We start from the raw sequence: 131,305 nt of genomic DNA, 5'->3' as shown, positions 1-131,305 counted from the left end.
ACAGCAATATTTGATTTAACACTGGGTCGTTTGAAAAAAGATGGGTAGAAATAAAGAATGGGTTTTTAATTACAGGGAGGAAAACAGTAAGTAGAGGGAAACCTGTTAAAAGGAAACCATTGATCACCAAGGAAGCATTGGATTAATTAGAAGAAAGAAGCCTGTACAAAAACGTAAGGAGTGACGATGGGCATATATAATGCAAAGGTCTGTGAGATGAAATCGGCACCAAAGCGTGAAGAGCCAAATAATGATGGATGAAATCTTGGGTGAAGATGAGCAGCGAGGCTTTGTACAGGTAAAAGTTGGAGCGGCTTACAGAACCATGAGACACTATTTCAATGAACATTGAAAAATATCAACGCCCTTCTGGATTGCGCTGGTGAAATTCCTTGTGATAATGAAGACCGAGCGAATAGATGGAAAGCATTTAAAGAATCTGCAAGACGAAAAAGGAATTTAATGCAAGAGAACTTGAAAGAGATACATTCGACGACGATAAGAACAGAGACTACATATTAAGGTCTGAACTCAAGTCAGGTTTTAGGTGCACCAAATGCACCAGAAATGAAGATTTACTCTCGGAGCTAATTGAAAATAAGGTAATGATATTTTGATATTGTTTTGAAAATGTATTATGTGATACATATATATATATATATATATATATATATATATATATATATATATATACATATACGTATATATATACACACATACATATATACATATATATATATATATACACATATATATACATATACGTCTTATATATATACACATATATATACATATACGGCTTATATATACATATATATATATATATATATATATATATATATATATATATATACATATATATATAGTACAATACAAAGTAACACACAATATAGAAACACAAAAAAAGAGAACACTCACACGTATTTTCTTGATATTTCGACGGAAACAATCCGTCTTCCTCTGAAGATATAGAAGTAATCATCATCACTTCTTTTCTTTATCATTACTTCTACATCTTCAGAGGAAGACGGATTGTTTCCGTCGAAATATCAAGAAAATACGTGTGAGTGTTCTCTTTTTTTGTGTTTCTATATTGTGTGTTACTGTGTATTGTACTATTCGGCACTTCCGTGTTACGTCTATGAAAGCATATATACATATATACATATATATATATATATATATATATATATATATATACATATACGAGGGTCATCCGGAAAGTAGTACCCGTTCGTGAAATAAAGACACAAAAGTAAATATTAACAAACATAAAAAATTTTATTTGAAAGAGGATACTTTAAACTACTTCTCAACATAATCTCCAAGCAAATTAAGGCATTTGTCATAACGTGTGACAAGTTTCTGTATTCCTGCTGCATAGTCCTTCGCCGCCAGCTCATTGAGATACGCGAGGGACCCATCTTGCACAAATTTTTGCATAATGCAGATGGTGTTTAACAATTTCATGAACAATTGTTCGAGAAACATTGGGAAAATGCTCACAGATGTCATCAATTGTGACGCGCCGATCGTTCCTCACGAATTCGTCAACTGAGCTCACCAGTTGGTCTGTAATGACAGACGGTCTCCCCGAACGCTCATCGTCGTGTGTGTTCCCCCTCCCCATTTTGAAGTTGCGACACCACCGCCGAACAGACGACTCGTCCATTACATTGTCTCCATACACCTCCTTTAATTGGCGATGAATATCACATGGGCGAACGTTTCTTGCATTGAGGAATTTAATCACTGCCCTCACTTCACAACTGGCGGCGTTCTCAATTTTTTTTAAACATTGTAAACAATCACAGAAACAACACAGGCAATGCTAGCGTCACGCAACTTGGCTCAGAGAAGGCAGACAAGCCACTGAAGCTATCTGACCTCGTCCAGCGGCTACTCGCGTCGTCAGCACTTCATGCTGCACGAACGGGTACTACTTTCCGGATGACCCTCGTATGTATATATATATATATAAGACGGAGCTGAATTCCGTCGAAATTATCAAGAAATAACGTGTGAGTGATCTTTTTATGTGCTCTTATATTGTTTGTTGCTGTCCAAGTTTGTTATTTGACACTTCCATGTTACTTCGACGAAATCGTCTATATATGTATATGTATGTATATGTATATATATATATATATATATATATATATATATATATATATATATATATATAAACACGAATGTAGATTTTTAAAATATAGATAAAAAAGAAAGGACACTCACAATTTGTTATATGACGTTTCGACAGCTCGGCTGTCGTCTTCAGAATGGCGTTCTCGGGGAAGAGCGGAGAGGACATGTGCGGGGGAGAGGTGGGGAAACGAGAGGTAAGGGACCTATAGGAAATGAACAAGGGGGTGGGGGGGATATGTAGGCAGCCATATGATGCATTCAGTGGGCTTGGTTCAGTCCGGGCGGTTTAAATGATTGGGCCACCCAGATATGCGCCATCTCGCGGGTTCTCACCTCTATTATACTAGCAGATTTGGAAAGGATTTCAATCACCGAAACGGAGAAGCAATCGTCAAAAGATTGATTGTGGGAAGCAGTGTGAGTAGGGATGGGATAATTAAGAAAGGTGGGAGATTTGGTGGAATATCGGTGGTTATTCATGCGGAGGGAAAGTGTGGTCGTGAATTCGCCCACGTAGAAGACAGGGCAGAAGTTACAGGAGAGACGATATATAATATTTTTTGAGGTACAGGTAGCAAGCGGTTGGGAGTTGGTACTGAGTGAGGGGGAGGGTCTTAAAAGATGACAGCATTTGCAGCGTGGGCGGTTGCATGGTGCGGATAGGGGCAGGGGAGAGACGGGGGTGCTCGCAGTTGGTTTTGTGGACTTGAAGATGTCCACAAAAGAGAGTGAGAATGGGATGGAGCGCTTTGTATGAGGTGGATGGCAGCTGTCAGGTGGATAAGCAACAATATCTTCATTTCGACATCTTCATATCCGTTGCTCCGTCGCTGCAACCACACCCCCTCCCAATAGAAATACTTGGACCAGCTACATGACTCTCTCAGAAAATGTGGATACCCTGAAAAACTACTAAATAGTAAAATCCTCAAACCGTCAACCCAATACACTCCCCTCCCCAAACCAAACCGCCCAAAATGCCCTAATCTTATCACCACTTACTTCCCTGGAGCACACAAAATTAAGCATTTAACGTGACCTCTTCCCAATTATTAATAACACTCAGTCCACATCACTTTTATTCCCACATTGCTCCTCTGGTTCATTTAAACGCCCGTCGAACTTGGGAGAAAACGGGGCTTTTACAACCAGGTGATTACAGAAGGTTTTAGTTTTTGTTCCATAGGTACGAGTACCGCATACGAACATGAGGACGGCCTCCATTATTTTTAGAGAGTTTTCCTCCGAAATTAGGAAGTTTTCCTCCGAATTCTTTCTAAATTCATCTCGAAACGTAACTACCCCAAAGCTCATCAGCATGTTATAACAGTCTGAGACCACCGCATGAGCTGCACGGGATTACAAACGTCCAACCTTTTTTTTTGTATTTGCAGCGCATTAAGAATTTGATTAATAGAAGGGGAACGGACGGACAAGTGACATCAAGGCTCTTACTTCTGTCCAAATTTTGAAACAATAAACGTATCCCAACATCTCTATGCGAGGAAAAAATGTTTATTCAAAGCTATCGATGCAGGAACCTATTTTTCGGATTTATTATGCACACACAGATCTCTTGCGGCATTTGGGGATATTATGGAATATTTACATAGACAGTAACTTTCTTTTACTTATCGCACCAGATAATTTTAATTACTTCCTTTGCGCCTACATAAATCAATGGACAATATAAAGCCATTGCAATGTTCTCTTGAACCGAGGATCGGCCGTCGATACCTTTGAGTTTTTAATATAATATTTGACTGAGCCACTCATAGCAAATGAAGAGTTTTCATTTACTCGAGAGGAGGAGACAATTGACCGAACGCGATATGAATCGCCTCAGGTATTTTAATGAACACGCGCCGGAGGGAAGAAGTTGCAGCCACTCTGGCGAACGTGGTACCCTGGTTCCATCGTACACTCAAGAACCAAAAGCGATCGGTTGATCTTGAAAGTTATCTCCAAAATAATTTGTTGACCTATTTGATATACTAAACAGCACAACATAAAATAAATTCCGATAGATGAAGGTAGCTCACCTTCCGACTCACTCGACAGTATCCCTTACACCGCTGGCAATCGTCGATGGCAGCTGCACTCAAAGGTGGACGGACTCTCCGATACCGCATGGACTTCGCTGGCAGATTTTCCGATGCCATTAATCCTCCTCACCACTTATTCACTTGGCAATTGGAGTACTTTTCCGTTGGAGGGCGAACACATATTCCACCTCAGTAAAATTCAGTGTGCAATCAGGCTGACGCTAACTAATGCAATAAAACACGAAAGACAGGATGGCTGCTTACCCAACTGTTCACTATGTAGATCACAATACCAACGAACAAAGCACAGCTGTGTGGCATATGGAAAGCCACAGAAAAAAAGCCTATCGCGGCAGTATTTGAAATGCACGTTGTAGTTCTAAGAGGTCGGTAAACTCCTGAAAGTAGGTCCTAATTCTGTGACGTGTGGCTGAGACCGGCCGAGTGTAACTGAGGTTTAAATGCCACTCAAAACTTTCCTCCTACCTTGGGCCGTCTATTTCAAATAGCACACAGATTTATTCGAACTCCACCAGCTGGGCAGCGACTTACTAGCGCGGTCTAACTCTTAATCTCTGGTGGACGAGGCCACGGGCCCAAATGGCGAATGCGCCCCGAGAACTAACTGCACCTATGGTGTTATCGTCTCTCACATCATGCCCGAAGGGAGGATACCCCTTTTCCTGTTCACTTTCATCTGCTTGGCTGCAAGCCTTAGTTAATAATTAATACATTCAATAAAATTGACCTACGTTAAGAAATAAATCTTGCCCTGCAAAAAAATTCGTTGTAAGGAAAAATATGTTACCTTAAATGATCCTAAAAAGGATTAAGAATGAAAAGTTGCTTTAAAAAAAACTGGAAGCATTCCTTGCGATTTACAGCACTTCGAGGTAAAATAGGTACGAGGGGTAATTTGAAAATTTCCATAGTAATCTCTCAACATGCAGAGTGACCTTTTTCAAGATGAAAATCGCGATAGGATAGGCTGAGAAGTTTATCTGCCCCATTGCATCCTTTAATTTCATCATTTGTTCTTTTTGAACACTTCGTGATCCTTCTTCGTATGTTTAATGCTGTCACAAAAATCTCTAATCAGAGTAACCTCCCAGAGGGAGGTGATGGTCCATGATGGAGAGAGGTGGTACTTTAAAGTAATAGATGGGTGTATGAATTATAATTCCTAGTCGCTTGTATAGAGGGGAAAAAGACATTGGTATTTTCAAAATTTAAAAGATTTTGACGAAGCCAATAACCGATGAAAATTCTCAGTAGAGAGTTTATAAGAATGATCAACGATGGCTAACATAAACTCACGTTCCGGATGTGTATTCTAAGGTTACGGAAAGGCAAAGATTCAATACACTGACGGGTACAGGAACGCCAAAATAAGTTTCATGGATTTGACCATTTGATTTCTCATTAGTTGCAAAGAGTCAAATTAGTTCATACTAACCTTTATGATAATGTTCATTTTCTCATCACGGAAGATCGAAGCAAATTAGATGGAAAAACAGTTGGTATTTAATGCATGTCAGCTTACCTTTTTATAACTTGTACTGACTTTGAATTTGACATTTCAGGCACGATTGATACTCTTGCCCGAAAAGTCTAAAGGTTCCTGACCTTAGAGCAAGAATCTAAGGTGAGCGCGAAGACTCCCTCGGCTTCAAATTGTGAATGCATAGGGACGAACGTGAATTGAATGAAAATGTACAAGTTTTGCAGTGAATAACATTATTCAATTCATGTAGGTATTCATTGTAATAATTTATTATTCCTTTAGAGAATCTTCTATTTTCTTATTTACAATAAATGTCAAACTTCTTCACCTTACAATACTTTAACATGAGATTTCTTTCAATATGAAACATGTAATTAATTATTTTCATAATCAATAGATATAAATACTTTATTCAATCAGCGTCTTTCAGCATCAAATAGGCACACGCACACACACGCACAAACATATACATCAATAAAAAAACAAGGCTAAGGTCCAATGAATTGGAATGAGAGGTAAGTGATCGAAGTCTTAGTTCCAAACTACGTACACGGAAGCCAAACTCACAGAACTGCTACAAACACAAAAAGCAAAAACACACAAATACATGCGTGGTTTGAAAACGCAATCATAAAATCGCTTAATATAAGCTGCATCTAGGCCATAAAAATATCCTCCGTTCATTGCATGAAAGCCTGAGGGATAGTGACGGCCATGGTTGTATAAACAGCTAATTATTACTTAAACTCTGCGTCAGAGACACCACTCCCACTACTCAATTCACTCACTAGGAATCTAACTAATAGGTCGGTACAGGTCTAAATATCTCCAAGAATCCATTTAAGGTGACTCTAACATAACATTTCTCACCAAATACGAGCCTTTTTTGGATAAAATATGTTCGCACTCGTGATATGAAACTGGTTTAAATGATAAAATTGGCTATGTAAATTCACAAAACTTGAGGTACTTATTGCTTTTAAGTATTTTAGGTGGTTTATGCTAACAGGAAAAAACATTCTCTAATAACCAGACTTCTTTTGGTTCCGAATGACGTTCCCTTCTTCACCAATCAGCGACGAACTTGAAGTGGCTCTCAGCAATCCTAAACCGGCCATATCTCTCACGTCACTCAACTATTAACTTTGTCCTGAAGCCATCCTTCCATTCACTTCGCTTGAGAACTCATCCATGACCCATTTCTTTCCTCCCAATCACTGCATCTGGAAAGAGAATCGAAGAAGAGTTTAGTTTTAAAATTTTATATAAGTGAAAAAAATTACGATTAAAATTTTAATGAGCGTTATATTCCATTTTTAATTTGTGAATACTTATATAACGGCATAAGTAAATGGAAATCGTCAATTGAGAAATTATATATGTACATATAAAACCATAAACACAGTAATCAACTCGAAGTTGGGTTTGGTAGGTGATGACAGAGATCACCCAGTACTAAGCCCGACGGCGTGTGAAATTCACACATCAGGGTAGGGGGGGCCAGTTCCTTTCCCTGTGCCGGAGGTGCCCAGAGATTTGCCCTGGAATCGAACCAGGGACCCTCCGGTCGGTAGTCCAACGCTCTACCCACTGGAATACCGCGACCCACACACACACATATATATATATGGTCTTTGTAATTTAATAGTTGCTTTGAGGTAATAATTTCTATGTACTCAATCGGTTAATAAATAAATTCACCATTAATGAAAAATATGAGATCCGACTCAAGTTCATGGAACTTCATGATGAAGTGAGAAAAATGAAAACTTTACGTAAGTTCCCTTTAATTTTATTAAAAGGAAATTCGTCGTTTCGTCGAACAATCGACATCATCACCAGTTTAACGTAACTGGTCGTTTTAAATCAAAATCAGTGGAGCTTAGTGTTATCATTCACAATATGTCATAAATATATTACAGTATTACAATTATTTGCCCTTTATAATATCCCGTGATTCAACCTTCTTTTAAAAATTAATGAATTCTTATGGAAAATTGAGTCAAATTTCCCAGTGGTCACTTCAACATAATCGTCCGTGTGGTTGGACTTCACTTACAAGGGAGACATGGTTGAAGGCGATTCGAAGCTCTGTATTGGAGTGAGAGCAGAGAGGAGCGCATTATTAAGATTCTGCGCGGGGAGACCCCGGAGATGGTACACGGAGATTGCCACGGCTGGTAAGGATGTCCGTGGGAAGGGTGGCCGTGGGGGAAGGGGGGGCTGGAGAGAAAGTGGAGGGCAAGTGGGTCGGTAGCTCCGGAGGAGACGTCACTGAGAAGGTTGGTTGGCTGACGTCTGAGTACGTCCAGGACACGCGGTTGAAACGTTAGGGTTAGTCGGCAGGAGAGGATAAGGGAACGATTGCCCAGGAGAGATACACGGTGAGGGAGCAAGGCGTTTAGCAGCAGGGGACGGAGGGTAGCAACTGTGGGGGAGCGGTGGAGAAGAGCAAGGGAAAACAGCTATACCTCCGAGCACCTAATCGTGCCATCGCAGTCGACGCTGTTAAAACACAACGAATGAGTTCATTCAATTTACGGAATCGCTAAGAGGAGCTGACAGACATGGGTTGATAAGGAAAAGAGTCTCCCGGAATGAGCTAGGAAAATTTCACTGGGCACGATGACTAGGATGTAATGTTGGGAACTCTTACAACGGCCTCTCCGAGCAAGGATTTGAATCCGGCTGCGCTCGCGGGTTCATTTATTTTCTAATTTTCATGAACGGGAGCCAATTTCGGGAATCCCTTTGGGTTAAATAAAAGATGTAATTATGACTGATCAGTTGGAATAAGCAGAATGAAAAAGCAAATTTTTTGAGATAAAAACAACCATTAACACCAAGTACATACGAGGAATAATGCTAAACGTCCACCATCTAGGAAATCATCCTGTACAATTTACTAATAACAGTACTGAGAGCATAAATAAAATGACATGGACATTGCAAGAGTTCAGCAAGGACAGTTTGTAAAAAGAGCATTTCTTGAGGACGAAACAGAATGCCCATGGGAAGTCTATTCAACCCAAGTGAATGAACGAAAAATGGCTGACGAAATAAAATGGTAGGAACTGTTCAGTGCAAAGTGGGGATAAAAAGTTGGAGTTGGAGTACACATAAAAAGAAGAGAACAGCGCAGGGGAGTCAAAGGGCATTTTGTAAAGAGCGACGGACTAAGGCGGCTCGAGAAGAAATCTAGCGGAGAGCGGAGGAGTCGCCGCTTCCATTCCTTATCGTCGTCGTCCCCTGCCCTTCCTTCGTCTGTCGTTCAAAACCTTGTTGCCCTCACGGCCCACAAATCACTCCCACCCACTCTTTCCCTTGCTCAACATCGATGCACTCGCGTTCGACGGGCGGGTCTCCAATCCCTTCGCCTTCCCCCATCGACGGCGCCCCAAAAAAGGCATTTCCGACCACACTTAAGGCGTCCTCTCTCGGGCTGCTCGACCTTCCGGCGGCGAACCGTACCAAATATCGCCCATCATTCTTGCTACCTCACGCTTCCCTCTTGTCATGCCCAAACACGTGCACAATAGGTGTCAATGGTGGTGGCAGTCGATTTTCTTTCGTAGGGTCAATGGGCAACTACTCCTCTCCCACTCAAACCATAGAAGGGGGTTAAACATAAGGACTACTGTTATAGAGATTCGAAAGTAGTATTTTTCATCAATGCATATAACGAGAGTATTTTGATAAGTATTACTTGCGCACATAATATTCCATGGATAGAAAATTTACTCCTATGCTAAGTCAAAACGTCACAAGCGATAACATTTCATTATAGTATGAAGGGCAACTCATTGTACCGTTAAAGCTTGCACGGAGCTTGTCGAATTAAATTTGTGAAAGCCACAAATTAATCGGATAATTATTTCATTCACTCAAGCAGAGATATTATTTTGACATGATATAATGATAAATTAGCTCAAGTTGACGAAGGTGGGCATTTTTTTGAAGCAACAGGCATTAAGTGCAAGGATCATCCTATTCATTATATCTCTCGTATCTGTTCGGTAAAAAAACAAGTGAAAATCCGGACGTGGGTAATTCCATTATTCTCTACGAATGAAAGATATGGTTGCATTACGTGGTTGAGAATGTCAAATTAAGAAATACAATTGGAATGTTATTACCGCATGTAAGGTATTATTTCTGAAATAAATGACAAATGTCAGAATAAAGATACGTCATGAATCAACGGCAGTGGCAATACTGCAAAACTATCCGAGTTTATGCGATAGCTCGAACACCTTACTCGGAATTCAGTTTTTCAAAGCAGAGTAAATGATGGAATGAAAAATCTGAACATATTTGTTCTTAATATGTTGAACGTCACATCAAGAGTACAGCGTGAAAGGCTACCTGACATGTACATGGGAATTGAAATGCAAACCCGTGGCTTATCGGTAGCGAGCAAGACACGTAGAAAAGAGTGTCAACGCGTGTCACAAATATTTAGCTGAAGATTGCACTGCAGTATATGCCAGCTTTTCCTCTTTCCCTCGTTCACGAAACAGCATTTTAAAACCATATTAGCGAATAATTAAATTTGATGGGCGCGTTTCCATTCGAATCCCTTCACTAAAGTGAATAGCAGTGCATCAGCAGTTAACCCATGCACCGGAATGTGAGCCCCTCAACAAAAATTTAAATAACCCTTAAAATATCTACATCATATGAATACAAATAAAATCATGCAATAAACATAAACCATTTTTCTGATCAACGACAGGGAATTAGATTAAACTGCTGTTCAAATTACACCAAGAAACGCGGGAAAATACATCACCTAAACAACTGTCCGTTTTCCTGACCGTGCCCCTTTTGAACCCTGGCGAAATTACAGGCAGTTGAAGGTAAGAACTAATTTATTCCACGGTCAGGAATTTCCCGAGAGGCGAACTAGATCTTCATCGCAATAAATTCCAATTAAAATCAGTAAGGCGAAATGCAGGCGACGGCCAGCCAATAGGACTCTGTCGTCCACCGGAGCCATAAAGATACGCGGCGGCGTGGGCGGGGGTGGGGGGTGGGGGGTTGGGGGGGGGGGAGGGGGGGGGAGGGAGGGAGCGGAATGCCGATCGCACAAGGGATGGCGTTATTTTTTCTCCGGCTCCCTGTCGTCGATCTCTCCGCGGAAGACGCCACCGCGGCGGCGGTCCCCCGGAGACCAACACGCACCCACCTGCGCCGAGGGAAATAAGCAGCATTCTTCCCACAGTTGCCATTCGGTCGAATTTGCTTTTAATTTATTTTTGCCCTTAAAATAAGCGTCCCTCCGATAAATTCCGATCCGGCCAGAAATATCTCCGGGAGAGAGGATTTTCTGTTTCCCAGGGCAGTTCACCTCTGTTTGTTTCGTCGCGAGGAGAAGGGGGTTTGAGTGGGGAACGATGGTTGGGTGCAGGGCCCCTCCCTTCCCGTTTCCCCCGACCCTGAGAGACAATTAGTACGACTTCCCCTCGAGATGGGGGAGGGGGCGAGTGCCGGCAGGAGAGGAAGGAGTAACGGGGGCACGACGTGCGGTGGAGTAAATGCAAAAGGGAGAGAGGGGAAGCACGAGAATCGCAACCGGATGCTGTCCCCGGGTTGTCTCCCGACTTTTGAGTCGATATCGGCTTTCCTTGGAATTAAAAAAAGGAGTTCGGGGCCCCCGTGGAAAACGGCACCGGGTTGTTAGGCAACGCTTTCGATACGGTGGAACGGGTCGAAGAGGACCGCTGGTAGCGAAAACAAAGAGAAGTCGGACTCAAAGAATGAGATCGCCGAGGGGAGATACTGTTCACTCGGAGACACGTGAAGCGTCTTCCTACTCGTGTGGCGGCTAGTAAGTGATCCGCACGTCACCGGCCGGCGATCTTCTTCCCATCCCTTCGCAGCGGCCACTTAATATAGGAAATGGCCTTATCCGAATCTAAAACCGCGGGAGATTTGCATAAATGTAAGACTTTTGGCGATTTACGTACCTATTAATACTGAAGATATCTCCAAGTCAGCTTTGATATATATTTTTCAAGCATTTGTCGACAGATTAGACTTGAGAATAATTCATCATATATCTAACAGTTATCCAACATGTATTCAACATTTTGTCACAGGTATGTGGCAATAGTTTACGGATACCAAATGGGAAACTATCGGATTTATCATTGATTGATCAAATCGGTAAGAATTATTGGAGTGAACGTGAGATTTACGCTTTTAAAAAATATTCCCTTTGCATATCACGAAATAATGAACAAATAATCACACTTTTCCACCAGATGTTCATTTATCACAATTGCGTAATGAATTTGTTCCAAAGTGTGTCCTAATTCGACTTTATCACGCCTGAAACAACGCAATTTGTGCATACAGAAAAAATTTTTTCTTGTCGGTGCATGCTTAATTATACGGAATTACTTCTTTTTCTTAGAAATTCATCTCATTTGAATGCGTATGGAAATCCAGTTGAAAATATTCTATTGGTAGAAAATCGCGAATATATCCGCAAGCGTTTTCATAAATCCTGCAATTGCATACGTAAATGTTTCGAAATGAGCGATTACATTAAAACACCGGAGTCCGTAAAAGGGCGGCGAATAAGCAGTGGGTTGGAACTTTGCACAATGTGCAATCCACCGCACGTGTGGCCTGATAAATCGATGATTCGATCGAAGAACCAGATCACGATCGTGTTTGTATCCTTTTAGATCATTCGATAAACGATCAAAAGATTCAAGAAGCTGATGACTCACCACGGAAATGGGGCCACTTTAGACACATTCAGAGAATATATATTCACTACAATTGGAAAACACTCCTTCTACTATTTTAAATATATTCTTCCGTATTTTCATATACTTCCCACGGAAACTCGCATTCGTAAAATTAAGAATTGTATTCAAATCCGCAGATCTTGCCGATAAATGCTGGATAAAAAACGTCTGATTTCTTCCCAATCCTCTCCAAATTGGAACATGCATTTCAGTGGTGCATAAGTAATACAGATTACAGTAAATATTAACAAGGGTTTAAGTTAGGGAAATGTTAGTCTTGAGTAGACCGTGTAATGGTTTCTGTCATCATAGGTAGAGAATGAAGTAACGATAATAGCGTGAAAGTTAGCAAAGCTATTGAATAAATATGAGAGTACGAAATATGTCAATCTTCAGAAAGTTTGGTTAATATCATATACCGATGCTTACAATTATCTTAGCTAATATATATTTATTCAACTTTAAAACCTGCATGGCCCAAAAAGTAATACATTTAGCTACTATGCTGAAGGTCACAAATTCTAATAATGCTAAAGCCATCCATAAATGTTGAACTTTAATAAGCTGGAGCTTCTGGATTGTGAGGTTCTGTCATCTCCGTCGGAGTACCTTTCACCTCTCGCACATTTCTTATCAGCCCATTTCACTTTAAAGAGATTCGGTTTCCTTCGACGAGAAGATATTTTTACTCCATCCAACAAGATTTAACGGACCGTTCCACAATTCATCTCATGGCACAAGAGTGTAAAAGGTTTTAATTGAATCACGTATCCCTAACAACTATTTTATTAAATTCAAGATTTTGCCCAAAGATCCGGACGACAAAAGTTATTCTTTGACGAATAAATTCATAAGACGAAAATATTTCAGAGCACCGTAATAAGAGAAATCTTTATTTTCTACAGCTGATCATGCTAGAGTCAAATTCATTATTTTTTAAACTATAATAATTTTAAATACTCAAAGATATTTTTTGAAATTATTAAGATTAAATTAGAAGATCGTATTTATCTTTCAGGGAACAATTTACGTCTGACTTGACAACGCACGGACTCACTGTTACAATAACCTCCGAAATGAGAGTGTCTACCTTCACATAACCACCTTCTTTTTTCTTTTGCTTTCACTCTATTTAGCATCTTATATTTTCATCAAATTCTTATGAAAAAGCTCTTTTTGCTATTTTTTAAGAATCGAGGGTCGTATGTGGTCAACCGAGGAAGGTCACCGAGGTGGAACATTCTATTGCAAAGCGAGCTAGTGCATCACACAACTCTAGACTTCTCGACCCACAAGGTACCAAACGAGCCGTCACGGCTAGCGAGCTGAAAGAACACAAGTGTGCACCTATCAAACCATCTATCAGCGGAGTTGATCTTCTTTTGTGAGACTGTATATTGCGCGAGCCATCGTCTTTTCATTTCTCCTTGCCGTCTCGGACCGTGAAGCGGTTGGACGAGACAGAGCAGAGGGTTTCGTCCAGGGGGATGATGTGCATTGTAAGAGACGTAGTAGGATGGGGATTCAATGTAAATCTGCATAATCAGCTTCAATTCACGAATCGATATTACATGCGTGCAAAGCGTCTTCGATGATATGACTCTCCTCCTAAAGCGCAGTTGAACCTAGACGAAGTAAAGGCGACTTAGTTTACGTACACTTGAAAGAATCTGAAACCAGTAATTTTGGAAGATGCGCGACTGCTGAAGGCATTTCCATCGGTGAAGTTATGCCAGTGGCCATAGAGACGCTGGTAGTACCAGGAGATTAGAATTGTAGACAAAAAACAATATCTGTTCATATTACATCGCTGTGCCGAATCTACTCTCAGGTACATCATCCAAACGGCAACATGTTCAGAATCAAAGCCAGAAAAATAATTTTTCACAGGAATCTAACTCAGAGACGACGTCATCCCAAGAATTTCAATTTATTCGTGCAAATGTCCTCGTAGATAAACTCAGCGATTGTTTCCGGCATAGTTAATCTCTAAAGTAATGGGTAGCTGCTTAATACGAAACTCCCGAATTCTCAAGAGAATGGTGCCTGAGCCAAGAGCCAACTAAGCACCAATACAAAGGATACGGACTCTGTGCCAGTGTCCAGGGCAATAATTCAAAGCACCAGAGTTTGTCAAGAATGTCTTTCAAATTCAGTTAAAAACTCCCCAAAGAGATTAATCATGATATTAAGTAATCGATTCAGTAATTTACATCCTCACTCATTCAGTATATGAATTTAAAAGTGGAACTATAGGTATTATAGTTCAATATTTTTCCACTCTTTTCCCATTTCATTTCATGGGGATGTTCTCAAGAGACATGAAATTTCTTTAAATGAATCCGAAAATGTTTCTTCCACCTACACCCCTTCGCCATGTCCCCTCTTCCGCACTCGTACAGTCTGAGGGGCGCAAGGGAGGAAAGGGCATGAGAGCAAAGCGGTCGGGAAGAGGAGACGCGAGGGATGAAGGAAGGCGGAGGTGGCGACCGGCCCTCGAAAAAAGGAATACGTCGAATGTGAGGATGGGCTTGAGCGTGAAGGTGCCATGGGCTCCGCATGTGACGTGATTGCCCCCAAGCCCGCGTAGCCGAGAGGGCGAGGGAGCGCCCCCAAGGGCTCCCGTAGTGGAGCCACCGACGTGTGTACCGGTGGGAGGTCTCTCGTAATTGGTGGAACACCTCTCGTCTTTTGTTTGACCGTCCCGAAATTCTTCCATCGGGTCCGAAGAACGAGGGCAAGATGGCGCCCGCGCGTGTGAGGGGTTTCGTGATTTTGCCTTCGGAACCGTCACCGTGCCCCATCCCTCCTAAGAAGACCCCACTGCGTGCTTGAGCAATATCCTGACCTCGTTACGGCAGCAGGTTTGTAGTGATGACGTTTGCCTTTTCAATCTCAAGTTTATCAATTTCCATGAAAAATAACGGGATGACTCCGAACTTCACCACCGAACTGAATGTCTATATCAGGATTGCCCTTTTTAGAATCATGCCTCAAAACTAGCAGTCAGCTCATTTTCACTAGAATAGTCGTATTTATATAATATTTATCTCTAGGATAATAATATTCAGATTAATCTCAGGAAACATTGAATATTATATTGCGAGAGTACCTAATATCGTAAATACAACGAAAGTCAGAAAGTGCAGAAGTTTCAACAAAGCGCTCAATTCAACAGCGACGATGGAAGACAAAGAAAAACATGAAACTACCGAGAATGCTTCCCATTTCTAATGCATAATTGGTATGAGGACAATCATTTTACTTTATTTCCTAAAAAAATTTTGATATTCTAAAAGAATACCTTTCGAAAAATTATTAACTAATGCACCAAATACTCTCTTACCAAAGACAACAAATAGACTTAAACTTAAAACTACTAAAATATAAAGTTTCTTGGCTTATTTCACGGAAATATTGTACTTTTATTAAAATAAATGTACATATCCGCAGTATTTTATGAAAATCCTCAGATCGAGGTTATAGGTGCAGAGAATATCTTAAATACGATGGACCCGCAGTTCTTAGATTAATAATAAAATAACGTGAAAAAGTCCAGCTGTTTCAATTCCAGCAAGCAAAAATACAATTGGATCAGAGACATAATTATTTATAATTAGCATTATTATTGAAGAAAATATTTCAAATCGTAATAAAACATGGCATTTCATACGAATATAATCACGTTTCCTGATTATAATGCATCTCATATTAATAGCTTCTCCCAGCAATCTCTAATATTAAATTTCTCGTTGGGTGCACCCACCTTATGGAAGATCCTCCAGGGCTGCTTCTTCCCCGAAGGGAAATGCCTCTCCTACCCACAAGACTCCGCACATTCGCCTCCGACGCGGGGCGCCCGCTCTCCGCCACTAACCGGATGGTTGCCTCGTGAAGGGCCCACCCCACTCCTCCACTGCCCCATCCAACCCCCGTCACTCGTTCACTCCTAGTGCATCTCCTCTTCTATCTATCTATTTCTCTTGCCAGTCTTCACTCTCACGTGTTCAATGAACGTGGCACGGCTGCGAAGAACGGAAATGCCATGGTCGTGTACCATTACCATTTCCAACGTCAGCACTAAAATAACACCTTCCGTACTCTGAACTGTTTTAATTGGAGAGACATAGTCCAGGCAAATGAGGTCAACGCCAATACACATGGATATATCAAGTATCTTTGGGGGGTAGAAAAACTGGTGTAGTCTCTCAAGCTGCCATATGGTCTTCATTCCCACGACTCACACTATGCCCTTGCGCTTCAAACTGATCAGTGGAATAAATAAGGTACTTGTGTGCTATGATTATGAGGTGTCCAATTCGATTCATTTCAACTGTCTGATCGATTTCTGAATGTCTGGAAAACCCTATTAAACAATTAAAGCAGGCACCCCACTGCTCCTGGGCTTAGCACATTCAGAGCAAATGAGAGCGGCGTGCTTTGTGTTTGTCCAGCGCTTTGATCGTAGGAACGTCGCGGGTCAAAAAGAGTCGTTCACTTTGCCCTTTTTCAATTTCTAAACTCCTCATTTGATCACCTCAGTCAGTCTTAAAGATAAGTTTATTATCTCATGCATTATAAAATCGAATGATTTTCCGAACAATAGGCAGATCACTGTAGTCCAGTAAAATACACCGCGCTTGATCACGAAACTAGAGCCTAGTACTAAATACTCAAAAGAATTAGGGGGATAACATTGGCCTAATATCATTGCACGTAAGTCATAGCCGTATTTTGACAGTATTTTCATTTAGACACAAGCGGTTCAATGCGCAGGACTTCTATTCCTTTCACTGGATTTTATCCTCGATTTTGGATGCAGTCCTATTCCTGAAAGAAAATAAAGAGTGTCAAACCAGAAAAGGAAATTCCATTAGCTATTACTATTCTTAGCTTGCTGTGAAATAAAATATCATGATTCAATAAATCAGACATCGTTTTCACAGAGATGAAAGGTTTTTTACCTAGATATCATAGGAGTAACACAGTATAAACACTATGTTTACAAAATTTTCTATTTATTAAGAGCCTATTTCAATTTAAAGACATCACTGATACCATAAATATAATATAGTAGTTAATAAAGTCGTAGCAAATAAATGAAGCCAAGCTTTCATCACCTGCTAGAAAATTAAAATGTCAGGTAGCTAATCCGCTGCTCTCTGGAAAGGCTGTCTTCATGGATAAGATATGCAAAAATGGGAGATACACCGGTTGTGCCAATTTATCACTTTCTTATTCTGCTGCGAAAAGTCATTAAGATTCAATGGGAGAAAAACTATATGAATAGAATCAGACGTGGAGCCAACAGTTGTGTGATTACTCAAAACGGGAAAATGCGTCTGTAAACGTAGAAAACATGTACTGCAGTATGAAACTATGGCATATTTTTTATGGGCCGCAGTCAAACGGCATTGTTATCCCTTTACTTCTCTAATATTAATTATGTTAACTAATCAAAGAAAATCAACACTTAACATGAATATTTCAAATATACTTCATATGTTTATTTAATTTTATTCAATGAAAACTAATGTTTTAATGCCAACGAGCAATTACTTAAGTAAATTGTTGGGCATCAAATTATTACCCTCTACAGGGATATCCTAAAGGTAATCATTGTCCCTAATAGAGACTAGTACTCGTATCGAACTTCAGCTTGTAACGTTAAACCATTTAAAATTTTAGCTCATTGAATAAATTAACCTGAAATATGTGTATCCAAGTCCCAAAAGGAAGAAATGCTTTCCCCATTGGAATCACGCGCGTTGATATATACATACGTCAGCAAGTGATTGTCTCCCGCTCAATTTACCGTAAGAGTTTCCTCGTGAGATCACGTAAGCCCCTTGGTAAGAATTTACTAAGTCTCGGGGCTTCTACATCCTTTGAAAATGTATTTTTGTCCTAATTACTACAGCATCTTGGAAATAACTAGGCAAGCTTCTTATGTCAGCACACTCACCTGGCAACGGAAATTAGCGGGGGTGCCCTCCTAGGGCTCCGCCCCCGGTCGGTTAGCGCTCAACGAGCAGGGGAGGCGGCCGCGTGTCCAGTGGCAAGGCCCCCGCCCCGCCCACCATCACGGACGGGATGACCATGGAGGCGGCCGCCGCCTGCCTCCTCTTCTCCTCCTCGGCGACCGCAGCCGCCGCGGCCGCCGCCGCCGCCTCCTCCTCCTCGTCTTCCTCCACGGGCACCGTGCTGTGGTTGTACAGCCCCTGTGCCATCAGCTGCAGCGCGAGACCGCCCTTCTGCCCGCTTGCCTTCTTGATCTTGGCCCGCTTGTTCTGGAACCAGATCTTGATCTGCGACTCGTTGAGGCGGAGGTCCCTGGCCAGGGTCTGGCGCCGCTTCTCCGTCAGGTAGCGGCTCTCGGCGAATTCCTGCTTTAGGCGCGAGAGCTGCTCCGCCGAGAACGCCGTCCGCGGCCGCTTCTCCTCCCCCGGACTGGTGTCGCCCTTGACGCGGGCCTTACGTTTCACTCGGCGGGACCTCGGACCTGCAGAGAGAGGAGACCACCAGGGTTAAAACTAGGATCAGGGTGTGGTGATTCAAAAAAGAAAAAAAAAGGTTTTTTATAATAATGAATTTACATTCATTTTATAGAATAACATGGTGGTATTTCCGTAAAATAAATGGTCTTCTACGAATTCTCGGCAGCAGGAGAGAAGCGTTGAATAGTTCACGAACAAGGCGAGAGGTTCTAAAGGATATGAATAATTAACAAGTTGGTTAAAGCCAATTATTACGAAAATAAGGAAGTGGATACTTCAGTAGAAAAATAGAGTCGAAAAAACGTCAATTAAAAAGCTGTCACATGAGGAAAGCATTTACCTTCCGCAAGATATTTTTAAGGGAAAAAACTTTCCGAATGTTGGACTTAGTTTAAAAGGATACCTTTATCTAAAATATTTTACTTCCCAAAGGTATAATGCACGTTTTTTAACCACTATTTTCAAATACATTTTCCTATACGACAAAAGGCTCGACAAAATATCTCCAATTGTTTGCTATTAGTATTTATTCTTGCCATTTCAGGAAATTTTAACCTCATTATTGTTGGGTTTAGGTAATGTAACTGATAAATACAAAAGACACTCAACATATTTAATTTCAATATACCGATGCATTAATGAGTGAGAATGCCTTCATGCGCGCACCGAATTTGAAAATACTTGGTCACCTATGAAAGGCGATTTATCTCTAATCTCGTCATGATCGGATACAAATAAATATTCAAATTTGAACTGAGTCATAACTTTGAGTAGATTTTTTCTGCAGACATAGTTATCCCTAACGAATAAGAGAATTAGAATTATCCGTAATGTTGGAAAGAATGCCGTTGTCAATTGCATCAATTCCCAATCACATTGTGGGCACAGAGGCACTCATTGCACAAATCCCAGGCATCCAAAAAACTGAACTCACCCATGAACCAATTACCTACAGCACTTGGGGAACTCGCCGAAATTTCTTTTTTCCCAGAGAACGCAATGGAACTCTAAAAATTGTAAAACTTTATGTTAGTGTGTGAGTTTTAAATGAGTTAAATGTGAATTTTAAGTAAGATGTCATGAAGCAATAATAATATTTTATACTACAAATATAAGAATACCTGAGTTTGGTGTTTTTATCCCAAAATTATGGGCCATTACCTATTATAAATAAAATAAATTTCACACTAAAGAAAATAAAACATTGAATTTTGCCTCCATTGGAATTACTATACTTAACACAAATTAAATAACAAAACCGTTATTTATTTCGATGGCGCCCACTTCGTTCAAGCATGGAAAATTATATCGTGATAGTTCTAATTAAAAATGTGCAAAACCACTTGCGTGCATGCTTCCTGAAGGGTATTCATCAAAAGAAATGGAGACTTGTAATAGCTACTATATGGCATAATTTCTCAGAACTTAGCATTGAGATACGAATAATTAAGCATTGTTTAAACAATTAAAAGGGAAAATCAGACGATATCTTTTAGTTCAGTATGAATGATAGTTATGATTTGGAATCACATACTAAATATCCCACTGATTGAAACCTCAAATGTGATAAAATATGTAAGGCCTTGTGCTTTTACCAGATTCACCAAGAGTTTCCTTGCAATACTATATGGCTCACAAAATTAAATGAGAAATATCAAATCACTATTTTATAAAAGAGCTGCGTAGGTTTGCGATGAATGCAATTCATTCCAGCATTAGGCATCATGTGCCCCGACGTGGTCCTTTCATTTCGTAGAGAAAACTTAATTTCTGTAAAATCATACATATCATAATACTTGTTCAGGGAAACTTCTGCGTCCTAGTCAGCAGGCGGTAAACGAACCAATAATGTCAAAGCGCATGCGAAGCGCTGCCGTCCGATCAGTCCGGGCCGGCGCAACTGACCGGAGGGTGGATGGGATGCCACCGGGTCTTTGAGGATTCTTCAGACACGGTAGCACGGGGAGGCGGTGAGGAGGGGGGAGTGAGATTTATGGAAACGCGCGAGCACATCCGGGAGAGAGAAAGCGCCTCCCCGCCCTCCGCACCCTATCCCCTCCACAGCAAACCCTCCTCGGCGTCATCAATAATTCGCCCCGAGAGGCAAAGGCGAAGAATAGTCGTGGGAGAGACTTCAACGGGCGGGGAACGCCGTTGACGGATCGACACCCTGTACCTGTCCCAACGGGGGGAAGGCGCGTCCCCGCGCGCCTCAAAATTTACGACAGTCATTTTTACCTTCGCCGCCCCCCTTTTAACTACCAGCCTTTCTCTTCCTCTCTCGGGAAACCCTAGGAAAACGTATTGGTGGGTCTCCGCGAACATGGGCGCGCATCCCGCGGTCGGACGGGGAAGAGGAGGAGGGGGTACCGTCGTGGAGGCGGTGTGTGGAGAAAGGGTGATCTTTCGTGTAGGTGCGTCGCCTTGGGAGGAGGGGGTGGCCTCTTCCGCCCCCGCCCTGAGGCGGGAGAGAGAAAAAAGAATGGGCTATCGATCAGTACGAAACGGACGATTAATCACGTCGCGCTGAAGCGGTGCGTCCGTCCGCACGGGAGGAAGGAGAGTGGGAGATTGAGGGGAGAGGACGAGGAGTGGGGGCGTGGGACGTGTCCTCCTCACACCGTAAAGCACGAGGGGAGGGGGGCGGAGGAGGGCGCGGGGGCGTCTCGAAGACGGTGGCCGGGACATGGAGGGAATAATAGGGTCGGAATATATAAATGCGGCGAGTTTTATAGCGCCGGGAGCTCCTGAAAGGGGGGATTTATGGGAAATATTCTCTTCCCGGGCGCCTTTGAAAACTTCGACTTGTCGAAGGCCTACCGTAAGTCCCGACCGGGGACAGCACGGCGCATCGCCGCAATCACCGGCGGGAAATATTTTCGCGAGCTGTCGCCGAGTGAGCAGGCCATATGATCATAACCATGGATCGCGCCCTTCAGAAGCGAATCACCCGGATCGAAGTGGAATGGAGTTGACTCATATGCCGATGATGAAAGAAACACAGTTTTGAGATGAGTTGAATCAAACGAATTGCTCTATTTCATGAACGCAAGGCGAGCCGAATGGAAACCAACCTGTGAGCGATTAAGTTTACAAATTCATCAAATCTAGTGGTAAGAGGAGTTAATCAAATTTTTTAGGAGCTGAAACGTTTTTCTATTTTTAATAATTGCTGTTAAATTGCAAAACCGTCTTGATCAAAGTTTTTCAGTGTCTCTTTTTAAAAGTATGCCCTTCAAGTCAGGCCCGATGTATAATATCAGTCGTAGCTAACACCTAAAGCTAAAATATAGCCCAAAATTCTATTCATTTACATTAAAAGTAGTGTTTTGATCTCATAACTACTACAATAACCTGGTATCCCGTAAGCCACTGTATGTAGTAGGGGTTGATTCAAGACAAGAACATATAAATATTTATGTTACTTAGGGATATGCAACATAACAAAAATTAAATTTTTCTAAAGTTTTGATCACAACAAAAACGTAAAATAATTAAAATTAAGAAGATTGAAATAAGAGCAAAGAGCAATGGAATATATGAATTTCATATTTACGTCAATTTCCCTCAACGGTTCAGATTTTGAATACAATTTGCGAAACACTTAGTATTTGCAAGGCATGCGGTACCTTCCTGTAAACCATCTAGAGAACTAGCGCGAACAAATTTCCCACGCAACCCACCGCCATAGGCATATGTATTCCCTTGAGCCGGAAGTTAACTGCGAAGGCCAGAGCCCTGGGATACACTTTCGAGAAAAGATGCATTCTTGCGGTGCTTCCGAAGTTTCAGTTTCGTTCCAGACACAAGTGAACGTGTCAATATCGAGGAAAAGGGGTGAGAAACCTTCCGTTTCTCCCGTCTTCTCTCGCTCGCCCCTCGAACTCACTTTCTCCGTTGTCACCTTTACCAAGGAGACAGTGAAAAATGAACACCTCGAAGACTTTCACTGCTAACGACCTCCCCCTGGGGGTCCGCCGGTGGAAGCATTTCTCAATGAGTCAGCTCGACTGCTCGATGAGCACAGTATTTACCAAGTGCCAGGAAACTAAGGCCAAGACTTGAATTTATTAATTTTTGAGTGACACCGTCACGATTCTCATCAATCTTCCAAAATATCTTGGAAAAACTGGCTCTACTCACATAATGCTACAAATTGAGATTATATTAGCCTTACAACAAAAGAAACGTTGAATGCAACGAGCATGAGTAAGAGTAAAAGGTGAAAATCTATTTTTGTAATTTAGATGGATTTTTATGTGAAAATATGAAAAAGGTATCTATGAATTTTGATATAAAATAAATATCTTTCGGCAGTTTTTATGATAATGACCTAACACCAATCCAACTGTAAGGTTTGATAAGTAAGATTACGGGTAATTTATTGAGAGCTCTGCGGCTTGTGAAATCCACTTACACATACATGCTTCAATGGGGACGTAACAGAGCTTTAGACGACTGACTGAAGGGCCCGGGTTCAACTGCCGAGCATGCCTCTGGACACCCTCAGTTTCAACCAAGCCGTGCGATTTTTGAGTACCAGATTTTCCTGGTAAACCTAAGCCGGCAAAGCGAAAGGCCCCTAACCTGATGTGTGAATGTCACACACCGTTGGGCTTTGTATTGGGTGAAATCTACTCGCAACTATCAAGCCGACCTTCGGGTTGATAACAGTTTTATTCCTTTAAGCATGAAGCAGCAAAATCAGCTCCTTTCTCCTTACAGTTTCCGTTTTCTCACAGGAAGGTCGTGTTCCGAAAAAGCACGCAGTTTGTTAAAACGCTGGTAGTGCCTAGGTTGAACCCGGATTCCGTGACCAGTTGCCGAAAGATCTACCAACTAATCTAATATGTCGCCTGATATATGGACTAAATATTGGTACAATATTGGGATTCGCGGTTCATTCAAACAATGAGATAGTATCACGATTTGATGACACTGACCAACTTCTATTTTTTCTTCCTTATATGAAAAATCATTTTTGAAGTTCTGTTTTCTATAATATAAAATTCGAGCACACTGACATATATTTTAAAAATAAACGCTCAGTAAAAATTACCGTGGAAGTAAACACTTAATGCCTTGGTGGAAAATGAATAGGCGATTCGGAATGGTTTCGCCTTTTTTTTATTGCCTCTTATTCATAACAACAGCAAGAGTATTTTTTTCACTTTTGCCTCAGCTCGCACAAATAAAGTGTAAATGAGTACCAGCCAAGGGTTCCACACCGCAAAAACCATAGAGTAGAAGTAGGGAAAATAAAGTGCCCAACAAAATGACACACCCCACACATCCGCACACGCAAAACACACCCAGGGTTGTAGGCCTGGGACGAGGAGCACTGCGTGGCGGCATCTTAGAACCAGAAACACCACGGCCTCCCGACCTGGAGGGTAGGTATACGAATGGTCCACTTTGCACCCCTATCCTGTGACCCTTTCATATGTCCCCTGTTAAATGCGTTCCGTTCCCTCTGGTGGGGAACCGCATTTGAGGGGCATGAAAATATAAATACAGAAGAAAAGAGAGAAAAGTGCTTCACGGCCTGACCGCACCCCGCGTTTACTCGCAGAAATAAAATAAACTTCTTGGACAATTAATCCTCATCTCAGTAAGGCACGGTCCCCTACGTGTTCCCCATGTTTAAATGTGGCCACGCAACGAGTTAAGGCGCTTCGGCGCTGAACTGGTGTGCGGGAAGCTGTAATGTCGGGTCTGTTGGGAGTGACTTTTTACAACACTTAAAAATACGATTTCAAAGCGATTCGTGCCTTGGAGAGGACTGCAATTTTATTTTATTCATATAAACCTCATTATCGTCATCCATTTCTATATCCATTGTTAAACGATCATCATATTAATGATAGATAACAACTTGCATATGGTCAATTAAATTTGGTTTGAGCCATTAAACATAAATTGCTTAAAGCAGAGCGACCAAAAGGGATAAACGTTTAAGATAGCTAAAAAGAATTAGCGAGGAAATAATGAAGTCAATGAAAAAGCTGAGTGAAAGGACACTTGCAGTGCATTCCTCAAAAATAAACCTATTCACAAGTCCTCCATAGGTGATCGCAAATGCAATACACATTATTCGATATCAAGGTACTGTAAAAACGTAGATGATATAAATGCAAGGAAATTTATTTACATTACAGGCTTGGGTGAGTAACAAGAGGTTTTCTAGATTGATATAGTTACACGGAGAAACAAGACCACTGAAGGAAAGTAAACATGTTGTGCTTTTAGTAAATCTCAGCGCTAATAGTTATGCACAGACATTTGAAACAAGTTTCCATGGTGATATTGAAATTACCAGCCTTGATAAAAGATCTCACTGTACACCGAGGAATGGTATCTCATGAAAACGAGTAATCATTATTAATTACCTGTTTACACAACACCAACGCCGTTTATAAATGTCTTCCATCAGAGTCGACTATAATAATTATGTAATTGGCGTACGTCCATGGCATTATAGACAGCGATCCAAGAATAATGAAAAGGTTCAGGTTAACATTTTTGAAATATGTTACTTACAAAATAAAATAAAGTTGAAATAATGAGCGGAGATCAAAGGGAAGAACGAGAGCGTGTGGGAGGGAGGTTGAAGGCATCAGAAGAGTGATCGGGAGCGGAAGATTGTGGACGAAGCACAAGAAGGAAGACCTATTTTTTCCTCTCGAGGGATTTATTTTATTTTCAGGGGGAGGGGGGACGAGAGAGATGCCTTGTAAGGGGTGAAGAGGATGAGGGAGCGAGGAGGGAATGATGAAAAGGGTGGAAATTGTTTGCGGGAACTCGTATGCGAGTGTGTGGGAACTGGGCAGTCTGTGTGGGGGAGGTTGTCGGCAAGAGGGGGAATAACCATGGGGGGGAGGACGAAAAGAACCCTCCCCCCACCTCGACCCCCTCCTCCCTTTTGTAGTGTGGAGAGGGGATATGGGAAGGGCCCTGTTGTTTGGAGTCGTAATGGAATGACGCTCACCCGCCAGCGTGTGTGTGAGTTCGTGCGGGGATCTTCGCTGGGTAGCGTCGAAGAGGGTCCGTCCGGTGGAGAGGGGGGAGTGTTTGTCCGTCAGGGGGGAAGGAGGGAGGTGGCGGTGGACGCGGGCGGGGTGGTTGAGGAGAGAGACACGTACAAATGGGATCCGTTTAAGCACTGACCCTCCCAGACCACAACAAATGGCCACCCTCCGCACCACCCCCACCCCTCGCACATACGTCCCCAGACGCCACCCCTCCCCCCCTCCGCCCCCACACGCGGCCCCTCCCCCATCTAGAGCACCGCTCCACCCTCCCTCGCTCCCTCCCCGACGACGAACCAAGCGCCGCCGGACCTCCCCTGTCCTCTCCATTCGCCACCGCCATTCAACCGGTGTTCTACGAAAAACTGGTGTTCGGTCGGAATCGAGCCACACAGCTACTCCCTTTGTTTATTCCCTCAGTTTACGCCAGGTTTTGGTTGGCGCGGAATCTCATTGTGACTCACGCAAGAAAACTTCGATAGTAATATTCAGTAAGTTAACGGTTCTCCAATTTTAACATAGGACTCTCAAACCCCTGATTTGCAAACATAATGTAATTTGTTCCTCCGTTGCAGAACCAAATTTACTGCCTTCCATTGCATATATTAGTGTGCCATTCTATTTATGCATCGACCCAACACCCATCATCCTTCTGAGAATCTAATTCGCATAAATGATATTTATGGATGTGAGCTACACGCAATTTCATTTCCTTCCAAAGATCACTCCCTTAAATAGAATTCCGATAACCAGTGTTGGGATTTTAATCCAAAGAATTAAACCGCTTAACGATGGACGGTGAAATACTCAATTTTTTTAGGGTCGTAAAAGGTCTCTCGTTGGATGGGTTCCTTCTCCTAAGGCCTGAATGCAGAAGGGTGCATCTCTCCGAGCGTTGAGTTACCAAAGAAGACGGGATGTTATTTTCCGTTGGTCTCATATTTATTTCTGGGATAAAGGATGACAGAAGAAAAGGAGGCAGGCCTTCTACCATGAATGAAAACTTAACTTCAAGAGGTTAGTAACTGTCCTATGTTGGTTAAATGCTTGCATTTGCATTGCATAATTATCACGGGATCAACATTTATCGTAACTGTTTCGATCAGGCACAAAAACCTTCCCAGGTCGCAAAACGGGGCTTGGTTGCCAGCAGGTATGCGTTCCTCGTCAATGGACAAATTTGGAAGGATATTAATGACATCATCATACTTCACTGCCATCCCCAGCTGTAACGTGCATGGAGGTGGGATGTCCCCCTTGGTCGAGACACGCTCAAACAAAGAAATTTCAAAGGTGACAAATCTACTTCGCCATTCTGTTATTGAATCAGGAACTGCAGAACTACCGTGACTAATGAAATCATATGCTCTGCCTTTTCAGCACATCCTCCATGAGGATATTTCCCACTCGTGAAAGTGGGCGGGGTCTCCCCGGAGAGCTTTTGACGTGAGATTTCACGCGTGGAGACATTCGGGAGAAGGGAACAGGGGGAGGGGGGGTAGAGACTTGTCGAGACCGCATGTCACTGCTGACCATTTTGAGGACCGATGTGAAAAAGGAGTACTCGTCGATTGGGGGGAAGACGAATTTAAAAGCGATAATCGGGTAAATATCCTTTCGACTCAAATATTCCATATCACTTTCAGCTTGGGAACTCAAAAATAAACCAGCATGATACACGATTGATATTCCTAGTAGTTTTTATGGAAGGCGACAAACAGATAAGGTCATTTGCGCCTTTGAGGATGGATGGGAAAGACAGGGTGGTGGTGTTAGTCTACTCTTAACGAAAGGCGCCAAGGGGTGCGCAGTTTAACTTCCCATCCGACGGACGTCGTACTCACTCTAAGTGCCCTCCAAAAAGCACATCAAGTGGGGATCGAGATACAACTGAAAAATATTCAAAACCGCCGGGATTTGAACCCGGGCCCTTTGGGTGGGCCCGGGTTACCCTGTACGTTAGCCACCGCACCATCCCGATCCAATTTGAAATTCATAAAGCTTTAATAAATATTGCTCGAAACGTAAGACTGAAACATATAGGTAATAAAATAGTTAAAGAAAATACTCATGGAAATATTCACATGGAAGACCACCTTTCTCAAGGGAACGAATGAAGGAACTGGCATTGTGTCCCTGTGTTTCTGTTTTTGTTCGCTAGTTCTATCTTGACACACATTATTATTATTCACATCCGTGAGACTTTCACATAATAAATAAATGAATATAAATATATATATATATATATATATATATATATATATATATATATATATATATATATATATATATACACATACATACATATGACATGATATAATTAATTAATATATATACACCATTATATCATACATTAAATTATACACGTAATGGACGAGAAGGTCGTACTTTGCGGTGAAATGGTCTGAAATGGTTCCCAGTGAGCTCACTTCAATCGCTCACTAGGTCCTAGCCCTACTGTATGACTGTTGTATGACTGTTCCCGACTCTGCCCCCACCCCTTGCCCCCAACGCCAGGGTCCGGGGGCATTCATTCCCTCCAACGCGCTAATCCGTCAGACCCGCTTCCGAAACGGACTTCGGACGGGGGAGTGAGTGGCATGCCACCACACGAAAGGGGTCCGTATCTCTGATGCGCTCCTTCCCCGGGGTTAATAAGGATTTGGCAAGGGCCCATTAGTCAGGGAAGGCACAGGGAAAGAGCACGGTGAGGCTGGCTTGAAAGTGGGGGGAGGCAGGGGGGAGGAAGGCAAGGAAGGTCACAAGAGAAGGGGGAGAGCGAGGGAAAGAGAGATTTTTCGTTGGACAGTTATGAAGCTGACGGGCGGACAGGGGCCCTTCTGCGAGGGGGTTTGACAGGGTGCCGTCCGCCCCCCTTTCCTTCCCCCCAGACACCGGAGCAGCGCCCCTTTTCATCGGGCTGTTGTTGCGTTGCCCGGAGACGACAAATGGGGACGTCCCGCGGGGTTTCAATGGGAGTGATGCTTCAAATTCATTCCCAAAGTTTTGCCCGTTTTCACCCCGAGCGCGTGGAGCGTTTTTATCCGTAATACCTGACGTAGAAGAAGAAGACGGATTCCAATGTATTTTTTGTTTGTTATCTTGAAAGTACACTTTGCGAGGCAGCGAGTAAGAATGTCTGTGATGAACTCGAAGATAATGGACTCGCACTCAGCATATGCTATCCTCATCTCGGTTCCTCTTAACTTATCCCTGGTGCTCCCAAGAGTGGCAAGTTAAGAGGCTGTGATGTTGCATCACTGCGGTGTGAGAACACTTAGTATTCAAGAATTAAATTTGGTATTAATAAGATGAATATCCATCTAAAAAAATAATGGCAATAAGGTACATGATTTTTACTGACTCGGAAAGTAAATATTAGAAATATTGACCCATTTGAAAGAGAAGACATTAATAGAAATAAAATATATGAAGCTAAAGAAAGTGCTCAGTTATTTTGAAAGTGGAAAATATTTTACATTGATTTTGATGAGGATCAAAAGAGTAACACTTCCAGTCATCAAGATACGTGGTTGGTAAATAATTTCGCTATCTTCGGAAACGATCTCGTCTCGTACACCGAACGCTGTCTACAGAGAATAAGCATTGCAAATATTGCTCGTGCCTGCGTACCAAAGCATGGAGATTGTTGTTCGTATTAATCCTTAACAGTGCCTTCGCCTGGGAAATGAGACCACGTCTTGATCCCTTGCGCTCTACGAAATTTAAGTACGAGTCAAATGAAAACATACGGACGGAAATACACCCTGACAGGCCGGTAAAGAATAAATATCCTAGAGAGAGAAAGGAGAATGCTTTGTCCAATGAAAACCACCGGAGCATACACTAGAATCCCACGTTTAAATTTGAGACTATTACCGTTCGGATAGATTGAAAATGAGACTACACTGAATGGATTGCAATCTAAATTCAGCCACAGGAAATAATTACGAAAACACGGATATTTTTGGAAATGATTCGAGAATAAAAACGAAAGAAATTTTAGTCATGTTCCTGCTATGGAAGTAATTTTTAAGCAACTTTCACAACAGATTGAAATTGCTAAATCCCTTACGAAAAAGTCTCTGCAAGCCATGTTCCTTAAATTTATATATATATATATATATATATATATATATATATATATATATATATGCAAAACAAGACAGAAGGCGATGAAATTATCTAGGGTGGCGAAGGGTCAATGTTCAACATTCTGACGTTTCTTCCTTGACTATGTTGACGATGCTCGCAATACTCGAACAAGCAGTCGCACCGGGTGAAACGGATATCAGACTGCTTGGCACATAGCTCTTGGACAGGGGCGAAATTAGGGCGAGGGGAATGGTGGAGGGTGGCGGGGGTGGAAAGGGGAGTGTTTCATTGTAATTTAACGGCTCTCGGGGAGTTAGTTCATCACAGCCGCAGTGATGCGAGTGCTCCAGGGGAGACAGACGGCTTCCAGGACAGAACACACACCCACTGCTCCCCCCCTCCCAACCGCCAATTCCCCCACCAGATCTCTTCCCCCTGCTCCCTCCCTCTGAAGCAAATAAATCACCCACTCCTCTTACTGCCTTTGGGTGCGCCCCCGAGAGTTTGCTGATAGCACGACGCCCCTACTTGAGCTAAGCCCTTAATCCAAGTGATCACTTAGAATTCATGACGAGAGGAATAGGAAGTATGTATACTAACTGATGTGACACCCTTAATTCATTCCTGGAATCCCGTGTAAACACTTTAGGCCATACTGCTTTGAATGCAGATGATTGGATTGATAAGAGCCGTGGATTACAGTCTGAAGTTCCCATAAGTCATTATAGTGACGGAGAAAATGATGGCCAGAAGGAAAATATAACTATGATTGAGTTTTAAATTCATAATTTTTATATTCATCGTTTTTGAATGGTAAAATCCATCCTTGGAAATAAAACAAGAAAAATACCATGAACCAAATAATAAAGGCAACTGGTGAAGATGTCAATGCAACAATTTCAGAGTGTAAAAATCATTCGCCTTGACTGGGATTCGAACCCAGATCCCTCAATATCCGGTCGAGTGCTTTAGCCCCAAAATTTCAGAGTTTAAGAGGACGCCTCGGTAGCTTAAGTGGCTAAAGCACTTGACCGGATATTGAGGGATCTGGGTTCGAATCCCAGTCAAGGCGAATGATTTTTACACTCTGAAATTGTTGCATTGAAATGCACATTAGCGGATGACTCCGTTAAAAGTTACTGTTGCGGCATCTCCCGCAGTTTCTTTGGAATTTGGTGAAGATGTGTTTAAACCGGGAATGATAGAGGTAAATGTGGATAAATCATTGTGAATTACAAATAAAATTGAAAATTTAGAATTGATATTCGTGTTTTATCACGAAAGTGTTTTGGACCAGGATGATGAGATGAATAGGAACATAAGAAATATAATTGCATTAGGTGAAGGCGCTTTCACAAGGAGGAAGTAATTGATGACAGGATATTTGAGTAAGGATGTTATGAAAAAGCTCGTAAGAACCTTTACATGAAGCGTGGCTTTGTCAGGCGTGGAAACAATGGTCATTGAAGAAGAATGATAGGCATAGATTGGAGGTGCTTGAATTGGGGCCGTGGAGAAGGATGGAAAAACTAAAATGGACTAAAAGAAAAACAAATGAGGAAGTACTAGGCATAGTGAGGAAGAGAGAGGTTTTTTGGGAGAAATACAAAGGAGGCAGGAATGGCGGGTGCAGAGCGTTTTGATTGGCAATGGCATGTTGAAGACTATGATATAGTGGAGTATATTCAGCAAACAAACCAAGAAGGGGTAGGAATAGGATAGGGATGCTGGACGGTTTAAAGGGAGGAAGACGGCATGCGGAATTGAAGAGGGGCTTATTATACGGTAGGATGCCAGGTTGTGTTTCATTAGGAGAGGTAAGATATGTAACGTTGTACCTTTGGATAGTGTGTTTCCATCAAAAACCAATTTTTAACAGTAGAATACCAATAATAATTTTAATGTTTTACAAATTGATCTCCTTATGGCTGAAAATTTCAAAAAAGTGAAGAAATATATTTTAAAATGACAATGTTTGAAGCCAAAAAAGTACCTATTCAACAAATCCGAAGCTCAAGCAATGCACGCATCGTATGGTTATTCATCAAGTTTTATCATAAAACACATCAAATTATGCGTTTAATAGTAAGACCAGGACAGGGGTTGAGTGGTAGAAGGGACTATCTCGTCTCAATCAAGCCCCAATGAAGACGTTTCATTATTGATGCCTACAACTACCCATTCACTAATACCTCTACCATCTATCAAGCTTTTGTTTTTCGAATTGAAGAGCTGTCTTTGCTAATAGGACCAACATTCTCACGGACACAAAGGCAGTTATCGGCAGTTAATTATTCATAATACCAAATGAGTGCCAACACCTTGGAAGGTATGACGCGCTGCAAAATTAAAGCAATATTCAGTGCTAACAGTGCATGGTAAAAGCTCACCAGCTAAGTAGGTATATTACAAGGTAAAAATATTCCCCGCTAAACCTAAAGGCTTACGTAGCCATAATAGTATCATCTTTTTCTCCGCCTTTCCTTTATGCAAAAATATTTTTGTAATATACTTTGAACACTCATTATTTTTTTACTGATGAATACTCATCCTACCATTCATATAAACCACACATTGAGTTTAATTCTTTCTCCCAAGATTAGACCCTAAATTCTAAAGTACGAAAGTAAAAGTAGGGGGAAAAGAAGAGAAAACAAATCCCTTCCCTGGCCAAAATGCCTGGGCGACCCTAAACTCGATCCGAGATAGGGACGCGGTTCATGGTAGGGAGGAGACACGGACGGACGGATGGACGGCGGAGAAGGAGGGGGAGGGGGGAGGAGGGGGTCGCGCCGAGGATAAGGCACCGCCACCGCTCCAGGGTCTCAGGAAAAATACGAGAGGAGAATTCCAACACTCTTTTCGGTCCGTGTTTCCAGAGTCCCTTCCTTGCCCCACCCTGCCACGAAGCACGGGCCCCCTCCCATTTCAAAGGCCCATGTTCCATCCTCGAACCCTTAAAGGGAACGCCGAGGGACACGAAACACCGCTTATCTCGCGCGCCTCCGTGGAAGCCTCTCCGCCACAGCATTCGGGGGCTCCTCCGGTCCATCCAAGGAAAGGAACAACACGCACCGACCTTATCCTCTCATCCCCCCGCCCTACTCTCCCCCCGACCCCCCTCCAACACCCTCCCGGGGCTCCGAAAGAGCCTCCCTCCACGATCACGGTGCTGTGCGCATCATCACCCCCCACCCCCCAGAAGAAGGGTGCACGCTGTGTGTACGCACCAACACGCACACCCTCTCCCCGTCCACTCACCCACCCCCAAGGGCCGATCATAACTCAAAGGGTGCCCGGGCGCACTATCATTCAGCGGTGGTGTTGGTGGTCCAAGAGGTGAGAGGAAGGGAGGAGGGAAGTGTTTATGCGCCTCGCCGGCCCTTTTTATCGCCCCGTCGCCCTAAACACGTCCTCCTCTTCCCGGCTGTCGTCGCCTCCGCCTTCCTCCTTCCCGGAATCGGCGGAAGGACGGGCGGGGGGAGAAGGGGAATCAGCGCCCCCACAAAAGACACGCGCGCAAAAGTCTCCCGAAAAGAAGCCACTCACGCACGAAGGGGGGTGGGGGCAGGCAGGCGATATAAACTCTGGGGCGTGGGAGGAGAAGGGAGTGGCCGCCTCTTCTGTTGGGGGCTGCGGGGATGGGGGGTGGCGGGGCGGGGGGGGGGGTGAAAAGGGATGGGAGGGAGAGAGCGGGTGGCTGGAGCCTCATCTGAACACGCACGCCCAAGGGGAAAAAATCCTCCGGTTGGGCAAACATAAAAATTGGCAATTTCTACCCATTGTTGAGGTTAAAGTAGATAATTTCCACTCAATATACTTGCTAAAATTGATACTTGAGTGAATTTTGTTCGATCCCGAGTGCCACTATGAAAATCACACATCCACAGCACCTCTAACTGGATAATCCGTGCGTACCATTAATATGGTTGGGAATACGAGGATAGCTAAGGACTGCTCGTCAAACATCGCAAAGAGCGCTGTCACCCGCAAATCCCAGATGTCCAAAGCGACTCTAGCGAAATTAAAGCTCATCTTTAACCAAGACATTGAATTCAGAGCAAGTTAGGTAACAAAGATACAGAATAGAATGAAGGAAGGGATGACGGAAGAAACGGGAGACAAAAACGAAGTCGCGTAAATTTGTTTTCTCTGTGACAGCTACTATCTATGACATTCCTTGACGCCAAATGATTCTCATAATTATTTCACGACATACATTTAAGAAAGAGCACTATCGAAACAGGAATTTCGTAAATATTAAAAAATGGATGCAATCAATTCGTAATCATGCAAAAAATATAAACTGCGATGAATAAATATTTCAATATTTCACAAACTAAGGAATTTATGATTGTAATCTCCTGTGAGTAATATTAAGACATTTATTTTGAGTCGTAAAATGTAATTCCAATACACGGAGAATTTTATAATCATATGAAGCTTCGGGCTTCATATCACACACTTCGTACCTCCTAGAAAAAATACAAAATGGGGAGAAGTGCATATTGGGATTGGTCACAAATTACTTCGACTTAGGTAACTATTTAGCACCAAAACACTTCACTCCAGCACTGATGTAAAATATGTAGTTTATTTAATATAGTTAAAATATGAGTTTACTTAATTAATATATTAAGGAACAACGCAACCGATCCTGGATATTTAGTGCAATAAAATTGCATAGTTAGAGGAAAAATTGCTCGCTTACGCGTGATTTGATATCCGGAGCACATACAAACACCAATGTGAATGCCTGCATTGGTGTTGATCCGCCCGAGAGGAAGTGTCCCCGAGAATGATGTTTGCAGTTCGCACCGCAGCAGCAGGTAGTTACACCGCCTCCGTGAGGGCGGTAGTCGTTTCTCGAAGACAGGGGGGGGGGTTGTATTCCTGCTGTTGGTACGCCCACCTTCCCTAGGGGATGGTGGGGTGGTGAGGAGGAGGCGACAGGAGACGGGGGAAGTGAGAAGGACCCGACGGGGTGCGCCGGGCGAGGCTGCATACATCGATCGCGAGAGGAGGTGTCGAAGCGGAGGAGAGTTACGAGGGAGAAAAGGTTGGTGGGAGTGGAGGGTGATGGTGGGAGGGGGGGTCGTGGGAGGACGCCCATTCATCCACCGGGAGGGAGAATTTGCCGGGCCGGTCTGGAGGGCACTCACTGCATCCGATTCCACTCTGCCGTCTGCCTGCTTTCTCCCTAGTCCTTACTTTCCCTCGCGGGACAATAAACGCCGTCGTTTCGATTTTATGCAATGGCTCTCTTTCTCTTAGGCATTCAAATTGCGTCTGAGTAGGACGGAGAGAATGGCTAATGAAGTGAATCAACTTCGAAACCTTTGAATCTTGGAATGTGTTCACATCCTCTAGATTAGATCCGGCATAGACGTCCTCTTGCTTGTGGGAACTCGCAAAGGTATTACTGTTGGAAAAGTGTGGATACCGACGACCACATTCCACCATTGTTTGGTAAAACATGCGAATCAAAATTTTCACTGAGACAAATGCTAAAGCAATATTTTCCTCTCGTCGTTGAAATTAGAAAGTAAGAAATATATTGGCTTACAATCAATAACATAATCATTAAGTTTTTCGAAGTGAGCCATGATTGTTGAATAGCCTTTTACTGCTTTCAATGATGTGTTTATTTTGTTGAAGATAAGGGTTTCATGAAAATGCTCAATTACCATGAGAATATATGAAATTCATCTAACATGTTTATATAAAAATGATACATTTAAAAATGACTCGATATAGGAATCATCACAATTGAGAATACTGCGATGCTTACATTATGTACCCACTTAAGCGGAACTTCCTCCACGTCGAAAGTTATTATTATTTGCTCAAATTTAGCAGCATCCTTAAAAGACGCACGCCGGTAAAAATTGCACTCGCTAAAAGTAATGACCTACCTCAATGAGGTTTACATTGAATATTAACTTACCACTATTTCATCCGCACCTTTCCGACATGATATTTATCTTGGATCTAATGAATGGCGCACGGCTGCTGATATAACTCGAAACATTTATGATAAGGCCAAGCTAGGTATGAGAATTATGATACTACCCATATGAATCAAATTGAGTATCTCATTCTGAGGACTAGTTACTGCGTTAGCAGTACTCCCGAGCGGTGCAATGTAGTGCTATAAATACGCTTGTCTATTCACCTACTGCACCATCGTAATTTAAGGGATGACGGCTGCTCATCTCAGGACTCCCTAAGTATTTCGTCATGCTAGGCATTTTGTCACTGGAGTGTTATTCGGCGCCGAAAAGACTTCACCGCATCAGGAAACTCAAACTGTATATTCGGCTCTAAGACCCTCTTGTGTGGCCTGTACTACTTACGATTTCTCTCGGGGTAGCTCATTCAACGTAATACCGCTATTGGTCAAATAATATAATTATTATCATAATCCGGGAACCACGTTGTGGTATCTCACTCTAATAGTCAGCTCAGACCCACGATAGGGTATATCCTAACGCAGTAATAGTACAACCATCATCGAGATGACGATATAAAATAAGATATATTTGATAGCACTTCAAAAATATTCATGTCTTATATAAAAAGTTATTTTTCTACATTAAAAAAATATTATTCACCCGTCCACAATTCCGCGGCAAATATTGGAACAGTTGAATCGGAGCCATGGCCCAAATGATCATAAATGTCGGTCGCCTTTCGTTAATTACTGCTGCTTAATTGGTATATGATGAAAATGAATATGTAAGATTCAAATGGAATGTGCGGTGTCGGTTTAGACTTCACTTGGTGCACCCCCAGGGGCGCAAGGGCCGTTCAATCGGTCGTCGAGGTCAAACTGGGAACGAGGCGGTAGTTCGCCACCGCACCGGCATGGGCGCTGCCTGCGTTGAGTGGGCGAAGAGAGGAGACACGGGAGGCAGAGGGACTGCACACGCCTACCGTTTTGTCCCCCCCCCCACAAACACACACACCCGCCCTCAGCCCCCCCCCCCGCCTCCCCCACGCCCAACATTACCCCAGGAGACCGTGCCACCGAGTACACAGCTTGTAAATTCGAAGCTCGGTCGCCATCCCACTGGAGAGCTCTAAGCTCACCTTTTTGAGGGTGTATAAATGTCCTCGCACCGGTCACTGAGACCATGGTTTACAGCAGCGAAATAAAAGCAGCGTAAAATTTATCCTTTGCTGTTCCAAGGATACGTAATTACAAAAGAATCATGGACGGTAGTACGTGGTTTATGTATCGTTTGTGAACCTTAATAAATTACATGATGAATAGCTTAAGGGGAAGTCGATCGAAAGGACTCAAGTCAACGAGTGGTAGAAGAGCGAAAACGTTGGAGGACATGGATGCGTCTGTTTGTCATGAAGCTGCGTTTTTTTGCTGATGGGGAATTCATGGTGCGTGTAAATTTAAATAGCACTGGCATTGGGAATTTAATGCATGACTCGCTTGTAATGTGGGATGTTTGGGACAATGTATAGGGTGTTAGGCGTAGAAGCCCCCACTCCGAGGGTCATCGAAATTCAACCTTAAACAAATGACCAACGTCGAAAATAACAATCAAACCTTACTGGTCGATCAATCCTAAAGTTCATAAACGTATAAGTCAGTTTCCTCCTCCTTGAACGTCCCATGCCGACAACGTTAAACACTGCGAAAAAAATAATTACAACTTAGTTTTTACCCTTGAAATGGATTTAAATACACTTATTTGGGTGATTATTTCTTTTCAACATCCCAAATAAATTCTGATGCCGCTTTAGTGCTTTCATAATAGGCCCAACTTTTTTTATGTAATATTCAAGTAAGACAGATATCGAGTCTGAGTAAGGGCGGCGGTATTGCCTCCGAGGCCAGTGCAGGTAAGGGCGGGGGGGAGGGTGGTGGGGGTGAGGGGAGTTGAGGGGTGGTTGGAGGGAAGACGTGCCTATTTATTCCCGAGGTGTCCGTGATCCGCAATAAGTAATAAGACGTCGCCACCGTCGGTCGTGGAAGGGAGGGAAGTGAACGGACACGTCAGGACATTGCCGAGCGATGTTCTCTCTCGCGATTTCTTTGCAAATAAAAAGAGAGCGGGTGGGGAGTGAGTGAGTGTGAGTGCGTGTGTGTTTCTCTTTCTCTCGGTGCGTTTGTCGAGAAGCCTTGGAGGGGGGGTGGGAAGTAAAGGGGTGGGCGGGGGCGTGGCCTCAGGTGTGCCGGGTAGGCGGAGTCAGTGACGGCTGCGGCGGAAGGGGTGGCGGGAAGGAGGGGATGAGGGAGAAGGGGGGTGAGGAGGGTTATGGGTCCAGGCAGGAAGGGGAGGCGCGGGGCGGGAGGGAAGGAGGGAGGGGGGGAGAGAGCGCACTCAAGCGCCGGTTTCTTGGGATTCATCCCCTCAACTTCTGCTTTTCGTCTCGAACGAAACCCCTCCACACACACGCACCCGGCAATAGCATGAACGGTTTTATTCCTCGTCAGGGGAAAGCTAGTGACCAAAAGCATTTATAATGTACGTTTGCTTGGAGAAAGAAATAATAAGCTGGTTAAAAATGAGGAATATCCTTAGTCATCGATAATGAATATTACGCAAATGGTAAGAGGCCAACTTTATCGATTATCCAGCAAGCTTCTTCACCGTAGATTGGCGCGACAGGAAGGCCGAACCGAGGGGCGATGGAAGGTGCAAACAAGAGCACAGGAAGAACTCTTGACTGCGGCTCATTGTGAGACGCTGACACCCTCCCTTAAACTCGCATCTCTCAGTCAACACAACAAAGATCCCGATTATACATCCAGTCCATTGATTACTTTTCGAGTTTTCATTTCCTCCATGGAGCTCTGGCTCAACCCGATTGCAAGGACTAAGGCCAGGAATAAAATCAAAATCGGTTATCGAACTTTCAATAATTCAAACTTTTTCCCAATTATCAATGGGGGAAATTCCTATGCAGCCGAAAATACCTTGTTTTCGCTTGTTTTTGACAAGATGATGGTGTAAATCAAGGTACAAAAAGCCGAAGACTCAAGGGTATGTTTTTAAAAAATAAAAATAAATAATAACCAAAACAAATAATTCAAGAAAAAAACATCTGGGTTTATGTTCTATCAAAATTGAATATTCACATCAGACATTATGTCCCAAAAAGATGGGATATTTTTAAAAATTGGGACATTAAAACTAAGTAATGTACAATCTCCAATTGTGAAAGCAAATCCAAAATTATCCCAAAAAAATCTGAATACTCTTATTTAAGTGAACGATTTGATGCTTCACATTGAAAGGGAATTAATTGATAAATGTTCATCCTAAGGTGTCGGTAGATTAGCGTTTGGTGATTTTAAGTTTGTCATTCGTAAATAAATATTTTAATGGCCCACAAAGTTCCGTAGAAAATGCAAGAGAACATATTTAATGAATAACACAACACATACATATGCTCACACCCTCTTATTGCGAATCCGATACAAATTTGGAGGAAAGAGCTCGCGGCACACACCTCGGTATTTGAAATTCCAGGATTGGAAATAACGTGAAATATAACTTTGTAACTTGTCCATTATATACTGACTGCCTTATATACATTCCGCCGACAATTGAATGACCAACCGATTGATCACCAAGGATAAAAAATGTGTTCCTAAGCCAACGAAAGCGCCTCTACCATCTGCTACCCCCAAGCCCCGAGGATGCAATTCACAATGACCGCTGTCTCCCTCCAAACTTCCGTCCCCCTCGTCACATGTGCTGGACCGTCTCTATCAAAGGATATGCATAGGAAGCAGCCGATGATTAATGGTTCCGAGAGAGCATCACGAATCAGTCCCGCGAATGGATTTATATCGTCCACTTCCGGCGACGTCACATTTTACTCTTTTTGACAGGTAACAGGTATTATAGCCAACGCAAACTGGTTTCATCGACTCGACGAATAATATTTTATGCACTCCAAATAATCTCTTCAATCCACCGTGAATTCTGAGCGATGTCCTTTGTCATTCACTGCCTCGAAAGAGCGGGGGATCGAAAGGGATTATGGGAAGACGCTCAGTGGCAGGTGGCGTTCATTGAGAGGAAACGAAGAGGTCGTCATCCAAAGAGGTCGCAGTTATAGTTTCTTGCACGTGAAAAAAAAGTTAAAATGCTGAATTTTCCGAGAAAAACTTCGCGGAGAAAACTTACGCGTCGTTTAAGCAGTTCATTTGGAAAAAATAGGAGATACTGTACAAAAACAGATGAAAGCAGTTCGAAATGCGTGCTCTAGGCGTAAACTGTACATCGCATGAGGAAACTATTCGGTAATTCACTGAAGTAATACTCTGAATCATCTTAAGAAATGTCTTTTTAAAGAAGTAATTGTCTCTCCAAGTTAAAGGAGTCGGTCGCCCCACGAATTTCTTCACTGTTGACGCCTGGCGGAGCTTTCGTGAATTGCAATTGCCTACAATCAAGGGGCAAACTTGACCTTCACTTTTTTCAGAGAATCCGCAGAGATCCCGACTAACCGACATATTGGTAAATCCAACGAAGACAACGGCGTTCGAATGGCTCTGGAGTCATCACGGAAGATCCAATTTTGCCGACGGCAAGTTCTTCTCCATTTTATTGCAAGCAACTCCTTAAAAATTTCAAGGGAATTTAAGAAGAAATACCTGTGTTACCAGCGAACATTGAGCATTGCTAGTTTTACAACTAGAAGTGTGTATTTCAAGCAATGTACCATAGTATCATCATCGTCAAATCTCCTCCTTCTACTCTTCTAAAATGCATTCTTATCCTGGCCGTCCTGTCAGCACCTCTCACACCCCCCGACGGCGACTCCATGACCGCCATTCCGACTAGCACGCCTCCGATGTGATCAATTGCCATCATTCGAGCGGTGGGCCGCGAAAATTCTCGCGGGGCAGAACCCCTGCGTTCCCGCCAGAGAGAGAGAGAAACTACCGAAGCGCGGCCCTCGATAAACGTGTCCATCGATTCGTGTTTGCGCAAGCGCACACGCGTCTGGTGCTGATCGAGAGGACCCCTCCTCCCCTACCCGCCCCCCTCCTCGGGTCTCCTTCCTCCCGTCTCCGTGGTTAGAGTAATTGAACCGTGCGCCCACCCTCTCCTCCTTATCTCATCTCTCTTTTAGCAACGAGGAAGAGCCCCGTGTGCAGCTATATTTCAATTCCCCTTTTCCGACCATCAACTGCCAATACCTTCGACCTACGGCGCCGCGACTGCTCCCACTCGGGCGTATACAACACCAACCGCAATATTCCCCTTTAAAACGGCGGCGACTGCTGGCCCTGGGGACGCGAGAACACCGCAAAGGCAGGGTGGTGTTTGAATGATGGATGTATGAGCGGGAGTCTCTCCTGCCGCTTTCCGTTCATTAGTGTTGATTCAACTAGTCCCAATAAATACGAGCTAGAGATCGTATAAAGAGCATTTACAGAAGAAATCACACGCATGGGGTCAAAGGTATATTATTAAAGTATTATTAAAGAGTATGAAATAAAAACATCGTACTCTGGATGGGTTATTTCGATTGATATTCAAATTATCTATTTTCCTAAATATTAAAAAAGGACAACTAATTGAGCCTTAATCCATCTTCTTAGAAAATGCTAAAAATATAAACGACCATATTCTTAACAGTTTTGCATAGGGCAAAATAACTGAAAGTTTAACTTCAAAAACATAGGCATCTTCATAATTAAGGGAGTATAGATGCAAGGGTTAACGTATGGATGCACACTCAATCATTAATATTCTATGAACAAAGTGTAGCATAACTACTACCTACATGCATATCAATTGCTACTCCGTTGCAACGTCTTTTTAGGGTAAATCAATTATCTTTCAGAATGAGAGACTGAATTAATGAATGGCCACTACTTGTTAATCCCACGATATGACGTTGGAGTCTGTTTTACCTGAACTCGTTTACAATTAACTCCCCTACTCTTAAAATCTCATTCGAATATGTCGAGTACAATTATGATGATACTTGTCACTCCCACTCTCAAAGCGAGGCCTTCAACGGCGAGATGCGTCGGCGAGTGGACTTGTTTTCACATCCGTCGGCTTCGACTAAGTAAATAGGAGTGCCGAGGGCGAGCGAGCATAGATACGTATACTTTATTCTCCCGAATCCCACATCTCCCTCGGGTCACAACAGGGCACGCACGCAACGATGAACCGAGTCAATGAATGCAGCGCAGTAATACGAATCCCCCATCCCTTATGGAATGCATAAGTAAATATTTCAACTGCAGCGCATTAAATTTGGAGCTGAGGGAAGACGCACACGAAGACAATGAGTCCACAGGGTGACAAACAAGCGGGAAGGGATTCATATTTCGAAGCGGCGACCGAGCGGGGACGAGGACGGAAAACAAATTCAAGCATCGAACAGAGTGGGGGAGGGGGGAGAGAGAGGTTTCACTTTAATTTTGTACCCTTTTAGCTCAAGCGTATTCCCGAGAGGGTGCGATGAGCCAAACAATGAGGACGGAGAAATAGCCAGCGTCCAAGGGCCGCCGCCTTTGTCTCCGGGGAAAAATGAAAACAGGAGCAAGCCGGGAAAACAAAAGGTCGGGAAGAGCACCCTTTTTTTTTTGAAAAAATAAATCAAGACGAAAGGGATAATGTGCACGAAAGAAGAAGAAATCAAACGGGCGGCAAGATGCTGCTCTGTGTTGTTTTTGTTTCCACTGGGTCTTGTGTCATATGCTGCCAAGAAGTCAGCGCCAAAGTCACCCCTCATAAAGGGGGTCACACCGGGAGACGGCGGCGGGAAGGGAGACAAAGGGGGACATGGGGGCACCGAGGAGCGGCGGCGGGCACCCGTCTTGGCAGAGAATTAAGTGCTTCTCTTAAAAGAAGAAAGGACAAAGATGCGGCGCCAAAGAGACAAGGGTGAGTTGGGGAAGTGAGTGTTTAGGGGAAGAGGGGATGGGGCGGACGTCGGAGAGGAAATGACGGCCCTCCCACGTCCGTCGGGCGGCGAGGGGCGAGGATTTGGAGCTCGATCCACGGATCTGGGAATGAAGGATGACCTCCCAAGATCCTACTGCTACTGTTTTTCATGTTTGCCTAGGCCATTACATATTTACCGAATTGCGGCTCCAAAACGCCAAACATGATCTGAAAATTACCAAATCCCCGGCTAAACACAGGGATGGAAATGACCTAATGATGATGAATGGAAATCAGTCAATCAAATCATTAAAATTAAGTTCTGATTCTTTGGTGGGAAAATCTAGGCTATGGTTTTATTTTCCTAGATGCGTATTTAATAGGATATTAAATATGCTTTTTAAATGTAAACATGCTCATAGATATCAAAACAAAACTACAATCAGACAGTCGTTAAAACTATGATCATTGTTCATTAAAAAACGGTTGGCTTAGATTTCTTATACTTGCTCATTCACCTTTTACCTTTTGCCCATCTAAAAATCCAAAGCGGTTCATTACTGATATATATGTAAGCACATTATACATATAAATATACTTCAATTGTATATACACTCACGTAAGTATATATAATTTCAGAGTGATTACAATTTTTGTCATAAATAATCCATTTGGTTAATCACAAAAATACAAAACGAACAAATACTTGAAATTTTCGCCAGAGCCCCCATAAAGCTATGATTAAAAATACTTTCTTCATCATAATAGGATTGAGACTTCTGAAAGAGCTTTAGTTTAATTGATTATTTTTTTAATGTCTATATGCATCCAATAAAGGATTGGACACTTGCATCTATAATGATTACGAAGTAGAAGAAAAAATCTGAAAATATTTTGGCATCTTGAAATCAATCTCAAATTTGAAAAAACAATACTGGAAGGATAAGTAATTTCTTATCACTTGCAAACCCTTAGCTTTCAGCTGCAGAGAAAGAGAATTTCCAATATTCTACTGAGAAAGCCTATGGATATCTTCTTTTTAGCTCAATCCACTTAAAACCTTTATCATTTCGTCATACCTCAGATGTTGCTAGGAAGAGTAATTGGAAGCAAAGGCTTTAGGTGGGGTGGAAGGACATTCGAGATAGTTACCTTGTTCAACTCCTCAGGAAATCAGATGCGAATTAAGTTTCTTTCCCTTTGCGTCTCACCCGACGCACTCCGTTCGGCGGGGACGGAAAATTGGAGGAATTTGCATTAACTAGCCAAGTCCATTCCTCGTGTAATCGAAATCACCTCGACCATTTGAAATACAGCCTACTTGTGAGGCATGAATAACAAATCATGACAAAACACGTCCAGCTTACGCCAAATTTCAATAAAATTACGTAGGGAATCGAAGAGATCTAACCTCTATAAAATTTTAGCCCTAAACCTACAGTCTAATTGGTATTTCACGCACCTTTCTCAAGTCAGAGTGAATGAGATACGCAGTTTCACTTCCTCCAAGTGAACTCTATTTGTCTGTGGTAAAGCAAATACCATAGCGAGTTCAAAACGCCAATTCATTTAAAATAGATTTTACGAGTTTCTTGTCCTTATGCCAATAAAAGTGCTCCCATAGTTATCTAAATCAAAAGCCTCTACATTTGTTTAATTCGCTAAACAAATGTATTTTCTAAGTTCTAGCGGATACTAAGGTTAACATCAAAGATGAAATGACCAGACAGGTACGACCGTTCATTAGGAGACAAGAAACACAATTGCTTGGGTCAGGCGCTACTGTAGACCTTCTGCTGGCATCCAAGGGGATCTCTTTTTCGAGGGATGGGAAGGGAAGAGAGCGGGTGAGGGAGTGGCGAGATGGGATGGGAGTGAGGCGGGGAGCACCATTTCGGAGGCAAGGGGAGCGAAGCGAGAAGATGAAGGGGCCACTGATTTACAAAATGGTGGAATTCGTCGCCGCAATGACCACTGACTGGGCGTGATAATGATCTTGGGCGGGCGGTGTATGCGATCCGAGTTGCTTCCCCCAGAGAGGGTGAGAAGAAGAGAGAGAGAGAGCCCCGGTGAAAATATTTAAGGCGGCAGCGACGGGACGAGTGAACGGGGTCATTTCTCATCCGCAGGCCTCGCTCCACTCTCCCACCGAAATAGATCTCCGATAGTCATTTGTTTTTTCCCCTCTTCCATTCTGTCGATTCGCATCAGTCATATTCATGAGGGGATAAGTCCCTCGAATCAGTCAGGCGTCTCCCCGCCCTCTAGTTTGTTTTTCAATGCCTGTCACTCGTAGAATGTAAACGCCACGGGAAAAAATCCCATTGTCCTCGCTTCCAATCAATTTTATACGACGTCTGGGGCCTGAAACATGTCACTCCATTTCATCGACTGCTCGTTTAAATAAGAACTTTATCTCAATAGTGAAAATATTCCATGATTCCTTGAAAGCGGAAAACCTCTACGTAATGGATTCATTACCTCACTAAGGCTCTCAAGAGAGGCTTCGACTATCATCACAGTGCCCGTCTTGAAAGGTGAATACGATGAATTCGATGCGAATACGATGACTGATGTAAAAAATTTTCATGTAATAGAAAAGCGCTTTTATTTGGTCATTATGAATACACACAATTTTCACGATTTTTCCAGGAATATTTCATCCCTCTAGTTGATTAATACTTATAGTATCGCCCCCCATCACGTTACTATTCATGGTCAAAATACCATGCTACGCCATTCGATAGAAAAATCAATGGCTGTTTAGTCATGCATATTCAAAATGGGATCTGGACTTGAATTACATTAATAGTTTGCACATGAGGTCCTCTTCTCAAAACTACAATTCTTATTATTAGATCCCCGATGTCAATCATAAATATATCTTGAAAATTTCAAATTAGCGTACTGAGTAATGGAGGCAAGCAATAAGTAAGTTCTGAATATCATAAAGACTCGTAAACTGACTTTAAGCTGCGAAAAACGGGCCCCCGCAAGCGGTTTGACGCGAAGTTCCCCAGGCAACAGGAGTTGGACAATCCAGATGTTGATCCCAGGGGCCCCACTCATGTGGGTACACCACCCGAGGTAAGATCTTCCACCCTCTCGCTCCAACCTCAGCGTCACTCCCTCCCCACGGGTTCCTCCACGCCCCCGCCCCCTACACCCTTCTCCTCTCCCTCCGGTGGGAGGGAGTACACGCCGACCCCGGCGCGGAGTATCACTCATACCGCCATGACCCCGCCATTTGTCCCAGAGACGCGGTCACGCCGCAGAAGAGGGACCACAATCGTGGCGATCCGACTTTGTCGCAACGCTCATTGACGGCGGTCGACCATTTGACGGAATCTTTTCCTTTGTTTTATTTGGTAGACTTACTTATTTGCGCGGTCGACTTAAGCGGTGATTGTGGGTGCAGGCGTCGAGGTTCCCCCAGATCTCGGGACTCTTCTCGGGGCCGTCACCCTGGCCCCGAGAAGCCTCGAAGGAAGCTGTAAGCGCGCCTCCACAATTGCCCACGGAAGACTCTTACAACTTAGAAATACGCCTTAGGAATACTTTGGAAAACAGGAAATATTAAAGAAGGCAGTTCCATTTTGAGTCTCGTTGCAAAAAGTCGAAGAATAGGTGTAAGATAAATCCTGACTCTCTTCGTATTTATCTTTTGTAGACGAGAACTTTATTCAAATATCGTGAGCTTCTCAAAAACTCTCGTTTCAGTCAATAAAATGCATGGCTCATTTCGACCGATAACTTAAGGTTTTTAAGAGTTGCACTTCAGCTCAAGATATCCTCAAAAATGAAAAATTTTCAAGCCAATCCGAATCTTGATGCATAATAAGCAGCTTAGGAAAAGATTCATTTCTTGATGTGTTTTTCCGAGGGTAAGAGTTTGAATTTTCCTAACCACAGCAAACTCAACGGGGAGAAATGGTGATTGCGAAATACGGTTCTTGGTTCTCGATCCTCGGCCATAGAGGCACAGTAGGGAACAGTTCCTGACCAGACACTCTCCCTTGAAAAAAAATTGTATTCGCGTTGAGCTTACATAAAGATTTATCTTATATCGAGGGACAAGCCCTCCTAATGTAAAAATTCCCCAGTGCCAAGGGGGGTTATTACGGGCCGAGTCGATTCATTTCGCATCCTCGGTGTGCTTTTATATTATAATCGCGATTCCATCCTCCGATTTGAGAACTTCGTAAAAGGCGAGAATCATCGGGAGCGATAAATTATCCCTTTACGTGACTGCTCGCTCCAATGTTGGCGGCGCCGTGCCACGCAGGGGAAGGGACTGGTTTCCCAACAGCCCGCTCCATGCTCCTCTCCCGTCCCCCCCCCACACTTAATCCCCTCTACCCCTATCCCCTCACCATCCCGTGTCTCCCAATCCAGTTCCATTTTGCGATCGCATTACGCTGCAAATATCTAAAAATTCCAGCGGCGTCAACGGCCCGCCCTCACCGCGGAGGAGGAATTTCTCCGCATCGCTTGAGATGTGCTCCCATCCAATCGAGGAAGACGACCCAGGAATATACGAACCCACCCACCCACCTTCAGTCCACACCCCTTCAACCCCTACCCTCCCCCCCCCCTCCCCCTCTCTATCTCCGTTTTGCTTTTAACGCGAAGAATTTTGCGAGTAGTACCTCCGTTTCCTTTATTTTTTTACGCATGTGTGTGCATTATATCTATCCTCGGAAGGAGAATTCCCGTGAGAACTCGTGAGAGCCTCGCTTCAGAAGATATGCAAGTCTCTAAGCAATTGGTTGAAAATTTCATGGAAATCCTGTGATGCGGGAAATGAAGTACACGAGAAGACATAATAAAAATTGTCAAGGGTAGACCGCAATTTTTCAACCCTCTATTTCGCTCTCTCATTGAAGGCCATCATCGTGTTCTCTCGAGGGTAACATCGTGAAATGTTCCAGTCGACATTGTAAAAGCTGAAAGATGTCGGCGACAGTGTCTCGAAAGTGGGAGGTTCCATTCTGCACAGTCCAATTGACAAGAGCTTCCTTATTCCGACGACGACCATGGGTTCAGGTTCCGGCACCAGCCTGGATACCAAGAAGCTGCTTCGGCATTTCTGGAATCGTTTTAACGGGCTTAATAACTCCAACCATCGAAATATTAGTCTTAGTGATAATCTCATCGTAAGGTTCTAAAATTATTTTAAGTCGCTGTAAATGTAAAAATACATGGCAATATTGAACCATTATTTTGATGAATTTAAAATTCAGTGCAGGAAACAAATTCAGTGATTAAATTTCTGATTCACACTAAAACAAAAGAGAGCAAAGGAACGAGTGGCAGGTCAACACATCATCAGCGCCTGGCGTGCTAACAACGGCGGCTACCGGGACCGATATTTTGGCGCGTCCCGACTTCCACTTCCCAGCGCACCGTTCTCTCCCGTCCCCAGCGACGACGCTCAATGACCATCATTTCTCAAGAAAGAGTTGTGGCTGCCACTTTGAAGGCTCCCGAATTCCTCGACGGCCTCTCCTCTACGTCCTCTCCCTTTAGATTCCACGATTTCGTTCCCACGACAGTCTTCCTTCAAGTTGCCGTCGAGAAATTTCTTTAAAAAACTACTCGGGTGTTACAACCGTCCTTAAAAGACACTCTGATCCACAGTACCCTCATCCTGAAGGCCAAATTTATAACCTGAATCCTTTACGATGGTTACCTGTTTTCTTCTCTTCGTTCATCCATCTCTTGGTTTCTGTAGCTTGAGAATAATTTTTATTTCATGAGCTTAAGTTGGACGGAAAAAACGTTATTCCCTATTTGGTAAGCAAACCTTTGTCATCCTCCAAATGAAGGGGATTTCTTTACGTTACAGCAGAGCAGAAACCATAGTAATTTATTGACTTGAAAACATTACATATATTATCCAATAATTTGATTTTATAGCATAAGTCAGGTAGGATGGATTTTTTTTTAAATGTGGCTTAAATAAAAAAAGATGTGAAAATAATATAAGAAGATAATGGTAGTAGACTTAACATGAAATTAAGCGACGTCCACTCTCAAATTACGAGGTGCATCTCTTAAGAGAGCTTTTTGGTCAAAAATATGTACCGCATTTAATTAGAAAAAATAAAAAGGGGTTGGAATAAGCAGCGAAAACCAGATAGCACTGAAAAAAAGTGTATGATGGATGTTTTTCTATGATAAAGAAGATGCTGTGTTAACTGCAGCAGGAAAGAGAAAATTGGAACCGTTGAATATGTAGTGATTCCTAAAATGATAGGTAAGACTAAATGGCTGAATGAATATTAAAAATGGATGGATGGTTGGAAACTAAGGAAAAGTGAAAAATTAGACGAATCCAGAGATTTCTCTTTGTTCAAATTACTGCGAAAGAGGGACGAACGGATTACACTTATGCTTATACACAATATTTTCCTGAGAACGATTACATACTAAATAATGTTTAAAAATTACTATACTGTAATTGCAATAATAAAATACGCCAAGTAGAGATACTGCGAAAAGTGGACACTAGAATGTGCGAGACACCTAACAAGGGAGAGTAGTTGGGCAACAACATTTGTGTTGATGTTTACTGAATATTTAAGCATGAAGAGGACGAAAATGGTTGATTTCTGCTGACTCCTTTCCATATTGTGCTCTGTTACTTCTACCTTTGAGGATAACAGTCTCTTATTTTACGATGGAGAAAAGATATATATATATATATATATATATATATATATATATATATATATATATATATATATGTATATATATGTATATATATATATAGATCTATATATATATATATATATATATATAGTACAATACACAGTAACACACAATATAGAAACACAAAAAAAGAACACTCACACGTAATTTCTTGATATTTCGACGGAAACAATCCGTCTTCCTCTGAAGATGTAGAAGTAATGACTTCTACTGACTTCTATGACTCCTTACTTCTACATCTTCAGAGGAAGACGGATTGATTCCGTCGAAATATCAAGAAAATACGTGTGAGTGTTCTTTTTTTGTGTTTCTATATTGTGTGTTACTGTGTATTGTACTATTCAGCACTTCCGTGTTACGTCTACGAAAGCATATATATATATATATATATATATATATATATATATATATATATATATATATATATATATATATATATATATATATATATATATATATATATATATATATATATATATATAAAGGTAAATAGATAACAAATGATTTCGCTAAGTTAAGTCACGAACTCAATTTCGAAATGTGGTTGATTTTGAATCACCAGTAAGTCACTATACATTTGAGTAAATCCATTTAAAATATCAGGCAAAATAAGTGACGAGACGGTTCGGATGCTATCGTCTATAGTTGACTGCAGCCAGGAAGCTAGTTAGTAAACTCAATCGTATGGAGGATCCATCGAATAAACGTGTCATCACTCCGATTGCTCACGCTTCTTCACCGGTCCATTAAATTCGTTGGTTGGATCCACAGAAGCACCTATAAATACTATAATCAAATTAGGGCAAACAGTTGACAGGTACAGGGTTGGACTCTGGAATCTCAGGGCCCTGGGTATATTTCAGCAATTCGGAGCCAATTAGCGCGGGGCTGCCACAGGATAAGGTGCAGGTGCCCCCCCCCCCTTGCCCTCGAGATGGGAGCGCCATAAACGTCATTTCTCACCAACATTCAAGGCGCCCGCGCGTAATGACGTGAGACGAGCTGAGATCTTGAATTAGCCACGGCTCGAAATTTATCAACTAATTTTGGGAGTGGGACGGAATGCAGAGCTATTTAGCAAGACGGAAAGTCTAAATAGTCAACGTTCCGAGGGATTAACCCTAATATAAGACACTCTTTCTATAATAGAGGTCATACCATAATGAAATCGAAATAAATATGGCTTCCTATCAATGCTATTTGATCAAGCATTGCAAACCCATCAACAGAAAGTAACACAAGAAATTGACAAAGTAATATTACGTATGCCTGCACTTCTTTAGTTTTTATAAAATTAATGGATTTAGCATTCAAAATTATACCAGTAATTACGGTTTCCAATGTTTTTCAATTTTCTCTGCTCGCTCGTAGCTTTTTTCACATCGGTTTCAAGTTATCCCAAAAGCGGGGTTGAGAAAGATTTCTTCATTGTTATTCCCTTCCCTCTTTCATTGCGCCGTTCAAATTGAGCTGCCTTACTTAATTTCTGAATAAGAACACCATTTTATTCACGAAGGTACTCGGATATATTTCACCATATTTTCATGTGTCTCCACGTCACTTCAATTTTTTATCGGCTAGTTGCTGAAATTCGCACGCAGTATGCAACTGAGGAAAAAAAAGGGTGGGGCCCACTCATTTTCATGGTTTATCGATAGAGTTATCTCTCTTGAATATTACTGGGGATTTCCCGCCACTTCAGCGAAATGAGGAGTCGACGCATCGGGGGACTTAGCATATATCGTGGCGAAAGAGGCGGCTGAGTGGGCAGTAGGTGCTGGGGGGAGGGGAGCCGCAGGTCTTGGGCGAAGGATGTGGGGAAGGTGATCCCGGATGGGGGGGAGAGAGGAGAGGGATCGGGTGGAGAGCCTCCTCTCGAGTGACCACCAAATGATTAAGTACCAGGGCCGCCCCTTTAAGTGATGCCCCACCCTCCTCCGTCCGCCTCCCCTTCTTTCTCCTCCCTCTCTACCAAACAACAAGGGTCGGGCCGAAGGTGGCTGACGATCCCTCCTCACACGGCCAACCGCAGGCTTCCACGAGTAAACGGTCGTCGGCACTAAATCAATTTCTCCACGAGCCCTTAAGAGACTGTCCATACATTCCAACAGGAGAGAACTCCGAAAATTAGGACGGCCTAGCCACATGCTCCTTCTTCAAGACATGCGAAATGACGTAAGTGCCCCCGCCAGGTTTTATGCATTCGGTTGTTCCTATCATTAGCCCGATTCCGCGAATCGGTGAAGTTTTCTTAAATTTTCGTAGCTCGGTAGAATAACATGTAACCTGAATAAACAAAATATAACCCTACTTAAGTTGGAACTATCCAAAACCTACCTTAACCGGTAGATTACCTAAAAAAACCCTACCTAATGCAAGTTACATATCCATCCAAGATGAAGGAATTTGGCATAGGACGCATTTAAATCTGAAGGAAAATTATTCTAGCCCAACAATCACGCTGCCATATCAGGCCGGCAATAATTTCATCCCATTCAAAAATCGTTTGATACATGAGATAAATTTTTCTTAATATCAATTAGGAAATCAAGCAGGAAAAATGAGCAATAAGAGATCTTAAATAGCCTGTAGCCTCCTCAGACTAGTTTGAGGTACATTTTGGTAGAAGCACTTAGTTATGCGATTCCTTTTCTATGCGCGGCCCAAACCTCCGATATACGAATCATCCAACTACAAATATAACGCCAATTTGGTGCGTATTCTGTAAATATGATTCCATTTACTCAAATGTAAGAAATATAACACACCTCAATAAAAAGATAGTTACTGGAAATTCAAGCAACATAAAATGTCAGAACTCTGGGGAACAATATTTTTCATCATTAAGATAATGTTATTTCGAAAAATAAATAAATGTTTCATGATCATAGAAAATAAATTATTCATAAAAATGCCTTCGGCAATGCGCAGGAGCAACGCTTACCATTGATTATGATGTGTAATAATGGAACAGGAATAATGCCCTTCAAACGTATATTTTATATTTTTTTGCCTCAGCTTTTGTAAGGAAATTTTTCATATTTGTGCCAGGAGATTAAAAAAAAAGTATTGTAATATTAAATAACCTATGGCCAATATTCCAAAGAACTCGATGATATTACCCAAAAAATACAACTTGCACGATCAAATAATCAGGATGAAAGAAGATAATATAAATACCTCTAAGTGAAATTACACTTTAAATACAGATTAAATGGATAAAATCTTTCAGAATTCGCAATTATTTCAACAGCTGAACTTAGAGAGGAATAACTGTCCTACTTCCAATTGTTTTTTTCCTCCTTCAATCTAATAGCAATAGAAAATAATTTTGTTCCAATTAAAACATAAGTTAAGAGAACTTTACACCTCCCCATTATTCCCCGAAAAGTTTTTACAGTCGGAATTCAAAATAAGGTAGCATTTCACATCATAAAAATCTCCCACCGCTATAATTCCCAATTTTCTTTCTGACTCACCAAAGAAAGAAAGAAAGAAAGAAAAATAAATATCTGGGAAACTCATTTTCCCCTCATGATTAATCCCCGTTTCTCCCATCAACACGTTTCCACTTATCCCCTACTGGAATGAAGCGTCGTGGAGAGCTGGAACTGATGATCGTTTTATTGGGTAGCCGAGGAAACACTCAAAGCGATGAGCGGTGCCTCTTCGCTTATGAGAGGTGTGCCATCGTCTTTTGTGTGTTCAGCCTCCCGGGTTGGCCCCCGAAGCAAGAGAATAAATGGGAAGTGATTCCGAGGGCCTCACGTCTTTGCACCAGAAGGGGAGACGTGAGGGGGCGGGGAGGTGGGATGGGGGAGAGAAACGACAAAAAGATGAAGGGGTCGTAAAAAGATGACGCAGGAAACAGAGAAAGGGCCGTTCGCAACCCCTTAAGACTTTCCCCGGGCGAGTAAGAACGGATAAAAAAGGGATCCCGTCGCGGACCTTGGTAACTCATTTTTCCGCCGTAAACGACCCATTGTTTCGCTTCAGAGGAGGCAGGGAGTGTGTGTCCGTGGGTGGGTGGCGGTGAAGTCCAGGTTCATAGGGGAGGGGAACCAAAGAGGGGGTGGGATGGTGGAAATGGCACGGCGGGGGTGGGATGGAAAATAAATACTTGGCGGTGGCGGCGGCTCTGCTCCCCGCCGGTCCCGGTGGAGAAAGAGATGAGGAAATCAATGCACTCACTCCCTTCACCTACCTCCCTCGCCGTCCCCGCTCCCTTCGTGAGGAGAGGGAGGCAGACGCGGACCCCTTTCGGCCAGAAAGTGCCGGAGAAGAACAAGGGGAGTGCGGAGTAAGGGTTATTCGAAATGAACCCAAGTCAAAGCGCGAGATGAACGAATGCAAGTCACCGCGAAGATAAATTCCATCATTTTCTCCGAGAAGAATGCTTGGGTCCACATGCAGAATCATGGGAGGGAGACTTTGGGTTGATGGGGAAATAACTAAAATCGGTTAATCTTATCTCATTCCCAAAGTGAATAAACAAAGGGCCTTAAAAATCAAGAACTTATGACTTAAATGTTTGTCGAGAATACGAACTCGCCCAAACGCTTGAGAAAAACAAAATGATATCGTAATTCATTTTTACATAATGATTTTTATCGCCCTCTAAACTTGCTGTGAGGTCATTTAAAGTAATATGATTACCGAAAATATTTATAATACACACTCAATCCACGAGATGTGTGAGTGGAAAAATATTCTTATCCGATAAATTAGAATGAGTTTATCCTAGCTCTGGATTAAAAGGTTCCTGATACTTTATTTCCGCCGTAACTTACTGGAAAAATATCAAAATCGAGCAGGTCATTCACTCACTACTTCAAATTCCTATTACCTTTCCAATTACTAACAAATCTGCGTCAAAGTGAGAAGAAATGCACGTAGCGAATCGGCAAAGCTTTAAATACACTGAAATATATGAAATACAAACTGACTTTTTTCTCATTAATCCTAAAATGCCGACGAAATCTAAATATTATTAACATGCTCTCCTGCATTCCCTTATTTTGCAATCATCTGTTTCAAAGTTATCGGAAATTTGGAGCCACATGCCAAGTTACATTTAGGTCATTCTGAATTCCAAGTCACCTGAGCAACAAAAAAGGTCTATCAGAAATATTTGCTTTTAAATTTACAAATTTCATAGAGACAAGACCTCTGGCTTTGCATCGAGATAATTACGTAGCAACAATTTCAGGTGCTTGCTAAGGCATTCGAGAGCCAGAGTAGAAAGGCAATAACATATGAGGAAATATTGAAAGTGTTATATTAAACATAGGCATGGCAAATGGGAGACGACTCCATCATTTCCTTATAGCCCTTGGAAAATCGACGATTCCTGTGCACAGGAAAGGAGAAATCATCGAGAGGCGGTCAGTACCGAGACATTGGACTGAGTACACCTTGTCCTTTCCGAAAAGGCCCTCCGCGCAGCAGCCACCACTGGGCCCTCTTTCTCCCTCCTCGCCTCGCCCGCCAACCCCTTTCTCCCGGCGAACACCCTCCCCGCAGCCGACTTCCTCGGGGCTCCTCACCTCCGCCTCCCCATTGTCTCATCCGCATCCCCTCAATCCTCTCCTTCTCCATCCCTCTCATTCGGCAGATCTCTCATTCCCGCAACCAATCACATTCCTCCCTCTTACGATCCCATTGTCTCAGGAGACATTTTATTTTTTTCCTTCGGCCGCGAATTTATTTGTTCCATTCTTGCCTGCCGCAAACCTCTCCGTGGACGCCTCGGCACATAACGCAGCTATCGACATCCAGCTCGGCACCCCGGGAGGAGGAGATTACCAGCTTAATGCGTTCCGTGCGCTGCGAATTAACATTTACTTATTGCCCCCCGAAACAAAAACGAAATGATAGTGCCGAGAGGTGTAAAGTGGCGTGGCAGTGGGGGGTCGCTAAGTCACGTGGGTCTCCCCGCCTGGTGGTCACCCGCCCCCGAACCTCGTCGCATCCACCCTTTCCATGACCGGCTGTACTTCCATTCATTCGCGACCGACGATCGAGGGCCATCGAGGACGTCGGAGGCATTGTGGGAGAGCGAGTGAGTTAGCCAACTCCTCTTCTCTCCCTGCCTCAGAGGGGCTCCCCGACCGGGCTCCCCCGAGCGATAACCCCATTGAATTTAAATTTCGACTCCTTTTATTGGCGACGCGGGGGAAGTTCGCGGGGGCCTGGTGTCGGCGCAGCCAGACGGGGCTCTAGGAGAGAGGCGCGCATAAGCGTATGCAGAGAGGAGGAGACTTTCAACCCCCCTCGGGAGAGGAGAGACAATGGGCACGCGGAACACAAAGCCGTTCTCATTGTTAGCGCCTTGTTGGTCGCCGGTAGGAAATCCGAGGCACGACGCATATTAATTGTGTTTTTGTCAAAGAGCCAAATATATCCTCTCGAGGCGGATGCCATCAGCGCCACGCGAGAGGGAAGGGGAGATTCCGCTCTCAGCGATTTATGCACTGACGATGAGATTTTAAATGGCATCATGGTTTCCATTTCCAACAGTCTTTGAAACCACGTCCGCAATTATTAAAATGAGGAGCTCGTGCACTCACTCACTTTCACCGCCTGAAGATATTGCTCTGTGTGGGAGATCCGGTTTCCATTTCAATCAAGGTGCCATCAGCCTTGAGGGCCAACAAAAATAGCACTACATGGAACGAAAGCCGCGTATCATATAAGTTGCGATCGGATCAATATGGGGGACTGAGTATGATACATCGGCACTCTTTAATGACAAGCAAGGTTAAAATTCCAACGGGAAGATATCTGTTGAGAATATTGAAATAAATTCCTATTACAGAAATAATTCACATATTTGATAGAATTACGTCACAATGACGGTACTTAAATGAATTAAAGCACCAAAGTTACCAGCATTAATATAGGGCAAAGAAAAAAGTTTGCATAGTTTGCATATGTTCTAAGCAAACCAAACGTCTTGTTGTTTACTCGTGAAACCACATCATTCGTAAATATATGAACTGTGAAAATATCAGGAAGAGTATAATAGGCAGAGGTTAAAAAATTGGATGGGAAATTAGGAAGATATCAAGCTCATCAAGGTTGGGGTCTTTGCCGCTTCTTTTCGCCGAAGTCACGTCACACACACCTCGGGAAAGAGCGATGCTTGGTCCATGATGCTGTGGAGTTGTCTCTCCCATCTGTGACGACACCTTTGTAACATTCTGAACGAAGAAACTCATCTGGTCTCGTGACCTCAACACCGAGATGGCGTCCGAAGAAGCAAGCCCCGGGGACACTCATCTTTGCTCATTTGGCATCTCGATTCTCTCTCAATGCTTCACTTTCGAATGAGAAACGTAAATTAAATGGCGAAGTAAGAAAGTGGTCGATGAAAACGCTCTCATGTGAATACACTAGTACATTCGCTTAAATCATGGTTTACTCAAAAACGGGAAAATGATTGTTTTAAGATTTTATAACTTCTGACTGGGGAAAATGCTCATGAGTGAAACAAAGAATAATAATTAAAATAGGAATGCCGTTTAGCAACTGAAAGTGCCCATTCGCAGTTCCCAATCAGATTTAAGAGTGCAAACTTCATTCCCCAGTTAAGTTGATTGACAAGCATTTCGCAAACGCATAATATATTTTCGGATTAAAATAGACCCATACGATCAAACTCACAATAATGAAACTCTCACTGATATTTTCGACAGACTCCTTCCAATGGAGTGAGAAAGGCCGGCGCGGAGTTCGATCATGTTTGACTCCAGCTTCGCTCGCCGCAACCTTTGCCCGGGGGGTGGGGGCGTCGCGGAGCCTCCGAGAGCTTGCCCCCGTCCTTTCCGCTCGTCCACGGCCTCCGCAGGGCCAAAAGGGTCGGACGAGGCTGTCTTTGCCACGGGGTCGGCCCCGAGCGCTGGTCGGGGGTAGCCCATGCATCGCCTTCGGGACCTACCCTCCTTTCTCCCAGCGTAGGTGGCCCTGAGGTGGGGGGAGGCAGGGGCGTGTGGGTCACCGATCGGCGAGCCGTATTGGAACTCTTACGTATGTTCAGCATTCAATCCGCCTTTTCGATCAGATTTCCCGCACTCAATTCTTAGATACAAGTTCATCACGGATCCTCAAGTTAATGACAGCATAAAATTTAATATCCTATTGATTCGTAGCAAATAATGAATATGACGTACGTACCTAATACCAAATACTGACGAATGAACTGTTTCACTTTTAATAAAATATATTTCGACGTCACTTCATCATCTTAAGGTGACGTCGCAACGAGGAAACCTAGATCGAAATATATTTTATTAGCAATGGAACAGTTATTTGCTACGAATCGATCATGTTCGCTTTCCATAGCACCATACCTGGATCCACTGGATTGAATGCCCCAGAACCGAGCAAATTTTCTGTTCGTGGAGTTTAAATTCCAATTCCCCGCAGACCTACGGCCAGTCCTTACTCACTTGCCTTAGCATTGATGCAATTTGTCTCGAATGTCTAACATGATAAATATTTAAAAGCACAAATGTTCTCGAGTAACCACCGAAAATATATAAATACTATACACGAGCCAATTTTATAATTATTTATAAATGTCAGGGCCAGTATTCTTTGGGCAAATAGTAGAATTTGAAATGTCCATAAATGTATTTCTTTATCCGAATTAATTAAGCAAAAATTTTTATGTGCTTTGGAAACCCCTTTGTTTCTGACTCAATTATAAATCACAGCCGATTTAACGAATGAAGTTAATTTCCAATGCGCCCAATGAATAAGTGGGTCCAGATAAAAATCAACTTCTCAGTGCTAATTCCTATTCAAGATGGAAGGAATCGGAGACAATCCGAATCAATCATTGAGCGTCCAATTCCAACCTCTCTGGCTGAATGCGAAACGAAATCTTTCGACGGAGTATGACCTACACCCTGAATCGCCCTCTTTCTTGCTCAAAAGTGTTTAAATACAAGTAATTCGATTGGGATATTATATTGAATTTATCGTCGTCATTAATTACATAAAATGCAATGTGAATATTAATGTGCAATGACTCGAGATTTGATGAAAACGTTCAAGTATTCGGGTCACATTTAGTGATGTGGATTGTGTCAGCGACCGATCGACCCAATGGGAATTAATAAATGGCAGGGCAGGAAGATGCCCTGGGGGAATGTATGGCGTATTTCGGCCTCTTCTCCCCGCCCCACCCCCTGGCATTGACGACTGCGGGGGGTGGTGAGTGCGGCGAGGGTGGTCGACCGGGGCACCGCGTTATCATCCTCTGACCTTCTTGGTAGTCGGAGGCCTCCCACGAGGGTATAAAGAGCGATGGAGAAGTAAGGTAACTCCAGCCGGTAACGCTCACTCCCTCTTGGCTAGAAGAATATGTTGGAACCTAGAGCTCGTCATTTATAAGACGTATCAGAGGAAGATATAACCACAGAGTGCAGAGAGGAGGAAGCTGTAACGACCAGAAGGCACTTAACTCCCGGTCGCAAAATCGTCACGACTCGGCGACAATTACAGTAATAGATTCCTAAAAGGTACATTATTGCACTTGGGACTGCCTGTTAAATATTGGAGGTCATTGTGCCAAACTTTTCCCAGTTGAAGGTATGCAACTTATTTAAACTTATATGCAATAGGTATGGTTGTTATAATAGCCAAGTCGAGGAAATTAAAAAACATTAAATGTTCAAACATATTTGCGTTTATCCAAAAATGACGTTATATAAAAAAAGGTTTTTGATTTTCACGTGGCACACATTTTGACTGCGCAAAAAATTACGTGAAAATACTTCGAGACACTTAAAATCATCGTATATTTCTCATACGTTGAATTTTACTTTATATAAATTGCGGCGTATTTGTGGATACCTATCGTTGTTATCCTCTCGTAGGATTGTGTGACGGATATTTGATAGTTAAACATTCCTGGAAATATTCCTGTTTGGGAAAGGTTCGCCACACGGGGCATTGCCCGGAGATTCCGATCATTTCTTGTTTTCAGTTGATCGCAATAGGAAGCAATGCTGCAATGCCTCACCTAATCACAATTCCCCAAATTAACAACAAAGATATTTTTTGGCGGAATGCGAATTGTGCATTAAATATCTGTATCTAGAAACATTTACCACCTCGTACTGCGTTAAAAATAAAAATGAAATATTCTGCATGCGAATTATTTATTCGAATTTCAAAATTATCATTTAATTGACTATGTCCGAAGTGAACACCCAAAACTCAATTTTGAAATGTTAATGAACGGTTTTGAGAAGTGGATACTTTAAAAAATATAAGGCCAAAGATTGATTGGCAACCATTTTGAACATAAAAAAGTACAGCGTACTGACCATAAGTCATTCCACCCTTCGTGGATGATGTTGATTTATGTGTTAATCACTTCCTCCAAGAACGATCAACGCCATAGCCGTTCCGCAAGCATTCAATTTACTACTTGGCGTGAAAACCAAACAAATGACCCCTTCAGGGATCTCACCTTTTTTTGCCCTGAACCGACTCGACAATAAAATACATTATTTTAAACCATCAACAAGGAGGAGAAAACTCACTGATGTCAGCGCTGGTAATCCTGAAGCATTTTAAAAGTACCGCTCCATGAAAATATAATACGGGATAATTAATTGAATTCTATATAGCCTATCCCTGTGGCCAACGGCCTCACTCAATATTCGAAATGGAACGAATTACCAGTTTACACAAAAATGGTTTTCCATAGAGTGCACAAATGGTTACACAGACAGAAATAAATATACGCTAGGTTTACAAAATAAGATTAATTATATTCACTGAATACGGGAAAACAAATAAGAAAAATTGATTCACCATTTTATATAAAAAAGACCGTTATTCTGATATCATAATTGATGTGCCATGCTCGTAACAGTGTCGGACCTTATAAAATGTTAAAACTTGCCGGTACTTGGATTTCGCCACGCGACTCAATTACTTAGTAATCTGAGGATATTGACCGTCAATCAACACGATGTAAGGAAATAACAATTAATAGGAATGATTCAGCATTGCGAAGATTTAATTTAGCTGAAATTGGAGCATATCCTCTCAAGATATCTTCACTGACAAATACATGTGTATGTAAATACTTGTCTCGTAAAAGGTGCATTTCTTGCAGAAGAATATTTAGTCTGTTGACTCAGTCAAACGAAAAAATGATATGGGTGCATTTACTTCGCTTTATGTGATCTGACTTTTGAAAAGAATTTTCCATTTAAACGAAAAACAATTTTCAAACTGTTTATGATAAATGTACTAATTCTTTAAGAATACCATGAATCTCATTCACTATGGACTCATAATAGGCCCATTTGTTTCGGAAGTTATCCATCACACGATTTGCCTTTATCCGAACAGGATTTCTGTTTAAAGATCCAATTTTCAGATTGATTTGCTAAAGATGTCATCAGTGAAAGCCTAATAAGTAACAAAATATTTCTTGAATAACTGTTCTATTTATGTGAATTGGGCCAGAAAATATAACAAATTCATAAAACTGAGAGATGCTGTCCAATAACACCTTGTCGTGGTATTAGTAGGTGCTAAAGTCCTGCGATAAGCATCATTCTGGCGTAGGCATTATGCAAATTGATCACATAGCCTATTTCGCGAGGAAAAAATTACTGTTCACAAAAATACAATATGATTTTGCTCAGCGGTACCAATAAGCTGAACATGACTTAAAGGAAATAAAATATTAATAAAAGAAAGGAAATAATACAAAATCGGAAAACGTTCTCGAATATATAAAATTCAGACTCACTCCATCAAACAGCCTCACTTGGTCGGTCATAGTTGGTTTAAATTATTAATAATTCACGGATGTTTTTTTGAATATAGCCAAGACGGAGTTCGATTGCTTTGATTTAAGGAGCATAATGGAGAGAAATTGAAACGCCAGAGCGAATTCTAGACCGACAAAACTTTTACAGCGAATGTAAATGAGTTATTTTAAACAGACTTCTCGTTGAGCCGTGACTAATACCTTCCCTTGTGTCCAGAGACGACGTACCAACGTTTTGGCAAGCCTTAATGGTACCTACTATCTGATACACGGGGATACGTTTGTTAGATTGGGATCTTGCTCGTATTTCAATGCCATTAATGGAAAAGCAACACGCAATTTTAGAAATTAGTCTCTCATACTAATATTTCGTCCACTTAAGGTGTGAATAAACACAAATCACAAAGTAAAACTTCTTCGCGTTAGAGGACAAGCTGCGTGTTCCAATGAATTTTGTCCCAAAAATAACAAGAGTTATATTCATTAGTGGAAATACTTAGTCAACCGGCTAAGTGTGTGTTTTCGATGGAACCCAGCACAAGAAATTGATATACTCGTAAGTCATCGCCAACTAGACATCAAATGTCCTTTAACCACGTAATATGTTCATATTAGAACACTAAAAAACATATAGAAATTTAGCCCAAGTTTGAGGAAACAATTTCATGCGTAGATTGAGATAACCTCATGAACAATCTGATCCTCGAGGAAGGCACTCACCTGATTCCCATCCAAATTCCACTTGCCTGAAATCCCAATCATTGTTACTCAGGTAAAAGTATATATGCAGCATGCCAGCCCAAAATCATTTTCGTCAAATACTTCTTTGCGAGCAGAAAATTAACGAAAAATATATGCATGCATGCGAGTCAATTTATTTTCTTGCTCCATAATAATGTGATGGAATCAGCTTTTTGTGCAGCGGGCGGACTGTTAATAGTGTGTGAGCTAATGACATTGTGCCAGTCTCGTTTTTTGAGACATTGCAAAAATTTTATCGGTTGATCAAAAAGAAACAGAAGGGAAATAATGCTTTCTCCTCAGACTTATTTCTAAACCGATGACAAAAAAATCGCGTCATACATTGAATGTCATTGACCCAAGGTGTGGGTCGTGAGACTGAATAGCGGGACGCATCGAAAGGGAATCCCTTCTCTAGAGGTGGGGGAGGTGGACCATTCCCGCGTCCCCCCCCTCTTCCCCCGCCCTCGTAACCCTTTCGCCCGCCTCACTCGGGAGAGGTCGTTTCGTTTGGCGACGAAGCAAGATGACTCCGGACCGCGGATCGGAATTGCTCCGGGATCAGAGGAGGAGAGTGAGAGAGCGATGGGGGAGAGGGCAAGTCATGCGTGTTTGTGCGTGCCCCCGAGTGCGTTTGCGCAGGGGGGAAAGAGAGGAGGACGGCGGAGTCGAGGCGCTCTCACCGGCAAGTCCCGTCCTCCACCGCCGTCGAACCTCCACGGGTCGGCCGGCAGGTGGAGTCACCGACCACCGCTCTCGCCTAACCCCTCCCCCCCCTCCAACGGCAAGGGGAACGGCTCGTTTAACCGCGCCTGCACCCTCCCGCAATCCACTTCCCGAGGACGCCACCGATGCTCGTGCCGCACACGTATATTAATGGTCGGTCGTCTCATATCTCTGCGACCCTGCTGCTTTTGCTGAGACTTAAATGAGTGTCCCAGGACTGCGAAACGGTAGCGGCTTAGTCATATCATACGAAAGCACCGTGCACTAAGGAATGCTCCATAGAGAGGAGAAAATTAAACAAGAGTTCACCCGGAACCAACAGAGTTACATGTAATTTACCCCGAGATAAGAATAAAGAATAGTGCATTGAATGTTGTTAGTAGTAGTTTCCATTTATTTCGGCGTGGCTTTTCTGTATTATTCCTTCCCTTTCTGATTCGTATAGCAATTGCGGACATTACTCCCTTAGCCTAAGTGTTGCCACTGTCCTGGGGAATCCAGTCTCCTTCGAGGGTGAGAGTCGACTAAAACATATTTGTGGGATCAAATCTGTGTTGCTAGAATAATGGTATATCCCTCGCATCCTATTTTGTTCTCTTCAGCTACTTCTCCTGATTTGCAACTCATAAAAATATTTCTTAGCTTCTGTGATTTTCATTCAATTGTGCCACCTAACTGTTATACGCACACAAATATAATTCTTAGTTGACGAAAGTACGTACGTCATCTTAGTGTTAAATATGAGTGAATAATTTATCCTTGTCATGTAATTTTCACCAAATATTTTGCAGAGTACATAAATGTAAACCCTGAGAAATATAATGCTGTTTCAAATATAAATGGAGCCAAATTCAAACATAAATGCAGTTTTCACCAAGTATTTCGCAATATATATAATGTAAACCCTAAGAAATGTAGCGCTGTTTCAAATATAAATGGAACCAAATTCAAACAAACCCTCGTGCGTCGGCCGGGTGAGTGGATCGGGGGTGGCGACGGAGGGAGGGATGGCACTCGGTGGCGCCCGCCGTGGAAGGCGCCTCCCACCCCACGCCTCCACACGGCGGAATGATTGAGGGAGGGAGACCATTTAAAATTAACTATGCCAGAGTTAGGTATACATACATAATTACTTACGCTTCTGATTAATACGATGTGATTTTTATACGAAATATCTGGCAAAATCACAGTCAAATAGACTCAGAACACAGAGAATATAAAGAACGAACTGTTTCAACCGAAAATTAATCGAGACAACTTAATGAATGTCTCTGCATTTGGCAAAGTGCATCCGATGTATCCACTGCCCAATGAAGCGGTACGTTTATTTACGACCAACCCTCGTGTCACCGCAACGCGACAAATTGAAGCATTGCCTCCGAGAGAGGAACGTCGCTGCTTCTTCATCTTCGCACCATACATAGTCGCACGTAATGCGCGCATCCTCGTGAAAGCGGAGAGGAAAGCAGTGAGGGCAGATCGAAGCAGCGCCTTTTTAAAATTAACTCCATTCCCTTGAATGTCGATGAAAAGATCATCGATTGAATTCCTACGGGTCCTCCAGAAAAGAATTCTGCCGGTCTGGGGGTATAGAATAAACGAGGCCGAGGAAAAGGAATGTAAGGTTCTATGGTGTTCCTCAAGTTCAGTGAAAATAGTCAAAATACCATATAATTTCCAATAGTTTGAATTTTATTCATTAATATATTTGGCACTGATCCGAAAACTACACTTTTGGCCTTTATATTTATTTTTTAACATCACTATAGCATTGTGTACAATTGATAATAACACTCGGAGGATGATTAAGTGGGAATTGAACCCGTGACCTAAAGGTTGGCAGGATAGGACTTTACTCCGTCGCCACAGGGACTGGCATAGTAAATAGAGGTCCAACAGTTTTAGTGTTGGGCGCCGTCGAAAATTGTGCAGTAAAACTGAGTAATGATCCCCCCTCCTCGGAAATATTTTGTGAAAGGTGGAATTTTCTTTTGCATAAAGGGAATCCAGTCTCATAAATATATCATATATCTCAGGGCCTGACGAATAAAAATATTCAAGTTTGATAACAAATGGAGACCCACACGCTTGAGTCTATTTCTCGCTGCACCTTCCATGTCACCACATTAAGTCCGGTGGTGTCCTAAGGTCAAATTAAATTTAAATTAAAAAATAATATTTTATATGCTATATTTTCAAAACAACAAGCGTGATAAAATTTTACGAAGCCCTTAGTAAAGGGAGTAGCAACTGATTTGGGGTCTCTTTCAGGTGTGTTTGTGGGGCGGGGGGGAGGATATGTGAAATCGGAAAAGAGCGCGAGAGATAGGGAATGCCCAAATGGAGAAATGCCCAAACACCACCAAGTTCTCATTTAGACGTAAATATTTTATTCTTTTCTGGCATAATGGGAGAGTTCAGCATTGGGGATGGCCTCATTTCACTGCTTACTCTTACCAAAACACGTTAAAAATACTGTAGGCATTAAATTCCACTCTTAATGTCCATGACAAGGAAATCAAGAAAAGATATGACCAAGGAAGGGATATATGATTAAAGAAAACGTGGTCTTTGGAGACAATGAAGGGAGATCACATAAAATAATGCATTATTATGGGTAATCTACGTAACCTATTACGTAGAATATCTAGGTATAATTTCACCAACTCAAACAATACACGAAACTAAGTTTGAAAAATATACAAATCAACTAGCTCGATATGAAATAATAATGTTAATATAATGATAAAATTAATCACTGAAAATGATTTCCTCCACAATTTTTAAGAAGCCGGCTACACCCTAAAATCTCAGGTATTACCGAGGCAGCTCCAAAAGGATTAAAAATTGAATTATAACCATTGAATGTAACAAAAATTTGTATTCAGTTATGCAGCTTTGATTAAAAACTGAACAACTATTTTGAATTTTTAGTATAACTACCATGCATGCGCACCCTTCAAGAAAATGCTGTTTTGAATCAAATGATTCCCACGGCACTTGTAAATAACACGGCTTGAGATATAATTTCAAAATTAATTTGGGCATAAGTTTGTCAAAATATTGAAAATGTCTTGCATTCAGCGTTCAATGAAATTCACGTTTGATTTATGACTCGCAAACTTTGTCCTTTTTGTACAGTCAATCGCCTTATTTCATCAAAGCATAACATGAATTTATATATAAACATCGAGGTACCTGAATATTCGCCAAATAGTGTCACCAACTGCAAACGGACCGCTCCAATCCAATCCATGGCCATCCGAAGACTTTCACGGAGAGAATCCGCACAACCGTGTATACCAATGAACTACTTACAAGAGAAATATCGAAAAATTATTTCAGATAACATATTAGTATCAAATTGTCACTAATTGACGAATCGTTATCATGAAAACCTCCGACCTAAACAAATGTCGAAAAACTTGTCTAAAAATGACTTCTAAAATATATACACATATTTTACTGGAAAATATATGCGTAAAAATGATATATATAACCTTTGTTTTAAGAAGATATTTCTGGTGAGAAAAATATTATTTGGTCTATTCAGTACTTCACTTCCCATCTCCTCCAGGATTAGTAACCCAATGTTATTTCTCTCCTTGACTAAAATTTCCCCCAAATTTGATGCAGCCCTCATTTCCCATGATTCCCATTCGTTGTTTGCATTTACTACCGGCTTGTTCCCACCACAATGTCCTTAACGGAGACAGAAGAGAGCAGTGTAATCTCCAACCGGTATCACCCAAGCAGAAATCCATTCTGAGGGAGAGGATTTGGTTGAGACGGACCACGGGCGGGTGGTGTCGCTGGGGCAGGACGCCCGGAGAATCCGGGAGGAAGGCCAGCGCTCGTCCCCGGTACTTTCTCGTGGTGGGGAGGGGGGGGAGGCCGCGGGGGTCGGCATGTCGGAGTCAAGGGTGTTGAAGGGTAGCGGGGAAAAATTAGACAGAATGAAATTCTCATCAAGAGTTGTGGTTCCTCTTCGGTGAATGAAACATTATTTTTGGGCGCCTTTAAACCTTTTCATTGACCATTACGGGCGAGGTTTTTAGTTGGTGATCATCAGCAATAAGCGATGGATATTATCAAGTGAAATTGTCGGGAAGAATTCAAGTACTTTCAACGAGAAAGCCTCGGCAAGAAGAAGGAAGAATTAGAATCGGTAGCTCATGCGCTCCGAATCAAATTTTTGTTCAATAACCCATGAGCATTCATTTACTTTCGTTCCAACAAATGTATTTCGTGTAGAGAATACGAAAATATCATCCTAAGGATTAATGTGTGTGGCCGTCGCAACATACTCCCACGCCGTACTTTCACCCTCGAGGGCGTTTTGCAACCGACCGCCTGTCACCACATCGACAGACGGAGGGGAAGGGGGGTTGGTTCTTCTTCTTTACCACGGCGGGGGGTGGAGGGGTGTGAGGGGGGAGGGGTTACCGGAATGATGGACGGGAGGCACCGCGCGCGCACCGCATTCGACGACGTCCATCCTAAGCAGTGACTCGACCATTGCTCCCTCCATGAATGCCAATCGCGAGAGCCATCGAAGAAATGGCCAACTCCATAAATGCATGGAACATCATAAACATCACTTCGACCGCACGTAAAAAACGGCCCACCCGTCCCGAAAGTTTTGCGAGTCGTGTATGAGTCAATTCGGCGCTGAATGGTGCCGTTTACATGTCGCCGACGTTCACCCTCCCCTGGCCGCACCCGACTTTCGAGTGCTTGATGGTATGGACACAATCGCCGTCGCTCGAGTGCGGGGTTTAATGATTCATTTTTCAGGGAATATATTTTCCCCGGAGTCTGCGGTTTAGATTGACAGGGGGGGCGGCAGGAGGATTTTGGGCAGGCGTGGATGACCCACCGCGCCCACGTACTCCGGAGCGTGGGGGAGGTTGTTGCGTGTTTTCGTCGCCGTAGCGAGCGAAGGCGTGAAGCACGGCCGGTCGCGAACGGAGATAATGATCGCTTGGGGAGGGTGAGAGCGAGTGATCGCCGGCGTAATTCGAGTCGATGGAGGCGAAAGGGCGAGGCCGGAGCTCCCTGGAATATCGCCTGGACCGGTGCCTCCGAATTCCTTCTCCCGAACTTGTGCTCTCATCCCCTAAATCGCCGTTGGGGGCGCGCCCCCGGGCCGCTGCGTCTCAGTCGACTGAGACGCTCTCATCACCCGCTCTCGCCGGGAGCTGCGCTTTAACTTCCGGTCGAAAACTCGACTTAAAGGATGGGAACGCGGCCGTTATGTGGAAATCGATTAAGACCACGTGCAGCAAGTGGGAGAAATCGATCATCCCGCTTCAGATGTGGGCAAACAAAAATAATTGACGATGATGATGATGGGGATTCAAATTATATTTGAACAATGAAAATATCCACTAATTTACGGAGTTAGGTTAACGTCAGTTATTTGCTCAGCATATTGCTCACCATTAGCAACTTTGTGAGGTTTTCATTTTCTATCCTTAACTCTCAACTGGCATCATCATTAATGGTTTAGAATTGCTCCTTTTTTAAGCTGATATCTCCAGTTACCGGACTTAACTTATATAGTCAACTTGAATAAATGTGTAAATATACATACATACTGTTACACACACACACACACACACACATATATATATATATATATATATATATATATATATATACACATATATATATATATGTATGTATGTATGTGTATATGTATGTATATGTATATATATATATATATATATATATATATATTATATATTACATACATATATATATATATATATGTATGTGTAGTATGCATATAACCAGTTCCTTCCTTCTTTTCCTTGAGAAAGTTGGCTTGACCACCGAAAATTAGAAAACGTGTGAGTTTCTTTTCTTCCTTGTGTGTTTCTGCGTTTTTGTTTGCTTGTGCTAACTTGATATGCATTATTATTCATATCCGTGAGACTTTCACATTAGTTTTATATGCACATAAACTTTAAGTTTATGGCTCACGCTAAGATGCGCGAAAGAACCCCAATTGGAGAAAAATTCAGCCTCCACAATTCATCAATAAATCGATAAATGAAAGTTGTGCCACATTTTAAGAATTTTTAAAATGTTTCTTTATCGTATCCTAATCCCATAGCATTTTCATCCTGGATTCGGACGCAAATTGGGGAGCCTATGATTTCATTTCAAATTTCAGGAATATCATCATTTAACACCTTTGCTCTAAGGTTGAATCATTAGCCATCAACTTCTAGATATTCGTCACGCCACTTTAAATGATGATTAATTATATAAATTTGTCGGATTTTATCGACGAATGTTTGTTTCCTCAAAATGTTAAGTCCTAAATTTGAAACAAATTATGAGAAACCACGATTCGCATTTCAAATGCATTGCCCGTCTCCACGAAACAAAGATATTTCTCCTTTTGCTGCAACATTCAAATACGCGTTGAAATTCCGAATGCAATGAATTTTTACATCACCCCTTCGGATTGTTACTTTCACATGAACATTTTTTGAAGCAATAAATGAGTAAGTCCAGCGTCATTTACTACCTTGTATAATAAATAGGTATCTTAACGAAAATTAACCTATCGATATTTTGTAGCTAAAAAACTTTAACTCGGTTGAAATGGGTCCAAAAATATCGGTCCTAATATGCAAATCAACGAAAATGAAAAAAACTTGGAAAAATAACCGTTTATTGACATATTTATATTGATGACAGACAATAATGACTGGATTTAAGACCCTATTTAACTGCAAGTTTGAAATTTGAAGAAGCAAATGACGTTAGTCTTCGATACATCTTAAAATTAAATTGCTACTACCGCTTGGAATTTGTATTTTCGGACACCTTGAAACGTAAGAATCATTTAAGATAATCGGAAGGCAATTCCCACTTCTTCCAAAATAAACTTGGTCTGGTTAAATAACGGAATACATTATTAAGTGAACAACACGCCAGTCTTAAAAGTTCCAGAATAATAAGTAGCTCGAATAAATAACTACGATTACAACAGATTTCACGTTAATATCCAATATTTGGGTTGGCGTATCGTGAGCCATTTCCTTTGACTTTCACGTTCCCCATCGACAAACTCCTCAACATATCCTAATGGTTACTCCTTCGGACAGTCAATCCGATAATAATGAGGTGACTCGATTAAAATACACCGCTCTGACTTTGAGAAGGCCATGTGGTGGTCGACGAGAAATATGGGCATTTTCGCGAAATAAATTATCACTAAAGTGCTACCAGAATTCTCTCGCCCGGAATCATTCAATGTACTTGTATAATCGCTTCCATTGAGAATCATACACCTAAATTAGATCAAATTTCCGATAAGTTATACGAGTATTAATAAGAGACAAAGTTTCACACCATATGTTTCAGCGTGATAGTTCCGCCAAAAACCAAAAATCAGGACTTGGTGCTTTGATTTTGGTGAAGCTGCACCCTAAAATTTATTCCCCATAATGGTCTGCGAAATATGATTATTTCGTAGTTCTTCTAATTTATTGTAATGAGAACCAATTCTCCGCGTTGATTTTTCCCCTGAGCAATTATCAAAGATGTGTAACTTTCAGGAGAGACGTAGAAGTTGTCCGTGGAACACTCACGACTCTCGTTTCCGCGGATTAGGGATTATAATTTACCAATTTGAAGTTTCACGAATGCGACTGATCACGAAGTTTTCCCTTCGGCAACCGCGAGCTTCCAAGATCTAACTCTCATCAATAGACCTAAGCCATCGTTAACCCAAACGCAGTTAATACAGCCAGGCCTGTAGTTTTCGGCAGGTCGTCAGTCATGCAACAGCATTTCCCTAAACAGTCTATTTACACTAATTGAAGAGGTCTCGCGACAAGGCAAGGATGTATTCCTCGAATGCCCTACCTAGCTTGTAATTGAGAGAGAGAGGGGGTGGGGAGAGGGAGGCTAGGGGATGGGAGATGGAGGTCGGGGAGGAAGGGGGGGGGGATTATAACCACGATTTTAAGCAACCCCTTCCACTCCAGCCTGCTCTGACTTCGTTCGCTCTCCCCATCCCTTCCAACCAGGCTTTACACCCATGTACATGCACCGCCCTTAATGTGTGTAGGAATATATGCCTAGTCTCTCACCACAACAGCAGACCACTAACGAGTTGCCTGAAAACCGCCCCAAAGCGAGACAGGAAAGAGGAGGGTGTCCGGTGCTTAACGAGGATAATGTCGGGGAAGGGAGACTTCCTGGAGGAGGGAGGGGAACCGGGAAAGGGGGAGGAGATGGGGATGAAGTCGAGTCGGAGGGAGGAGGACGGACGGCCGGCGGAGAGAGAGAGGAGCCACGAAAAAGAGGCGCCAGGAGTGGCACCACGAGTTCGGGATCTGCACCGGCGAGTGCAGGAAAATGCGCACCGAAAAGTGACACAATCACGATGGAATGGTGAAAAGCTCGAGCAAAATATGTTCGTGTACCGTAACAAGTGGACGAATACCATAACTGCAAATAAACCCTTGCTCCATTAAAAGAGGAAAGATTTTTTTCCAAGGAGTCGGAAGATACGTACGCGTAGAAAATTCTAGTTACCACATGGCCATACTTAATTAATCGAAGTCAAATAGTGCTCAATTTGAATAGGAATCCACATATGTTCTTATGAAATGTCTATGAGCTCAAATTAAATACGTGAAAACAGCACTGGAGGTCAGGTCTCAACTTATCATAAATATATTCAAAGGTATGAATAACTAGATCAATAATAGAGCTAAAACAATTCGGTAACTCTGAATTAAATCTTATGGCAGTAGCACCAATACATTCGAACAAAAGATAAACCGCCAAAAATAACGAATCGCCGAGATCCCAAATCGATTGCTCCCGGATATTCCCGCGGGCGCTGAGAGAGGTCCTCGGTGGAGCGCGAAAATTAGGACGGGCTTTAATCGCCTCCACCGTCGACGGGCACGGGGTGGCGACCCCCTTAAAACCGCCCACGTGACCTCCGTCGGCCAGCCTCCCACGGCCTGCCAACGGCGAGGGCAGCGCGCGAGACCTCCCCGCCCCATCCCTCGGCCCCTGAATCCAAGGGGGCCATTCCTCCCCCCCCCCCACCCGTCTGGTGGCGACCCTCTGAGGGCACTCTAGGGCCCTGGCAAGCAAAAAACAAAGGGTAGAGGCGAACCGAGGGACGCCCACTCGGCAGAGAGCATCATCGCATGTGCTCGGGGTTGCTGCGTAATGTATGTGGCGCCTGCGGTGGGCAAGAGAGGGGCGGGTGGAGAGGGGGGCGGAGAGGGGGCGACGGTGTGAGCCACCGCGGGAGAATGCGGGGCCTCACGCGCTCCAGAAGGCCTCCTCGTCCGCCCAGAGACGAGCACTCCTCCCCGGCGTGAAAACGGCCGTAATTCAATCGGCGGTTGAGGCGCGGGGGTTGGGAATAAAATCACGCGCTGGTCGCTTTAAATAACTTTCCCTTTTAAACAGCAATGCTCGCCCGGTATTTCCGCTGGGTGGCGCCGCGCCGACCCACCCGAAAGCCACACGCTCTCTATTCGCTCATAAAGCGTGGATATCATCTACTTCACAGGCTATTTAGGAGGGTGTAGTGCGGCTGCGGTGGGACTGCGTCTAAAACCTTAGCGTCGCATCGTATTGTCGAGCGACGCATCGCCTTAGAGAAGAAATCCAAAATCTTCCCGAATAAATCCGCGACTAATGACTCATTTTAGTAGGAGGGAAGACATACAATTTTAAAAAGTTAAGTAAAAAATATGGAGACTGACTAATAATTCACTAAAGTATGGAGGATGCGGTTCAACTATCTCCCAAGCGTATGCAGCAATACATTCACAAGCAGAGAATATTTCAGAAAACATCAAGCCCACGGTATCACTACAGAGGCCAAAAATGATGAGAAATAAAAAGAAGGAAGAGCAGGACTGGAAGATGATCGTGAATTTGAAGAGAGCGAAAATCATTCATTCTAAGCCGAGAGATTGAGGATGATTCAAATTTTTATGACCAGGAAGTTCTTTCGCAGAGTCATTGAGAATTGAATTGCGAAATCCTTACATTTAAATCCTCACGTTCAATCCTTGGACCTGGTCAAAAGGCAAACAATATTTCAAAATAGGCACGTACTTCTTATGCACAGCGGTGCGATATAAGTTTTGCGCCGACTGAAAATAAACTGTATACATTATTGATTCGTTGAAATCGTTGTTTTTCAGTCCTTTTAGTGAAAATTTGAAATTTTTCAATTTGAATTATTGAAAATTTTAAATTAATTATAATATAAATAATCATACCAGCTATTTTGAGCAATAACAATGCCAAATAAAATAACTCAGAATACACGTGCTAACATCCTAAGTGAAAATCAATTGAATGAATAGCTACTGAAAAATCTTGGATTGATTAAAAAACACTGGTGATTTGAGGTGTATATGGGGAGCGGTGAAATTAAAATCAAAAGAATGCGATCATATTGCATGAACGTTTTTGATACGCACAAAAAAATAGGCGAATATGTGGAGCGGAAGCATTTCCTTCTCCTACGATGCGATGAATACCTGGCGAAATGCAAGTGGAACTATCGCAAAAAAAAAGAGAAGAGTGGGAGCTCATCGGGGGCCAGGCAGAGGCATCTGGAAGGCGCGAGTGAGTGAAACCGGAGGCCAATTAGATACACCCGGCGAATATTTTACACGTTTTCTGGGGAGAAGGGGAGGGAGGGGGGCCTGCGTGGGCGGCATCACATCTGCCCGACCGACAATCTCCCGCCATCGGGTGTGCGATCGGGGCGCATAGCATTTGTGCCACCGAGGGACGAGGAAGAGAGAGAGAGGGAGGGCGGGGAAAGGGGGAGAGGAGGAATTGACGTTTAAATCCCGTTAATGACCCCCCCCCTAGGCTAATTCCCCGAGGCGAGAGCCCTTCGTCCTTTGTCGCCACGGCGCGCACCTTGACGCGCGACGATAAATCAGCAAGATCCCCCCCCTCCCATTACCACATCGCCCCCACCCCCTCGCATTCCCCTCCCTCACCGTGAGAATTAAGAAGGCACGTCATAAAACTCCAATGAACTCAAACATCAAACAAACAGTTACCCATGAGCCGCGGGCGCTCTGACAATTTTTCACGAAGTCCGTTTCCCCCTTGACTGCGTGCGTAAGTGCTTTGAAGAAAGAGCATAAAAAATGAAGGTGATAAAAAAAACCGATTTGGCGAGCCCTCACCCCCCCTCCCTTCAATGACGAGGAATGCCTCCCCTCTCCTCGCTCTCTCGCGTTACCTTCCATGTCCACTTCCCCCCCTTACCCTTAGACCCCCCCCCCCCCCGCAACCATTAGGGATGAACGTCAAAACCTAAGAATAACACCCGAACAACATCAATCCTTCGCAGCTTTAAGGCTCCCTTTGTCTCTCCGCAGTTCGAATCATCCATCTCCTTGCTTCGCCCTCCCGATTCGTCGCCCTCCAAGCCCCCGCACCAATTGCACGCCCGCACCCACGCACCGCGGTCCCCCGCTCCACTCCTGCCTCGAAAGTGCCCCTGACACTCCGAAGAAATCTTAGCAGCGTCTACAAGGCATGTTTCAAACGAGGAGCCCCGCCTATTATGTAGAGCGATGTGGAAAAGCTAAGCACTTCAGCGATTACCTGAAATAAACTACCCTAAGGTGAAATCAACAACTCGAAGGCATGGATGAGAGTTTATCCATTTAGGGAAAATTCTGCTTCGTCCTTCGCCGGACACGCCTTTCTCCGGCGACCGCTCTTTTTCCAGCGCCACAACCGAAACTCACCCTTGCATGATCCTCTTTTCCGAAAAGAGGAAATGTGCCATTTCCGAAAATGTGGTTACAAGGAAAATTAAAAAAAGGATGATGTTTTAACTGTTCAATGATTGTTTAAAATAATATTTAATGAGATGACTAGGCACGATGAAGAAATTAACGGGATTTGCGAATACACGAAAATCAAATGGTATGAGGAGTAAAAGGCGGTGATTAGTATGAAGTGCTGCTGTGCAGTCGAAATACTCGTATACATGGGTAGATAACTAACGCTTCAACATCGGCAAGCCATGAGACGCTATGGAAAAAGACCAATGCATTAGAAATGTAATGCTAGGTCCAGAAATCCATTGGGTAGTCGGTTATTCTCTGCTCCTAAGGTTAATTTAATTGGAGGAATAAAAAAATACTTGCTAAACTGATGCGTCATGATTCTGAAAGACGATGGTAATGGTTACTTAATGTAATAAAAGGTGTCCCCTTTTGTTTGGCTTAACCCGAAGAGAGGCTTTAGATTTGCTGATAAATTCGGCCGGAATTTAGGATTTCGTTCGTAACTCCACTTTTTCTTAAAATAATCTTAATTCAAATCAGTGTTTGTCAAATAATCACCTAAACAAAAAATAGTGACGTTTATTTTATTCAGGCTTATTAGGTATCTGATCTTTTTTGGCATCCGTGTGCATCTTCACAAGAATGGAGAGGGATTTTTACCGAAGGCGTTATCATGTTAACTTATTTAGTCCTGCACCGAAATTGATATGCATGTATATGCATTGAGGTTATTTAGAGAGCATTTCCAAATGCTGTGATGGTCCACATACTGATTGATCGCTGAAAGTCTTATTTTACGACTGCAAATCATTTAACAATCAGCGTCAACTCTTTTTTAACGACAAAAATTTTCATTCTGGTTTCAATATTTTTCTCCTACGAGGGATTTTAAAGTGAAATTGAATTTTTTGCTAATGCGAAAGAGTGTTACATACAAATAATTAGGAGAAGAAATTCAATAACAATCTGCCGAATATATCGCGAAAGCATGAAGCAAAAGATTATCGTGTGTTCCATCGAATCTTCCTTCCCTACCAACTACCAACAATTCAGCCTCATTCGTGCGTTACCTCACAAACGCTTGAGGTGCTGCGGATGCATAATGCTGATGTAATTACCGTACCAACAAATTCATACACTAATGCAATGCTTGAATCATGCTTCTGGTGTCTAAAACTCGAAGTAATAAATGACGGACATTATACCACCACGTATCCATTGAGATATCAATTAAGTGAAAAGCCTATCAATCCGTCAAAGGGAAAGGCAAGAAGAGTCAACTTCGACAAACCAGTTGAAAAGGAGAGGAATTAATATTAACACATAAGAAAATCTGGTAACTTTATCGAAATTAATACTTTGACGTATTAAATGAAACAAATGTGAACCACAGAACATTCTCTTCCATTTTGCATTCATCCAGTAATATTATCATGGGGGAGGAATAGAAAACTATATGCTATATTAATATTAATAATTCAGATTTTTCAAAAAATGAAAAATGTATTCAAAACTTTCATTTTCAGCTACGCAAATTAATACGAATATCACCAGGCAAGCGTAAAAAATGTCTGAAGTGGAGAAAAATTAAACACTATTTACCTATTCATTAATTAGCCTTAAAAGCCCCTCCCCTGCTCACAACTGGCTCAATGTAACTATGCTTTCAAACTGCTTGCTTTAATTAATACGAGCACACTAAAAAGTGCAGGGAGAAAGGCAAGGCGAGAGTGGAATATAAATGGCAGAGGAAACGCTTCAAGGAGGATGATTAACGTGTCCCCAGTCGTGGTAAAATAAGATATGGTGGATAATAATTTCACTCAAGCAAAAGATGTTTGCCTGCTTAATTCACTGCGCTTGGCGAAGAAGATACGTGCAGCTAACGCACATCATATCTCACTCCTCGGGTACTACTGAAGAGTTTAATTATGGCTAAGATTTAAAAGGTTTTGCATTTCAGAGGGTTCAAAGCACTCCGGGTTTGTGTGAGTGCGTGTATGAACTGTGTGGGCTTAGCGGAGGTAGAATGAGAGCTTTCCTCGAATTATATCACCCACACCACACATTCGGCTATGACCGAAAGTTAATCAGACTCTTAAGGAGTTGAATTGGATATTATTTAAAAACATAACTTTATAAGTGCTCCAATCGTGAAAATAAATGTGTGAGCCATTTGAAAGGAATGTGATTCGGCTCCGGAAATACGCAGCATGAAAGCCATGGGAGGGAATACAGAAGCATTGAAAAATATTTTCAGAAATATGAAAAACCTATCCATATTAAAAGATTTAGTACTTCTCCACAGAATTACAAAGAGAGATGCAAAATATTTTAACATGGATACTAATTACTCTCACGCAGTGAAGTCTGGCATAGTGGAATATATCCCAAAAAACCTAGTTTTTAAATACAATGGAGCGTTTTCTATTTAACCGAGATAGAGATAGTTTCTGGTCTTTTTTGTTTCTTGACTTAACTAAGATAAGTCCAAAGTAGTGCCAACAAAATGCAAAAGAGACGGAAGACATTTAGACGGATAATTGTAGGTTGAAGTTCTGCGTTGAAATGTCTCTGCGGTATTAATGTGTTTCCTAAATATAATCAGCAATCTTATAAGTATACACAAGTATAAGAAGCAATCGACCGTTATCCTTAACACACCAATAACTTGATGAACTACGCAGTCATGATTAATTCGTTCCAATGCGCAATATAGGTATATTTTCATGCTCTGCCACACCCTCCGTATCAACCTTTCAAACGCGACGCTGGCCGATTTAAAATTGGTTATCACTGATTTTTGTTATTGTTTAATGTATATTCCAAATTACCAAACCCAAATCTATGGAGGAGCAAGCCCTCGGTGGTAGAAGCGGCATGGAATCAGTTTCAGATAAAAAATTTACATTTATGATGCATTATTTGAAACAGCCCTGTCTTTTATGCGTATTCATTCACTAAACAACCCTTTCACGTCTTAAGATAGGAATCAAACTAGAATTTCCAACAATCGCATTATACTTGCCTTACGATTTGATGTGATTAATAACTGCTCACCCAAAATATATTTTCTTATATAATGTAGGAGCATTAAATCTCTCTCGCCATACCCAGTTTCACCAAGCTAACTTTTGACAAAGGGAAAAGACATAACGTACCAACTTTCCGAGATATCCGAAGATATATAGTTCCTTCTTGGTTTTATGAGCTTTTAAAGGGAGCTCTGTAGTGGCTGACCGTCTGTTTGGGTGTGGACTGGGAGGGACGTTTTGGGTTCTGGAGTCGAAATTATCCAAGCATGCGGATGTGCTTCTATTTTCAAATGTCTTAAATTGGCAAATCATAAAAAGGGATGCATGTGTGTGTGTGTGTGTGTGTGTATATATATATATATATATATATATATATATATATATATATATATATAAGTGTGTGTGTGTGTACGCACACACCTGTACACACATATATAGTCTACAGAAGTCCGTCATGAGGAAATGTACCAAGCCTAGGTTGACAAGGTGGCTAAGTGCGGCTAAATACGAGCATAGCTAAATATGGGGTGATAAGAATCCCGTAGTTTAGCGCTTGGAAATCAGTAGCGCACAGTCCTAGACCACACAATCATGGCCAGCAATTTGCAGAAAGGTGAACGACATAGAAATTGGGAGAGCAGCAGGTAAAGATTTAACCCCCTAATTTCTCACTCAATATTTATTATTATGTTACAAAAGAGTAATAATTCGTCTATGTTACTAATAGATACCAAATAGGTATCTCAGCATGCTAGGGAGGGATTCCAATGCTCTGTCTACAGCGGGATGAAAAGCATTTGGAACATCAGTGTAGGTTTTATCAGTTAGGGAAAGTTAATTGAGAAATAAATATTGAGCAACAATTTAATTAAGAATTGGAATTGCTTAAACTAAATCAAATGCATTCCAATGTTCTACGTTTGCCACAGGCAGCCATAAGCTTCTTTTGCCCTGAAATAATATATGCCAGCTATGTACGGATGGAAATGACACCAGAGAATTTTCGCAAGGATTTAAATTTTTTTTGTAAACCTACAGGACACTAACGTTAGGGAACCAGCGGTTCATCTATATTGAGGGTGAAATCGATTTACATTCAAGTTGGACAACTTGAAATTCCTAAGCGTCCTATTGGCCTAATTAAATTATCGCCCCCTTACTCAAACCCAGGCTTTTTAAGGATATCAATCCTATATAAATTACTCTTGTGTTATCCATAATTCCTTCGTTTGTGAAAATGGTGGGAACCCTTTCCGGATAAGGAAACTCCGATGTTTCCTTCGGTTGACCTCGGGATAGACGCAGGAGATGAGGGGAGCGGCAGCAAGGCCGGGGACATAGGGACTCACCAGAGGAAGGCCTGTCGGAGTAGCGGGTGCAGTAGACCCAGGCGGGCCACAGCATGGCATCCTTCCCGGCCCCGTTCTCCGGGTTGGGCAGCTTCTGCTCGGCCTCCGCGTCGGCGCCCTCAGCCTTGGCGGGCGACGACTCCAGCGAGCCCCCCGTCGCTGCCTGCTGGCCGTCGGGGGGCTGCTGCTCCCTCTGGGGTGCCGCTCCACCGGGCGTCACCGCCACTGCCTCCGGGGCCTTCTTCTTCTTCTTGGGCAGCTGGGGGAGGGGAGGCAGCAGAGTGGGTGGCGGAGTGGGGGACAGTGACGACCCTCTGGATCCCTCCCTCCCACCCAACAGCAGCCTCCGCCGGCCCCGCTCCTCCTCCTCAAGCACGGCCCGTAGGCCAAACGCGGGCCGCAGTATGTTGTCTACGGAGAAAGGGAGCGGCGTGGGCGCCGGGGGCGGCACGACCTGTGGGTGAAGGTGCTGGTGGTGGTGCCTGGGAGCCCTGGGGGTGGAGAGGGCCTCCTCGGGACGGAGTCGGAGCAGGGCGTGGTGGTGGGCGAGGAGGTGGGGGTGGTGGTGCGGAAGGGGGCGGGCGGGTGAGGTCGCCACGAAGTCCGGCAGCCAGCCGCAAGCGGAGGGGGTGGCGGGGTCCATGGGCGCGCCGAGTGCCAGGCCCCCGAGGGCCACCCCCGCGGCCAGAATGGCCTGCGGGGCGACGATGGAGGAGGCCGGGGGGTGGGGCGGGGCGAAGGGCGAGAGGGCCAAGTGGTGGTGCGGCGTATGGTACGGCGACGCCATGTGGGGTGGCTGCGGGTGCGGCGGGGGCGGGGGGTGGAGCGGGTGGTGGTGGTAGAGTGGCGGCGAGCCGGCGTAGTAGGAGGACGAAGAGGAGGCGGAGGGGGAGCACGGGGAGGCGGAGGCAGAAGGCGATGGGTGTGTGAGGGGCATCCGGGGGAGGTACGGGTGCGGGGGTTCATGGGCCGAGGATAAGGCTGCCGCCGGCAGGAGGGGCGGCGGCGGCGGTGGGGGCGGCGGGGGGCCGCCGGTGGTGTCCCCATGGGCCGTCTCAGGTTCGAACCTCGAGAGGGGCGGAGAGGCGGGCCCCATGGGTGGCGAGGGTGCGGTGCCAGAGGGTGTTGGCGCAGCAGAGGACGAGTGGGGCGACGAGGGGTGGTGGCGGTGGATGTCCCGGCTGGGGCCCGGACTTGACGCCCCACTGGGGCTGGACCGCTCAGTCTCGAGGGCCATGGCGACCGGATAGGCGTCGGTTGCTCTCTTCCCTAAGAAGCTCGGACTCGCGCCCGCGGCTCCTCTGGAGTCTTCGATTTGTGAGTCGCGATCCGTCTTCGAAGGCCTCTTCACTCGGTGCTAGTGTGACGCGATTTCATCGCTTTGACTACGGCGCCTGAGTGCTAGTGGCTTGCAAAATTCGATTCGCACAGTGCTAATCTGGCCCAATTCTCTCGCATGAAACCATTTCACCTTTCTTTAATTAACCCAACAGCATTTAGTACTCATGCCATTTGCGAAATGTTTTTTGGATGCACTGTTTCGTATATAGCTGAAAAATAATTCAACTAAATCATTTTACCCTCAATGTTCAATCCACGTTGAACTCTATCTATGGCATAATTAAGCTGTTTACGCGCTTCACATCCGCTCGTTAGCGTAGTTGTACATTCCACAAGAGCCATAAAAGAACGAAAACTCTGGAGAGAGTTAGGACGGGGGTGACTTGCAATAATTTTTTTGGTCCCTTCAAGTCGAAGGTATATCACTTCTTCCTCATCGAGATGCGTCGATCCAGCGCGCATTCCTTATCAAAACGTCAAAAGCGGTTTAATAAAGATGAATCATTGCGACAGGAAATTCTAAATCTCTTGTATTCGCCCCCTTGTGATGTCCATCCAGTTCGCCCTCTCCGATGGACGATGAGAGATATAAATATATCAATCTGCCCCGTGGCATTCACTTCACCGGCGATATGGCATTAAAATTTCCACCTCCTCTCATGCCTCTGTGGTGGTGTGTATAATGATATCTCCTCCGGCCAACCTGCCACTCAAGCTCACAAACACACATGCATTCACACACATTCACGCACACCTGAGAGTGGACAGAGCTTCCAGGCAACCACTGAGTCCCCTCCCTCTTCTCTTCCAGCTCCAGGCGAGGGGAGGTCGAATGGAAAGCCAGGCGGGCTTGCTCCTTCTCGAGTCCGCCGCGCGGGGCGCCACCGTCTGGGCACGGCCGAATTCGTCCCTACCTCGTGGTCGGAAGGGAGGCGCGCCGAGAGGCGGCAAATGGTGCGGAGGGGGTGGTTGGCAGAGGGGGGGGGGCAGCGGGTTAGGAGAAGGGGAGTAATTTAGCCGTCACCGGAGCCTCTCTCCTCTCGTCCTCAACGCTGCACTGTTCCCGCCCACCGAAGGGAGAGAGAGAAGTGGACGACGGGAAGGGATGAGGAGGGCCGATTGCTCAGTCGACGCCGCACGCACAAGCACGGCGCCTGCACCCTCTCGCGGCCCCAACGCCCAACTCCGTCGTCTCACACCCTCGCGACAACTCTGTCGTCCTCGACGCCGAATTCAATCCCGCGGTCCGAATCCCCTCTCTGGATGATCTCTGCTTCTTCTGAACAAAAACGCCCTCTCACACAATTCTCCCACGGGGTGGGCGATGGTACCCCAGGGGGGGGGGGTTGAATTGATTTGTGGTGGGGAGAGGGAGGATGGCGCGGAGTGGTCAATTCGATGCGACGGCGTCCCATAAGGCGCCGACCTAGCAAACGCGAATGAGTAATTCTCAAATTAAAAAAAGTTCACACTTCTCTCACTGGTGATAGCGGTCACTTGGCCCGCCGCCACGCCCCGGAGATGATGACGCCCTTGGAATTCGACTCCCTCCACTTGACGGATGGATTCGTGGCGGCCGCCTCCAAAACTCCTCCTCACGTAAAGTGAATTATTCCTGTCAGCACGAGCGCATTTCAATGAATGCCTCGGCGCGCGCCGTCACTCAAGGGCGGAGTTAAGTGGCTAGAGATGTCCGACGGTCGGGTCTCCGATATCGAGTGACTCCACTCGCCTTCGCTCTCGGCTGGCAAGGCCTTCCCCCGGCGAGCACGTCGCGACGAAAAGACGGGAACGTCGAACTCACTCCGGTCGCACATTCGGGGAAAGTGACGGCGTCCCCGAGGGCCAGGAGAAGGGGGGAGGGTTGCTGAGTGTGACCCTAGAAGCCACGCTGAAAGGGGCACCAACTCCGAGGCGAACTGCTGGCTCTGCTGCCTCCGGCCGGCAGCGCCGTACTCGACGGGGACACGAGGGGCGACTGACCCCTGACGAGGGTTCCGTCACCGTCGCACCCAGTTCCCAGTCGACGAGCTGAGGGCTCTCACCCCAGTCGCATCGGCGAACGGAGCCTCCGACGGCGGCGGTCAACGTCGGGTCGGCCGGGCGCTCCTCCCACGCGGCGACACGAAACCGCTCTCTGGCCTGACACGGCCCTCCGCTCTCAGCGGTGTCGCTCCCCGGGACACGGGAGGGGACGGACGCACGCATCCAAAGCGACGAGACTCGGCGGGCGAGCGACGAAGGGAGCGCGCGGGCCGCACGGGCGGAGTCGTCAGCGGTTGAGTGAGTGGCAGTCGTGAGGGGAGCAGAGGAAGGAAGGAGGGAAAAGAGACGGGACCGGATCGGTTACTTGAGTGACGGGTTCGTCGTCTAGATTGGAAGGAGGAGGCTGGGCGACTCTCCGCCGGGGGGCGGAGGGGGAGTGGCGGCGGTGGTGGGGGCGGGCGCAGGAGGAGGGGCGGGGCGAAGGAGGTGGGGGGAGCTAGTCCGGAAGAGGGTGGAGGGGAATGGGAAGCGGGGGTCGCACGGGAAGGGGACCCAGAAAGGGGGGGACGGGAGAGTGAATTACGGAGGGGGCGCGTGGTGGAGAAGGGGAGGTAGGACGAGCCGCGTCCCCCTAAGGCGGGGGTTTTAATAAGAGGTAGAACAGAGGAGGGTGGGAATCCTCTCCGAGGGTGAGACTCGAACTGTGGCCGTGTCGGGACCCGGGGGGGTGGCACTTGACCCCCCCGTTCCCGCCGCCCTCACCTCCGCCCACTTTGGAGCAGAGAAATCTCCTCAGAGCACCCCCCTCTCATCACCCAGCAGCCCACCCAAGTAGAACGGACCCTTCGAACGCTCACCCTCCCCGGTATGTGCCGCGAGAGGGAGCTGGGAGGTAAATCCTCTCCTCCCACGCAGTGCCCCCAGGGTGGGGGGGATGGTTTCGCCTCCCCCTCACCCCACCCCCCGGTCTCCCTCCTGCTCAACACACCGAAAAATCCCTCCCTCTCAAACACACGACACAGCTCACTCAAAGTGGAGAATGAGAGGTGTACAAAGGGTCGAGGGGTTACGGAGGAGGAGGCGGTTGTATGTTTACTGGTGTGTGTGGCGGTGGAGGGGGCTCCCGGGAGGGAGAGAGTCGGGGAGGGGTTCGATTGGCTCCCTTGGGAGAGGCCCCGCCCCCCTCCGGCCCGGGCATGCGCACTGCGCCCGCCGCCCCTCCACGGCCGCCCTCGGAATGAGTCTTCTCTCTCTGTATCTCACTCCAGGTCCGTCCGCCGCCCCTCTCGCCCCCCCCCCCCCCCAACTCTTCTCGGTCCCTTCGACCGCTCCCCTCCCCTTCTACTCTTCCCTCACACACCCCGCCTCTCCCCTCCTCTTTCCACTCGGCCTAAATTGATGGGCAGGTCGGCAGCGTGGAATGAATCCTGAAGGTGGGCGGGGCTTATTATATATCAAGACGAGTATCATATAAATATATATACACACACACATTTTTGGGAGGGGTGGGAAGGAGATAGAGAGAGAGAAGATGGGGAAGATATCTGAGAGAGAAAGAGGAGACGTCGCATCCATTCTCATTGGCTCGAAAGATGAGGATAGACCGGTTTGCGTCAAGGGGATCGGATAAAGGCCCCCCTCTCCCTGCCTCCTCCTCCTCCTCATTCCTTTCTTTCCCGGACCGAGCGAGTCGGTGGAGGCGGGGGTGGGTGGTTCGGTGCTGGGAATCGGGTCCGCCCTCCGAGAAATATGTTCGTGAGGCGTTGGTGCCAAGGGGTGTGATATGAGGGATGAAGTTGTGCGCCCTTCTCCGAGGGGCAAGGGGCGGACGGCGTGCGTGTATGCGATGCGATGTGAGGCAATTCTGAGAACGATAACCAGTGCCGGTGCGACGCCCAACCTCGGAGGAATGAAAACAATCGACAGACGAAATAAGCGTAACACTTTCAGAAGCTTTTTTTAAGTTTTCCATGGCTGCCTAACTTGCGGCCATCATCTTCGGCCAGAAGAATAGGAATGGGTATATGTAGAAAAGCGGGAGGGGGGGGGACAAGAAAGAGAGGTATTTTGGGAAGGATGAAAGTTAGTTGGGCGCGAGGAGGAAAGGAGTGCTGATGGGGTTTGAGGGACGAGGATCATGGGTTCATGGATGAGACGCGGTGGGGTGAGGGGAATGAATCAATCTCATATATTTAACCGGGGCACAGAGTCGCTTGCAGAAATCAAATACATGCTTCCATCCATTGTCATTTGAAAGAGGTGTGGCGATGGGAGGGAGATCAGGATGGAATAATTAAAAATAATCAACTATATAAAAATAATCAATCTATTTTCGTGTGAACAGAGACATTGTTTACGAAACGGGAGACAGGCGTACAGGGAAGAAGGATCGATCACATGAGGCTCCGTGATTGTTGACGCGGATGTTAAGAGGAGTTTTACATTAGCTAAATTAAAAGGCCCGAGAGAGTTTACATTGAAGGAAAAACCTTGCTGGGGTGTTTTTATGATGTATTGCGTGTATACGTACATCTCTCGGGACTCACATCTGGTGGATGATCCGAGAGGAGTTTCTTAAGGTGGTAATTTCTACAGGTGCTGTTTGAAAAGGGTATTTTGGAAGACGGTGTTATTGGTCAGAAAAGGAACTGTATTATTGATTGTCTCCTGGGCAATTGACTAGAGTCGGTGGAATTTTGAGACGTGGGAGTGCTTTATTGAAGTGTGTCGTGGTTTTAAGTATGTCATCATGATTTTTTCATTCAATCCCTCAGAGTCGTTAATTATAGATTTTATTCCCACCATTGCAATAATGAGCCCACCGCCAAGCTACTCCCCTTATGTCTTTCACTTCCCTGCAAGTCTTGGCAGTCTTCCTACTATTGTGTTATTTATGTATGGCCTCTTCAGCTACCGCACGTATACTTACTTCAGGCTGCGATAATATGAGGATTAGAAAAAGAAGGAATAAAATTTCTTGGCTTTATTGATCAATAAATATTAACGAATGAGTATTTATCATTTTAATTATTTGTGTAACGAACTACTTTTACCATCTCCATCCCTCGGCTTCCCTTTCCTTGCGATGGGGAACACTTGCTGAATATATTGCAGGATATAAGATTTTACCGAAGGGAAAGAAGGATCTTCGGAAATCCGTACCATTTAAGGGAAGTAAATTGAGAATCCATCGAGACAGTGATGGGTGGGTGAGTACGGAATATGCATAATCGCCAAGACAACTTACGCGGGAGTATCATTTTTAATTAATTCTAAAAAATAACTCGGAGGTCTAAATAAAATGTATTCTGCATATAAACTGGTCCTTATGTGCATTACGCTGTATAATACAGCTATTAACGTTGATCTGTTTTGTTTCAGGAAGCCTTAGATCGCAGTAGTAAATCGCAGTAGGCAAATGATTGTTCCTTGATTTGAAAGGTTACGGTGCCTGGCAAATCCACAATGAAATAATGGCTATTTATGAAAATGTTAGTCCGTCATATGAAACAGTTGTCAGGTGGTAATTATTCACGGAGAACTACACATGTCAAAATTGTCAAGCACGCTGCGGCGCACGATTTAAAAATTTTGCCAAATCCACCCTATTCTCCCGATCTCGCCCCAAGCTAATTTTTTTATTCCTAAAACCAAAAAAAAAACCCTTGCGGAGTCGGAGATTTGACAACAGCAAATGACGTAAGTCAAGAGTTGGAACAATGGTTTTCGATGCAATCCACTGAACTCTAAAATGACGGTCTGCGAAAGGTCAATAAACGCTGGGAGAAATGTATGACTCTTAATAAAATTTGTTGTCTCAGGCGTAACTTTGTGGAATTTGCATAACATATTGAAATGTAATGAAATAATTGACTTTGTAATTCCACACACTTTATTTAAAAACACAACCAGGTTTCGACATTGAACGTCATCATCAGGACCTGATGATGACGTTCAACGTCGAAACCTGGTCGTGTTTTTAAATAAAGTGTGTGGAATTACAAAGTCAATTATTTCATTACATTTCAGTATGACTCTTGTTGGTGACTATGTGGAGAAGCCTTAAGAATAACAAATAAAAATTATGTTTCAATCCCGACTATATTCTAGCGATGGTTCAAAGTTTACGATACCCCCTCTTAGCCTCCTAGAAAATTGGGAGGAGCGCACGAAAGGGCCTTGAAGTGGGAATGAGACTGAGTGGAGAACTGACCAAGTGGATTTGAGCCACGGATAATCGCGTATTCGTTTTCTAGAGAGTCAAGGAATTGCACCATTTGCTAAGAGCATACAAGGTCTGTGGCAGAAGTTTGGGACAAGGGTGAATCATATGAAAAGGAAGGCAATGAGATTCCCAAGAAGACAAAGACTAACTTAGACAATAAAATAGGAGAGAATAAATTAGAACATGCTCACATACAAGTGCACACACACTTTTGGGCAGTGTGTTAGATGCAAATCGGTTTTGCCCTAGGAACAACAAAAAGGATTTCATTATCTGAAAAATTAGGAATATGAAGATTATGAAACTGATGGCATTAGATAAAAACTCATTATAAGTGAAGACGAATTTATTTTTACATTAATTATACAATAAAATTGAGGTTAACCTTAAAATTCCAAACGCTGACCTTCGAGGAAGTCGGCTGAGTGTGGCTTTGAGTTGGGAGTGTGGAGTGGAAAAAATAATTAAAATTGAGTGAAAGATGGACAACGGTGTCTAATGTGAAGAAACGTCTAACAAAAACAAACAAATTCTTGCAAAAAGAAAATATATTGGAGTGAGAGGAGGCGAAGTATTCTTTGGAGGAAGAGAGGAACACGCGAAAATCGCAGATGTAGATATATTGGATGTGAAGTTTAGGGCTCTTTAAAACCATGAAATGTGTTGCGTGAGCGATGAAGGGGAAGGGAGATGGAGAGGGAGAAGAACTTATGAATGGTCTTCTTTGGATTTTCTGACTAGAAAGAGTGGAGAAAGGAAAAATGTAAGCATCCAAGAATTTAGGCTTGGATAAAGTGCTTAAAGGCCTCAACAATGCACAATTGTTTTCAGGGACCACGTGCGACCTATCCTCGAGAAAAACTACGTACATCTGAAAAGATATATGATAGTTGAAAGAAGAAAAAATAAATGAAAAGTTAGACGCTCCTTTTGCAGATTACCTATCCGTGGAAACATGTAGTACCACGGAATGATTTAGAGGAATGTTTTATCCAGCGCTTCCGGGCCTTCCTCTGAAAAATGTTGTCTTTACCCTATACTAGTGTTTAGCTTTTTATGTTTCCCCGAATTCTAATTATTATGCAGTTTCTCCCAGGCTGTGTGATTTTTCGTGCACCAGATCTTGAGAAGTCATAGGCAGCACGGGGAAAGGAATTGGCCCCACTTATTTCCTTGAAGTGTGAATTTCACACGCTCTACAAGGTGATATCAACCATCGACGATCAAACCAATGTTTGGGTTAATTACTGCATTTTGGTGATCATTAATGGTACGTAAAATGCAAGCACAAAAACTCTGCTTTCATATAAGGAATAAAAAAGCGTTATGGCGGAAAGTACAGCAGCTATTGACCAGATATTATCCGCAAATAGACGCCATTAACTGTCTCCATTAGACACACTAGATAATAAGGCTGAAAATGCTGTACAATCCGGTAATGGCAACAGGAAACATTATTGACAAAACAAATCAAGGAATGGAGCGAAATAAGCTTATTGTAATATTTAAGCCGTCTAAGAATCCTCGAAACCTTTACGTTTGGAAAGCATAATCTTGATTACTGTTTGCGGATTCTCAGAAAAAAATGCGAGGTGAGTAGTGTGCGATAATTCCATTAATTGGGTAGAATGGAGGACTGGGGAGGAAAGGGAGTATGAAATACAGAAAATGGGCAATTCCATGCGGTTTTAATTCAAATTTCAATCAGCGATAAGACATTTCTAATTGAAGGAGGCTAAGGGGTGAGCAAAAAATTAACCCTAAGAGTAAATATACCCGAGTTGACCCCGAATCCTTCCCAAGTACAGTCGAATACTATACAATTTATCTATATCATTTACCGGGCTCTCTTCCTGTTATCAAGGGCAAATTATATTGGAAATTTAAGCAATCGTTGGGAAAGAGGTGAAACGATCAAGAATGACCCGGACTGAGACTTAAGTGTTTAAAAGTAGGTATACTTTCACGATATTAAGGAAATATAGAGTAAAATTGGATGTATTTCACGAAATGGGACTTCTAATTCCTATGCTAAATCGCGTAATTGCCATGAAATGAGTCGCAGTGGAAATTCAAGAAGAGATCATACATAGAAAGAGGCAAATTTAAATTATAAAAACTTATTTAGGTTTTGTGCTAACATGGTACAATATGGGTGAATATGAAAGAATTCCGCTGCGAATTCATTTCAACCAAATCAGCTGAAGTAGCAAAGGGACTTCTCATAATACTCAAATCCAATTATTGGGTTACATACCCTTAAAAGTGAATGTTATGTAACAATATCAATATTCACTTCCTAAATCACCTTCACAATAGCCCCCTTTAAATGAAAATGGATACATTTGAAATGGGATATTTTTGGGGAGGGGTTTAAAATATGAGAGTTAGTGTAGGCTAAAATAAAACTTTTTCCTGACAAGAAAACAGAGAAGTCTATTCCTTTTTTGGGAGAGGATGAGATGCTCTTTACAGGATAGAAATGGTTGAGAGCGTGTTTGGGATACAATTATGTAGTCATTATTTCCGTTTGAAATTATATCAAACAAATAATTATGGTCAGGATCGTTAGAAATGATGTTTTAGGCTGAAACAAATTCTTGCGATGAGCGAGATTAATTTCTCCTAACTGCAACAAATATTTTGTTCTCTCAGATACATCTTCTACGAGATGGAACAGAAGAGATCTCCTACGAATGGAATGCTTATAGAAAAAAATGGGTTACTTCAAATTGGTGAAAAATTTAAAATACACCATTTTCTGTAATTTTTATTATTGCTATCTATAGTGTACGGGAGCCAAACGCCGCTACAAACCTCAATGAATTTTAGCGAAAACCGTATCGAGACGAAAATGGAAGAGGAAAAAAACCAGGAACCTCAAACTTAGAATAAAATGGTGGCAATAATAGTTTAGGCATAAAGGGCCAGTATATGGTAGGTGCTTAAATAAAATAAACAAAAATTCCTTGAACATAATTGTAATCGCCCACTTCGTTCTGCCATAATTAATGTCTCGTAGTTTTTGTACCTCAAAGATTCTTTTGAGGACAAAGAAAAGGCAAAGTTTGGGTCAACGTTTAATTTGAAACAAAACACAGACTCGCTAATTAAATGATAATTTAATCAAAATGGAAAAAATGCTTACGTTAACAAGATTAGTAGCATAAACGGAACATTTCTGCGTAACGCAAGAAAATATAGCGGAAAACCTATGAACTAGGGGAAAATTCGGGTTACCTTTTGACCCTGTTATACAGAATCATGTTTGCCAAAACAAGATGTTCGACTCTCATGACATCATAAATCCATACAGTCCTTTTATCCCTCTTACAATCAAAAGATTACCCTTTGGACATCAATGTTCCTACTTATTCAATCGATGAGTTTCTTGATGTTTAAATTGAAAGGCATTGATGCCGAAAATAATAAACACGATTTTTCAGCAATAGGCGTTTCTCTAATACCGAATTCCCCTCCAAATCTAAGATTGGGGCTACATTTCAGGGGAGGGCAGAGCATCGGCCGCGAGTATCTTGCGTCCGGTTGAAGAATGCCGGTCGGCCGCTCCGTCGCCACAGCCATTCATTCCCACAGCCGGCCATCATTCTTCCTCCTCCGCCGCTTCTTCCGGGATCGGGGAACTCGGGGGTTTCGCTCACTGAGTTTCCCACCTGAAGTGAAGAATGTCGAGCAATGGTAATTGTGTGTTTCCACGGAGTTCATTGAAGTGAGTGATAACTATAGACGCTTATGTACGGAATAAACGCCAAAATAATAGTATTCCTGTCCGTAACGGTGCGAGGACAATCGTTTCTCTCCATTGATCTTAATTTCTGATTGATTCTGATTCATGTTTCATCTGTCTTGCTGATTGATGAAAATTAATTCAGACGTTAGGAAGGTATAAGCGTTGAATCAATTACATTTTCATTGGTGTATCTTATCATAACTATTCTGTTTTGTTATTTAAGTTTTTGAGACGTAGGTGAGGCGAAGAAGATGAAAGACGCCGCTTAGGGTGGGCCATGTGATGAAATTATTGGGGAAAATCAGAAGGACGTAGAATGTGAATGGAGGAAATACTAAGAGCTTGTGGAACGTGGGCTGAAGATCGTGAATGTTGAGAAACCGGGAAGTAGATGAAGGAAGAAAGTGGTGGCCTTTTTAGACAGCAGAAGTTACGAAGAAATGAAGAAAGAAATAGGAAATTCCCACGATACTTAGTCAAGATACGAAATAAATAGTGGCTAAGGACGGCCCAAAATCTACCAATAGAAATTGGTAAAAAAAGATATTTGGATATTCATTTTCGGGAATTTAATAAACCAAATTGTGGAAAATAATAAATAAAATCCGTCAGATGCAATGTTTTCAAGCTAATAATGTTACTGTGATTCGCGATAAGTTTTATTTAATGATACCTACCTGATTAAGAAACATGCACATTTTAAGATTCACAAACAATATCAATTACGCCAATATTCATTTGGACATAATTATTTATCACTCTCACTACATGAGCGATATTTGTGAAGAATCTCGGGAAGGAAAACATAATATGGCATATGTTGACATGTTTGCAGGAGAAGAACATTGCCTAAACTGAATAAGCCTGCTATTCTGGAATTTTAATTCCGAAAAATTAAACATTCTGAAAAATAAATTCATTCTGCATAATTACACACACCGACATTCATCCTTAGTGCTAATGCCGATTGTATCGATATTGCGGTGTGGTTAATTAAATTAAAATTGACTCCCAATGAGTGGGATTAAGTATTTCATGATAGATACGCCAGTTTTTATGGTTTCTCAGAGAAAGGGAAAGAGTAATACATAAGAAAAAATCAAACACAGCCTACGCTTAATGCTAAATGTGTAACCGTTGAATCATACGAGTATAATCTGGGCTCCAAATAAGGATTTTGAGTGATTTCAAGTCAGCGGCAAAGATAAAACAGCAAAATGGGATGTTGCGCAATCAAACAGCTGTTAGAGGCATATGTCAGCAGGCGGTGATTGATGGTCGTAAGTAATTTAACTTATTACTTCTTTAACAACCCAACCGCTCCTAATGAGTGTTTTTGCTTTACCGGTCGTGCGTGTTTTTTCGACACTTCCCTGATAATATCCTAACAAGCCTAAGTACACGCATATTGATCAGTTTTTATATTTAACTAAATCAAACCGATAAAGCAAATAAAAAACACGCTCTGAGTGAGATTCAATCCCGGGTCCTGCATTACTGTTACTCTATCAGAAAACCCGCTCGCCGACCTATTATGAAAGTATTTAAGGACTAGGACATTGAATATGTAATTAAAAGATGCATTTGATATTTTAGCTAATAGCTAGTAGAATATAAATGAAAATAATAACTTCGTTAGCAGTTATCCTCGCAATAAGTTCTCTGCGAGAGGTTGAACCAGTCTATTAAAAGATAAGTGAGATTGCTTATTGCATTCTCTGGCCAACAGAATTTTACATCATTTAGTGGAATAGGTACTCATTATATACATTTGTCCAACATGGAGAAATACTAGGGAAACTATAATTTCTAATCGAACTTCTGGATTCAGCGTGATAACAATATTTATCTGAACATCTTCACGATTTAATTACAGAATCGGATGATCGTTTTTCTTAATGAGATATTTTGAGCGAGCGAGAGCGAGTCTAGTTGCCCCAAAAATACGAGGATTCTGTTCACAACGTGAGGTACGATATTAACTAGAATTTTCATGCATTCGATGACTTCGCAAAGATAACAGATTCAAAAATCAAATCTCGAATGATGACGTCTCTCTCTCATAGTTTTTCCCGAGGTTTCATGCAATAATTTTATTCTTTGAGAAATACTACACATAAAATTAACCCATCGTACTTTCTAGCCACTATCTCAAAAAATTCACATTCAAAGAAATTTTTGTTTTAAAAAATGGTCTACTACCAGAGATAATATGTGTTACCGATATTTGTTAGCTGTTTGAGTTATCAAAAACTAATGCATATTATTTAGGATTTATAAGGACCTAACTATTTTTTGGAAAACCAAACACACTCTACTTGGGTAAACTAATCTGTAGTGACTGGTGAAACTTCAGCAATGTAGAGCACGGACATAAAATACATATTTTCGGGTTACATTTTAGCGTATCCAATTTTGTAATCTGTTGTAGAATAAATTACACAGTCACAAACTCATGGCAGTGCATAATCACATTCTGTTATTGAATCTAATTTCTTCTTTCGTTGTTGTTTCAACGTTTTTCTCCCTGCAAGATTTACTCCACTCCGTTACGCATTTCAGTATAATAAAAATTACCGTAAGGTTATCACCAAGGATGAGATAATTATCACTTTTCAGTGGTTTGAATAAGGTACAAAATAAGGATTGGGTACATTAGGAGGAATGCTGGAGAGGTCGAATAATCATCGGCTCCGCCAGCTTGCCTTATCGCCCCGGGGAGTCGATTGAACTTATGAATATGGATTGACAAAGCTGAAATTCGTGACGTTGAATTTTCGATGCTCCTTAGCTGAGTCAAAAGCAATTTTGAAAATTACTTGCGTCAATCACTGATATATACATTTGTATAAGAGGACGTTTTCATTCGAGTAATTTCAAATACTCAAAATTAAATGACAAACATCCAATACAAGTCAATCAGATCCACGCGTTTCCTCCCCATTGGATTCCTGTTGATGGCGACGCTTTATTTAATCAGCTGAAAACGTCCTCAGGCGGGTCTGAAGTGGAGATAGCATCGAAAACACCGTTATTTTTATGCGGCCGCGGTACCAGCGGGGCTGTTGCTCTCTGATTGGTTGATGCCACCTGCAGCTGCGGCCTGACAAATGGAAGCAGGGTATCGTGTCGAGGGTTTGAAGAGACGTTTTCGGAAGAGTATAGCCGTCCTCCCTCATAATATTGAGGTTCATTCACACGGTCTTCCTTGATTTGTAAGTGGCCTTCGACCCGGTCTGGACTCGGGGCTTGGTCCACGAAGTTCATCAAATATCAATCCCTTCATATCTCTTTAATATGTCCAAGTCGTTTGCCAGAGGCCGAATCCTCTTCATCCGACACAACCCCTACCATTCTCGCGTGCGTGCAATATGCCTTGGCGTTCCGCAAGGACCCATCATCTCCCCGACTCTCTTCAACCTTTTCATGAACAATATTCCCATCTCTCCCAATTCACACTTCATTCTCTGTGCCGACGACAGCTCTTTACTGGTCCAGGGTTCGGACCCGAACAGTTTTGTCAATGCTCTAAAAAAATCAACTCAACACTATGGAAATATATTCTTAAAAACTCACAGTAAACCTCCTGAAGTACGTCTATGACGTATTCTCCCAGCAACAAAAATCAAGCAAAGGCCTTCCAATGCACTTCGGTATGTATCGACTAGATGCGATATTCCTCGATGTCACCCTCGACAAGATCTCCTTAGCTTCACCCGTTTGAAAAATATGTTAAAAAGCGTCCGCAGTTGTCTCTGCCTTCAACCCTCTACTCTGTTGAGGCTCACGATATCTTTTAAACAAATCACTATATCTTACATAAATAATAATCGTTAGGCAATGCTATCACATTGGCGAAATTCACCCACCGCAAGTGATTCCACTAAGTGGACTTGTTTCAGCATACCGAGGTCACCAGGTCTCCACCAATCTTTTGGCTACCAAATTCTGCAGAGAAGTAATATGTTAGATTATCCACTTCTAGGAATATTTATTATTCTATATAATGGCAAATAATTACAAAACAACTTCTCCAGCATATTCTCATTAGATACATTATTCACCAAGTACGATTATTTCATTGATATTGCTGTGATATCAATTTCATTACCAACATCTATGCTGCTGAAAATTGCCCTCTGAATGTCGGTGTCCTATTCTACGGAGGATTTCTCATTCGCAGTGACTCAAAAAGTTATTGTAAGCATGCGGAAAACAGCCTTGGAAAAGTAACCGGTTTAAATTGTGAACATTAGTATAACCCTAGAAAAGCTGAAAAGGCGATTTTATTTTTTTAATATTAACTACATCAAAATGTGCATCAGTGCAATCAATGTTATTCACATCTTCTCAACTTGCGGGAATAATTTATAATTTCGAACAACAGTGAAAGATTTTTAAATCGTTGACTAAAAAATTGAAAAACTAGAAGGTAAGGGATTGAAATAAGTTAAATTCCTTACATAATATGGTGTCATGCCCCGCCAAAAGACATTAAAAATTTAAAGTGCTTGATATACTCATAATCAAGTTGAATGAATTACCAACTTGAAAATATTCTATGAGTTCAATGAATCAAAAGATACTACGAGTGTTACGATAAAATAGAACATGCTACCTCGAATGTATGGCAACGCATGCATAAGAACATTCCTTTATACATTGTGGTGAACGTAAGTAGTTAAATAAATGAAATTATCATCATTAGAATATAGTTAAGGATATAATTGAAAATATCTCCCAATTAACTAGAAGTCTAACGGCTTATGGTAGGTTTTTGGTAGATCCAGGCACTGCACACTATTGCACTACTGATCCTCAATTAACATGACATAAAATATGACTAAGCTCAATTCTACATGCATGTATTACAATAACTCTTTACTCAGCACTGCATTCTTTCAATCCCCCTTAATTCTATTCGATATGACTATTATTCTCCTCCCTCTACCTTGCATTCCCATAATTACCTCTATCATTGCCGCCTTTAGCATGCCGTTGCATCCCATTCTCCCATCCATCCACTTGTGCTGCCTCCCACGTATATCTCCCTCCAAAGCCCCCTCCCTCCCCCCCACCACGACTGGAATTCGTCACAATGCAGAACTTCCTCGTTTGCTTTCCTTTCCGTCCATTTTATTCGCTCAATTCATCTCCATACCCACATACACAAATACATCCGATCTACGCCTATCCTCTTACCTCAAATACCAAGTTTCCGATTCACGCGCCATATTTTAAATTTCACTCAACTTTTTCACATTTATTTAAGGTCCAACTACCGCCTCTTCACTAAAAGCTTCATTGCCTAACACATTTCTTCTTTTTTACGTCCCAATGGGAACATTAATGTCCCCATAAGGACGGGAGGGTGGAGTAGTATATTTTTATGTCCCTGAAAGGAACATAAAAAGTAAACTACTCCCCCCACCCTTCTCTACCACACTTCCTAAGTGGCTGAACTGCTCCACTTGTTCTAGTTAGCCCTCCAACTTTAATGTTTATTATCGCCTTTCTACTTCTAGAGAATCTAATTACTTTTGTTATGATCAATTCTCATTTCATGCCAACCACACTGATTCTGCAATGTGCTAAGCAATGGTTGTAACCCTTCGGCACTCCGGTTGAATAACACTTGAACATCTTAGTGCTTTATGCTAAGTGTGGAAGAGTTCCCTGCCTACTTCACTCCCACTCCAGCCCTTCCTTTGCCTCTCTTGCCATTTCCTCCGCATATTTACAATAGATGTTTACACATTGCATACGAAAAGGACGGATGATAATGACTCCCCTGCCTTACTCCCCTAGCTATCTCTGCTGGTCATCCCAACTCCGCATTTGCCCCTCGCACCTGTTCACTATGAAACATATGGAAGCTCCGGTTAAGTCGTCTATCCCTCCGGTATACTCGCTACATTCTGCAAAATATTCATTAATTCTGCCCATTTTACTCTTCAATGCTGGGGCCTCATTATTGCTATGGCAACACGCGCACCCATCCTCCTCCTGAACGCAGACTGATCCTGCCCAAAGTGCTCATTTGCTATTTTCTCCCTCTTTCTGTCCATGATCTTTATTAATATTTCCTTTGCCGTGTGTGAAATTAAACTGTTCATTCTGTACATAGTTCTCACATACTACTGCTTTTCCCATTTTCCAATTTCTCAAATTTGGAATAATCGAATTGGCTTTGGAGATAAGAGAGGGTTACTCTTGACACTATAATAACCACTAAATACTTATAGAAAGTAAGATAGAATATAATAATGGTTTCATCGTTTGGTCGTAAATTTTGAGATGCCGCTCACTAGAGCCCACTCGCAATTGTTAATAAATGTAATTGCTGTAAATTATAAGAATGAACTGAAAGAATTGGCGACTTAAATTCTGTATGGAATCAGACTCCAGACTAGGAACATTCGTGACCAATGGAGAAACAGAATAGCTAGATAATGACGGACAGGGGAGTATGGTATGGTTTTTCATAATCGCTTGCGCTTTCTAACGTATTAATGAAGGAATACTGTTACGTTAGAAGAGCTGAAGTTAGGAAGAAATTAGGTCTGATGCTGAACGTTTAATATTAGCAAAATTCAGACTTTATTCAGCCAGTCGGCTAAGGAGTCGCAATCATTAAGGAGTGCATTATGTGATATAATTAGCGTGAGTGATGGAAGAATAATAATGAAGCATAAAGAAAATGAATGTAATGATATTTTTACTACCTATTAAGGTTTAGTTAAACCCTAAAGTTTTCGGGCATTAAATGAAACAGGCAGAAAAACTGACTTAAAATTACGGCAAGTATTTTGGATGAAAATGGCAATAGCAGTAAGCAAATTATGCGACTAAATGCGTTAGTTAAAGTAGCATTTACGATGAGGGAGTTGATGGCAAAGAATATTAGTAGAGTTAAAAAGAAAAGATCAATGAAAAATTTCATATGATAAGTAGTGCTTCACAATTAAGAAACGTATGATGTTGCAGAAAGTGAACGCAGATTTGTGGCTTTTTAAGATGGCGGTGTGGAGAAAATGAGGTAAATGAAATGGGCAGAAAGAAAAAAGAGGCAAAAGCGCAGGAAGAGAGAGAGAATGCTGCCGAGAAAGGTTCAAGGGGAGCAGGAAAATATTGATTGGTAGTACGGTGTCGAAGACACACCGCACCGAAGGGTTTCCAGTTTCTCCTCTCAAGAGAGGAATGCTCGAAAGCATTTTGTAGGTATGAAGGGAGATGAAAGGTACACGCAGACGAAGTATGGTTTCTTTTGACACGACCCATTAGTGCATCTAATGTAATACTATAGCAGTTATTTAAACATTCCTTAGTTTAACACTAGCATAGGTATTGAAAAAGATTGCTGGGTTTAAGAAACATAACAGTGAGGGGTAGACAGTAGATTCTAATAAGCTAAAGACGCAGAAATTGTCTTACACACGAGAAAATATTGTACACGAAAAAATTCTTCTAACAAGTAGAATTTTCTAGTATGCGAATATTTGGGCGGATGTTCTCTTTGATAAATTACAGGAATTTGAGATGGGACAAATTTTTTTATTTTTCATGTCCGGAGTCGAATCCGGGAAAGTTAGACCACAATCCTGGAAATACAAATGTGTGCGTGAAGACACTTTTTGGATGATTTCGTCGTTCAAGTGACCCCAATCCTTGCTTCCACACTCTCCTGATTTACTACATCCACTGACCTTTCACTGGCACTGAGTTCATTTTCATAACTTATTGTCCAAGATGAACAACGCATCCGCCAGTGTATTGCAAGACGAATGAAATCACCCGCGCATAAAAAGCGATAACATTTGTTACCGTGCCAAATTGTATTCAAGCCATTTAGTTGGCGCAAAAAGGAATCGAAGGAGCCGTGAAAAAGCCACGAAAGGGATAGTGCAGAATGATTTAAGGGCTCACTCAATACAAACCCCTCCCAACTTCCTCATGCGTACATTAGGAAAGCGTCCGCGAGTATTGAAGGGGGGAAATGGAAACGGTATTACAACTACTCACCAATCGAGAGGAAATAATGGTTTTCTCAAAGAATAATGTGTTAGTTTCGTGTCCATTAGTCATCATTTCGCCAAGTAGGAATTCGCTCGAATTGCAGGCATCCAGGTTTGAAATAATTGAGATTGATGTAGCATCTTTCACTCGATGGCGAAATGAGAAATTGTCATCAGAGCGTGAAGACAAAGTTTTCATGAGTTTTCCCTAAATATGGATTATGCATACAAATTCTAGTCTCCACGTAGTTCCACTGATACTTAGGAGTTATATCGGGGAAATGCTACTACGGGGAAGTACTACGGATTACTTTATGGTAGTTTTGATCTCAAATTGGAAAAAAGGGAAGAAACGTTCCAAGCCGCAGTTGGGGAATGAAATATGAAACGTCATTGGAAGCAGATCGTGGGCTGCTGATTATCTCACGGTTCTCCAATTTAGTTCTTTATCTGATTTTTCCTTTTTTCCTTTCCTTTCGGTCATCACACTTTTTCGTCGTTACGTTTTACGCTTGCACGTTTCAACCGAGACATTACTATTTATATCTTTTAGTTCATTTTATCTTAAACAAGATTGCGACTCAAAATGTGTGCTTTGAGTGAATTTCTTCTTCCATTTTTGTGATTTCCACTGTGTTATATCTTTACCAAATGATCTCTTAGTTCATCACTCGATTCGTTTTTCCTGCGTTTCGTATTTCACCTTCATCATTCCCTCCCGTCTCGCAGTGCCGAAGGAAAGATCTTGCTGGGCAATAGAATCAATCTCAACATCATCCGCACAAAATGGAAAACCTGCAACTCCTCCTGCCAGACGAAATTACTGGGGAGGGCCGAGGTGCGCTTTTAAAAACTACGAGAGCGTGTTCACTAGAGAGTCACCTAATTAATTGCTTTATGGTGTCTAATGGAGCGATATACCGACATGAATACTTCAGAGCACTCAATTTTCATTATAAACCGTTCATATTTCCTCGCCATTTGTAAATGCCTGGTAACGATAAAAAAATTCAACCCGCAGAATATTGCGGGCATACTAAATTAAGGTTTACTTAATCGAATATGTGTAAATAACATTTTTACTAATCTTTTGAAGCATTTTTGTGACGGTCAAAATTGAACAGAGAACTATTATTTTCTTTCCTTCTTTTAATATCGACAATTACCACATTCTATTTCACACGAAACTAATATTAAGTAATGGAACCAGTCAATTTTTTTTAATCGTAGCTATTATTTCACAGCCGTCCGATCCGCTCCTTTTCCCTGTTTCCCACTGAATGTGGCCATCAAATTAGATGGAAACGTTGGCAGATGGATGCTTGTTTCAGCAACAGCGAAAAAACGAATGCGAAAGTTCCACGGATCGTCAAAAAATATCTCCGGCGCAACAATTACAATCCAGCCCCGCGTAGAGCGAGGGATAATCCCCCGGCTCCCATTCCCCAGCAGCCCTCAACAGCGGCTAGCGCACCTTTCGAAGCACTGCGGCGGGAGGGCTCAAGCAACCTCCGCCGCCCCCCGACCCCCGCGGACCTCCGGCGAGGGGGACGGGAGCGCCGCCGCCGTCTCCGGAGGTGTTCTTGGGATCCGCTCTGCACACAGACACCACCCCCCCCCCTTCCGCACTTCCCTCACTTTACGGCAGCCATTCCTCTCATCTCTATATCCCTATAAGGCACTGATCGATTTATGACCCCTCACCGCAACATAGTACCGAAGGAAGGAGTCGCACGGGCAAGAAAGGCTCGACCACCTTATCGGCCTATTGCTACTCTATAAAATTTATAGCAAAAAAAAATACGCCGTTCTCAAGCTCATCTTTTAAATACTTGTGAGCCACAGAGTGTTGGGTACATGAACGACATCAAATTATGTAAATGAAATAAATCAAATGAGTAATGATCCCCACTGGATCCTGAAATGCTGAATGCATAATGCGGACAATCATTCTTGTTTTACGACCTAACCCACGAAGGATCTCCTTTCTGCTAATTGAAAAATGATTCCTCAAGTGACTTTTGTTATTAAAAAAAGCAACAATAATCGGAAAAAAACAAAATAGTGCATGGAATAAAAGGATAATAGTTCAATCAGAATAGTAAAAATAGCTCTACTAGAATATATGAACTACCATGTGAAAGAATTCTTGTTAAGTCAGAAGAAATCTTTATAAGTTTATGAATTTCTAGCAGCTACGCTTTGAAGAAATAGTGAGGTGATACGGGAATAAAGTGCGGCTTTGGGAATTGGTTCGATGTGATTAAAATTACCTCACATGCTTGAAATGCTGGCAAATATTGAATGAACGAAATAAATTAATCGTGGACAAATCATGAGCATTGAAGTAAACTTTTGAAAAAAAAACTCTAAAGATAAAGTAACAAGCTCACGTAGGTGACTAATTTGTCCTTTGTGCTCTTTAACTGCCCTCGATGAATTTCAATTTCACACACTTTCTGGGAAAACTACATCGTAACCGATACTGTTTTACATGGTGCCATTAGCGACCATTAGCGTTGATTCCTGTACTAGTCTTCAACTTATGACAAAGGAGGCAGGTAAAGAACCCAGGCTATCCCCTCGACCCATACTGCCTGGTCCGGTTAGCGATGAAAACCGAAATCTTTTCGAAGGAAAATATTTTGGCAGTCATTATAGAAACAAGGGTTTTAACCGAAGAACATTAGCCATCATTCTAGCCATCATTGATTGTCCTCTCGACTACAGATTTCGCAGTGCATGTGAAAAACACAAAAAATGTATTCGAGATAAAATTATTGCCTCTGGAGATGGAGCTATGAGCGTGTGCATCCAATGATCCATCATTTTTTTAAACTCGCCTTACTTGATAAAGCATTCTTCTCTTCATGGCGCATTAATTCAGAAAAGAACGACTATCACTTAAGTTTATTAGGCAACAGTTCTAATAAAAGCTTTAGAGAATGCTGTTCTTGGTAGCGCCATTACAACTACCACGACTGAGCAGGGCTAAAAATTAAAGACTAAACACCACTTTTTCTATAGCATAACTCTTTCGTGTATTTAATTTCTGAAAGTTTGCAATAAGGACACCATTTTAACGGGTGATACACTTTTTTAAAACAATTTTATTGGTGCAAAAGTCATTAATAAGAATTTAGGGTCAAAAATACAACTATCTTATCTATACTCTTTTATATCATATAGGTTACCCCTTGGAAGATTATTTATTATTATTATTAGGTAATCTACCGGTTAAGGTAAGTTTTTGGATGGACATAATTACTAATAAAAAAATAATTTGTGACCCCTAGCAAAACACAACATCCTACTTTACACCAGGTCCCTCTTTAGCTCTGAGTACTTTCTTCCTCCCTTCATCCTGTCCAACATCCCTATCCTGTTCCTTCCCTTTCCTCGTTTGCCCAACATTCTCCCCTCTATTACAGTCTTCAACATCCTACTGCCGGTCAATACCCCCTTCATCCACTTTTACTGCTTTCATAGGATTTCTCCCAACAAACCCCTCTCTTCGCCCAACATACCAAGTAATTCCTCATTTGTTTTCTTTTCTGTCCATTTCACCTTCTCCGTTCTTCTCCACACCCACATTTCAAAAGCCTCCAATCTACGTCTATCCTCCTGCTTCAATGACCACGTTTCCGCACCGTACGTAGCTACGCTCCATATCAAAGTTTTTACGAGTCTTTTCTTAACATCCTTACTCAACGTCCCTGTCATCAACTCCCTCCTCCTTGTGAAAACGTCTTTGCCTAGAGCAATTCTTCTCCTTACGTCCCTACTACTTTGACCGTGTTGGTCCAAAACACTACCGAGATACGTAAACTGTTCTACCTATTCTAGTTTTTGCCCTCATATTTTAATGTTTAGCTTAGCCTTTTTCTTTCTAGAAAACCGCACAACCTTTGTTTTATTAATATTGATTCTCATCCCATACCTATCGCACTGAATTTCCAATTCACCCAGCAATGCTTGCAACCCTTTGGCTGACTGACAAACTAAAGCTTGGTCATCAGCAAACCTAACTGATTTTACGTATTCCCCGCCCGCGTTCATTCCTACCTCCAGTTCTTCCCATGCCTCCTTAATCATTTCCTCTGCATACAGGTTGAACACCAACGGTGATAATGGGCAACCCTGCCTGCCAAGACATGTACAGGTTGCGGATTAGCCTCCTTTCCCTCCAATGTACTCCTATTTTCTTCAATATACACATTAGGTTTTCCAAATTCACTCTATCAAACGCTTTTTCGAAATCTACAAAACAGGCAAGCACCTCCTGGTTGTGTTCTATATTCCTTTCGATTAATAATCTCATTTCTGCAATGGCATCACGCGTACCTCTCCCCCTACTAAACCCAAACTGAACATTCCCTAAGTAACCATTTGCCCTCCTCTCTATCCTTTTGTTTATGATCCTGAGATCAACTTTAGCTGCGTGGGATATCAAACTTATCGTCCTGTAGTCCTCATATGATGTAGCCTTTACCTTTTTCGGAATAGGAACTAAAACGGATCTCACAAAGTCTTCCGGCCAGATTCCTTCCTCATAAATACTACGGATCAGCCCATATAGCCTTTTCCTACCACATTTTCCTAAGCATTTTAAAAGTTCCACGGGAATGTTATCCACCCCTACGGCCTTATTTAGTTTCATCTCCCTTAGTGCCATTTCTATCTCCTCGTCGAGTATGCCTTGACCTAAGCCATCTTCCTCTACGTCATGTTCCTTGTCTATGTCTAACTTTGTTGGGCTAGGTTCTTTACTATACAGTTCTTCTATATGTTTCTTCCATCTCTCTTGGATCTTTCCTATGCCAACTATTACCTTACCCGATTTATCTCTAACTGCTATCGTTGATCTCCCTTTCTTACTTCCCGATAAATATTTAACTTTGCTGTACAGCGCACCGATTTCACCCTTCCGATGCAAACTTTCCATATCCTTACGCTGCATCTTCCACCATGCTTCCCTTCCCCTATTTGTTGTCCGCCTCAATGTATTGTATAACTCTTTGTACTTCATTTTTCCTATCTCTGTATTTACATTCTTTCATTTTCTCCTCTCATCCATCTTTGTAATCATCTCATCCGTGATCCATGATTTCCTAGTCCTTTTAGCGTTAACGGTTCCAATAGTTTCTTTTGGGGCATTAGACACCCCTTTCTTGATCCTTTCCCATTTTTCTTCGATGGTACTTAGCTCTTTACCATCCTCCATGATTTCCTCTACCGCCTGTTTGTATTCCTTCCTTTTCAAACCATTTAATGCTTCTACATTCCATTTTCTAACTTGCCGCCCCTGCCTTATCTTTTTGAAACGGACGCTACATTTCATAACAACTAAATTGTGGTCTGAGTCCGCATCCGCTCCCAGGAAGCCGGGCGAATTTATCACACTGCTCCTAAACCTGTGTCTAACCAGGATATAATCTAGCTGATACCTTTCTGAGTCACCTGGCATTTTCCATGTATACCTGCGTCTTTTGTGGTGTCTAAAGCAAGTGTTGTTGATGACTAACCCCTGTCTCCTGCAGAACTCAACTGCTTTCTCCCCGCGGTCATTCCTCATGCCTAATCCGTAGTCCCCCACCTCATCACCATCTCTTCCTTCGCCTACCGTCGCATTCCAATCCCCCATCACTATCAAATGTTTCCCTGCAGGAACACACGCGATTATGTCCTCTAACTGATCGTATATCCTATCGACCTCTTCTTCCTTATGATTGATCGGTGGCATGTATACCTGAATAATAACCAAATTCGTCGGTTCTGCTTTTATCTCTACTAGTAATAATCAATCCGTTACCTGCTCTATGTTGACTACGCTTCTTCCTAACTCTTCATTTAATACTATGGCAACCCCTCGTCGGCTCTCGTCCCCGCCGCTGTATATTATTCTATTTTTATCACTGTAGTAATCCCCGCTATCCTTCCAGCTCACCTCGCATAGACCTAAAATATCTATATTTCCCCTTTCCATCTCTCTCTTAACCTTCTCATATTTCCCTGTCCTCATCATTGTCCTAACATTCCACGTTTATATTCTTACTAATTTGGTATTCTTCTGCGTCTTGTCCAGCTGCTGCTGGTTTTCCCTCGGAAGATATTAGTTCAAAAATCTTCAGATTATAAGCCATGACATCTTCTTACTTCTAGCAGATCATCAAGGAGCGGTGTATCGTAACTTCTCAACATGACATCAAGTTCGAGTCAGGGAAGTCTTCTCAGTAAAATAGTTTTCGATCGCGCAATAATTCGAGCATTAATTTTTATACCACGGTATTGAGCTACTAGTTCTAGCCTAAATTAATGTTTGCGCAGTTTGAGTGTCATAAATCGATGCGGTAAAAGCTCAAGTACTCTTAATACTGTGCCATTGTAAGGAATCATCCATTTCGAGAAGCAAAACCTCTTTAATATAAGTTTCAAATAATTTCGAAATTTATTAGCGCTATACTACTACCAACAATGAGATAATGTATAGGGGTAGTCCAAAACTCAAACACTTAAAAATAAATCACCCAATGATTCCCGCTTTATATTGGCAGGTTCGATAATAGTGGAAAAATTAAAGAGAAATATTGTCGAGAACACTTATTCAGGGATTATTCACTTTTCCTTCTTGCGTGAATCACGACCATATCACACCTTGTGAGAAGTGAATATTTTCACATTGATAGATTTCAACGATATTTACTCGATGACAGATCAGTTCACGTAATTAGATAAAATTAAAAAATATATTCAAAGCCAGCATCCCTTTATCCCATTCGTTAAAGAGTTTGAACTGCCGAAACACTCCGATTTTCATCGACATAGCCACCGAAGCAATCAACCTGAAGGTAGGTTGGAGCTCATTTGATATTAATCCATACGACGCGTTAAGTCCATACATTCAGGGTTGGTGGTGCAGATACCTCCTTTGAATATCTCCCGGAGTGTCTTGAAGCGCCTGATCTACTCAGCAAAAGAAATGCTACGTGGTTTCCATCTATTCAACCACAATAAAACCTCCAGAGGCCATCTACATTTTCACTGACGGCAATCACTAGATGCCTACGAGGCGTTTACGGACAAGCGCTCCGAGAAGAAAAGACTTGCCCGTTCGTCAACAACTGCCAGTTTCTTTTCTGCTTTTCGTTTCCCATAGCGGTTTGGTCGGCGTCATCTTCCACAGTCCACATTTGACGTTTTGCTGCCTACTCAGGCGGAGTGAGTGTTTTCCGCCCATCGTCTAATTGATGCGACCTAAAAGGTAATCCAAGTACTGTTTCAATTAATCACGACAAATAAAAACTAATTCTTCCCCTCCTCGGATCGAAGGCATTAGAACTTTAAGTATAGGTGCACCAGTACAAGACGGAGGCGGCCTTAAAACACGCCGCTTCGCGAGACGAGTCTGGGGAAGTTGCATAATTACGCCGGTAGCCAAGCGACGGCGCCCGAAGGGTCTCACGAAGGGCCCTTTAAGGGTGAAAAGGGGGCAAGGAGGGGGGCGGAGAAGGAGAAAAATAGAAATAAATATATGCGCGGTGGGATCAATGGGGATCACCGCGGCTAGGAAAGTGAACTTTCATCTCCGCCGCCCTTTTTATTGACCGAGGGTCGGCTTTGTCTCCGTGCTCGGATTCGCGTGCGAGAATTAAAGTCTAGAATGGAGAGGCCCCGCCGTAAAAGAGAACGTCGGCATTGAAGGGAAGGAGAAATTGCGGTAATTTTATGTATATTATTCGTTCGGCCATTTTTTCATCGCGATCACTCCACTTGCCTCGAGTACGGAATCGTCGTCAAGGAAATGCGAAATAATTGAAAGTAGACGAGAGCGAAGTGGTGTGGGTGTCCGTGCTGAGGGACCGACCGGTTGGACAGACAGGAACGGCGCACCGGTGAAACGCTCCAAAGAGCCCACGCAAGAATATAAGGGAATATTGCCTTTAATAGTATTTTGGCTTGAAAGCGGGGTTGTTTTTACCTGCACATGAGGTTTTTTAATGCAAACAGCATTCAATTCCTTTTTTCTTATACAGGCATAGCAAAAACTGTCGTCTCTAAAGAGTGGATTCAAAATAGATAAAAATTTTGCTTTTTTTTCATCAAAATGAACGGAGTAATAGGATTTAAAGTAGGCGAAGATTTATAATCACGTTTATCCTCTCGGATTTTAATGGTGAATAAACTTAAGCTGTAGGTTCTTGGGTCCCTATACTTACATTACATGGGGCGATCCAGCAATTCATATTTTTTTCCTGATCTCTTGCTCAGTGTAAATATGTCAGTAAGCACGGGAAGGAACTTATATTGAAAAAATTTTCCAGTAATTAACGGTTTGGTATATAATTGGGTTCGCCATTTCGTCTCACCCTTTGGTTCAAGTAATAAAAAATAACCGCCATTCACAAAGGAGGCACAACTCAATAAAAAGTACTTTTGTATTCCAGTATTTCAAATAACAGTCAGTAAAAACTAGGCAGCGTACCTAATAGTACAAACGTACATAGTAGTCGCGACGTACCAAGGATAGCTGTTGTGAAAAGCAAGCGGAAGTATGGAAAGTAAATCTTCAGAATTAACCTCTTTGTCGCATGAAGCAGTCCCTAATTCCTTCCAGCGTAAAGTCAAGGAGATTATTCAATTTACGCAAACATGAGGTGAGTTGTTCTTTTGAAGAGCTGCCCCCATGACGAAAAAGACGATATGAAATAAAAGCCTTAGCTACTGTAGTCAGATTAATTAAGTCGATTCTGGGAGATCATTCAGGAGTGTTAGCACTCATGTAATTGGATTTAGTCTAATAATCCGATAAGTCTGCTAACCGAGTCTATTGAGCGGTGGTATTCTAGAGCCCATTTGGTTGGTCGAAATATGTAATGAGCGATATCATTGGGCATAAAATAAGTTCCACCAATGGGATTTAGGGGTGACAACCAAAGTACTAAAATCTGACTAGAAGCCAACGGTCAAAATAGTAAAATTTGTTTTTAAGGGAATAATCCACGCTTGCATGATGAAGCCAAGGCATCATGAATCAGCAAACAACATTGCATTCAGATCGTTCTTTCCAGATATCTATGCCAATAACATGGATATTTTCATTTTAGAACCCATTGAAAAACATTTAACTAGACTTAAGAACTTTTAATGAGGTGCAAATATGTTTTCGGAGATGACAAAAAATATTGGTTTACATTCATTGCAATTTGCAATTCATTACAACTTCATTGTGCGGTTATGTGTTGTGAAGATGTTGATAAATTCTTGTTTTCTCCTATTTTCCATCCTAATTATGTGTATACACTCTAATGACGGCTTGTATTGCTGTCAGGTTCAGAATTGCATACCTGTTAAAAAACTACATTTTTACAAATGATAAAATATTATGATATTGTTATTTTTTATTAACCAAACAAAACAATACCTACTAGAGATTCATATGCGATAGCTACTATTAAGTACATTCCAATAATATTGGATAATATAAATCATAGGTGTGATGCATTGGAACTGTTCCATAATAACAGAGACGAAGACTATTGACATTTTCCACTTAATTAATATTTATTTCCGACTAGGCTCAATGCACTACATCATTTTCAAGTGAAAATGATATCGTGAAAAATCCAAGTGAAAATGATGTCATGCATCAAAACTAGTCGGTAATAAATCTTTATTAAATGGAAAATTGTAATAGTCTTCGTCTCTGTTATTAATATTGGATAAGTTTAATCATTCAATTGAGGAAAATTATCTAAGTAACGTACACAATATAACAGCATACATTCATAATGTATAATAATAACGATCGCTGTAATGACAAATTAGCTCTATTTTATTGAGGTGAAGGTCAGTAGATATAAGATTTAAATTCGGAATATAATACAACAGTTCTTTTTACGCTATACTCCTCATTTCTTATTCAATTTCCCTAAAGAGCCAAAACAAAAAGCCGGGCCGTCGAAACAAATGGAGATGCCTTCCCTATGTTCCATAATCGGTGCCACAGTAAGTTAAAGTCAAACCATAACACCAAAACTGTGAGCACGGAGAAAATCATAAGTCATTTAAGCAAATGGTTAAACGTGTCCATAAACTCAAAAGGTGTTCGGATCAATCAAATAACTTCATGGAGGAGATAAAACAATACGATAACATTCACGAGGATGATGGAAGACAATAAAAGTTGGGATCTCAAAATTGCGACACAAGACAGCCGCTAAACGAGGTTAAGTCCTCTTGCCATTGAGCTTATCGGCCATCGCTAGAGATTATTAATCCTTGATACTCCGAATGAAGATGGCGACGGATAAGAAAAGCGCCCGAAGGAGAGCCTATGGGGAAATGCAGGCGCGGGCGTGTGTGTGTGAGTGTGTGTGCGTTTCTTGCCTCACATGGGTTAAGGGAGCCGTGTTCTTTTGGCGGCAAAAGCACAGGATGCCGATAAGGCGAGAGAGAAGAGGGCGCGAGGGGGGTCGGGAAGAAGGGTGTTGGTTGGCGGTGTTTGCCCCGCTAACATATCCTTGAGGAGAGTGGAAGTGAGAGGAGGAGGGGGGCACCGGAGGTCGGCCCGGGGAGGGGGGAGCGAAAGACGAGGGGGTACATCGATTGAGCCGTTGATAAGGATGGACTTAATCAAGGGGAGGAAAGGAGGGGCGTGGTGGGGGGCGTTGGGTTTGCATTAAATTTTCGGCCGGGGCGGAGCGAAAATGCGATGAGGAGCGGGCGTGCGGGAGGGCCGCAGGGAGGGTGGCGGGGGGGGGGTTGTGGGTGTAGGGCGTGGGAGGGGGTTTCCCACCGCAGTGGCGAGAAGGGCGAGTGGTGGGGCGAAGCCAGGGGCCGTGGGAGGGAGGAGCCAGGAGAGGATGACGGGGAGGAGATGTGTCCCGAGAGATAATGGATGGGAGACTGGGAACCATTTGGATCGATCCAGAGGCCTCAATTTCCTAGCGTCTAGAGTGAGGCGACCACTTTTCGAAAAAAAAATCATGACAAATTAAATCCATTTTACGTGAAAATTAAATTATCAATGCCGATGTATCCGTATAAAATAATCGCAAGAATTCGATATCGAGTTCACCGTAGCATAAAAATTAATAGGACAGGTTTTCTAGTAAGCTTCTATCTTCATCGTTTTCGGAGTACATGGGGCTATAAGAGAGTAGATGTTTAATATTCCGCAGAGGATTGAGTCAACCACAGCCGAAAGGCACACCTCAATCAAATGCGGTAGAGGTCTCTTCAATAGAAATGGGGTGCAAAGCCACTCAATCGGTTTGTTTGGTTGAACACCTGGACTTATCATTAGGTCTAAAAATGTTTCATCTATTGTTTAATATGATATAAAGCCCTCTAGGAATCATTTGGCTCTATTTTTTAAACGAAATACTTAAAAAACAGTTTTCAACAATAGATTTAAGATGAAATAAGCTTGTTGATTGGTTTTAACTCACATTGACGTGGAAATCGTAGTCTTCTAAAATTAAAAATCGTTTAAACAAATAAGATGTATTTATCATAATTTAAAATGATATATAGTGTTATTATTTTCGAATTTGAAATCAAAATGAATATGGTAATTAAAATAGCACGCAACTCATTTCCAAATCATGAAACACTGAGAGAGAGGATCCCCTGAAGTATTACCGGTTATGATGCACTGAGAGAGACAAATAACATAATTTGCACTTGAAATACTAGGGACGAAGCCATTTCGAGGAAGATAAAAACTAGAAAACTGTTACGTTATTACTCCACTCGCTATTAATTGAGATATATGTCGAACGGAGGAATTTTAACAGATAGTAAGTTCCAGGTTCTTCAAAAAAGAAAAAACATATTTCATAGAGCATCTTCCCTAATGGATGAGCTTGCGCGTGCCATTGCCCCTAAAGCTGTACTGGCGGATTGCTTCTAGTAGGTCACCCTTGACGGATAGGTTTAAGGGTAGGAGCCAGACGAGAAGTGGCCAGTGCAGCGTCTGTAACTCAGCGAGGCGGCTGCAAAAGGTGTCTGACCCAAGCAATGAAGCTATTTCAATGATGGTGTTACGTTAAAAACACCATTCAACAGAAAACTACTCAAATTGCGTGCATCTTTCCCATAATAAATATGAATGGAAACAAAGATATAATGAATCTTGTCAACTATGAGACTCGACCCACTGGACCATGTGTCGTGTTCGACAACGGGGAAGGAAAGACCTCTGCGGTCATTATCACACGAAATCCTTGCACAACCGAATCGAAGGCGGAGAACAAGAAGACCTGGAAGAGTGCCGAAATGATAAGGATAGGTATATGGAAAGTTAGGACGACGATGAGCACAGAAAAGATAGAAATCATTAAGAGAGAACTGGATAAATTACACATGTAGATACGTTATGTTTGTGTTGGGTGAAATGGAGGTACATTGGGGATTATTTGAGTGATAGTTGCAGCATAATAAATATACTCGTATTTGGGGGGGCGGGGGGAGTCAACGTGGAGTGGCCGCACTACTGAATAGGAAACTGGGGAAAAGGGTAGTGGTTATAGAGCAGGTGAGTGACTGAAATTTATTGGCAGAGATAAAGGCGGACCCAACCAATCTAGTGATAATCCAGGTATTTATACCGAGAAGTAGTCACCGGGAAGAATACACAGCTTGTGGGGTTTGGGGTTAATTAGAAGAAATAACTGGGAACGCGTCGAGGAGGGAGCACCTAATAGTAATTGGAGAATCGGAACGCAGTGGTAGGTGAAGGGATGGGATGAGAGAGATGGGAGAGTACGGTTTAGGAGTGATTTGCAAAATAAGGGGTTTGATAATAACTACGCAACACCTGGTTAAAACATCATCACATGCGAAGGTACACATGCAAGATGCCAAGAAAAACAGGTAGATAATATCATGATTAAACATAGATTTAGCAACTGCATCGTTATCTAACATAGCACCCAGGATGCGGATACAGATTCGGGTCACAACTTAGCTGTCATGGCATGCAATTTAAAATTGAAAAGGTTTAGGAGGAGTAGGGGAATGACAAAGAGAAACATTGAAGGTTTAATCAGAGTAATACGGAAAGAGTGCCAAGAAAAATTGAATAAATATCTAAGTGAAGATAGAGGAACTTAAACGGTTGGAGAAAGGTGGGCGGAGCTCAGAAACGGGATGGAAATAACAATGAAACAAATAAAAAGTCTGTAGAGTACAAGAGAATTAAAGAAGCCAAGGACCACGGGAGAAATGGTTAAGGGAATGGACGAAAGAGGAAATGGAAGAAGATAAAAGAGTGGGGAAAAGAATGTGTTTAGAAATGGGTAATAAAAATAAACGAGAAGTTAAAAGGGAAAAGAAAATTTGGTGGGAGAATACAATATAATGTAATTGCACGAGTTTAGATACAAGGAAAAGTAGAAGCACTACACGAGGGTGAAAGAGATTTTTCAGGATGTACCAAAGGTAAAAATCATTCATACCATACATAAGCCAGGGAAGTTATTTATGGAGCCAGTTGAAATTCAGGGACTTTGGAAAGAATAGGCAGGAGAGCTTTATGGTAAGAATATGGGCCAGTTTAGAAATAGTGGGGACACTATAAACATATATATATATATATATATATATATATATATATATATATATATATATGTAGTTTCAAATGTATGAAACGCAATTTTAAGAAACATTAATCGAAGGATACAAAATAGTGCAAACAATTACCTGGGAAAATATCAGTTTGAGTTTAGAAATGGAAGAAGACCGTGTGACACCATTCGAATGATGACAGCATTAGTAGAAATGATTATCGAATACAAGTACTTTCACGAATAGGAGGGAATATAAAACACAAATAAGGGGAATATGAAAGACTAGTACAAATAGGAGGTATTTGCCTTTGTCTGCTAGGAGATCTTTGTTAAGTCAGATGTGACAGGTGATCAAGCAGTCAGACAGAGTCCGACAGTCAAGAGATTGCATTTATTTTTTAGTGCATTACAGAAACAATGGGACATGTATGAGATAAAAAGTTATCATAAGAAAACAAAACTAATGAGATTCTCGACAAGTATAATAGCTAAGTTAAATAAACACGTAGTAGGGAATAAACTGGAGCAGATGGAGCAGTTCACATATTCGGGCTGTGTTTTAGAAAGAAAAGATAATACTAGTGGGATGAATATAAGAAGATGAATTGCACCAGCAGAAGAGGCATTTGCAAGAAGAAGAGAATTGATGATGGGTACACCGAGTCAAAATGAGATAAAAGATTAGTAAAGATTTAAGTATGGAGCGTAGTGATTTATGGCTGTGAGAGTTGGTCTTCGAGGCAAGAGGGTGAGCGGAGATTTGGAGCCTTTCGAGACGTGGGTGTGGCGGAGAATGGAGGAAGTAAGGACGACGATGAGGACCAACGCCGAGTTTCAAATAGGGTTGGCAGAGGGAGGAATTTATTGGGGGAATCCGAAAAAGGCAAAGGAAATGGATGGAGGAAAGACTGAAAAATAGTGTGTTATATTGAAGACTTTGATAGAAGGGAGGGCATAGGGATAGTGGAGTGGATAAAGGAAGAGAGTAAACGTTAAGATAGCATTTTAAGGGCGGCAAGAGTTACGAAGATATGAGAAAGAAATTGTGGAGGGCAAAAAACGAGGAAGGTCTTGCAATCAGAAATCATTATAGTAAGAAACCGAAGCCACTTTAGAAACATTAAAAACATTGAACTTACAAGTCGGAACAAAATTAAACATTGCAAAGATATCAGGTACATCTGTAGGTGCATGTGTATGTTAGTTGTTAGTTTGAGTGTTGCATGTGTGTGGGGTGTAAGGGTTTTTGCATGAATGTATGCCATGTTTTGTTTGTGGCTTTCGCATGCGGTTTTTTTTTCTGTCTTAATTACGGGTGGTGTCCTAACACCCCCCGCCACACGCCCTTGAGGCGGCTTGCGGTGCATTAAGTAGATGTAGATGAATGCTTAGAGCAGTCGATGGGAATCGTCCTAAATCTGCATTTAAACAAGTAGAGTGCATTGAATGAATGAATCTTCGCGATGCTCTATATAAAACTACACTTGGAATAACTTGTACGTACCTAAGGCAGCGAACTAGAGTCCAGATTAATCCCCAGATAATAAGAGAGTTATATGGCTAAATAAATTCAATCTGGAAGAATACCAGAAATAGGCAAAGTTCTAGAAGCAGCATACGAAGTTCAAACGGAAGGGTAATTTATCAAATGAGTGGCCAATTGATCATGAGCATCGGATAGGAAAACCATGCAGGGACGCAATAGAGAATGGAGCAACCCTTGACCGGCCAAGACTACTCGAAATGAATGCGAGAAGACAAACAAGAAAGGAAATAACGAAGGAATGGCATTAAGAGTAGAGTGAAATTTAATATAACGGAGACTTATATGTATAATCATAAGAACATTGGACTGTGGTTATCCCACTGCGATTTTGAGAAAGATCTAATGGTGAGGATCAAAATGCGCAAGCGCGAATCAACAGCGACAGAATAAGGGAGGCGCATAACAATGTATCCTGGGGAATTCATTATGAAAGCCAGGAATAAACTAATGGGTCCCCTCAAAGATAAGGTCAGCACTGTTTATTTGTCTCATGCATGATGGCTTCGACGCAATGAAGGCGTACTGCTGAACAATTACTTTGGCCAAACAAAGCCTACCTTCGAGAGGATTGAGTCCGGCGAATGAGTGGTCGGGGAGAAGAGGTGGGGAGCGGGGGATTGAAGCGAATTGAAGGGGCAGAAGGGGCCGAGACATCACCACCTCCGCGGGTGGGTGTGGGGGCGCGGCAGGTCGGAGGCCTTCCTTTCTCCCGCTGGGGATTCGTTAAGGGGCGGAGAGAGTTGGGAGGGAGGGACGCGGGCCGCCGGAAAAAGGGGTGAGGGCCATGATGGGAAATGGGAAAAATGAAGGGTGTTGTCGATGGAGTGGGAGGCCGCGTGTAATTGGAAGGGGCGAGTTTAGTCATACGAGGCTCGTTTAGGGGGTTGGGGGGGGGGCGTGTCCCGGGCGAGTTCCGGACCGAGAGGAAGGGAGTGCTTCGCGTTGGCCCGAGGGGCATGATGGGAAGGCGGTTTCGGTGCGTGGCGGCGGAGGGGAGGGTGGGTGTCCGTGGGAGATCGGAGGGAACCGAGGGGGGGTGGGGGGGGTGCGAGGGGGCGGCCGGGGAGGAAGATGATAAAGGAGAGTGAATGGGGAGGGAATGGAAAATGGACGCCCGCCGTGGAGAGAGGGCGCTGTGCAGAGCGCGCAGGTGGTGGGGCGCGGAGGGGATGGTCGGAATGCAAGACGATAAAACCGTTGATAGGGAAAAATAATTACTCACGGGGTCGCTGAGCATGTAGGACAAAGAAACGAGGAGGAGAAAGTAGGGTGAGCTTGGCAAATACGCTCGATTTAATTGAGGTTTGTTTCACGACGTGTCTTCGGATTAATTTCTTCAAACAATCGTCTTGAGGAAGAGGCTCCAGGTGACGGTGACGCTAACTTACTCGTGTGATTAAGCGGATGTATTTCAAAAATGTTAGATATCATTTTAGAAATTAAGGGAAGTCAAAACGATGAACAAACTGTATTCCTATAAGTTATCAAGGGGCACCTTCCATGCATTCGATGGAATTGAAATAACATCTGTTCTTATGTGCCTGAGGGGCCTTGAGAATATCTATGGAAATCCTGCTCCATCAGGCTTTTACTGTCCCAGAAACGTTATTATTCCATGGGCAGATTATATAGTACCTTGAATTTGAGTATTTAATTAATGTGACAGATACATAATGAAAAAAGCGACTCGTCTTGACGTTCGTGGTATTAAAAGAGGGAGAGAGCTGAACTACCAACCGGAGGGCCCGATTTCAATTCCTAGTGACGCCTCAGGGCACCCTCAAGTACACTCAAGCCGTGTGATCTTCCTGGGATATCACAGGGAAAGTAACTGGCTCTCCTATCCTGACGTGTGGATTTCAAACACCGTTTGGCAATCTCTAATATAATCTATCATACCAGCCTCGTGATTCATTGACACATTCATCAATTGACACTGGTAAATAAAATAGTTTCTGGCGTCACTTGATGGAAAATCTTCACATTGAACTTGGAATTAAACCACTTGGCTTTTCCACAGAGAAAAATTTTTTTTTTACCACCCTGGTTTGTTATGGTATAAAATCATCAGGTAAAAATAGAAGTTAAGCACAGTGTATATATATATGTATATATATATAAATATATATATACATATATATATGTATATATAAATATATATATATATATATATATATATATATATATATATATATATATATATATATATATATATATATATATATTCCCATAGGTTGAATAAAGCATCGCAGATCTCAGTGTAAATTACGTTTTCTGGATAGCTCAAGTGGTGGAGAGCATCCACCCGGCAAGTGGAAAGATCCGGAATACAAGTCACGGCCTACGAAATATTTTTACACTCGTGATTTTCCTAATTCCGCCTTCCCCACCTCTACTGTGTTATTCTTTTATATGTGTTCCTATCCCTTCTCCTTATATCTATTTCTATGTGAATGAGTATTTGTTCGCCGTTTGGTGGGATTTTGTGTTCGAATGTAGAAATATATATTTGTTTATTTATCCCCTTCCCCTCCATCCAGATATATATATATATATATATGCAAAGTTGAATCGTTATCGGAAAGTAAGAAAGGAAGAGCTATGCTAACAGTTAGAGATAAGGCGGGTAAGGTAATAGTTGACGCAGGAAAGATCCAAGAGAGATGGAAGGAGTATATAGAAGAACTGTATAGTAAAGAACTTAGACCAATAAAGTTAGACATTGAAAAAGACTATAACGTAGAGGAAGACAGCTTAGGTCCAGGCATACTAGACAATGAGATAGAAAGGGCATTAAGGGAGATGAAACTAAATAAGGCCGTGGGGGTGGATAATATTCCCGCGGAACTATTGAAATGTTTAGGAAAATGTGGGAGGAAGAGGCTATATGGGCTGATTCGTAGTATTTATGAGGAAGGTATCTGGCCGGAAGACTTTGTGAGATCAGTTTTAGTTCCTATTCCGAAAAATGTAAAGGCTACATCATGTGAGGACTACAGTACGATAAGTTTGATATCCCACGCAGCTAAAGTTGATCTCAGGATCATAAACAAAAGGACAGAGAGTAGGCCAAATGATTACTTAGGGGATGATTAGTTTGGGTTTAGGAAGGGGAGAGGTACGCGTGACGCCATTGCAGTAATGAGATTATTAATCGAGAGGAATATAGAACACAACCAGGAGGTATTTGCCTGTTTCGTAGATTTCGAAAAAGCGTTTGATAGAGTGAATTGGGAAAAACTAATAAGTATATTGGAGAAAATAGGAGTACATTGGAGGGAAAGGTGGCTAATCCGCAACCTGTACATGTCTCAGACTGCTCAGGTGCGGGTGGGGAACGGGGAGTCCGGATGGGCAGTATTAGGAAGAGGTGTAAGGCAGGGTTGCCCATTATAACCGTTGCTGTTCAACCTGTATGCAGAGGAAATGATCAAAGAGGCATGGGAAGAACTCGAGGTAGGAATGAAAGTGGGCGGGGAATTCGTAAAATTAGTTAGGTTTGCTGATGACCAAGCTTTAGTTTATCAGTCAGCCAAAGGGTTGCAAGCATTGCTGGGTGAATTGGAAATTCAGTGCGATAGGTATGGGATGAGAATTAATATTAATAAAACAAAGGTTATGCGGTTTTCTAGAAAGAAAAAGGCTAAGCTAAACATTAAAATATGAGGGCAAAAACTAGAATAGGTAGAACAGTTTACGTATCTCGGTAGTGATTTGGACCAACACGGTCAAAGTAGTAGGGACGTAAGGAGAAGAATTGCGCTAGGCAAAGAGGCTTTCACAAGGAGGAGGGAGTTGATGACAGGGACGTTGAGTAAGGATGTTAAGACGAGACTCGTAAAAACTTTGACATGGAGCGTAGCTCTGTACGGTGCGGAAACGTGGTCATTGAAGCAGGAAGATAGACGTAGACTGGAGGCTTTTGAAATGTGGGTGTGGAGAAGAATGGAGAAGGTGAAATGGACAGAGAAGAAAACAAATGAGGAAGTACCTAGGTATGGTGGGCGAAGAGAGGGGTTTGTTAGGAAAAATCCTATGGAGGCAGGAAAAGTGGATGAAGGGGGTGTTGACCGGCAACTGGATGTTGAAGACTGTAATTGAGGGGAGAATGTTGGGCAAAAGAGGAAAGGGAAGGAACAGGATAGGGATGTTGGACGGGATGAAGGGAGGAAGAAAGTACTCAGAGATGAAGAGGGACCTGAGGTAGAGGGGGATGTTGTGTTTTCCTGGCGGTCATAAATTGTTGAATTAGTAATTTTGTCCATCCAAAAACCTACCTCAACCGGTAGATTACCTAATAATAATTATATATATATATATATATATATATATATATATATATATATATATATATATATATATATATATATACTGTGTTTGACTTGTATTTTTACCCGATTATGTCTTATCATAACGAAACCTAGGTGGTAAAAAAAACATTTTCTCTGTGGAAAAGCCAAGTGGTTTAATGCCAAGTTCATTTGACACTGGGTCTTCTGCTAGAAACCTAGCAGGAGATATGGTGCCAATTGACCTGACATGATCCCCCGCAACTGGAATAAGAATGAGTACTCAGTCTTTCTGCGCAACTTGTGGACAATAACTTCGTCAGCATGGTGTAAGGCGGAATCGATTTCTCTGTGAAAAATATCGAGATATGCCAAAGAAATTATTAACTCGTGGTATTAAAACTCACAAAAACATAAAATTCTGCATGGAAGTGGAACGAGATATTGGAAGCAGTAAAAAATAATTTATCCGTTGCTTTGATTGCTGATTGAAGATGATGATAGGAATGAAACTGTGAGAGTCATCAACCCAAATATATGAGAGCCCATTAATTAATGAATGTCACGTAGTAACTGTTGTATCACTATCTTGCATACTACGTTAGCCACTGCAAACATGCTCTGTAGGCAGCACTAATAAACTCACCATTACATCAAAATGAAAATAACGACAACATTTCCTACAATAATAAATTAAAATTCCTTTACTAAACCGCCTCTTTTCCTAAGAAGACACTCACAATAAATTTATTTTAGCTACATTTTCACATAGAAACTAAACATTTACCGCTCTAATTCGAACGATGGTCTGTTTCTCTTATTCTTCAGGTGTGTCCCAATTGCCCTCGTAAATTGGCGCTGAGGATAGATATCAAAGCACATACAAGGTCTAGAAAAACATTCATAAAATTCATTTCTATTTCTTGGTACGATTACAATATTTAAAAAATAGAAAACTCTCGGGAAATATCAATGAGAGTAGGGGGTTAATAAAGGCCTCGAGGGAGGGAAGGGAGGCCGGGCGAGAGAGGGTGGTGCTGACTGCGGCGAGGAGATGAGAGCGGAAGGGAAGCGGGGTTAACGAGCGGATTGCAGGCGATGGTCGAGATCCATTGGATCCGCGGGGGCGTCCGGGGCCGCCGCCGGTAGGCCTCCGGGGAGGCCTGCCTTCCCTCCGACCGCGAGGCCCACTCTCGTGCCGCGCTGATGCCAGGATTCAAAATAGACACATTTCCGTTAATTGGATTTGTTTTCAGCAAAATGGGCGTGAAAATGACGTGGATGGTGGGAATTCTGAAGGCCTAGGAAGTTGGAATGTCCGCTGTTATGTAGTATTCGTGTTAATTGGCGCCGCACTGCGTTCCCGAAACACTCTCCCAATTAAAATGCCATCTAAATCATCCCTAATTTGAGAATTTCCGCGGTCTCCATGGTCTTGTTGCTAAAATCGCCACCTAGTTCATGATTGAGTGGCCGAAAACAAATGCGGACTACAAACGCCAATGGCACTATGTTCTCCCTTCCCATCAACTTTAAAATAAGGCTCGATTAGAATTTGAATTTTAAATTATTCTTAGAAGAAAGTAACTGTGGGGAAATAACAAAATTTCGGAACCAATATTTAAAACGCATGTAGTTGTACATTTACATGTTAGAAAAAAGACACCAAAAGAATCATCATGGCTAATGGTGATGAATCATTTGTGTAACCATCCATCGAGGTAAAACTGGCATTCAAATAATATTCGCGTGATATAAAAAAGGTATAATTACGATAAACAGTATAATTTTAGATTTATGATATTTTGACTCCTGTATTTGTAGAATATTATTTTAACTCACTTGAGAAGATTATATTCTAGAAGAAGGAAATTCTGTGAGCTACAAAAACTATAAAGAAATTCGCGGGAAAAAGAGAGGTGATCCAAAGGGGTGTAACGAGTATGCGAAAGCACGACCCAAAAAATTGAAAGGCGACACGAAAGAGACGAAGAGCCCACTCAGCGCCCGGGCGATACGAAGCGAGGTGTACCTTACCGAAAGAACAAGCCCTTCTCGATGTTTTGGGTTCTCTTTTCGGCATCCGAATCTTCCCGGTGAAATAAGAAGACGTATGTACAAGTTAATTCTTTCCTCCGACAGTTGGGTGGATTGTATCGTGTTCATCACCGCCGTCTTCCGTAAAAAAAAGGCTAATGATTACGATACACTGGAATACTATTAACTCCTTTTCCACAGTCTACAAAATCTAACTTCATCGGAATGACCACCAATCCCCATTGGTGCAAATGACCTCAGCCGTCGGTGTCTACCCCTAATGATTGTTATTACGTCCGAGAGAACTGTATCAGAGTGCCAAGGGCTATCGGCAGGAAAAGTTATCTGAGAAGCAAACGGTGTTCACCAAGACCACTCGCCTTTAATTCGCTTTTGACCTTCCTCCGACATATTCTCTTCCTAATTAACTTCTCTTTTTCTTGCTTGGAATATATCATTGCTCGTAACGTCCCCCACTGCAGACCATCTGTAAAGAGCTTCTCATATCATATGCCTAACGGTAAGCTATGTCTACAAGAGGGGGCGTAAAAGTGTGATTGAATGAATTTGAGTGTTTACAGGTTGAAAAATTGTATGGCAACTGACTTGAGTGCTCAAGATAAACATGATATAAACCAGTGCAATAGTTTATCGTATTTCAATAACGGGAAGAAAGCTTGTAGTTGGGAATACGAATTCAAATAAGGAAAAATAAAAAGAGAAGATGAAATCGAAGATTCCATATTATACTCGTGGTGTACATTTTGTGAAAATATGCGACATTGAAATTGCGCTTATAAATCCCAAAAGATTAGGCACAATGAATTAATGGTATTTACCGAACAAGTCGCGCAATTCTACTCATCTAAATCCCATTCATTACTTTGGTATTTCGCCTCTCTCCCTTCAATTATTCCTATCGTTTCAACTGTGCTTCGCTTTAACTTTAATTTATATGTTACCGACGAAATACATGTTTCCAGTGCTTTTTGAATGCAAAATGTTGAGCAGTTCCGAACAAATATTGGTCTTCAGTCATGCCAGGTGCCAGTTAGAGAAATTCGAAAGTTACACTTCGAAGGTTCACTAGTTTCATCCAAATGTCCCGCGTCAAACACCATTTTGTTTTAAAGAGTAGTTTCCTACTTCACAAATTTTCGCTATTGAGTCATGCCTCAGCCGCTTTGAACGACATTCTTAACGTGATCCTGCATTTCCATCGCTTTGAATCGCTTTTTTTTCTCCGTTTCCGCCATTTCATCATCATTGCAAATGTCCCAGTCTTCTCACCAATCTATGTAAGATACAGTATCTCCTTTTTTATTGCCGCATAAATCCATCGAACCTCGAAATCGGAATCCTACGCGGCAAAGGTCCGCCCGCTTTGGAGCGGCCGTCCCTCGAAATATGGCGTGAGGGCGAAGGGGCCCCTCCAGCGCTCCCACCAACCATACGTCCCCCCGCCCCCTCACCCCCAACCCTTCCTCCTCAAAGAACTCCACAAACGCTCGCTTCCGTGCCAGCATTCGATTTATTAATCAAGAGGAGACGTAAATGGCCGACGGAACACGGGAGAGCGTTTGGGGAGAATGGCTTGGGGTCAGTATCAAATGGAAAGAGATTGGCTCGTGAGATTGCAATCCCCGCGTGTATTTGTATTCATTCATTACAGCCGCACGAGTTAAAGAGAGCCTCCCACCCCGGGCCCACCTCCCCAACACCCTCCCCCCCCCCCCCGCCCCGGCACCTTCGCCCATCGCGCCACACCCTCTCATCCACTCCCCCTTTAGTCGCGAGGGAAAAATATCGCCTCTCGGTGCTTGTACGTTCACTCAATGAAATTGAGACCCTCAGGTAAGGGAAGAAGTATGTTGGCAGTGCGCATCCGCAGGGTTCGGTCTGTTCACTCGTTACTGGCGAAGTCCCCACCGAGGTCCCCATCCATCGCAACCTACGAGGAGGGCAGACGACGATACACTCCGCAGGCACTATCACGCTTCCCCAGCCGAGCGTGATGAAGACCAGGATTCTGTCATCATGCTAGAAATTATTCTATTTGGATACGCCCCGCTCCGTTTGTGTAATTGTCAGAGTATATCTCAAATGGAAAATGTTTTCAAGATACTTACCATGCGATGGAGTCAATTTCCACTGATTGCGGTGGATGATCAAAGGAGTTGTGTTTAATGCAACTAACTTCATGTAAATGAATCACTCACTCTGAGTGGTCGAAGAGGCACTCCGATGAATTATACAGGAAGTAAAGCAACAAAAAAAACTTAAGATAAGGCGTTGTATTACGGTAAATTTGTATTTCAAAAACCTGCACCTATCCGTGATGGGAATTCGTAAAATCAGTTTGGTTTGCTCATGACCAAGCTTTAGTTTGCCAGTCAGCCAAGGGGTTGCAAGCATTGCTGAGTGGATTGAAAATTCAGTGCGACAGATATGGGATGTGAATCAATATTAATAGAACAAAGAATATACGATTTTCCAGAAAGAAAAAGGCTAAGCTAAACATTAAAAGAGGCCAAAAACTAGTGCAGGTTGAGCAGTTAACGTATCTCGGAAGTGCTTTGGGCCAACACGGTCAAAGTAGTAGGGACGTAAGGAGAAGAATTGCGCTAGGCAAAGACGTTTTCACAAGGATCAGGGAGTTGATGACAGGGACGTTGAGTAAGGATGTTAAGAAAAGACTCGTAAAAACTTTGATATGGAGCGTAGCTATGTACGGCGCGGAAACGTGGTCATTGAAGCAGGAGGATAGACGTAGACTGGAGGCTTTCGAAATGTGGGTATGGAGAAGGTGAAATGGACAGAGAAGAAAACAAATGAGGAAGTACTAGTTATGGTGGGCGAAGAGAGGGGTTTGTTGGGAGAAATCCTATGGAGGCAGGAAAAATGAATGAAGAAGTGTATTGATCGGCAGTGGGATGCTGAGACCTGTAATAGAGGGGAGAATGTCAGGCAAACGAGGAAAGGGCAGGAACAGAATTGGGATGTTGGACGGGATGAAGAGAGGAAGGAAATGCTCAGAGATGAAGAGGGACCTGATGTAGAGTAGGTTGCTGGATTGTGTTTTGTTTTGTTAGAAGTCTTAAAATTTTTAATTGTGCCCATCCAAAAACCTATCTTAACCGGTAGATTACCCAATAATAATATACATATATATATATATATATATATATATATATATATATATATATATATATATATATACATATATATATAATTATATATATACATATATGTATATATACATATATATATATATACATACACATATACATATATGTACCTGTATGCACGTATTTTATCTGGTTCGACGTAAATCGAGAGCAAGGTATTTCCCAGTTAGAGTTGTTCCATTAGGAAGGCATATAAGGAAATTTCTCCCGTAATTAAAATCGACCTCCTCCAATGAGCTTTCGGCATTTAGGTTAGAGTGAGAAGTGTCCCCTATCCAGAGTGAATGCCAAGATGTGTAATTCAAATGGCAGACATACTTTCGGGATAAACTATGACATTCAAACAATCTTAAATTAAAAATTGCTGTCAAGCGTGGACAAATTAGTATTAATTTTAATAGCTGAAGGGTACACTTATTTTCCGGACGAACCCTGTATATATACATATATGTATATATACACACACACAAGCACGTGCACACTAATTAAACCATGGAATTCTTTTCTTTTGTTTTATTTGTGTTATTCAATCTTTCCTCTGAATTAATCTTAAATGCAACTTTTGAAAAAAAACAGGAAAACAACAGACGAGATAAATTGGCATGGTTGAATTCACTCTGCGAACTCCAACCATCACCAACAAATTTTCTACTTATAGTCAAACTCTTGAGCGAATTTTGTACGATCTTAAATATCATTATCAGTCGTTATTGTATTTCCTTTGTAAAATGAAACATAACCCAGAATAAATTTAATATTTGTGTATTCAAATATCTAAATCAAGGGAGGTTTGCATCATATTGTGGCATTTTTTCGAATTATTTGCCATGCATTTTCATGAACATATTGTTTTCTTCACCCCAATTAAGATACAGGAGACCTCAAGTGGGGTTTCACAATTGCTCTCTAAGTTTTGACGTAAATGATATCAGTGCGTCTATTTCACCTTCCTGGGTCTTTTTTTCAAGTAGGTTTAAGGGCTAATCCAGTTATTGGTAACGAAGAAACATTTCGTTTTATGCATAGTACGCAGGCAGGTATATAAATAGAAATAAATAACCATGTGACATATTACGTAAAGTCGAGCTTGTGGAATCATCCTTTACCACCCATACCACCATATGGATGTATGATTAAGTATAATGTGATAGTTAGGCAGATGCCATTAAATTAAAAATTCATTGATTTGCGCATACTCATCTCAATTGCATATTATAAAAGGAGTTATATATCAGCTGGTTATATACAGGCCTGTATGTGACATATTATGTTATAAAAAGATGATGTTGAACACAATCAACCTTACAAGAAACTGCGGGAGACGCCGCGACAGTAACTTTTTGACGAAGTCATCCGCTAATAAGCATTAAAATGCATCCATTGCAGAGTGTAAAAATCATTCTCCTTGGCCGGGATCCGGGTTCGAATCCCGGTCAAGGTGAAAAATTATTACACGCTGCAACTGTTGCATTACAATCAACCTTATTTTCCTCTCTCAATATATGCTGAATAAACAGATTTCGCTTAAACCTTTATTTAAAATAGCTGTCTTCAAAAGAATGCTGTATTCTGGTGAAGCACTCAAAAAATTTTGGCCCATGTAAAAAAGTAGAATCTAATCACACTGTAGCCAGAAGTCGATACAGAGAAAATCCATATTTCCTGAATAAGACTTTTTCATTAAGTTGATATAATTGAGATTTAAGAATTGTTATTCTTTTAAAATTCTCCCAAGACAGCATTTGACAGCAAGTATTTTTATGTATGTGAACAAGATTCAAGACTCAGACAAGTTTAGTTCTCCCAAAGAACGCGTTATTATCCGAACGGTTTGATAAAAAGTGCTCATGTGACAGGAAGTCAATAACTCAGCATCGAATCGGAGTGCTAGATCTTCAAATCGTATTTTACATTCTTTCTGCTCATGATAGGTATTCTCAACACCGTTTTACGCGCCGTTAATATTAATGCACACGCATTCATTTTTTCCTCCAACATTCAAGTGAGAAATGGAAATGGTGATGGGCACTCCGTGAAACATCATTGATCATCCACCATAAAGAATCAAGACAAGTTCTCAATATGGCTTCCAATCGTGTAACTTTAACATGAAATAAACAGAATATTTCTTAGGAGGTGAATAAAACTTTTTAAACTACGAACATATAACTTAGAAAACAATTCGGATTTTTCAGAAAATATTATTTGGTTGTTACCTAATATAGGGCTTACAAAAAAATGAAATAAAAAGAGGCAATGGCTTGAATTTATTTCAAAGAGAAGTTTGGAACAAATATTCCTATCGATCGACTTCTCCCACATGTCCGAGGAGGTCTTCGCTCAAAAGCAAAGAAGTCCCCGTCTCCTCTCAGACGTATAAAGCTCGGTCGAAATCGTCGGTGGAGTGAATTCTCCTTCCCCTAACGTCGGAGGAAAACAAACCAAGAAAAGGAAAAACGATTACGCGAAGTCCCACCGTGGCTGATACGTCTCCATAAAGCCTCCCATCACCCCTCGCGCAGTCCAACCCCAAACCAATCGATCGACTCCACTCTTTTACTCCCACACACCGCGCTCCCGTCCATCTTCCAGCCTTCCACTTTGTGGGGAGGGGGGAACTTCCAGCCACCCTCCCACTCTACCCTCTGCCCTGCCCGGACCGCACACCCCAACCCCTCTCTCCGCCCCTTCCACCCCACTCTCCCTTTCTCTCGCCATCACATGCTTTATGTCGTCCAGGACTCGGGCGGAACGAGGTCTTCCCCTGCACCAGTACGCGGACCGCTTCATTTTTTTTTATTTTCCCTTCTTGAGAATCATTCCCGTCGTGAATTTCAAAAGTGAGATTATATTGCCAAGGAAAACGTTTTTATAAGGGAGACGAAAGCGCGTTGGCAAAGGGACGCGGCATTATCGAGAGGAAATAGAATATGTATTTGTTGGAGTCGTCTGCTCTGGAGAGGGTTGTAAAGTTGATAGGATGTGCTGATTTTAAAATTATCGATACTCCACTCCAGAATGAAATGGAAACATCAGTATGTACGCTTTGTGGAAATTTGTATGCACTTTTGGCAACGGCCGCACATCGGAGAGGGATATTAATGTGGCAAGAGTAAGGGTCGACTTGTCCAACTCCTGACCGCTGCCATTTTGTTCAGTGCCTTTTCCATTCGCGTAGGAAGGAATCCACCCAACATAATAAAATTTATTCAGAATATCCAAGCTGATCTAATTTTTTGTGTGCTTTGCGTTCATCTAATTCTCGAACAGGTTAAAAATAATTATACCTCGGAAAATTCCCACAAATTTATGACTGAAACTGCCACGAATGGCACTGCATGCAGATAGAAGAAAATTGGATATTTCCAGACAAATGAGAGGAAGAATATTCACGAAATCAGTCGCTATGCGCCTTGTGATGCGGATAGAGAATGGAGCCAATTTAAAGAATCTAATAATTAGCTGGGTCAAAATTTCATCAGCCATTTATCACAAGAATCTGGCGTGGATGAAAATAGGTTTCATATACCAAAATGATATCATTAAACAACACCTATAGCGATTTGAAAAGAAATCTATATTGCCTGAGAAACAGATTGATCAGAGATAAAACAATTGAAAATTGGGCTAGTACAAACAGTCCATTCAAAGATATAAAATCCAATCCATAGCTATAAGAGTACGCTCAAATTGAGGAAATGCCATGAACGATTTTTACTTTTCAATCAGTGGCTGCAGCAGAAAGAAAATGATTTGAAGAAAGGAAATACGGAGTTACGAAGGAAAAATAAACGGGTTCCTACTATTGCCATCGGAAAGGTACCACGAAAAAAATTTGAAAACTGTCATCTAAAAACACACGCTTAATAAATGGAGTCACTGGGAAAATCGTGATTTAATTAGTCGGATTACAAATAACGATAATGTCGCATTATAAGTAACTGATGGACAGAAGTTTAGACTGGGTAAAGGGTGTTTTGTGATTCCAAAAAGGAGGGCTGCAATTAAAGAGTGTGATATTCTTCAAATATAACCAGAGTATAAATACATGCAACGTTTGATGCTTGATTTTAAAGGCGTCTTACTGAATGCACCACGAAAATCACATTTTATAATATGTGCACACCACGATAGACCTATAGGTAAGTCAAGCACCCATTGGTACTTGAATTACTATAAGCTTATCGTGATGCGCATCGGAGCTTGACTATTGGTGTTTGACATGTCTTTATTTACTCTATTTGATCCATTCTACATTACGGTTTCTCGCATTTGTATATGAACTATAAACACAGTAATCAACCCGAAAGTCGGTTTAGTAGGTGATGGTAGAGTTCATCCAGTACTAAGCGCCACAGCGTGTGAAATTCACACATCAGGGTAGGGGGGCCAGTTCAATTCCATGTGCTGGTTATATTTTCCCAGAAAGATTTGATACCTGAAAAATCACACAGTTTGGGTGGAGCTGCAGGTACCCAGAGAGGCTTGCCTGGGAATCAAACCCGGGCCTTTCGGGTCAGTAGTCCAGCTCTACTCCTGGACTACTTACTTATTTGTATATACACTTTCACATTTGTTTTCTTCCCAATTCCATTACAATACGTTCGCTATTTTCGATTTTAACCATAATTCCTTACATAAGTCCGAAATATAGTCTAAACTGCAAGGCAATATCCCGCAATTCACTTTAATCTTTATTTCTAAAATAAAATTGATATCGTTCCGCGAATAATCTACTGATACGCGGGAGTATGTCGCTAATATTCAGCGGGCTGACGCCGTTATCTATTATCATTTCCATAATTCTGGAGGCAGACACCGAAGAAACGAGAAATGGTGAACGGTGAATACGTTCCTCATGTTGGCAATCAATGCGCGCCAAGCAAGCACTTGGGCCTCAATAGTTTCCCGTCGCTCGGAGAGGCCGGTGAGTCAGCCAAATTAGCGAACATTTTTACCCTCCCCATATTCCCCACCGGAAAGACGGCGTCTGCCTACGGTCCTTTTGAAGCGATAGTCCTTAGATAGAGTAGGGGCCATATCATACCTCCCAGCGGTACGCCAGATGCTAAACTCTACCTCTTTTGACCTTATGCCGTCACTATTATTTGTGTCAAACACCGATATGCATTTGTTCACGACGAGATGAAAATTCGTCAGTGCTGTCAATCGACTCCTCGGGAACCGCACGACTAAAACGTTTTTACATCAGTACTTCTGTCTTGTCGAAGGCTTTCTGGAAATCTACAGACAATGCACCCACTTGAGTCCCCTGTTTTAAGGACATCGCAAGTAAACAGCCTAATCTTTTTCCACATTATCAGCTCTGCCTAAATACATATCGAATTACGTAAGTATATCGTGGCTGCCTGGGAAGGACATCACATTTTTATCAACGATGTGTTCTAAGAATTTGAAAATATTGCCTCTAGAGATAGTAATCTGTTATGACCTGGATTCTTCCAATTGACATTTTCATGTATGATGGGATGATGTGAGCAATCTTCCAATCGGTTGGCAGGTTTAGACCTTTAGGCGCCTACTCAAGGAACAATCCTGCTAAGTAAAACCTGCTTGGTGTTCAATAAACTCCTTCAGTATTTTATCAGTTATTTTATTTCCTTCTGGCCTTGGGATTAATTCGTTTTGGTGTTCGTATGGTGGAGTTGTGTTTTTATCCCGTTTCGTGAGATTGCTCCTTGAATATTCCATGAACCTACTAAGTGTGCAAAGTATGTGCTACTTGATCATCTGGTGATTGGGTGGGACACGTTTATTTTACCAGTTTATTTGGTCTAGACGGTCAGAAAAACTTTTTTTGGCATATTTCATTTCTTTTCACTCTCTGCTCTGAATTTTTTGTGTTCTTTCCTTATAAGATATAGGGTTGGCTACCTCTAACATCTTACCAAAATCATATTTAATTTTCATTTAGTAATTAAAAGGCATGTTTAATAAAGCAAAAAGATTCCTCTTAGTGTATCGTTTAAGCCACATTTAAAGTATAATTTTTGATTCTGCTCCTCGACCAATATGGTATAGAAAACAATTTATTTTTCAAAATTTATAAATTATAATTCAGCAAAATCAGCAGATACGCAATTAAACAAAGTATTAAACCATATACGGCGGAATTATTTTCAGAATCCGTAAGATGAATATACACAAGATGAATTACCAGAAAACTAAATTTTCAATTTTAATATATTTGTGGGTGTTTTTATTAAGTGAATTTAATTTAAAGAAATTCCATTGACTAAATATACTTAGGGCATTAAATGTGCATAAGCCATCGGCTATGAGCTTCTCAATCAATCAATAAAACATTTGGTCGTATTGATTTGTTCTTCAAATTAAACGCTGTAAGCCGAAATAAACAATTGAATTTCTAGAAAAGAGATTTCATAGTGTCTATATAATTTGATTATGCCCAAAGCTCAATCAAATAATTGAAATTGTTACAAAAAAATATGACTAGCGAGCAATTACTTTGAGCCACCAACAGTGCGTAAATATTCGTGTGAGCTTTGATGCCTAGGAAAAGCCGTCAGTCTTCGGGAAGGGAGGGTATTGGAGTTGTCGGTACGTCCGTCTTATAAATTCTCCTTTACGATGCACAGTTCAACAGAAGGGAGACACTGCGTCGCGGTGTATACCAGGGGGCGGAGTTCCCTAGGTGACGAAGGTGACGACTGTGGCTGCAAGGGTCGTGAGCTGCTCCATTCTATGAATTGTAGCCGATGCAAGGACAAACGACACCAAGACCTCGGATTCGAAGGAATTCTTCTGAATTCGGAGGTGACGCGGGTCCGGTCCAGTTAAGCGTCCGAGAAATAATTTAATAAATGTAAGTGATTATAATACTTATATCTATGCTTGGCCGAATACTTAACACTTTAATGCTAAAATTCTAATCTAATAAAAATAAAGTTTGTTACCAATAAACAAATAGTCCCACGGTTCCGCGTAATGACCATGGAAGTACGGTTTGAAGCCGTATTGAAGGGGTAAACATTATGTTGGTCTAATTTTGTACCGGCCCATTTATCGTGTAGGGAGTCTCTCGATCGTTCGGCAATTAATTACACGACGGAGACATCGTGGGAAATAGCACGTTCAATACACAAACATACGGCGAGCGATTAAGTGTAGTAGATAGTTCATGAAGTAGGTTTCTTCCTGGGGGACAAATATTTCTAAGACCAGTCAGAGTAGGCACTTGAAGCTTTCGGACAGTAAGTATAAATAAAAATCACAGAAGTCTTACTCGAATCTCACAGCCTAATGGCATGGAGATCTTGACAAAAATTGAATGACAAGGAAGAATAAATATTTTCAAATTAAATTGCCGAGGCATAAAAAAAATTTGGCATAGGACACATCTTTGAATGGACATACAAAGGCACACGTCATTATAGAAACGTAAATTTGACTCACAGAATATAAGAATACAGCGAGGGGTTTTCGAAAGGTTTTAAAATTCGCAGAAAAGACAATGCCAATACATTAGGTGGAGGATTATTCATCGGAGTTAACTCAAAACTAAGTAGCTATCGTTAAGAATACGATGAGAGTGATGCACGCAGAAGGTGTTGAGTGGAACTTGAAGGATTATATTCAATAGTTTTTATTGGTATGTATAGTAATTCTACAGACCACCTGATTTCAACATAAATATTCTCTCAAATCTTAATGACCAAATACCTACAGGCAGCACCAACATTAGGACATCATATTTGAAATCGGGGGCAGGAAATATACAAATGGATGCTGTATTTTTAAATTTCTTGAAAGTCTTCCTTAAGATCCATCACGGCTAATTGAGATATTAAACAAACATTAAGATATGATAGTATTTGTAAGAAAGTGACCAACTGGATTAGGAACTTTTTATCTAACGGTAAACTAAAAGTTGTCGTAGAAGGTGTGAGCTCAGTAGAGGCGGGCGTAAATTTAGTAATGCCGCTGGAAAGTGTTATAGGCTACCGATTATTCTTGATATACATTAACGAACTAAGTTCCCACGCCAGAAGCAGCTACAGATTATTTGCAGATGACAGTGATTTACAGATAAATTAAGACAACAGGAGATTGTGGGCTACTCTCCAGGGATTTAGACCAATATCAGGCAGGTATAACCACTAGGGGTTTCAAATAAATATCAGAAAATGTACTCGAATAATGTTTTGAAATAAAATAAT

At 42.3% G+C, this 131,305-nt stretch overlaps 1 protein-coding gene across 1 annotated transcript; it reads right to left on the bottom strand.

Moving 5' to 3' along the window:
• Positions 1 to 18,472: 18,472 nt before the first annotated feature.
• Positions 18,473 to 80,392, bottom strand: LOC139693434 (homeobox protein engrailed-like). Its single transcript, XM_071591576.1, has 2 exons — positions 79,156 to 80,392; positions 18,473 to 18,957 (listed from the first exon to the last, which is right to left on the bottom strand). Exons 1-2 carry the CDS (start codon positions 80,390 to 80,392, stop codon positions 18,473 to 18,475), a joined length of 1,722 nt encoding a protein of 573 aa, XP_071447677.1.
• Positions 80,393 to 131,305: the final 50,913 nt, after the last annotated feature.

This window comes from Hetaerina americana, unplaced genomic scaffold, assembly GCF_022747635.1.
Source record: "Hetaerina americana unplaced genomic scaffold, ioHetAmer1.1.p SCAF_1, whole genome shotgun sequence".
Lineage (NCBI taxonomy): Eukaryota > Metazoa > Arthropoda > Insecta > Odonata > Calopterygidae > Hetaerina > Hetaerina americana.
Note: the sequence above shows the minus strand (reverse complement) of the source record. Positions and strands in the feature narration are given on the sequence as shown.

Bases quoted from the DNA above. Each gene is read 5' to 3' on its own strand.
- LOC139693434 (XM_071591576.1), bottom strand. From the start codon at position 80,392: ATGGCCCTCGAGACTGAGCGGTCCAGCCCCAGTGGGGCGTCAAGTCCG. The intron at 18,958-79,155 runs GTGAGTCCCTAT...CTCTCTCTGCAG, and splicing joins CTCCGACAGGCCTTCCTCTG to GTCCGAGGTCCCGCCGAGTG.